Genomic DNA, 144,179 nt, shown 5'->3' with positions numbered 1-144,179 from the left:
AGACCCGTTAATAATAGCCTCTCTCCCTGTCAGTCATCCCTGATAGGCAGAGAGCCATGACTAGTTACGAGTGGCTCCCCACCCAGATAACTAGTTGCCCACCCTCTATTCAGTTTCCTTCCCCCAGTTCTCAGCTGCTGCTTTCTCCTGAAAACACAAAAAACTGCGTGTGAGCCTTTCTCTCCATCTCCTACTCTTCCCCCTTCCCATCTGAGACGGCTGATGTAAGTCCCAATCTGCAAGATTGTAGCTTTTTTTGTGAATCCTCCCAGCATTACAAAGTTGCAGATAAAGCCTGCCAGGGGCTTATTTCCAGAAGTGAGGAGAAGGGACAAAGAGTAAAGCTCACACACAGATTTTTGTGTCTTCAGCAGAAAGCAGCAGCTGAGAACCGAGGGAAGGAGACTGAAGAGATAATAACAAGTATGGAAGGAATTGTTAGTCTCAACGGGCCGCAACATATGAAAAGTTATGTTTGAATGGAATACCCCTTTAAGACATTGTACAAATAAATGTTATAGAATTATAGGGAGAAAAAAACACATCAACACTTTGCTAGTCCTCCCTGGGAGCCACAACCTGGCCCAGGACCACTGCAGGCAGCCACTGACTATGGCGGCCGGGTGCCATGCGTTCAGACATCACCAGGAGCGGAGCTGAAGGTAAAGCCTCTCTGACTCTTGACAATGGAGCTTAAAAAGCCTTTTTCTCTGCTATAGGAGCACGGACAGATATATGAAGTGGGCCATGTGTCTCGTTGCATTAGCAGCTATATAACAATGTCAGCAGTTTGGAACTTGAATTGCAAATGACAGATTCACTTTGAACTACTTTGGTGGGTTTTGTTGTCCCTTAATAACCTCCGGCTATTGAGATTTTATACTGCAGGGATCCCAGTATATGCCTACAATGCATTCTCACTGCTAGGCCTCACATTAAGGTCGCGTCAAGGACACTTCCAGCTTAAGTAAAGAATAAGAAATCAAAATCCTCAAGTATACAAGTAAAATTATGCCTCAACTTTCTCCATCAATGTTAACATAAACATTACATGAAGATCTGACCATAAAAATAACACATTGGGGGAGATTTATCAAACTGGTGTAAAGTAGAATTGTCTTAGTTGCCCATAGCAACCAATCAGATTCCACCTTTCATTTCTCATAGAATCTTTGAAAAATGAAAGGTGGAATCTGATTGGTTGCTGGGGGCAACTAAGACAATTCTACTTTACACCAGTTTGATAAATCTCCCCCATAGACCTAAACTGATTGGCAAGCTCCAAGCTCTCAGAAGAATACGATTTGAATTGTGTTTCAGAAATTGAACTCTCTCTATATATATATTGGGAGATTTATCAAACATGGCGTAAAGCGAAACTGGTTCAGTTGCCCCTAGCAACCAATCAGATTCCACCTTTCGTTTTTCAAAGATTCTATGAGGTGGAATCTGATTGGTTGCTAGGGGCAACTGAGCCACTTTCACTTTACACCATGTTTGATTAATCTCCCACATAGTGTATTGATTTGGAGAAACATGTTATACAGAGGAAGTAGCAATATTTAAGTGGTACTCCAGCAGGAAAAAAAATCTGCAGTAAGAGTGCCAGAGATTTGTATTTTACTTCTATTTAAAAATAAATAAAAACTACTCGTCTTCGAGTACTTATCAGCTGCTGTATGTCCTGCAGGAAGTGGTGTATTCTTTCCAGTCTGACACAGTGCTCTCTGCTGCCACCTCTGTCCATGTCAGGAACTGTCCAGAGCAGCAGCAAATCCCCACAAAGAACAACTTCTCTCCTAAGAAGTTTTCTACCGTGTTTCCCCGAAAATAACACAGTGCCTTATATAATCTTTTGCTCCTACAGTGGCACTGTATCTTATATTCGGGTGATGACTTATTTCTTTCCCCCTCTCCCCTGTGGCCTCACCCCCAGCCTCCCTCTCGATCCCCCCCCCCCCCCCCCGGCTCTCCACCCCCCTCCCCCCCTGGCATACTCATCAGCATCTTCAGTGTAGGAGCGCAGCAGCAGGACCATAGACCTGGAGCATGAAGAGGAACGTGCATCAGGTGACCTCCGGCGTGCTTCTGGCGTACGGCAGGACGTGGGGGCCATAGACCAGTATGTCCACTCGGGGGTGCCTTAGTTTAGGGTGGGGGTGACTTATTTTAGGCTACTCGGTAGGCTACTTGGGGTGTCTTATTTTAGGAGGATGTCTTATTTTGGGGGAAACACAGTATGGAGATTAGCTGCTGCTCTGGACAGTTCCTGACATGGACAGAGGTGGCAGCAGAGAGCACTGTGTCAGACTGGAAAGAATACACCACTTCCTGCAGGACATACAGCAGCTGACTGGAAGAATTTAGATTTTTTTTTTATAGAAATAAATTACAAATATCTGGCACTGTCTGGCACCAGATGATCTGAAAGAAAACATTTTTGGCTGGAGTACCCCTTTAATGACCTAAATTAAAATTTCAGACTGCAAACAATGAATGAATACATAAGAAAGATTTTGACTCCGCTGTATATCCGGTACCTGGTAGGGCCCAGACGGAGGATACAGCAGTCTATAGAATGGGAGAAGTAAATAAGAGAGAAGAGTCCACATGCCGCTGTGAGCTTCCAGAATACAAAAACACACCTGTGCCGCCGTACAAACAACCATTAGTGCCACACTGGAACTTACACTAATTACAAATTTGCTGCTGGTGATTTGCCATAATTGGCATACACAATACATAGTAAGCGAATGTAGGATTTAAAAGCAGGATGGAATTGTGCATATTTAGAAAAGGAAAATGAACCAAGAATTGGTCGTCTATGTGTTTTCTATAAACAAAAGCAAATTGGCGGGGGAGGGGGGGGGGGGGTTATGCAAATAAGAAGACAGACCACCTGCTGGGCACTTTACCAGCTCGGTAGGGAAAATCTGTGTTCAGATCTCCACTAAGGACGGTATCAGATGCCCGATGTTTAGGAGCAAGCGATTGAACCAGTCATGCCAGCAATTGCTTGTTCCTCGGGGGTGGGGGGGAGCTGCAGGAGGGGCAGCCTGGATGATCCTATTACACGGAGGAAGAGCAGCAGACCATTGCTATTGTTATCAGGATTTTGGTTCATACAGAAAGGCAACCATCAGCCGACATCATGCATGGCAGCTAATTGTTGCCTTTCTGCATGAGCTATTACAGAAAGTGATTATCGGCCGGAATGGCCGGTTATCAGCCAAGTTTGGCTGATAATCACTGAGTGTAATAGCACCCTAAGGGCCCTATTCCACCGGACGATTATCGTTCAGATTATCGTTAAATCGTTCGAATCTAAACGATAATCGTTCGGTTGAAATGCAGTTAACGATTAACAACCGAACGAGAAATCGTTGATTGCTTTATAAGACCTGGACCTATTTTTATCGTTGCTCGTTCGCAAAACGTTCGCAAATCATTTGCATTGAATAATACATCGTTCGGTCGTTCGCAATAGATACGAACGCAATAGCGAATAAATAGCGAAGAAAAACTATCGCAATTACGATCATAAGTAACGATTATCGTTCCATGGAATTGAGTGAACGTTTTCAGGTCTTTCGCAATAGCGGTCGTTTGAGATCGTTAAAGGACAACTCCGGCGAAATTTTTTTTTAGCTTATATAACACACATTACAAAGTTATAAAACTTTGTAATGTGGTTTAATACCCGGTCTGGCCCCCTTCCCCCACTTTCGGACCCCAGACCCCCCCGCCCGGAAGTTAAAGAATGTATACATTACCTATTACGGTCGTCACGGTCCTCTTCTTCCGGGCGGCATCTGCTGATGAAGACGTCAGAGCCGGGGGGCGGTCCGGGTCTTCTTTCTCCTTGGCGTCTTCATGGAGAGTGAATGGGACGGAAAAGGCTGCTGGTGCACATGCGCACCAGCAGCCTTTTCATTGGCTGGAGTGCATCACATGGCTTCCAGCTTGCTCAGCCCTGATTGGCTGAGGTTGCTGGAAGCCATGTGATGTGCTCCAGCCAATGAAAAGGCTGCCGGTGCGCAAGCGCACTGGCAGCCTTTTCCATCCCCAGGACCTGGAAGTCAGAGACATCGCTGGACGGCGGTGACGGTGAGGCGGACGGCGGGCGAATGGAGTGGCGATCATCACCGGAGGGATGGTGAGTATGGTGTCTGTGTGTGTCTGTGTTTTTTTTGGGGGGGGGGGTCCCGCCGGAGTTGTCCTTTAATCGTTAACGATTATGCAAACGATAATCGTCCGGTGGAATAGGGCCCTAAGTGTGAGGGTGCAAGCGCAGACCAGTCCAGCCAGCGCTCACTTCCTCCCCCTTCTCTGCTCGCTCTCTGTGCCATTACACACTCAGACAGAGCGCGCGGGGGGGGGGGGGGTAGCGGCCCATTAAAGTCAGCAACTGGCAACAGACTGTCGCTGACATGATTGTGTAATTTCAACATGTTGAAGGAAAACGATCAGCCTTTTAACATATCCAATTACATAAAACAATTATCGGTGGGAACGGCTGGTAATCGGCCAAGTGTGGCAATAGTTGTTTGTTGTGATAGGGCCTTAGAGGGGAACTATCCGCAGGTTAGACAAATTTAACCTGCTGAAAGCTCCCTATAGCGCACGGGGCACTGAGGAGAAAGGCATGTCCCTAACCTTCTACCTCTGCGCCGTTCCCATGTTGTTAGCAGTGTAATCCTCGGTCCAGAGCAACATTAGGAGCACTATCCTGCCCCCAGCGTACGAGCTGGCCCGCCCACTCCACTCCCGCAGCTCCCATCAAATGCCGCCACCCCCGAGGAACAAGCAATTTTTGGGAGGCAAGGGTGCCTCCCAAAAATTAGGCCAGACACAGCATGTCATTGAGGACACAGAGAACTATTAAAAGTGAGTAAGGAAGCAAGTGAGCCTCCCCAAAATTAGGCCAGACACTGCATGGCATTGAGCACATAGAGAACTCCCGGGAGCAGCAGTAGCCAACATGAATGCCAGTGAAGGCCCAGCAGTAGTCAACAGGGATGCCAGTTAAGGCCCAGCAGTAGCCAACATGGAGGCAAGGGCAGGCACAGCAGTTGTCAACATGGATGCCAGTAAAGGCCCAGCAGTAGTCAACATGGATGCCAGCTAAGGCCCAGCAGTAGCCAACATGGATGCCAGTTAAGGCCCAGCAGTAGCCAACATGGAGGTAAGGGCAGGCACAGCAGTAGTCAACATGGATACCAGTAAAGGCCCAGCAGTAGTCAACATGGGTGTCTATTACTGCTCTGGTCAATCCTGCCTTAAAAACGGCTACAACATCAAAAAGAGGTAGAAGGTACTGGTGAAACAATGGCAGAGGACACCCGTAAGATAAGATGACATCCACAGATAATATGGTTCGAAATAGAGAAGACAAGGAAGGTAAATTAAATTTGACTATTAATTTGACTGTAGCAGTTGGGGTAACATTCCCTGCATCATGTGACTCCCCATTTCTCCCCCCACCATTGTTTTGAGCTTGAATTTGACTTTGAATGTGACTGTAGCAGTTGGGGTTAGTTTAACTGGTTGACTTGCGGAAATGCGCACAGATGCGGTGCACCTTGGGCCCCCGGCAACCAGTCCCGCTCCTCCACAGACGTAGTGTGACGATTAGTGATGAGCGAGTACTAAAATACTCGGGTGCTCGTTACTTGAGACAAATATCTCCCGATACTCGAGTGCTCGTTTTGAGTAAGGAACCCCATTGAAGTAAAAAATTTAAGCCTGACACAGCATGGCGGTGAGGACAGAGTGAACAAGGTAGAAGCAGTAGCCAGTGAGCCTTCCAACAATGAAACCAGACCTAGCATGGCAGTGAGCACACAGAGAACCATTAAAATTGAGTGAGGAAGGAAGTGAGCCTCCCAAAAATTAGGCCAGACACAGCATGGCATTGAGCACACAGCGAACCGTTAAAAGTGAGTGAGGAAGCAAGTGAGCCTCCCAAAAATTAGGCCAGACACAGCATGGCAGTGAGCACACAGAGAAGCATTAAAAGTGAGTGAGGAAGCAAGTGAGCCTCCCAAAAATTAGGCCAGACACAGCATGGCAGTGAGCACACAGAGAACCATTAAAAGTGAGTAAGGAAGCAAGTGAGCCTCCCAAAAATTAGGCCAGACACAGCATGGCAGTGAGCACACAGAGAAACATTAAAAGTAAGTGAGGAAGCTAGTGAGCCTCCCAAAAATTGGAGTGAGTCCAGGGGCTGGGATATTTAGTGAACATGAACCCAGGTGCTGACAGCTAACTGGCTAGGCCAGCTGTCAGTCACCATCAAGGGTACACCTGATGCCTCTCATCCAGGGGTGGCTGGTTGGCGGGGGCACGATTGGCGGGCCCCCCGCAACCAGTCCTGCTCCTCCGCAGATGTAATGTGACATCAGAGCATGGCAGTGAGGACACAGAGAACCATTAGAAGTGAGTGAGGAAGCAATTGAGCCTCCCAATAATTAGGCCAGACCCTGCATGGCGGAAGAAGACTTGGCAGTTGGCTGAGAATTGAAGGTGGAGGAGAGGAGATACCAAGAATCTTCATGTTGAGCTGCTTTCCGCGGGTGGACAGTTGAATTCAGGTGAAATCCAGGCTTTGTTCATTTTTATAAACCTCAGCCTGTCAGTGGACAGGCGGGTGCCCTTATCAGTGTTGATGGCACCAGCTGCACTGAAGACCCGCTCTGACAACACGCTAGCTGCAGGGCAGGCCAGCACCTCTAAGGCATAAAGCGCCAGTTCGGGCCACGTATCCAGCTTTGAAACCCAGTAGTTGTAGGAAGCAGAGATATCGGTAAGGACGTTGGTATGGTCAGCAAGGTACTCTCTCACCATCTTCCAGAAGGCTTCCCCCCTACTCTGTCTAGACTGGGGACGGTTGACATAGTCTTGCTGGGGTGCCATGAAACTGTCAAAGGCCTTGGAGAGGTTTCCCCTGCCCCTTTACAAGCTGCCTGCTCCACCACTCCTCTCCCCTGCTCTTTGGCCCACAGAACTACGTCTTCTGGCGCTAGTGGTGTCAGATGGGAAGTAAATTTTTAGCTTCTGCACCAGGGCCTGTTGATATTGATTCACTCTCATACTGCGTTCCTCGGCAGGAATGAGAGTGGAAAAGTTGTGTTTGTACCGAGGGTCCAGGAGGGGGAACACCCAGTAATCTGTGTTGTCAAAAAAAAATCACGGGAAAGACAGCCTAACACACAAGAACTCCCTCTCCTCACTAGCCTCAATTTCCTCCTCCTCCACCAAATCCTCCTCTTCAGGCCATACACGCTCAACAACTAAGGATTGAGCATGGGTACCCTCTTCAGTGGCAGTAGCAGTCTGCTTCTCTTCCTCCTCTTCTTCATCCTCCTCATCCTTTACTCCGTGGTGAGAAATGGATGTCAGGGACAGGGCAGGGCTATCTAGAAGCGGCTGTTCTTTACCCGTCTCCTGAGACGAAGGCATAGTGTCAGACTTCAGGCTGAGCAGGGAGGATTTAAGCAGACACAGCAGCGGGATGGTGAGACTGATGATGGCGGCATCACCGCTGACCATCTGTGTTGACTCCTCAAAGGGGCCCAGTACCTGACAGATCAGGTACATCAGCAGACATCCACGTTGACTCCTCATTGTAGATTTGAGGTAGCTGACTGACCTGACTACCGCTTCGCACAGAGGTTGACATCTGGCATTCCATAATGGCCCTGCATTGCAGGTAAACCCTAGCTACCATCTGGAAATTGGAATTCCACCTCGTGGGCACGTCGCACAGCAGTCTGTGAGCCGTCAGTTGCAAGCGCCTTTGCACTGCCCTAAGGGTGGCAGCATCCGTGGTTGACTTGCGGAAATGCGCGGAAATGCGCACAAATGCGCCGCACCTTGGTGAGCAAGTCAGCCAAATTGGGGTAGGTCTTAAGGAACTGCTGCACCACTAGGTTGAACACGTGGGCCAGGCATGGTACATGTGCGAGGCTGCCGAGTTGCAGAGCCGCCACCAGGTTTCGCCTGTTGTCACACACAACCATGCCTGGCTTGAGGCTCCGTGGCGCAAGCCAAAAATCTAACTGCACGATGATGCCCTGCAACAGCTCCTACACCATGTGCCTCTTGTCGCCTAAGCTCAGCAGTTTCAACACCGCCTGTTTGTGCTTACCCACCACACTGCTGATGCTACAAAATGGAGGCGACATGCTCGTGGGGGGAAATAGAGAGGAGGAAGAGGAAGAAGAGGAGGAGAAAGAGGTGTACAACTCATGAGAGACCGCAACCTCTGTAGGCTCGGCAATCATCGGTGTGGGCAGCACATGAGCGGAACCAGGGTCAGACTCTGTCCCAGCCTCCACCAAGTTGACCCAATGTGCCGTCAGGGAGATATAGTGTCACTGCCCGCCAGCACTTGTCCACGTGTCCGTGGTTAGGTGGACCTTGTCACTGACCGCGTTGGTCAGGGCACGGATGATGTTATCCGACACGTGCTGGTGTAGGGCTGGGACAGCACACCGTGAAAGGTAGTGGCGGCTGGGGACAGAGTACCGAGGGACAGCCACCGCCATGAGGTTCCTAAAAGCCTCTGTCTCTACCAGCCAATAGGGCAGCATCTCCAAGCTCAGCAGTTTGCTTATGTGCACATTTAGGGCTTGTGCATGCAGGTGAGTGGCAGTGTATTTGCGCTTCTGTGCAAAGGTCTGCTGCAGGGACAGTTGAAAGCTGCACTTGAACACCTTGGGTATGGAGCACAGTGGAGGTGAAGGGGTGCGTGTAGGGCGGGAGGAGGCCCTCGTGCCTGGGTCCTGGGCAGGGGGACTGACAGAGTCGGCACGTGACACAGGGAAAGGAGCAGGGGTGCAACTTGCAGTCACTGAACGTCCTTGGTTCCACTGAGTGGGGTGTTTAGCACTCATATGCCTACGCATGCTGGTAATGGTTAGGCTGGTAGTGGTCATCTGCACTTCCTTTAAAAAACCTCCAGACTTGGGAACATTTAGCCCCGGCCACGGGAGTTTGACTCCGTGAAACAGTTGCTGATCTACTCGCTCTACCCCTGCTTCTCCCTCTGCTCACCCCTCTTCCTCTTCCAACCGGTCCTGCCGGTGAACTTGCCTCCCCCTCAGAAGCACGGTCTACACTAGGCTTATCCACCCAGCTCAGGTCAGTCATCTCGTCCTCATCCACCAGCTCTTCCTTCATTTCCTCACTCTCCTCCTCACTTTGAGTTACATCCATGACAACAACCTCACTGTCTGACAACTGGGTCTCATGGTCATCATCAGACACCTCTTCCAACCCCGTTTGCAAGTCCTCACTCTCATCACCCACGGACTGCGTGACCTGCATAGTTTGGGCATCGGGACAGATCGACTGCTCCGGTTGCTCTGACTCAGGGAAGGGTCCAAAAAAGAGTACCTGGGAGCATGGTGGTGGTGGTGGATCTGAATCCCTTCTTTCCCTGGAGGGGCCAGGTTGTGGGGAAGGAGGCTGAGCTGCTGGAGCAATGGTTCCACTCCCTTGGGTAGCGTGGTTGGACTGCGTGGAAGACTGGGTGGTGCATAAGTTACTGGACACATTATCCGCTATCCACGTGATCACCTGTTCACACTGCTGCAGTTTCAATATCGGTCTACCATGAGACCCCGTAAGTTGGGCAAAGATGCTAGGGAGTGGACGTCTGCGGTGTGCCACTGCTACCTCCTCGACAGGTGCTGCTGTGTCACCCTGCCCTGAACCACGGCCTCCGGCAACGGCATCACTTGGAACCCCACGCCCTCGTCCTCAACCTTACCCCTGGGGTTCACCATTTTATGGACACAGCACAGTATGGAACTTAGATAGGCCTTGCATAAGAAATAAAGAAATCAGGAAAAATACCACAAGTTTTGGGGGGGCTGTACGGTACAATCTGGTAGTGGCTGGACCCAGACACACGCTGGGATACCCCCTTACAATGAGCAGTGAAGTTTTATAAAGGTGTACTACAAATCCCAGCAATACAGTGTAGTACCCACTAGTTAAGGGGGGGCTGTACAGTACAATCTGGTAATGGCTGGACCTAGATACATGCTGTGATACCCCCGTCCAATGAGCAGTAAAGTTCTATGCAGAATGTACTACAAATCACAGCAATCCAATGTAGTACAACAGGACCACCCAGCCCCAGTACACTGAGCACTTCTTAGGGGTGTGTATGAAACACCTAATGTCCCCTTTCTGCCAGCAGCCGGTCACCACAGTGTGCTGGTTAAATCGCGGTAGCAGCACTGCAAGTCCCAGCCAGCAGTCTGTAGTAATAGTATTAATAAAAGCTTTTAAGCCCTGAAAAGGTCTGTTTGTTTGTATTGCTAGTATATACCCTGCCTACTGGAACGCTAAATCCTACACTGACACTCTCCCTGACCAGCAGCAGCTCTGTCCCTGATCCCTCCCAGCACATGTCTGAAGCGAGTACTGCCGGCTGTGCGTTTTATATGGCAGGGCCATCTGATCTGGCCAACCAATCACTGCTATTGATATGTATGGGTCCCACGTGATCGCAGGATGTATCAAAGACTCTCCTGCATGTTTATTGGCTGAGAAATAGCGCCCAAACTTACAGGAAACGGATGATGAGATTTTCTCGAGTATCGCGAGATGCTCGTCCAAGTACCATCGAGTACCCTAATACTTGATCGAGTACCAAGCTCGGACGAGCTTGCTCGCTCATCACTACCCATCATATAATCAGTTCATATAATGTTTATTCAGAGAAAAGCAAAAGATCAGATCCAGGGTGAGCAGAAAAGCTTCTTTATATGAGCCCAAAAAATTGTGTCCACAGTCATTACTGGAGGTTTAGATGTCCTTTTGGCTCACTTGGATGCTTTACATGACTTTTTTATTGTCATTAAAGCAGTAATTGTCATAAAAATTCAGGTTTAACGAGAGATCATAATGATCAGTCCAAGAATATGCTTGTCTTCAAGGTTCTTGCAAGGTTAGCCCCAGTTACTCATGAGTTGCATTACCAGATTTTTGCAGTGAGTTCTAAAAAACATTTACAGTATGGGATCCAATGGAAAACTACCATGGAGACAGTCTATATGGTTGCCAGGGGGACTGTGGATGGGTGTGGAAGATTGTGCACACAGCGTCCCTAACAATTTAGTTATAACAACCTCCTATGACCTAGTTACTATAGTTATGAAGATCCAAAAATACTATAGTTACTAGAAACACAATATAGAAACTGACTGAGGTATGTATTGTAAAAGTGTTGGTTTATAATACCATTTGCTTCATTATGACATACATGTATATCACAGGAGGGTTTTCTTTTAGCATTGAGTGGACCTGCTGAGCTGTTCAGGTTCATCAATGTTCTCCGAAGTCCAACACTCGCCATTTGACTCCTTAAATGTGGAGAAGTTGGACGCAACCCTAGGGAGTCCTGAAAAACATGAATACAGCCATAGAGGACGGTATCCAGCTACTCCAGATGCCAGGAGTCAAATGGCGAGCGTTGGGGTTCGGAAAATTTTGCCAAACCTGAAGACTTCTCAGAAGGGAGAGGGGAAAAGGGGTAGACAGAGAGAAAAGCCCATACACAGATCTTTGTGTCTTCAGAAGAAAGCAGTAGCTCAGAACTGGGGGAAGAAGACTGAATAGATAATAACAAGTATAGAAGGAATTGTTAGTCTCACCATGGGCAGCAGCATATGAAAAGGTATATTAAAGAGTAGAGATGAGCGAACCTGGAGCATGCTGGAGTCCATCCGAACCTGAACTTTCGGCATTTGATTAGCGGTGGCTGCTGAAGTTGGATAAAGCCCTAAGGCTATGTGGAAAACATGGATATAGTCATTGGCTGTATCCATGTTTTCCAGACAACCTTAGAGCTTTATCCAAGTTCAGCAGCCCCCGCTAATCAAATGCCGAATGATCGGGTTTGGATGGACTCAAACCCAGTTCGCTCATCTCTACAGCTCCGATGTTTACAGCTCATCGTCTAGATTCCCAAGCACCTCTCTATGTTACCAATAGTGGCCGGACTGATGACTAGAGATGAGCGAACTGGGTTCGGGTTTGAGTCGATCCGAACCCGAACGTTCGGCATTTGATTAGCGTGGGCTGCTGAACTTGGATAAAGCTCTAAGGTTGTCTGGAAAACATGGATACAGCCAATGACTATATCCATGTTTTCCACATAGTCTTAGGGCTTTATCCAACTTCAGCAGCCAAATCCTGGAATAGAATCAGGACCGTACTCCACCTGCACCCCTCTCGCTCATTATTTATGACCCTGATAGGCAACCCTGACTTTCAATACGGTCACCCCCATGCAACATTTAAAACCTGGCGCCAGCAGGGCCTCACTTCCATATACCACTTAGTCAATGTAGCCAAAGTGCCCCTGACTTTACAAGAACTTTGTGACCAGTTCCCCAATGTCGTCTTTCCTCAATTCGCATACTTACAAGCCATGAGTTTCCTCCGCAAATACTTGAAGGAATTACCGCCAGATTAGTGGGAAATTACATTCCTATACGGTTCTACGCCGCTCCACATCTAACAAACAACTGATATCCCACGCATTTCTTTACCTTCACTCCTCGCTAGATTATGCCGCACAAACAACTGGACTGCCCCAGTGGCTTCAGCACTTTCCGGACCTTGCAATCCCAGACCTCCTCACCATATTGGAATATTCTGTAAAAACGCTACCAGCTGCAAGATACATGGAAATGACCCTGGGAATATTCCACCGTTCTTACATATCCCCAATACGGGGTCACAAGATTGGACTGTTCCCTACCTTCTTGTGCTTTAAGTGCGGAGCCTTGGAAGCAGACCTCGCTCACTGCTTGTGGCACTGTCCTGTCATCCAAGACTTCTGGAGGATCGTGGAGAGTTCTGCCAAAACCCACCTGGTTTACTATGTGCCTTATGACGCCCAATGGGGTATATTCGGATGGATAGTCCCAAAATGATTCAAATCTGAGTGGGGACCCAGAAAGCTCCTCCACCTATTGTCAGCCGCAGCCTGCAAAGCAATCCTCCAAGTGTGGATACCCCCACAACCACCATCCCGCAAACTGTTTCTAGAAAAGCTGCTGTTCATATTCCGAATGAACTGGGTGGAAGCGGCAATATTAAAGGAACACAGAGTGGAGGGTTTCTTTTGGTTTTAGAAAGTTTTATCTGCTTACTAGAGTCCAATCGCAGATGAAACGGACTTTCTCTTACATGACCTGGTACCTAAACCGTGAACTCACTGGTGGCCCACTGGGAGCACAGGCTTCATGCCGATATTTGGTCTTTTGTCTTCAACAAAAGAGACCAAACGCAGGAAGTCCCTGTCCTTTGTCCGCTCACACAAGGAAAGACACCTGATCATCATGTTGCTATATATCAACTGAGAACAATCAAAGGAGAAGACCGGAGGGGGGGGGGGGGGCAAAAAATCATTATGGTGGGGGGAGATTAAAAAAGGCAAATGCCCACCTGTCCCCATGCCCGCACTACGCCGCATCACCGGGCTCTCATACTTCACCGGGTGTCCTAAGAATCTAAGTGGATCTAAGAAGACAGCCAGCTGGGGTCCAGGAGCCAAACAGGGCAATAGGACTGCCCAGAACTCCCCTTTTAACTTAGACTAATTGCATTGTTAACTTTTACTAATTATGTTATCAACTCTGCAGATAACCAGGAGACAATGCTCCTTGTTCTGTAACAATTCAGTCAGTATAATGTCACTGTGTGGTTACAGAGGTTTTGGTGCTGTATGACAGGAGAGCTGACCGTACAGTCAGAGTACCCCCGAGAATTCTCTGCTACTGAATGTGGATGTGCAGAAGCTGCATACATGTGTATTGAAGAGAGACACCTAGTGGCCATATGCATAACATAGTCAGTATAATGTCACTGTTTAGTTACAGAGGTTTTGGTGCTGTGTAACAGGAGAGCTGACCATACAATGCGAGTACTCCCAGGATTTTCTGCTACTGAATGTGGATGTGCAAAAGCTGTACACATGTGCATTGAAGAGAGACACCTAGTGGCCATATGTATAACAATTATTTAACCATAGAAAACATAGAAATAGGAAAAACTTAAACATTTTATAACAGTGCCTCTTTAAAAAAAAAAAAAATCCATTGTGCTACTTTAATCAAAGCCGAATAGCCTAAAACACAAACTAATTAAATAAGCAAATAAAACATTTCCATAAATAATGTTATAGCGAACAAACTGAGCAACAGCCTGTATTTTAAAAAAATGTATAGTTCCCGTCTGGCAGACAAAAGGTTAGTCTACAAACACTTGTACCCTACAAAGAAGGCAATCAGGTCTTACTAGAAACGTAAGAAAAAGGCATGAAAGAAAAATTGTATTAAAGGGTTTACAAAAAGATACGAAGCAGCAGGTGGTGAAAGGACGCCTTGCTTAAGAACATCACAGTCACACCGGCTCTAACAGCGCAGTCAGAGAGGTGAGCGCAAGATAATAGAGTCCAGCCGAATCCTTGAGAGGCTGCCCTTCCTATTACAGACGGAGTTCAGGATAATGAAGGGGAACACATTCCTCCAGCACACACACACTGTTTGGTTCCTTAAAAAAAAAAAAAAAAAAAAAAATTCTTAAAGGGTATGAAAAAGGTCCATTTATCCTAAAACTTGTGACAAAGTGACATTAAAGAGATGTGACAATGACGGCGGCACATTGAAGATTTATCTGAGGGAAATGTGTTAAATTGGATCACCTTTGCCTCGCAGAACGCTTGATATATAAAAGGAGCAGGGCGGCCAAATGAAGTTTCAAATGTACTTGAAATAAGTGAGGCGGTAATTAAATTTGTAGTCACTATCTTGCTGAAACTGCTTGCATGAAGTAAGCAAAGTGAGAAAGATGTTTACATCAGCACATTGTAACAATCCCCCCCCCCTTCTTAAAGGGGGCAAAAATAAATTTTTACTTCTATTTAAAAATCTTAAGTTTCCCAGTACTTATCAGCTGCTGTATGTTCTGCAGGAAGCGATGTATTCTTTCCAACAGGAAATAGATCCAGTGGATCCAACAGGAAATAGTAGTACAAGTCCTCCCTTTATATTTCCCATCCCATTTGAATCCATTTCTGGCTTTGGCACAAAAACTCCAGTGATAGTTTAAAAAAAAAAAAACTGCTGTGTGTGATTCTAGCCTAAGGCTGGGTTCACACTGCGTTTTTGCAATCCGTTTTTTTTCATCCTTTTTTGCAAAAAAAAAAAAAGGATGAAAAATGGATAGAAAAAACAGATGCATGTGCGTGCATTCGTTTTGATCCGTTTTTCTATTGGATTCCATTATAGAAAAAAACGGATCAAAACAAATTCGTTTTTTTTAACGGACACAAAAATGAGGTTGACTTTGTTTTTGTGTGCGTAAAAAAAAATGGATCCGTTTTTTTTTTTATAATGGAATACAATGGAAAAACAGAACAAAATGGATGCATACACATGGATCTGTTTTTCCATCCGTTTAAAAAAAAAAAAAAAAAGGATTGCAAAAATGTAGTGCAAACCCAGCCTAACGCTGCATTTACACAAAACGATAATTGGCCCGATCGTACGATTAACAATGTCGGAGTAACAATTTTTTTTTATAACGGTCAGCGTTTAGACGGTACGATATATTGTACGGAAATTAGTTTTGCGATCGCTTAAGCCTATCTCACACATTGGTGAGATCGGCGAACGACTGTTTACACGGAACGAGCTGCAAATTTTTTGCGAACGACGATTTTAGAACATGTTGTAAGATCAAAAAGAACGATTTATCATTCGTCGTTTGATCGTTCGCATCGTTTACACACACGATTATCGCTCGAATTTGATCGTTATCGTGCAAATTCGCACGATAATTGTTCCGTGTAAACACAGCATTAGACAGATAAATCTGGGCCAGTGTGAGGTATTTCAGGTCAATGCCATTGATGTGAATGGAGTCAAGTTGTAATACCAACTGAGACCAGGTGTGGTGCTGTTTTTGAAGGCAAGCAGCTTTGACTATGGTCTTATTCACACGTTCCATAAAGTTGTCTGTAATTGCAGATCTGCAACCACAGTTCATATAGGCCACATTCCCAAATTCCGATTCTACTTTTTATTGGGGCCGGAGAGATAGCGACTTATGTTTTCTGTCCACTCATTATTTTTGGATTTGTTTTTCCGGAATGTCCTGGTTATTAACCATTCCTGTCATCTCTTGAAGGGTCCGCATAGGTCTTTAGGACTTTAGGACTTTGGTTTCTAATATGGATATACAGTATTGTTTTTGGAAGATTTTCATCCAGAATATTTTGCATTAGGAAAAGAAATGGTTATGTAATGTAAAGGTCCCTACAGAAGAAGACAGAAAAAAAATCTATGGCCGTCAATCATTGCAGGTGTCATAGCAGTTTGGTTCACACTCTAATAATATCACAGACAATGTGAGACATCATAGTATTGGTGTAAACATTGTATTCTTTATATCTCACAGCTGGTATTGTTTGCACAATATGTACAATATGTCCGTCGCACCACGTTCAACTAATCTTAGCTTCAATAAATTAGATATTATAAGAACATACCTAACCGTGGCCAAGCAGTGACCCCATCTAGGATGCCATATTTCAAGAGGTAGCTGCTGACCACAGTCATCCTGTCATTCCACGCCTGTTTGGAGCTCAACTGTAGTCATGTTTTGTGTTTGAATTACATGTTTTTGCATTTGTCTGAGCTCTGTCTGAACACTGTCCTATTCCCTCTGCTCTGCTGATTGATTTATGTGCCACACCCGTCTCTTCCCTGGTGAGTTCCTTCTGGCTACTTCACAGTTAACCACTGTTTTGCCCAAGTGACATCTTCTCTTCCCACTCACTTTTGCTGGATTCTGGACCTCTCTTCTAATCCCATTCTGGGCTGGACCCCTCTTTTATATGCTACCTTAGTCTGTTAACCCTTTGCCAGCTATTAGTCTTCTTTGTAAAGCGTGCTAGCCTATCTCGTGTTCTCTCTCTGTTTGTTATTTCTGGTTTCCTGACTTCGGCTAATCCTGACCTTGGCTCTATTACCTGACTAGTCTCTTGGAACCTGGTTTTGACCCCAGCCTTGTGTGTTAGTTTGTCTTGTCCTAGTCCTTATCGCAAGAAGGCACCGTCTCCATGGTTGTCCGCAGTTGCCTAGGATGGTTGAGGCAAGTAGGCAGGACAGCTGGTAGGACCAGATTAAGGCGCACTTAGGCTATATCCTGCATGCAGTCGTGACAAATCCGTTTTGCCACACTCCCATTGTTTGCTGGATTGTATTACTGTATTCTTCACTCCATGCTTCTTACCCCGATTATCCCTCCTGCCTTGTGATTTTGGATTTTGATGTATTTTCCTGGACTTTCAGATTCAGGGGTCTGATTTTCACCTTCCCACTGATTTGGAACTTGTCGTCAAAGCATGTGCTTCCTAAGCACAAACTATAGAGAGCGAAAGCAAAAAAACATTGGCACTCACCAAAATCTTGTGGTCTAACAATACGTGCACGGGCAGGGGAGGGAGGCAGGTACGCTTGCATACGGTGCTGTGCACACGGGCTCACTTTAATATAAATTGGGTCATCATTTAAAAAAAATAAGCCAAAAAGGGCCATGTATGACTATACAATAGTATATAGCATATGTTTGAGCCTTCCATCAGGGGTATACATAGGGGAATACTAAAGTGGACATAGCCTAAGGCAGACGTTGTACTAGCAGTCCAAAGCTTCCATTTCTTTACTCCTCTCTCATCCAGCAATACAATTGCTTTCATGTCTTTGACTTTGACTAATCTGCCCATAGAACAGGATTCCGTTCATTTGTTTTAGCGTGTCTTGTATCCATCGTTGATGTTAATCTTGGAGAGCAGTGTTGTTTACTTTGTTCCCCTCCCATGTATCCCAACCTCATTCTATTGGGGCTGCTTTATTGAGTCATTTAGAGGGGGTTGGATTTTGATGCCCTTGCATTCGTTTTGGCAGAAGAGTCTCCTCCTGGGAAAAATCTGAATTGTTCCAAGTCTTCCAAGTTATTAGGAAATAAGAGCTTTCACTGTGGATGGAGATACAAAGCCTTGAAGGCCTTGGCAAACACTTCCAGGCGGATGTACATAGAGACAGAAAGCACATCCACTGCGTCCAAGATTCTTAAACTTAACCTTGAAGCTACGTCCCCACCACAGGAACTCGCCGTCCTTTATTGGGGGAAAAGCGTCCGTCTACCAGCGGACCAATATTGATATCTGGATTTAGATAGATTGGCTGTATTTTGTAATATCAATTAAAGCCTATTGCCAATGTGATTGAATTGTTCATTGATTATCAGAATCATTCATGTGCCTGATAATCAGTCCATATAAAGCTATTTAAGGGGGAATCGAGGAGATACCTCTAAATTTGACTATACTATACTGACACCTATCTGAAATGTTGGTACCAGAAAATTATATAGATAGATTATATAGATTATTATATAGACTATACAGATTTGTTTATTACTTCCATATAAAAATCTCAAGTCTTCAAGTACTTATCAGCTGCTGTATGTCCTGCAGGAAGTGCTGTATTCTCTCCAGTCTGACACAGTGCTCTCTGCCGCCACCTCTGTCCATGTCAGGAACTGTCCAGAGCAGGAGAGGTTTTCTATGAGGATTTGCTGCTGCTCTGGTGTAACGCCCGGAGTAGTGGATCCACTGGACCGGCACCAGCGATGGCACAAACCTCACCAGGGAGCGGAGTCTAAGGGGCCGCTGGTTTTCACCAGAGCCCGCCGCAAGGCGGGATGGACTTGCTGCGGCAGGCGACCCCCAGGTCGCTACCCCTGGCTTGGTTGCTGGTGTCGGCAGGCGAGGCGTGGCAGGAGATGGCACAGGCAATAGTCTGCAGATGAGAGAGCACGTGACAGGCTGGACACGGGAACAGGTGGAGTGACAGGGGAACAGGAACCAGGAACAGGGACTTGGGACCAGGTAACGGACAGGACTCAGGAACAGGGACTTGGGACCAGGTAACGGACAGGACACAGGAACAACAGGGAGCTGGGCCAAACGCTATGGGAAGCATGTAGAGGCTCCAACACAGGGAACAGGGCAAGCTGGGATTTATAGGGGAGTGATTAGGTGCAACTACCAATTAGGAGCGCACTGCCCCTTTAAATCTGAGACAGCCGGCGCGCGCGCGCCCTAGGAGGCGGGGACGCGCGCGCCGGCCGGCACAGCGGGAGACAGGAGCGTGGAGAGGTGAGGCGCCCCCCGGGGCCGAGGTGATAGCAGCGCCGGGTCCCCGACGATGGACACCGGCTGCTGCATGGGGCAGGAAGCGGTCGCGGCGGCGGCCCGGAACGCGGGACGCCGCCGCGGCTGTGACAGTACCCCCCCCCTTTGGCCTCCCCCTCTTTCTTGCCTGCAGATGGCACAGGAAGCCACAAAGTCTTTGACATCTTGAAACAAACTGGACCACCAGTAGTGGCGAGAGATCCGTTGGCCGGTCTTACGGACTCCAGGGTGCCCGGCCTCCAACGAGGAATGACCCCACTTCAAAATACCTCTTCGAAGCGCAGGGTGAACATGAGTCTTTCCGGGGGGTACTCTCCGAAGCGAGGAGGTGACGACTGGTGCTAGGCGATCAGGCGGTAAAACATGGCAAGGGACTGTGGGTCTGTGGACGAGGACCTTCTGTAAGTTCTCCCGGTGGTGAGAGGACCCGACCTTAGTCTTGGGTACGGAGAGAGGGTACACCTCGGCAGAGAAGGCATCCGCCGAGTCTTGGTCTTCTGCCGGTAGGTCGGATAGAGGCTTGGCTGGGACAGGAAACGACATAGTACACTTGGTCTGAGGTGACCTGAGACACTGGTTGGAACAGTCCTGACCCCAACTGAGAATCTCCCCGGTTCTCCAGTCCAGTTGAGGGGCATGTTCTTGCAGCCACGGGAGTCCCAGGAGGACCGCGGGGGAAGAATGGGGCAGGACGTAGAAGGATATCTCTTCTTGATGTAAAGGACCCACCTGGAGGACTAAAGGTGCGGTCTGGTAGTACACACGGTCGGTAAGAATTTCGCCTGTGACCGAGGAGATAGTCAGGGGCCTGGCTAGTCGGGTCACGGGTAGCCGCCATCTTTGGACCAATGTTGCCGCAATAAAACTGCCTGCTGACCCAGAATCGAGGAAGGCAGTAGTCTGATGATTTCGTCCTGAGAGAGTCCGGATGGAAACTGGCATAGACAGACTTGGAATGGTGGCATTCACACCTAGGGACACCTGTCCCACCGGACCTAGGTGCGAGCATTTTCCGGATGTTTGGGGACGTAGGGGACATCCCAGCCGGAAGTGATCGGAACCACCGCAATAGAGACAGAGATTCTGCTCCAGGCGCCGGATTCTTTCATCAGGCGTCAGGTGAGCCCGTTCCACCTGCATAGGAATCTCAGGAGAGGGTTGGGACATCGAAAGGTCAGGATTCTGGAAAACCGGCGCCAGCTGGGGATGGCGACGGGAACGGGTTAGTAAATGTTCATGCCGAACCTCCTCCTCCCTCTCCGAAAAACGAGTATCAACTCGGGTGGCCAGTAGAATGAGTTCGTTCAGGGAGGTAGGCAGGTCTCGGGCAGCGAGCACGTCTCTCACACGACTAGACAGGCCCTTCTTGAAGGTGGCCAATAGGGCGGCCTCGTTCCAGTCCAATTCGGCTGCCAGGGTGCGGAACTGGATGGCGTAGTCACCAACAGAGGAGCTGCCTTGAGAGAGGTTGAGGAGAGCAGTCTCGGCTGAAGAAGCACGGGCAGGTTCCTCAAAGACGGAGCGAAACTCGAATAGGAAGGCCCGGAGATTGGCAGCAACTGGATCATCACGGTCCCACAGTGGCGTGGCCCAGGCCAGGGCTCTACCTTCTAATAGGCTGATGATGAAAGCCACTTTAGAGCGCTCGGTGGAAAACTGACTACTCAAAAGTTCAATGTGCATGGTGCACTGAGTCAAGAATCCTCTGCACAACTTAGAGTCCCCAGAGTACTTGCTTGGGAGAGCCAGTCGGAGTGAAGAAGCAGCGTCAGGAGATGGTGTGCGCTGGGCAGTAGTCTGCTGCTGTAAGGCGGCAGTGAGTTGCTGGATCTGCTGTGACTGTTTCTGGATTTGTTGCGCCTGCTGAGTGACCACTCTGGCGACGTCACGGAGATCGGGCACCTCGCCGGGATCCATGGTTGGAGCCTACTGTAACGCCCGGAGTAGTGGATCCACTGGACCGGCACCAGCGATGGCACAAACCTCACCAGGGAGCGGAGTCTAAGGGGCCGCTGGTTTTCACCAGAGCCCGCCGCAAGGCGGGATGGACTTGCTGCGGCAGGCGACCCCCAGGTCGCTACCCCTGGCTTGGTTGCTGGTGTCGGCAGGCGAGGCGTGGCAGGAGATGGCACAGGCAATAGTCTGCAGATGAGAGAGCACGTGACAGGCTGGACACGGGAACAGGTGGAGTGACAGGGGAACAGGAACCAGGAACAGGGACTTGGGACCAGGTAACGGACAGGACTCAGGAACAGGGACTTGGGACCAGGTAACGGACAGGACACAGGAACAACAGGGAGCTGGGCCAAACGCTATGGGAAGCATGTAGAGGCTCCAACACAGGGAACAGGGCAAGCTGAGATTTATAGGGGAGTGATTAGGTGCAACTACCAATTAGGAGCGCACTGCCCCTTTAAATCTGAGACAGCCGGCGCGCGCGCGCCCTAGGAGGCGGGGACGCGCGCGCCGGCCGGCACAGCGGGAGACAGGAGCGTGGAGAGGTGAGGCGCCCCCCGGGGCCGAGGTGATAGCAGCGCCGGGTCCCCGACTATGGACACCGGCTGCTGCATGGGGCAGGAAGCGGTCGCGGCGGCGGCCCGGAACGCGGGACGCCGCCGCGGCTGTGACATCTGGACAGTTCCTAACATGGACAGAGGTGGCAGCAGACAGCACTGTGTCAGACTGGAAAGAATTCACCACTTTCTGCAGGACATACAGCAGCTGATAAGTACTGGAAGACTGGAGATTTTTAAATAGAAGTAATTTACAAATCTATACAACTTTCTGGTACCAGTTTATTTGAAAGAACCAATTTTTCATCAGAGTTCCCCTTTAATATTGTTAGTTTTAGTTCTAATTGTGTTACGGGCTTAAAGTGCTTCCATTTGGCTACTGTTACATTTTGATTAAAGAATAGAAATGAGTCGGTGTGACTAACAATAGCAGACATCTGAAAAGGGGCGAATTCTTTGTTTCATGGCGCTCTAACTTATCCAAAGTATCTGAACTCGATCTAGGTTAACATTATAGCTCATTCTTTCAGCCATAAAAAACAAACGGCACACAATCCGGTGCACCTGACAGCCCGCGACGCCTCCCTGCAGTAACATAATACGCCACACGCAGGGGAGAACAAGAACGGCAATTCTCCTTTGATTTTTCCTTTGTTCCCAAATTAAACTCTATACTTTTATTTTTAAGCAGATTGTTTATTCACCCCCGAGATCCCTAAAAGAAAAGGCGACATAAAACAATGCGTTAAATGGATCCTTCCTCTTCTCCGCGCTACATTAGATGATATCGTTGTTGATTGCGACGTCAATAGGGGCAGCGTGAAAACGAATGTTCAGAGCAGCCTTTCATCTTAATACATAAAGGGAACAAGACGCTGACACCTGTCCAGCTCTGCTCTACAAACTTAGACTAATTAAGGACGCTACACGGAAATGATTCAGCGTTACGGCGTACAATCGGGGAAGAAAAGAAAGGCTTGTCAATTACTTTAAGTACCCGGGATGTTTACTTCTCATGCGGAGAGCTGATGTTCCTTTGAAGCATCTTGATTGAACTTTGGTGGACTGATTTACATTCATTTTAGGTTCTTCTATAGTAAGCAGGTACTCGAGAGGATCTTCACTGAGTAATGAGGAGGACGTAATGATCGGAAAACGCGCGCCACTTTCTTAAACAGTAGATCACACTTTGTTTTAATTAAAAAAAAAATTGAACCGCCACCCGGTTCCTCATACTGGAGGTTGGCGGGCTCGCCTCCAGTGCTTCATGCCGGACTGGCGCTCGGGAGTAGACCAGCATGGGAATCGGGCGGCAGTTAAAAAAAAAGAACCACGGCACCGGCATCCCCGCGCCAACACTGGTCTATTCACGTTAAAAACACAAAGTGATGTACCAAGTGGTACAGTCGCTTTAAATGCTCTCGCTACTGTACTGACACAGTGTAACATCATAATGAATGATGATGCCGGGAGTTCCCAAGTCCGTTGCGTAGCATTTCGTCCAGATATACGGAACGTGCACTGAACGTTTAAATGATCCCTTTCTCTATGTTTATGTGGTGAATTTGTAACTGTATTTTGTAAGGTAAAAATCCTTGTATTACTCATCAATACAACTATATTAAGCCTATAGCACATTTCCATCGAATTATGTTGAGTGGAATGAGAAACCGCTGCATAGGTTACATGTCATTTTATTGTGCTTCATGCATCCAGTGCATAAATATAAGCTTCAATTCCGGTTCCCATGGTTCTATTCATGTGCAACATTTAAAGCAAATGTACCTGATGGTAAATTCGCTTTAACCCTTAAAAGACCCTGGACGTACACGTACACGTTCCGATCGCTGTGCCCGCTTTTTTTAATGCAGCATTTAAAAGGCAGCTTTCCCGGTACCTGGCATCTAGTGGGGGGACGTCATCGCGGAGGAGCGATCGTCACGTCTGAGCCGGTTGGGGTCTGCACCGTAATGGCGCTGATTCCAGCTCAACATTCTATTGTTTTCAGCTGCAAGCCGAAAGCAATAGAGTACCTATCTCATCAATCGATGCAGTATTACTATACTGCATTGATCTCTATGAGAGATCAGTGTGGATATACTAGAAGTCCCGCAGGAAGAATAACCCTAACCCCAGGGGGGAATAACCCTAACCCCAGGGGGGAATAACCCTAACCCCAGGGGGGAATAACCCTAACCCCAGGGGGGGGAATAACCCTAACCCCAGGGGGGGGAATAACCCTAACCCCAGGGGGGCCTCTAGTATGAGTGTAAAAAAAAAGGGTTTTATTATTAATTATAAAAAAAAAACCTCCCCCTAATAAAAGTTTGAATCACCCCCCTTTTCCCATTTTATAAATAAAAATAAATAAATAAACATGTTTGGTATCGCCACGTGCGTAATCGCCCAAACTATTAATTTATTTCATTCCTGATCTCGCACGGTAAACGACGTAAGCCCCCAAAAAATCCAAAGTGCAAAATTGAGCATTTTATGGTTGCTTGAAATCCAGAAAATTTGTAATAAGTGATCAAAAAGTCACATATGCGCAAGCAAGGTTCCGATAGAAAGTACACATAATGGCGCAAACAATGACACCCCAGACAGCCCCATAGACTAAAAGATAAAAGTGTTATAAGCCTGGTAAAAGAGCAGTTTTAAGGAACATATTTTTTTTTAAATGGTTTGAATTTTTTAGAAGCCATCAGATAAAATAAAAGTTATACATGTTACATATTGTTGTAATCGTACCGACTTGAGGAACATATATAACAAGTCAGTTTTACCCCAGGGCGATCGGCGTAAAAACAGAAAAAAAACCAAATAAATTTAGCCTCTTATTGCAAAGTACAATTAGTGGCGCAAAAAATAAGGGCTCATGTGGGTTTCTAGGTGAAAAAATGCAAGTGCTATGGCTTTAAAAGGTCATAGTACTTGCATTTTTTCACATAGAAACCCACAAGAGCCAATTTCAATTTTTGCTTTTTTTGCTTTTTCCTCCTTGTGCTTTGCAAAAATTGAAATTGTCCCGGTCCTCTAAGGCTTAATAAGGCTTTTTTTTTTTTTTTTTTTTTTTTTAAGTTCTCCACCAAACTTAAGCTGTGTACACTAATTCACATATACTCTGCAGAACATCAAATGAATTGGTTAGTTCAAGGTAACTTTGTTTAAACTGCTATGTGGGCTTGTTGGACAGTCCCAGAAAGTTCTAGAAGGTTCTAGAAAATTCTGGTAAGTTCTAGAAGGTTCTTGTTAGGTTTCACAGTTCCAGAAGCTTCTAGAAGTCTATACTCAGCACTGAACATTTCAGAAATATTCCTCAAAATACATAATACATACACTTTAAGGCTATGTTCACACTGCGTATGAGTCCGTCCGTAGTTCGTACGGCGCCGTACATGTGCGGCTGAAACTACGGGCGTGGGAAAAATCAACATGCGTCCTGGTGCGTACGAACCGCGAACATACGCCCGTAGTACAGTTCTGCTTCCCTAGCTTGATTCGAAGCGATCTGAAACAGGTCATTTACTTGGAAATCTTCGCCCAGCCCCGTAAACCACACAGAACCTTTTGGATCGAAAAATCAAGTTCAATTTTGCTTAAATAAGTACTTCGTACGGGACCGCATGGAAATCCACGGCCGTGAGTTGGAACATTTCCGTCCTCAAACAATGGTCTTGTTCATTTTTCACGGCGCCGTATACGATCCGGCCATAAGCTCATACATAGTGTGCACTGTGCGGGCGTATATCGTATACTTTCAAGCGAACGCATCAACCTCAAAACTACTTACGTATATTCGCGGTTTGCACTACGGACGGAAAGATACGTAGTGTGAACATAGCCTAATATATCACGGTGCTGACAACAAAAGTTTATGGGGAAGAATAACCTTTTTCTATTCATTTTAGGCACAAACAATTAGGAAAACACACTAAACACCTGGAAACATTTTTTTTTGTATACTTCTTAGGTAGTGTAATTAAACTAATTATTGGAATTGTTTTTCCTTATTTTTTGGCGTTTTTGTATAATTGCTAGATACCTTGCTTGGCAAGCTTAATGTGGAAGGACTTTAAAACTTCTTTAGAATAGTAAATAGGATTTTTATGTCCTGATCCTTGAAAGATTTAGATCAGTAAGCTGCTGGCATTAATAAAAATAAGGCTTGTACTGCTAGAATGATTTTTCCTCGGACATTTTAATCTCACGTGACTTGAAGATCTTTTCAGGAGTAGCTGAGCCCCACGGGCAGACATCCGAATCATCTCATAGTTATGGCTCCCTCACACTGCTCTCAGTCAAAAGGCAGATAAATATTTAATGGGTTTGGTTTCCTAAGTATTACAGAACCCTTAGTGGAGATTTTCCACAGAAATCATAGCTATTACGTTTAAAATTGCTTCTCGGTGGGTCTGTTATCAATTCCTAGAAGAAGGATGCGCTGTGGGAATACAAGCAGACCTTACTATTGACTTATGATGATTTTATACTAATCTGGTCATTTTTTATATCAAATTCTAGTAGGGATCTCCATACATTGCAACAAAGTTACTTATCTTGTAGATGTTTAAAGGGAATCTGTCACTAGGTTTATTCCACCTTAAATCAGAGAAGCATAAACTAGTGACAGAAATGCTGAACAGATCGCTGTGTTACTTACATAATTTTGTCCCGCAATTCTCCTATTATGCAGGAGAATAGGATTCTTGCCACACCCCTTCCCCACCCTCCAGCTTCTGATTGACAGTTGGCTGTCTATACACAGCATGGATTTAATAGAAATAAATTACTTCACCCATTGATTTGAAAGAAAAACATTTTTGTTGAACATTTTAAGTATTCTTAATTGCTACTTATACTGCTATTAGTTTTTGTTATCACTGGAGAAAGAATGTTCCCAGCACTTCATGTCCCAGTTACAATTACTTAATATAAGTGTACGCCAAAAGGACGGATAAAGAGCAGAACAAGGAAAAATGACCCCCATCAAGATTTGGCAGAGCATGCATGTATTCTGAATGGGTAAAAGGAAAAAGCTGCTGCCAGGCCGCTATGGTCATGACTTACCTACCCAATAACAAAAGATTCATGTAGTTGAAGGCAATATGTCTCATCCTTTTCTTGACCCGACATTGTACTGCAAGCGATCGCAAGTGATGCAAGTGCAGCCCTGCAAGCGATGTCCGTGCAGCCCTTGCTTTTTACATAGAAAATAATAACGTTTATACTTACTTACCCTGGCTCCCCTTGTGTCATGCTCACCGCAGCCACCGTTGACACCTCTGGCCCCATCTCCTCAGTGACAGGCTGCTCAGCCAATCATTGAACGAGATGGGATAGCACAGCAACCAGTGATTGGCTGAGTGGCCTGTCACTGAAGAGATGCTGCTAAAGGCAGGCTCTATGAGAAGATCACAGATAACACTGATCAATGCTATGCTATGTGTGCAAACTAATTATTGCAAGTAAAAGTCCCCCAGGGGGACTTAAAAAGTGTCAAAAGTAAAGAGTAAATATGGTTTTTTTAAAATACCCCAAAGGCCCTCCCCCAATAAAAATTAGAACCTCCACCCCCATTCCATTATACAAATAAAATGTGTAAATAAATATGATCTAATAAATTATAACAATTTGGCACCCCATACAGCCCCATAGGTGAAAAAATAAAGTCGTTATAGGAGTCATAATAGGCCCATTTTGTTTGGGGGGGGGGGAAGTTTTTGTAAAAAAAAGCGACATAAACCTGCTTATCATTGTTTTCAGACTGGCGTATAGAATAAAGACATCATGTCAGTTTTACTGTAAAATGCATTACATAAACACGGAACCCCCAAAGGTTACAAAATTGCATTTTTTCCCCCCAATTTCACCCCATAAATAATATATTTGGGGTTCCTTCATACATGTTATAGTTGATTAAAAGGCGCCATTACAAAGTACATTTGATCCTGAAAACAACAAGCCCTCATATGGCTCAGTAGATGGAGAAATAAAAGCTTTTTAGCTCTTACAAGGTGAGAAAGACTATGGACATATGCAGCTAGAGGACACCAGGTCTCTCCAGGAGCGTGGTCTCAGTGTGGGTAGTGGTTCCAAGAACCAAAAAGATCCAGAGAGACCAGCCAAACGATAACACTGCCGGCTGCCAGTTAAAGCACTCAATGCAGTGAAATCGTAGGTGCATTGCTCCCTGGGAAATGTGAATATGTAAAAGAAGAGCTGGTGGAGCCTCATTTAAGAGTCTCGAAACACAGGACTAACCAGATATCCCTCCGGGAAGGACCCAGCCAAGGGGTGGCTCCTGTATGGAAAACACCAAAACCACCATATTTAGTGCCCCTATAAGTCAATGTAAAACCAAGGCCAGGTATCCATCCACAGACAGCTGTTTAGGGGTGTTGCCCCTCATCAGTGTGAAGCAGGATTCTGGCTAGGTGGGAGCAATGTCTAGTAAAGCCATAAGAGAAACATATCGCTGAACTTGGCTGGGTCCTTCCTGGAGGGAAGTCCTGGCTAGTCCTGTGTTTCGAGACTCTTAAATGAGGCTCCACGGGCTCTTCTTTTGCATATTCATGTTTCCCAGGGAGCAATGCACCTAGGATTTAACTGCATTGAGCACTTTAACCAGCAGTCCGCAGTGTTATGGTTTAGCTGGTCTCCTTTAGATCAGTGATCTGTTTGCTCTACTAGGCATTGCTCCCACCTAGCCAGAATCCTGCTCCACACTGATGAGGGGCAACACCCCGAAACAGCTGTATGTGGATGGTTACCTGGCCTTGGTTTTCCCCTTGTCATTACATTGACTTATAGGGCCACTTAATATGGTGGTTTGGTGGTTTCCCTACAGGAGCCTCCCCTTGGCTGGATCCTTCCCGGAGGGATATCGGGCTAGTCCTGTGTTTCGAGACTCTTCAATGAGGCTCCACAAGCTTTTCTTTTGCATATTTAAGAATGAAGAGAGTCAGCCAGGAAATTGCCTTCAGAAGCAGGTCAGACAATCTAAGTTGGCAATAGAAGAGGCAAACAGTGCAGATAAGGGACAATAATGGGGTTTAGGGAATAAAAAGAATTAGTAATTGATAAAAAAAAAACAACCGAAGAAAACAGTAAAAAGGAAATAAAGTTAAAGTCTGTTACATTATGCTTCTTCTTTTGGGCTAAATAGAGAAAAGATTATTTCAGGTTTCACTTCAAATGACATGAGCAGAAAGTGGCTACTGATGCAAAAAGATACGGAAATCCGTGGAGCATATGACTTAACTCCGCGGCCTCTGCTATTTGGCTCTATGCCCTCTGCAAACAGATAAGCAAACTGCCAGCACACAGAAGAGAACAACGTCCATGAACTAGCAAAACGGTCTGGAGAAAACAGAAAGCAAATACAGAGAGAACAGAAAAATCTCCACAAAGACACAAGACAGATAACTACAAGAAAAACAGCACATAAGCAAATAGTTATCAACCAATCAATACGTTCCTTTATGGCCAGTAATAAGATACATTGTATACTGCCTATCTGAGGGCTGTTGCCTGTATGTTTCCTATCTGTTAATTGTTTTATATTGTCACATACAAGAGACTACAATGTTAAAGAGTTTATTCTTGGCATCACAATATCAATGTCTTTTTTAAAGGGATTATCCGGCGCTACAAAAACATGGCCACTTTTTCCCCTCTCTTGTCTCCAGATTGGGTGGGGTTTGGGATTCAGTTCCATCGAAGTAAATGGAGCTTAATTGCAAACCGCACCTGACCTGGAGACAACAGAGGGGGAAAAGTGGCCATGTTTTTGTAGCGCTGGATAACCCCTTTAAGGAAAGTGTGAGGAGGGGAAGAGCAGGATCTGAACCCCTGTCACTCCAGCCACAAGACATGGACAAGTGCTGCAGCCTCTGCGTTGCTTACAGTGCTCCATACACTTGTACATTCTACGAAAATCTTTTTCTTTCAAAACAACTGGTTTCAGAAAGATATACAGATTTGTAATTTACTGTATTTCTATTTAAAAATCTCCAGTGTTCCAGTACTTATCAGTTGCTGTATGTCCTACAGGAAGTGGACTTTTCTTCTCATTCTGACACAGTGCTCTCTGCTGCCACCTCTGTCCATGTCAGGAACTGTCCAGAGCCCTTACAAATCCCCATAGAAAACCTCTCCTGCTCTGGACAGTTCCTGACATAGACAGAGGTGGCAGCAGAGAGCAGTGTCAGACTGAAAAGAAAACACCACTTCCTGCAGGACATACAACAGCTGATAAGTACTGGAAGACTGGAGATAGAAGTAAAATAGAAGAAATAGAAATAGAAGTAAGAAATAGAAGTAAATTACAAATTCATATAACTTTCTGAAACCAGTTGATTTGAAAGAAAAAGATTTTCGCCGGAGTATCCCTTTAAACGACCTACTTTCATGAAATTTTTAAAGTTTTCCATAAATTTCACCCGCAAGCCAACTATCCCTAGTAGTGTACGGAGTCTATTGGTAACTCCATTTTTCAAATTAATACTCTACTACTTTTTTGAGTGCTCTAAATTAAAAGTATAGTCCAGCCCCAAACCAAACAGATGTGATAGTCCACCAATGAGTATGATAGTAAGAGACAAAGACAATCTAAGAGAGTACTAAGGCGTCCCTTACCATAAAGAAAGCTGCTTACAAAAAATTGCATTTCCCTGTGGATTGCAAATCCATGTTACTAACAGCTGTTATCACACATACAGTAATACAAGGTGTCATGGAATAATGAATATTTCAGTAGATGCTATAGTGTGAGTTGTATGTTGTAACTGAATCAAGCAGATGGCACTTGTAGGTCACACTATGGGTTACAGAGAACCAGATCCCAACATTATGGAGCCCATCCAGTAAAGTATGCATAGCGAAGTACCTGAAGTGTTGGAGGAGTTGCGACGCTGATGCACTCTAGTTTCTAGTCAGGAGGTAGGTCTGGAACCAGGGGCGTAGCTAAGATTCAGAGGGCCCCATAGCAAAAATGTGTAAAGGACCCTCCTCCCCTACGCACAACACGAAGCACTGTGTGTGTATATGTCTATATATATATATATATATATATATATATATATATATATATAGATACAGGAGAAAGCCGCACATCCAAACGTTCGTGAGGCTGGTGCTGTACAGAGCCAGTCCCCTGGCTCGGGGATCCCCAATAGTATGTACAGATATTCTGCAGCACGCCAGCATACGTGGAAAAAATGTGATTTATTTACACAAGAATACAAAAAATAGAGATGCGACGTTTCGACCCTCTCACATGCTTGATAATGACCCTGTGAGAGGGTCGAAACGTCGCATCTCTATTTTTTGTACCCTTGTACATACATATATATATATATATATAACTAGAGAAACCGCAGCACTCCAAATGAAATCAAAGAAAAATTGTGTTTATTATCACCCAAAAACTTGCAAGTTTTTGGGTGATAATAAACACCATTTTTCTTTGATTGCATTTCAAGTGCTGCGGTTTCTCTAGTTTTCTACACATTTTGCACGACTAGTCCCTCGTGCGGACCGCTTGGCACCTACCTGTTTGACATTTGAGGAGTGCTGCAGGACTTTCCTTATTACATATATATATATATATATATATATATATATATATATATATATATATCTGCTTTACTGCTGGTGCACTGATAAGCCCTGACCTCTGCCCGGAGCTCTGCACATTTTCCTTTCCTACTTGATTTCCAGCTGGAGAACAGAGGTCATCAGAGGTTATCAGTGCAGTAAAGCAGAGATCTCTGTCTTCTGCTTGTTAACCTTTTTTTGTGTTGCAGCATGTAAGTAAACATTGGGTCACTTACACACTGCAGTACATAAGGGGTTAAGCAGAAGGACACAAGCTCTTACCTTCTCCCCCGGGCCCCCCTCCTGCACGAGCCCCATAGGAACTTCCTACCCTGCCTCTATGGTAGCTACGCCACTGTCTGGAACACCAGTGACTTCTAATTTCTAATTTATAGGTAAAATAGAAGCCTTAAAGGGCAACTATTAGCAGGTTAGAGGAATAGCTGATAGCTCCCTATTGTGCATGGGGTGCTGAGGATGAAGGTATGTCTCTTACATAAGTTAGTTGTGAAATCTTGTGCCTGGTAAGTCCATTTGAGCACTGCCCCGCCAACCAAGCACCGATCCGGCTCGCTCCGTTGATAATCATTAGAAGGGACAGGTTGGCTGGGGGTGGATGGGTGCACAGGCAGTAGCCCTGCCCCCAGGGCTCCTAAAAAGCTTAGAGCTTAGGCTAGGTTCACACTGCGTTTTCAGCATCCGTTTAACGCATCCGTTTTTTGCAAAAAAACGCATGAAAAACGGATTGCAAAAAACGGATTCATTTGTGTGCATCCGTTTTTCCATTGACTTCCATTATAAAAAAACGGATCCGTTTTTTTTGGCGGACCAAAACGGACCAAAAAACGTTGCTGACCCTATTTTTCTGGACGTTAAAAAAAACGGATCCGTTAAACGGATGCTGAAAACGCAGTGTGAGCCTAGCCTTACCAGGCAGAGGATCTGGCAACTAACAGCATGGAAACGGGGCAGAGGATGAAGGTAAGCAGGGCCGGCGTCAGCACCCGACTTACTCGGGCAAATGCCGGGGCCCACAGGCCGTCAGGGGGCCCCCCGGCACTTGCCCACCGGAATGATTAGCCACCGGAGCAATGCCGCCCGCATCCCTGCCGCCCGGTGAAGGGATGCATCCCCAGATTGGTGGACCGACGGTTTCACACCGGCGGCCCTCTGCAGCTGTTGTGAACAGCGCGGCCGGCCGCCGCGCTACTCACTCAGCTGCTCTGCCCGGCCGCTCTGCCCCTAAAGATCCCCCTCTGTGTAGCAGACGTGCCACACGCAGGCACGTCTGCAGCGCTCCCCTGACGGCTGACGTCACTTCCTGGAAGCGCCGCAGAGGATCCAGGAAGGCAGAGCAGAAGACGCCGCCGGGAACAGGAAAAAGAAGAAGAAGGCGCTGCTGGGGATTGATGTGGCAGAGACAGGTGAATATGTTTTTTATTTGTTTCCCACGGGGGCTGCATATTCTATATGGGGATATTACAAAGGGTATGCCGAATCTTTATGGGGATGTTACAAGGGGGGGGGGACTATTCTGTATTATGATATTACAAGGGGGTGGGGTATACATGGGCATATTACAAAGGGAGGGGGGACTATTCTGTATTATGATATTACAAGGGGGTGGAGTATACATGGGCATATTACAAAGGGAGGGGGGACTATTCTGTATTATGATATTACAAGGGGGTGGGGTATACATGGGCATATTACAAAGGGAGGGGGGACTATTCTGTATTATGATATTACAAGGGGGTGGAGTATACATGGGCATATTACAAAGGGAGGGGGGCTATTGTATATGGGCATATTACAAAGGGAGGGGGTCTATTGTATATGGGCATATTACAAAGGGAGGGGGGACTATTGTATATGGGCATATTACAAAGGGAGGGGGGACTATTGTATATGGGCATATTACAAAGGGAGGGGGGATATTGTATATGGGCATATTACAAAGGGAGGGGGGACTATTGTATATGGGCATATTACAAAGGGAGGGGGGCTATTGTATATGGGCATATTACAAAGGGAGGGGGGACTATTGTATATGGGCATATTACAAAGGGAGGGGGGACTATTGTATATGGGCATATTACAAAGGGAGGGGGGCTATTGTATATGGGCATATTACAAAGGGAGGGGGGACTATTGTATATGGGCATATTACAAAGGGAGGGGGGCTATTGTATATGGGCATATTACAAAGGGAGGGGGGACTATTGTATATGGGCATATTACAAAGGGAGGGGGGCTATTGTATATGGGCATATTACAAAGGGAGGGGGGACTATTGTATATGGGCATATTACAAAGGGCGGGGGGACTATTGTATATGGGCATATTACAAAGGGAGGGGGGCTATTGTATATGGGCATATTACAAAGGGAGGGGGGCTATTGTATATGGGTATATTACAAAGGGAGAGGGGACTATTGTATATGGGGGCACCAATGTGCTGGACCAAAGAAGCTAAAATGTTTCTCTGACAGATTCTGGAAAGAAGAGTCGTGGCTTGGGCCTGATGGAAAGAAAAAGAAAACTGAACAACTCTGATCAGGGAAAACATCACCTGTAAGTCACTGAATATCCAAAAGTCCAAAAGCGCAACATTTTAACTACTACTTAGAGCCCTTCTCAAGTATGCCAGAGAACATCTATTTACTATATGGGGCACTGAGGGGGTCTAACTATACCTGCTATTTTAGTGTCGCCACATGATTTGCTCCACAAAGGGGCCCGCTGAGCCTCTGTCGCCCAAGGGCCCACAAAAACCTGGAGCCGGCCCTGAAGGTAAGAGACATACCCTCATCAGCGCCTTGTGCGCAATAGGGAGCTATCAGTAGGTTAGATTTGTCTAACCTGCTGATGGTTCCCCTTTAAAAGTTATAAGCAGAGTACCTTCACTATATCACAAATAAGGACTTTGCAGATGCCAAAGTTGTCTCTTTGACTTTAGGTATCCATATATATAATTATTTAGGTCGATCATCGTCTCCCCAGCTGATCGTTGTCTTTATTACACGGAGCGATATCTGCTCGAATTGTCCAGATAATCGCTCCATGTAGTAGGGCCCTAGTGGGGGAGATTTATCAAACATGGTGTAAAGTGAAACTGGGCTCAGTCGCCCCTAGCAACCAATCAGATTCCACCTTTCATTCCTCACAGACTCTTTGGAAAAGGAAAGGTGGAATCTGATTGGTTGCTAGGGGCAACTGAGCCAGTCTCACTTTACACCATGTCTGATAAATCTCCCCCATTATGTTTTTAGCTTTGGATTCTCTATCTTGCCCTAATATTATCTAGTTTTAGAATACTCTATTTGCAAGACCTTTCTTTTATGGAACCATGTACACTGCCATAAATTACCTGCGGATCCTCCAGACGGCTTGGGCTTTGTTTCCTTCGGTGCAGACACAAGTATTGCTTAATAAGCTCAGCGATAACGTTTTTTTTTTTTTTTTTCAAGCTATTTCTATTGTATTTAGCTAATAAAATTCTAGTACTATACAAAAACACTAGATGCAAACAGGAGGGCAATATCCTGTTCTCAAAGACACGGAGAACACATCTTGAGAGGTTGGCAAGCGTGGATTTAAATGAATCGAAGGTCTCCAAAGCTTGAGCGGAATTATTAAATACAGTGATAAGACAGATGCGGTGACCTCTCCGAGTTTCAATTTACGGGGTCAATCTGCCGCCCACTGAAACCTAATAGCGTTGTCACATCAAGACTTGCTCGAGTGTTTCTCCGAGTTGTACAAGAAAGTAATTATGTTATCTAAATCTTTACGAGAACTACAGCCTTTAAGGCTACTGAATGTGCAAAGGTTGAAAAACAAAGCAAAACTATCCGCCCGATGTGCGAGTTGGATTGTATTGAGTGTCGAGAAGAAAAAATTCAAGTATGTAATTTAGAATCGTGTAGGTTCTTCCCGAGAGACGTATGAGAGATGCCCCCTGTTTATGTGCTGTGCTTATTCTTATTAGACCTCCATCTCTTCTATCTTCAGCCTATCAACAATGCACCTACAATGCTTCCCTAATATACTTTACTGTTTTCTCTTTGGTCCATCGATTTTCCTTTCTTTATTTAACACACTAATGCTCATCTATGATAACTTTTCCTTTACAATCACCCTCTTAGTTCATTTAAAGGAAAAAAAAACTTCTCCATACCATGCTAGCTAATGGATAGAAGTGAATAAAAGAGAGTTTTCTGTAGCTGATACCTTTCAACACTTTAAGGACCTATGATGTACCGGTCTGTAATGGTGTCCGTAAGGTACAGAGAGTTGTCACAAGGTGAGCCCTCCCTGTACCGCGCTGCTCCCAGCTGGTATCAGCAGTCGGGGACCGCAGCTATTAAGCCCCTATTACATGGGGGCGATGTGGAGAGCAAGTAAGCGCCGACCTGCTTGCTCCTCGTTCCTCCGCCCGCTGCCGATGCTATTACACACGACGACAGCAAGTGAATAGGAGTGGGTAAGAGCCCGTCGGGGGGGTTCAGGGGGGTTTGCACGGGTGATCATCACGTGGTGTGGTACTGCCCTGCTAGGTTGGTGTTGTGGCAGCTGCGACCGGTCACTAGTTAGGTGAAATGCTGTGACTCCACTGCTATGGTGGTCGGTCGATGGAGTATAGTATAGTGTACTGGTGTGACGCCAGTGCCTGTTGGGCACACAGGTATGGGACACACCTGCTTTTAGTTTGCTGTGCCCAGCTATGCCCTTTCCCCGTGGTCGGAGACCTGCCGGGTTGTGAGGGGTCCCTTGGTCGCTTATCACGGTGGTCTGGAGTGGAGCTGTGACCCACCTGGACTGTCTGTACCGCCACCCACAGAAAGGGCAGGTGACCCAAGGACGGTCTAACCACTGTGTAGGTGCTTGAGCAATAACCACTGAGTCCCGTTATAATAAATAAACTCTTCTTTACTGAAGGAAATCTTTAGTACACCAGCTGACAATATTCTTCTGACTTGACTGGACAAAATCTGTGCTGAGAGCTTTAGAGGTAGAATAACAGTGCTGACTTGGTTGCGTGCTAAGAAGTAGAGTGAGTTTAGAGTAGAGGAGAGGAGTTTGCCTTGAGAGTCCCAAACCAATTTAGTACTGTGCTCTGCCAGAACTTTAGAAGAAGTAGAAGTAGAATACTTCTGAATACTTGAGAGAAGAATACTTGTGCCCCTGTTTCGACCTTTGTCGCTGTACCACCTGTTGCCCTGCAGTGTTGGGTGAACCGTCCTAACAAGGTGACACAAGCCCCAGTCCTTGTTGCCTGAGTTGAGCAAAGTCGCCAAAATTACCTGGTTACAACTGTGCTGCGAGATAGAGTACGTAGGCTTGTAGCAACTTTGCTCAATCTGGATCAGGTCCTCTAGTTTTAGGATACTGTCCAGCACTTTTTAGAAACGTTCAATGGTGCAGGTTGGGGTGATCCCTAACTTTTCCTCTCTCTTGGCTTTTAGCACTGCAAAGTTGGAATAAGTGTTGCTTGGAAGAAAAGAGTCTCTGTGTCTCCTATGTACGTCTGTCCAGTCCAGACTAGACTACTACGGAATGACTACATGTGTGTCTTGCCTCTACGAGAACCAGAAAAGTCACTAAGTGTGGGTGTGCACTTCCTCTCCCCATGTGACAACTTCCTACAGGGTGTGTAACAACTCCTGTGAGTGGTGGAGAAGAGAGTGCAAAGAGAAAGAAGAATAGAGATAGGTGAAGAAGAATGGCTCTCATTGGTGCACAGATCACATATAAACAATAACCCCTTGCTCACTACAGCGACATCTAGTGGCAAAACTTAGGCATAATTTCATTACCACTTGATTTTAAGTACAGGCTTTTGTGATGGGTGTACAGACTAGGGATACCACAATCAGATCGCCCGGGAAGCCCATACGAGAAAGCAGAGTCTGCTGCCGCCGCTCCTATTGCTTGGAGCAGCCGCAGCAGACCTTTAACAGGCTGATCATTGGTGTTTCAGCCTGTTGAAAGACAACGATCAGCCAACATCCTGCTGATCGTTAAACTGCATTGGGCCGAGTGAGTATGTGTATGGGGGGGGGGGGGAGGGGGAGTATACAGGATTCATGGGGCCAAGTAAAGTATTTTGCTATTGGGCCGTAGAAATCCTAGCTATGCCCATGAACCAGACTGAAAGAACTAATGCTCAGTAGTAGCTGATGGCTGAGGCTGCAGCATGTGAGCGGGGATCGGAGTCCAGTACAGTTCTACAATATAATAACATGTAACATGCACCCGACTTATTCAGAATTACATGTGGGTCACCAGCTTCACAATTCCATCTTGTACAATATAATTCATTCCGGCAGATAGTGATAGAATTTTCATTATCATTGGTATTATTTTCGCTCTGTTGCATAATTTAACTGTGAGAAGCCGATCTGCTGTCGCGATGGGTCCGAGCGGCCGCTACTCAATCATTTAACTAAACCTGATTGTTTCAGAAGACACTTGCCCTTGTGTAGAAAACAAATCAACACTATCCAAGGGTCCCGAGCTTCCCTGATTGCCGGGATGGGAGGTGTCACTTGCCGGTTTCATTCGGCGCGGTCCTCCGGCGGGCTCATTTTATAGCTGTTTCTAGAATCTTCTTCGCTTCGATGTAGATTACCATATAAAAGTCAGGAGAGTGATTGGACCAGGAAAGTCATTTTCAGTTCTGTATGGCATTTATATAATCTAGGGTGGTGGTTATCACATGTCTTCTCTACTTTGCTTTGCTTTACATATTGCAAATATCTGAAGGTTGATTGTGTATGTTGTAATTAAAGGAGTACTCCAGCTATTTTTTTTTTCTTTCAAATCAACCAGTGTCAGATTTGTAATTTACTTCCAATTAAAATTATCCAGTCCTTCAGTACTTATCAGCTGCTGTGTGTCCTGCAGAAAGTAGTGTATTCTTTCCAATCTGACACAGTGCTCTCTGCTGCCACCTCTGTCCATTTTTAGGAACTGTCCAGAGCAGAAGAGGTTTTTTTATGGGGATTTACTACTACTCTGGAGAGTTCCTGACATGGACAGAGGTGGCAGCAGAGAGCACTTTGTCAAACTGTAAAGAATACATCACTTCCTGCAGGACATACAGCAGCTGATAAGTACTGGAAGTAAATGACATGTTGGTGAGCCATGAGGACTGAAATTGAGAAGAACTGATGTAGAGAACAGCACTTTTGTATTGTGCTTCGAGTAGCCTGTAATAAACATATTAAATGTGGCTCTGTCAATCCTAGTTATGAGGATTATAGGTAATAACAGGGAATGGCATGGTTAAGGATTCAAATAACAGGTGCTGGTTGCTCCTAGGGATAATAACAGTACCAGAGCCCAAGGAATAACACCAGCTCAGTGCTAATCATAAACCGGGGAAAGGATAGGTAATTATTCATTTTTGTAAAAAAAAAACAAAAAAAACAACAACACTCGTTTTAGAAGAAAACAACATTTTAAGGAAACGCGCCTCTTAAATAAATAAACAGAATACGAAATAATTGTTTTACGTTGATTAACAAAGCCGCATAATGCAGAGGGAAAGAAGACTTTACAACAGCTTTTATAAGTATATAAAAATATATATATAAAATATTTTTAAAATACAGACCGAGAGAAAGAGGAGTGGCTGCACCTCACGCCCACGGTTTACACTAATGGCTCTCAGCTATATTTAAAAACCAAAGCCAGAATGTTGGTGTATAATTTGATCAAACCATATTGCCCCATGTACCACGTTCAGGTCCCCTGGATAACACTACTCTAAAAAAACACTGTGTCAGTCAGCGACCGCCAACCCGACAAAGTAAGCGCCAACAGGGGAGGAAGGCCATAGAATGGCCCTTCAACCCCAGTGTCACAGGCCCAAACCCCATGCCCCCCCCCCCTACACTCCGCCGGCGGCTGCCGCCAAGCAACCAGTAGCGGATTATAATAGGTCCGTTTCGGGCGGTATCCCGGGGCCCTGAGCTCCTGGGGGGACCATGGCCAAACAAAAAGACATACTTTCAGTGGTGTATTGTCTCCTGGCTACAGTTCTGCCATGATTAGCAAAAAAAAAAAAAACCGCTGCTTTTTTACTGCAATTTTGCACAAAAATGGCCATTTTGACATTATCTATCCTGTACTATGGACACTACGCTAGTGCTGTCAAAGTTACAGTGGGGTGGGGGGGGGGCCAAGCTTGGTCAACAGCCCGGGGCCTATGGTAAAGTTAATCTGCCCCTGCAAACAACACGAGTGTGAACAAGGTGTTACTACTCACCCATGCACCAGCAGGTAGAATGGGAGAAAGAGGACGTACTCACCATCTGTGCACAGGTGCTTCCTGCTGATTGAGGTCACATGGGTCTAACAAGGGAGGAGTGCTAGCCACACAGAAAGGAGAGAATATTTAAAATACAGACCTAGAGAAAGAGGAGTGGCTGCACCTCACGCCCATGGTTTACATTAGTGCCTCTCAGCACTGTTTTAGAGTAGGGACTATGTGTGCCAGAAGACCTGCACGTGGTACATGAGGCAAGATGGTTTGATCAAACTATATACCAACATTCTGGGGTTGGTTTTTAATTGTAGCCGAGAGGCGCTAATGTAAACCATGGGTGTGAGGTGCAGCCACTCCTCTTTCTCTAGGTCTGTATTTAAAATTTTTTTTTTTTTTTAGACATTTCCTATTTGGTTGACTATCTGCACTTTTCCCTAAATTGTCAGATTGGCGGGAACTTTTTCAAAATGACGTGTGAATGAAGTTTCTGTCAGTGATCTTTCTTTTCTGATGTTTGCACCACCCAATGGCTCCATGCACAATAGACGGATGGGATGTGATCCAAGTCTCAGCTGCCAGCAGCACCCAGAGGCAGACTGGGAAAGAACACCGCAGGCTGGACAGGAGAGCACCAACAATGTCCAGATGGGCCGGACAGAAGCCGAGACACCCCCTCCCCCCTAATGTCTGGGTTTTGATTAACCCTACTATGGGCACATTCCTGTGGATTGAAGCCTAGGAAGTAGTCAATCCCCTGGCAGCCACAAGGAGGAGGAGGTCTATATAGAGGAGTATGTGTTTATATTCTGTGCACAGGCTGCCGGGCTGGGGCATTCTCTGGACATTATTGTCACTTTGTGGTAATTTTACGCCATATCAGGGGACATTACTGCGGCAAGTAGATGAGCTCATAAATCTAATCTATGTAATATAACAGGAATCACTGCGGCACTCCAGAGTAGTGTGAATCCAATATCAAATGGTGTTTATTCCATCAAAAGCCGCACAAAGTGCAATGTCTCAAGTCCCTGCTCTGCTTGCAGCCATTTGTATTTCTTCAGCAATGCTGCTGCCCTGCATATCTCTATCTATCTATCTATCTATCTATCTCCTTTCTATCTATCTATCTATCTATCTATCTATCTATCTATCTATCTATCTATCTCCTATCTATCTCCTGTCTATCTATCTCCTATCTATCTATCTATCTATCTATCTATCTATCATCTATCTATCTATCTATCTCCTATCTATCTATCTATCTCCTGTCTATCTATCTATCTCCTGTCTATCTATCTGTCTGTCTGTTTGTCTGTCTGTCTATCTATCTCCTGTCTATCTATCTATCTATCTATCTCCTATCTATCTATCTATCATCTATCTATCTATCTATCTATCTATCTATCTATCTATCTATCTATCTATCTCCTATCTATCTATCTATCGACTGCTGGAAATAAGTAAATCTGTTGATAATATCCGTATCTTGTACAAATAACCACTGTAAAAACTTCTTCCAGAGACAGCACCGCTCTTGTCTCCAGGTCCAGTTTGCAATTAGGCTCCATTCACTTCAATGGAACAGAGTTACAAAACCTGCACCTAAACTGGAGACAGGAGTGGTGCTGTCTCTGGAAGAAAGTGGCCATGTTTTTGTAGCGCTGAATAACCCCTTAAACTTTTATTGTTCAACTGATCAATTGAAATCAATCTATGAATAGTGACATAACTGGTCACAACATATTCTGGTCTCACGCTCAGTGTCAGTGGGCATAACCAAACCAAATAAAAAAATATCTAGATGAAAATGCACCCCGCCCCGTGAAGTCTCCCTACAGTAGATGACCCCCTGTGTAGTCAACTTACAGTAGATGCCCCCCCCCCCCCCGTGTAATCCCCTTACAGAATATGGCCCCTTGTATAGCCCCCCTATAGTAGATGGCCCCCTATGTAGTCCCTTTACAGAATATGGCCACTTACAGTAGATGGCCTACCAAGGTAGTCCCCTTACAGAATATGGCCCCTTGTGTAGCCCCCCTATAGTAGATGTCCCCATGTACAAAACAAAACAACTGCTTCATTCCCACTGCCCCTCTCCTCCTTAAGGCACAGGCAGTATTGGAGGCGCTTTCAGTGATGGAAATCCCAGCCACCTGTCAGCAATTAGTCAATGGCATGTGTCTTCAAGACACACACAATTGTATAGTGCGCTCACTGGAGAATCCAGGCCAACCCTGCAGAGCGGCACATCAGTCAGGGGCCACTGGAGGATGCTCCATTGAACAAATGCTACTTGCCGTGCTACCGCCATGGGCCCCAAATGAGCACCGGGCAGCTGCCCAAACCAACCACATTATGATCCACCACTGCTCACGCTGTTCTTGCCCTGTAGTATGATAAATCAATTAAATGTGCAGCAGCCCTTTCACAAACCTTCCCAACCATGATCATTAGTTTGCATGAACATAATATAAAAGATAATACATTTGATATTACAGTATTACCTCCGTGTTCGAACTGTTCGTTATTCAAACTTTGCTCAGTATCCGAACGTTAAAGGGGTTGTCCAGCGGGAAAAAAATAATTCTTTCAAATCAACTGGTGTCAGGAAGTTATATAGATTTGTAATTTACTTCCATTTAAAAATCTCATGTCTTCCCATACTTATAAGCTACTATATGTCCTGCAGGAAGTGGTCTTTTATACATTCAGACAGTGCTCTCTGCTGACATCTCTGGCTAAAACAGATACTGTCCAGAGCAGCAGCAAATTCCCATAGGAAACCTCTCCTGCTCAGGACAGTTCCTGTCTCGGCCAGAGATGTCAGCAGAGAGCACTGTGTCTGAATGTAAATTAAACACTTCCTACAGGACATACAGCAGCTGATAAGTATAAAAAGACATGAGATTATTAAATGGAAGTAAATTACAAATCTATATAACTTTCTGGTACCAGTTGATTTAAAAGAAAACAATTTTTCGCTGGACAACCCCTTTAAAGTTCGAGAGCAGAGGTACCTCTGTATTTGTTGGCAATTTTTTAACCAGTTTGTCACCAGAGTTAAAGTGGGTGCACGGCTCATAAAGTAGACAAGAGCACTGCCAGCCCCGGATTCTTCCTTGTATCCAGAGCGCGGCGTGTTCTCATTACGCAGCGGCCTGGCCGGCTAGCTTCTGCCCGTTCCTGTGTGAAATTAAAGCAGCCCCCTTCATCCTAGCTCCGGAGAGATGCACATGTTGCTATCAAACTCTATTTTATCCTGCCTCACCAATACTTGTAATCCAATTCACACCAGCGCAGCTGAATTATGCCCTCAACTAACACATTTGCTGAAGATGGAGGATAGCAATCTGACACATTGATCTCTCCCACTGCTATCTGCCAACAATTTTCTGCTGTGTAATAACCTGCTCAACCCCAACGCCGGTTAAAAGTTCAACTATTTCTTCTAGACTTTATCATTAAAAATACATATTCTGCAACAACTACTGGCGAGCCCCTAGTTATCTATGTAGAGTGTCGGCATACTCGGCGTTCGTAAAGTCTTATGAAATATCGAACCTTAACCCCTTGTTCCAGGTTATGGCGTCTAAATGGAAGGTAATGCAATATAACACTGCAAATGACAGATACACAATAGGGAGGCTTTGGGTTCAAGCAGTCGGTTTGAGTCGCATTTTATCCGATTCTCGCCCTTCAGGTTTAATCCGAAAACCACTCATGTCTGACTGCTCCAAGGATAAGCGGATGACTCTTGGGAGACGGTGAGCATTGCGCCAACGGTGTTAACCTGACACATTGCCCGAAGCTGTCTGCCATGTTATCTTGTATTAACGTCTCAGGCGACTTTAAAGAGGGAAGAGGTCAACTGCTGTAGCTTGGGAAGGTCTTGGAGATGATCTCGGTGCATGGGTGGATGCCCAATGCTGAGCCCGCCAATCTTCCTTTTGGGGAACCCAACTCTGTAACAGGCTGGCCCCAACCTGAAGACTGCAGGCTACACTGGCTAAAGGCCCTATTCCACAGAACAATTATCAGCCGTATTCGTCTGATATCAGCCGTTCCGCCCGATAATCGTCCCGTGGAATAGGAGGCAACGATCAGCCAACATCGTTCATGTCGGCTGATCATTGAAAACATTTGTCTTTCAACATGTTGAAAGACAAGATACTTATATATCAGCGATCTGCTGCCGCCGCCCCGTGGGATATGAGCGGCGGCAGAAGACCACCACCAAATCTCCCACAACTCCCCCTGGCCCTCCTCTCACTCACCCGCTCGCTGCTGCCGCGTGGAATAGGGCCTTAAGTGCAGAACAGAAGACAAAGACAAGACAATAAAGAAGATAACACAATAAAAGGGAAGTCAGCAACAGGGTCAGTAACAGTCCGGCTACGCGGTACAAAGTCAATAGGCAGAGGAGAAGTCCAAGAAAATTACTTTTCCACAATAGTCACATTAACAATATAACAATACAATGTATTGTACTTCAATATTTTAATTTAAAAATTTAGGATTATCAGCCTCATAATTGGGGACAATCCCCTCTATGTAAGTGGTGTAGTCCATATTTAAAGGGGAATTATCAGCAGGTTAGACAAATCTAACCTGCCTATATGTCCCTATTGCACAGGAGATGCAGAACAGGAGGGTATGTCTCTTACCTTCATTCTTGGTGCCTTTCTGGTGCAGTTAGTCGTTCTCTCCACGGTCTGGTAAGACCGTTAGGAGCACTGTGGGGGAACTCTTGGAGCACTGCCAGCCCCCATAGCACCGCTCCGCTCCTGGCCGCCCAGACCCTTTCTAATGATAATGAAGGGAGCGGGCCGGATCGGCACTATAGGGGCAGGCAGTGTTCTTAACGGTTTCACCGCACCGTGGAGCACAAAACTAACTGCACCGGAACAGTGCAGAGGAGGAAGGTAAGAGACATATCAGTAGGGATAATTCTACTCAATAAACCATTATTTAGACAGTTCTTAATCTCTTGCTGGGGGGGGGGGGTTCACCCCAACTGTATAACTCCTCTTTTTCCTTGCTGTGTTACATTCTGATAACCATGAGTGTCTGTAGGTAAAGCCCACATCCACACTTCCATCAACTATCAGTTCTCCTAGTTAATGTAACTTTCTATTGTTTTGTTCACAGATTTTCCTAAGCCAACGCCGTATCAATTTAGTTATTTATTCCTTAAGAACACAATAAAGGACGGAGACTGAAGCACAAAGAGGCCATTGAGGACATCACATAGAACTTCTCGCTTCACAGATCTCATTTAATAAGCGGCTCAAAGCAAATCAGTAAGAGACCCAAGAGATGTCTACGAGACACATACTATACAATAATGAGCTGCTGTGCAAACCATTTCATTTTCACTTGTCACTTGTCCCTCTGCTTCCCCGTCACTCCTGGTTTACCTGAGAAAAGTGACACCGGGGAGAAGATTGTCTCCGTGTTTCCTAAAACAAAGATCACACAGGAGATCTCCTTCTCCGCCGCTTCAGAAGGTTTCACCTGAGACGGAGCCGAAATATCTTAATCATTTCGCCTTTGGTTCATGTGAGGCTCAGTGTAGTAATGGATTAGAGACAATGAAAATCTCTTCTATCTAAACCTGGTATTGAGAAGTTAAGATTGTATTTTAGAGGCAATGAATCTGTTGAATGCAAACTAAGAAGTCTGTGTTTATTAGTCACTTTATATGTCAAGTACTAGTGAAAAGATTTGAAAATCAAGTTTGTAGTCGCTGCATGGCTATGTTCACACTTCCGGGAACATATCTGTCAGGATGTAGGACCAGGATGACGAAGGACAGGTGTGGCCCTGACACTGGCATCTACCCCGCTGTCCCTGCCTAATTGCCTCAACAGCCCTAACGGCAGCGGACAACTGGTCGACTGTCCCTAATCCTGTAAGTGTGAACACGGAACAAAGACAGACACGACAGAGTCAGAGGTCCAAGTCAGTAACAAACAAGCAGTGCAGTACAAAACATAATCCAAGAGAGTAGTCAAAAGTCCAAAAAGTCAGAAGTCAGAATACCAAGAACACAATGCAAGGAACACTAGGTCAAGACACACTAGTAAACTAGGCTCTATCGCAGGTAAGGAACAGGGGCAAGGACGTGATTGGGGCTGAGACCATGGCAAGCCCCATGGCAAAACTGACTTTTGACTGGCAGTGCCTAATGCTGATCGGCCGGGGGTGGTGAAGCCCTAGCCACAGCTACAACATAAAACGACCACGTAGACTTCAAGCGGATTCCACTTCGCAACCTCCGCTTGAAGTTCCGCCCGTCCCATAGATTCAAAGATATTCACCGGCAAATTCCGCCATCCATGTCAATTCTTTTGGTGGACAGTGGAACTAGCCCATGAATATCAGTGGGAACATACCCTTTATGGGCAAAAAAACAGATGCTTTTCAGTCAGTATTTGCAACCATTAAAAAAAAAAAAAAAGTCTGAAAAGGTAAAAACTAAATCTAGATGTAGAGCCCAGTCAGCGTTTAGTGCACATCTACCTAATGTTTACAAAATTCATATTTTCTTGTGGCATAAGAGGAATGTTCCCCCTTTCCATTGTGCCAAGATACTACTTTTGAATATGCAGAATAGTTGATCTTCTGAACATAGTGACATAGTAAGGTTGAAAGAAGACAAGAGTCCATCAAGTTCAACCTAGAGAAACCCTACCTAAAGGGGTTGTCCAGTGAAAATCTTTTTTTTTTTTAATTCAACAGGTGTCAGAAAGTTATATAGATCTCTAATTTACTTCTATTAAAAATTCTCAAGTCTTCCCATACTTATTAGCTACTATATATCCTGGAAGAAATGTTGTTTTAGTTTCCGTCTGACACAGTGCTCTCTGCTGCCACCTCTGGCCGAGACAGGAACTGTCCAGAGCAGGAGAGGTTTTCTATGGGGATTCATAGAAAACTGAGACAGAGTTCCTGTCTCGGCCAGAGATGTCAGCAGAGAGCACTGTGTCAGACTGAAAAAAATACATTTCCTGCAGGACATATAGCAGCTGATAAGTATGGGAAAACTTGAGTTTTTTTAATAGAAGTAAATTACAAATCTATATAACACCAGCTGATTTGAAAGAAAAAGATTTTCACTGGATAACCCCTTTAAATAGGTTGAAAGAAGACAAGAGTCCATTAGGTTCCACCTAGAGAAACCCTACTTAAACATGATGTGGAAAGGGGTTGAATCCTTGTCTCCTAAGCAAAGATGAGATAATAATCTTACCCGCTTGCTGATCCCTTTACCATTAGGATGAACTGGGAAATAGGTCCCCATAATCTATTCTTATGGGAACGTAAATTGGTGAAACCAGAGAAACACACAATTGGTAGAGAGCAGACGTACAGTAGGACGACTCATTTCTTTAGCATTAATTTCTACGCTACAAGTCCATTCATCCACTCCTGATATCTCCCATTATACACTATATTTGCCAGTATCCCTTCAGTAACACAAATGTATATGTATAGAATGGTTCGAATATATACAGTAAATCTCTTTACGACAATGTAAAAATCACATCTATACAGACTTTAGCGCCATCTCTTTATAATGCGCTGATTATAATGTACACAGCGACCATTGTTATATTATCGGAATACAGAAATTAGAGCATGACATAGGTAATGGAGGAAGCTAAGTGAAAAATGTAACATTCTGCATCTTAAAAAGGCGACATAATGACAAAATAACCCGTTTCGCTAACTGAAAAAGCCATTAGAGGGAGCGGCAGAGAGTAATGTTCCAGTTTGGTGGATATTAGCATGGGCACAGTTTGCAGTCTAGGAGGGCAAATACTGCATGCTAATGTTTCTCTTCTCTGTATAACTCCTCTATGGAAGTGCAATTATTGATCAGCTATTGATTGTACTCATTCCTGTATCTAGAAAGCATTTTAAGACGGCATGCTCAATTTTAAGCCTGAAGACACATGCAGCCTGTCACGTTGGTCTGCTAAGATCCAGCAATAACACTTTAGGCTAATATATATATATATATATATATATTTTTTTTTTTTTTTCCTTTAGTCTGACAAAGTGCTCTCTGCTGCCATCTCTGGCCGAGACAGGAACTGTCAACAGCAGGAGAAGTTTTCTATGGGGATTCATAGAAAACCGAGACATTTCCTGCATGACATACAGTAGCTAGTGCTCACTATATAGTTCATTCCGTATACTGCCTTATATTATGATGGCTGTAACAAAATACACTATACTCACCTCAGTGGACGGTGCAGTATGTTTGGTATGCCATTTGCAAAGCAGGCAGAGCAGCAGCACTGGACTGGACAGGAGGGCATCTGCCATGAGAACTCCTCCCCTGGCACAGCACATGTTCAGACAGACAGGAGCTGAATGATGGGTCGTCCACTTTTCTGCAACTTCTTACTTGATGAAACCTCCCCAGACCACCACATATAAGCAGTGGTGAATTACCGACATGGGTGGGGGTCTCTGAGACAGGCTCTATTATGGGGTCTCTGTCTGCCACCTGACTCTGTCCAAGGCCGGCACTACTGTGAGTGGTATATTTACTCCTCACATATAGTTATACAGTACTATATACCAGCACTGTATATATTGCACACCTTATATATTTAGAGCTGGTATATATTTATGTGTGCGATTATATTCACTGCTGCTGGTATATTGTTATTGGGGGGGGTTTGACTCCGTATCATGAAATAACCTTATTTTATTGTGTCATTTAATATTTTATTTATCATAACGCATTTTTGTAACAAGGAACTTGTATTGATACCTTTTACACCTGGTATATAGTCATGTTAATTTTCTTGGATTTCTTCTTTAATAAGAAAAGATTTAAAATAAAAATGTCTTTGGGTTTTTATCTTAACAGACCGTGCCGTCACAGGGATGCTGGCGGCACGGTCCTTTTTTTGAACCACCACCTGGTTCCAGTGCACGGCGCCGATCTATTCCCAAGCACTGGCCCAGCACCGAGCACTGGGGAGGGGGGCAGTCCTGCTGGTGCCCAGTGTGACCATATACTCTCCCCTCTGTGACGCAGCTCCATTAGAATCACTGGAACCACATCACAGAGGGGAGGGGTGTCGGTACTCGGGAGTAGACCAGTGCCGATCCGTACAGGGAAAAAAGAAGCAAAACAATGTACCTACATTTGCTTGAAGCTAAAATGTTAAAGTGACTCTGTACCCATAATTTGACCCCCCCCCCCCCCCCAAACCGCTTGCACCTTCCAAATTCCGATAGCTGCTTTTAATCCAAGATCTGTCCTGGGCTCCGTTCGGCAGGTGATGCAGTTATTGTCCTAAAAAAAAAAAACTTTTGAACTTGCAGCCCTGTGCCTTACGGGAGTGGCCTAGAGTGTCTAAGCATTAGGCTAGCACAATATCTCTGTCCCTCCTCCCCGCCCTCCTCATCATTAGGAATGCTCCAGCCAGATTGTCTACTATTCATCAGCTGTGAGAACACGGCACATGGGCTGGATCGTTAAGGCACCTGTGCAATGTTCAGCACGGAGAAAATGTTCCAGTGGCATTCCTACTGATGAAGAGGGTGGGGAGGAGGGACAGAGAGGTGGTGCAAAGGTAGGGCACAGACACTCTAGGCCACGGCCGTTGGGCACAGGGCTGCAAGTTTAAAAGTAGTTTTTTAGGACAATAACTGCATCACCTGGCGAAAGGACCCCAGCACAGATCTTGGATTAAAAGCAGCTATCCGAAGGTACAAGTGGTTTTGGGGGGGGGGGGGGGGGGTCAGATTGTGGGTACAGTGTCGTTTTAAGCTAGAATCAGCCCTGGGAAAGTATAGTGCTGGAAGTCACAGTTGTTGATGTGTTTATATTTTTATCTGTGCTATAGACATTTCACCTATAAACTTATCATTTATAATATTTATGATTTAATGTTGGTTTATTCACTGTGTTATAATAAATGCCAAGAAGAATACTCCTCAGAGTACTTTGTGAATTTACCTTTGAACCTGTGGGAGTGTGATCTTTTGGAGTTGTCTACTTGTCCTGACACATTGTAACGGATGCTGTCAGGTCGTGACCACCAGCCAGGTAGCGGTACCAGATATATATATATACGTTCAGTAGTGTTGTACCTGCTTTCACAACACAAGTGTCTGACATACATCATTTTGCTAACTATGCATATGGTTTGACCTGCTGCACTATATTGTGTTTGTCTTGTACATAAAACTGGTGCAGGTACAGGCAACACAATGGAGAACACTGGAGGTCTTACCCGATTAGCCATATAGACCCCATCTAAGTAATATTTTGCACAATAACAGAACACACAGTTGCCATTTATATCAAATTACAGGATTAGTTTTATTTATTTATTGCAAGAACCAAAACAGTTTGTAAACAATGGAAAAAATAAATCACTATATACAGACGCAGGGACCGTAATGCATAACATACACAGTTTAATATACACACAATGCATCATCACATTGTAGTCAAACCTTTAAATATATGTTACTATCTACAAGGAAGGTAAAATACAACGTTTCGTAACATTTAAAAGCAAATTCCATGTTGTTAAATGGACAAATGCAAAGTACTTTATGCATCATGACTATAAAACACAGCAAACATGATGGGTTTGACCTGATATTTCACTTGCTAAGAACGCGACATTGCATTGTTTTGCATGGTTTTATGGTTTTTGGAATATCTTAGAATGTATACTTATAAAAATTATTTTTCCAGTCTGATTTGTTGCATTAGAAGCGATTCACAAACTTGCTGAGAAAGTTACAGAGACAGCAAGGAGTGCAGTCACGACCACACAAAGTAACACGTATCCAGAACCGCTCGATACAACAGCAAGGAAGCAGCTAGCCAATTGGCTTATGGAAAATATACACAAATATAACTCCAGGACTGACCCATACGCAGCAGGATGAAGGGGTAGTGCACTTGGGTTTGGCATAATAAAGTCATCCTGTAAGGCTGGACTCACACTGCATTGTTGCAGGCCGTTCTACGAAGAAAAAAAAAAACGGATGCAACTGTTTTGAACCGTTTTCCATTGACTTCCATTATAAAAAAAAAAAAAGGGTCACCATGTTGTGTACTGTACGTTAAAACCATTTAAAAACAAGACTGCAAAAACGCAGTGTGAACTCAGCCTAATACCCACATAGAATCTAGAATTATAATTATGTAATAACCTGTAAACAAGCAAATCTCACAGTAAAGCAAACACATCAGTAATCTGGACAAATGCACGGTCTTTGGTAAAAGAAATCATACTAAGAGTTTAAAAAAAAAAAACAACAAAAAAAAAACCATTGCATTGAATGTCCTCAGGTTGCGGCCAGAGAAAAAAACCTATAAACATTGCAGAATTTAACAATATAGTTTGGTGAGTGCAGTCCCTCATCTCCATCCAGGGCCAGTCATATGCTGGCAGCTCATATACTATACAAAAGGGAATGTACTATAGGGATTTCTGTGATATAACTAAAAATTGCTAAAAATTAAAAATTTTTTACATTTTTTTTATATCATCTGCATTGGATGTAACATGAATCAATGTAACATGAAAAGTGAGAACTACCCGATTTATGCCCTTTGACCTAAACTGGTGGTGTAATTTCCAAAAAGATGCAGGACATCACGGATCTGTCCGATATATAAAATACCCCGAATTGGAAAGTAAAGAATTTACTATATATGACAGAAAATCATAGGATTACAGGAAAATCCCTTAAAATTGCATCTGCTGTCAGAATGCTCGATGTAATTTTGCATCTGCCCGATAGCACGATGGTAAGAGAAGAATTGCACTGCTCAATGTCCTGCACCTTTCTGCTGTACCAGAATGTCTACTATACAAAGGTATAACAGGAGCTGCTAAATGATCTACATAAAGAACGTCCCTCCACTGAGCAGCCGTGTTATGCTGGAAGCCTGAGGTCAGGTCAACTCTTAGGTCGAAGCACCATACAGTAAGAGTTTGAAGGACATTTTAAGCTTGGGCTACAGAGACTTTTTGTAGTCACTATTGATTTACTTTTCACTATTGGGCTACAGCTACAATCCAAAAAAAAACCTGTCCCTTTAAAAAAAAACAAAAAACTAAACATGACATGTTGTAGAGACATCAAGTGAGAAGTAATCCGACAGCATCCAGCAAGATACATTTGGTGAGGTTTATTCATTATGGCAACGTTTCAACCTAGCAAGATTTTGCCGAGTCGAAAAGTTGCCACTGTGTATGTTGTTTGAATAAAGTTCACCAAATTTATTCTGCTGGATGCGGTCAGATTACTTCTTACGTGATGTCTCTACAACATGTCAAGTTTATTTATTTTTTTTAAAGGGACAGGTACATCTTCACTATCATTTATCGGCTGTCATACGGTCTCCATTTGGGATTGGGGACCCATTGGTGTGAGTCCCACGTCTACTTCTACAAAGGCATTCTGTTGGACTTTAGATATATGTTGTAGAGACTTGTTCCGACCCTGATTGATCGCTAGAATGAAGCGTGTAACTGAGCGCTCCTATTTCTGTTCTCTGTGTGAGCCCCATAGACTTACATATGGACTATGTCCGTATCCTTACACAGAGCTGGGAAAAGAACGCGTTTAGTGCGCACTTCTCTCGACTTAGTCGTGTTTGAACACTAGGACCCTCACTGATCAAAACTTTTGACATGTCAAAAGTTGTCTTTTTTTGTTTGTTTGTTTTTTAAATTGACAGAGCCCATTTAAAATCAATATAATTGTGCTACAAAAATTCCACTGAAGCTTTAGCATAAGGTGCGCAGGCTATAGCAGCTCTTATACACCCTATGAGCCAATTCTCTCATTATAACCAGTGCCAGGAAGAGCCAAGTATGTAATGCAGCAATAGGGCTCTTCAAGAGTTCGTTCACCACATCCACATTGCATGTTATAAAGGCTGAAAATAATATAGGTTGTAGCTCAACAATCCACCAGGAAAGGCTTACCCTTCAAGTGAAAGAAGAAAACTGGGAATAAAACATTGGCTTATGAGAGGCAACATGACCTAAAGGGGTTTCTAACTACCATTTATCACCTATCTACAGGGGAGGGTCAGAAGAAGATTCCATTACAGGGGTTATCCAGTGTTAGAAAAACAGGGCCACTTACTCCCAGAGACAGCACCACTCTTGTCTCCAGTTCAGATGTGGTTTGCAGTTAGGCTCCATTCACGTCAATGGAACAGAGTTGCAAAACCTGCACCCAAACTGGAGACAAGAGAAGTGCTGTTTATGGAAGAAAGTGGCCATGTTTTTTTTAACGCTGGATAATTCCTTTAACTATCCAGACAAGATCAGTCCTAAAGTAGTAAATGGAGCACTAGGTGCACTACTGCTCCATTCACAAAGGGAACTCTGACCTCCAGCAATCATACATTTATCCTAGGGGAAAGTGATGATTAGTGGGAAAACCCTTAAGTGGCAGACAGATAGATAGAAGTTAGATAGATAGATAGATAGATAGATAGATAATAAATAGAAAGACAGATAGTAAATAGATGGATGAATAGATAGATAGATATTTTCCCATTTTACCAGATTTACTGATGTTGAAGACCATGCCTGGCTCACCCAGTATATGTACACTATCAGCACCTACAGTCTCTTATATACAGCGCTCAGTAATTCTGCAGCTCTGGAATATTGCGATACAGATCCAGCGATTGCGGGTTGGAGAAGGCCCCGCGGTGCGCTACTTCTTTGCCTGCGATGGTTTGTTTAACGGCAACTTCTACCTTCTTCCCACTAATCGTATACTGAAAAACAAGGAAAGCGCAGGTTATTCCTATTACAGAAGGAATGACATCACTGTTATACTAAGCAGAATGTAAACTCAGAGCACATTGGATGTTTCTTTGTATTTCCCTTATTTTAGCACTGTGTTAGTGCGGATACTCGGACCTGGTTAGAGAGGTTTGCCACCGCATCAGTGTGGACCATCACAGTTTTCTGCAATCACAAGGGCAACCATTGTGCGGTCACTACTGCGGGCAACCATTGTGCGGTCACTACTGCGGGCAACCATTGTGCGGTCACTACTGCGGGCAACCATTGTGCGGTCACTACTGCGGGCAACCATTGTGCGGTCACTACTGCGGGCAACCATTGTGCGGTCACTACTGCGGGCAACCATTGTGCGGTCACTACTGCGGGCAACCATTGTGCGGTCACTACTGCGGGCAACCATTGTGCGGTCACTACTGCGGGCAACCATTGTGCGGTCACTACTGCGGGCAACCATTGTGTGGTCACTACTGCGGGCAACCATTGTGCGGTCACTACTGCGGGCAACCATTGTGCGGTCACTACTGCGGGCAACCATTGTGCGGTCACTACTGCGGGCAACCATTGTGCGGTCACTACTGCGGGCAACCATTGTGTGGTCACTACTGCGGGCAACCATTGTGCGGTCACTACTGCGGGCAACCATTGTGCGGTCACTACTGGCCGGGTCACTAAGGTGCCAGATATTTAGAGGCCATGTAGCCAGACAAAGGACATGAACAGAGATGGGACGGGGATTACGTTTTTACTTAAGAATGGTGGCCAGGAGAATTATTTTCTACTACAGCGGTGTAACTTATCAATCACAGTGGGCTTAGGAAAAGAGAGGGGGAATTTATCAAAGCTCACTACAATAATGGTGTATAAAAACTCAAATGTGTACAAAACACGGGGAAGGACACACATTTCCCTACGTAAGTAAGGGACGGTTCAGAAAAAAAAAAAAAACACAACTTTTGCCAAAACCTACATAAAAAACAAATGATGACAACGACGACAACAACAACAAAAATAATTTGTATAGAACCAACAGATTCTGCAGCGCTCTTTCATGCTACAGGGGATACATTCACATACACATGACAAAATTAAATTAAATTAAATAAAAATACAAAGAGTAAGGGACCTGCTCGCAAGAACAACAACAACTAGGAGGACTGGGGGTGACACAAGAACTTACACACTAGGAGGACTGGGGGAGACACAAGAGCTTACACACTAGGAGGACTGGGGGTGACACAAGAGCTTACACACTAGGAGGACTGGGGGTGACACAAGAGCTTACACACTAGGAGGACTGGGGGTGACACAAGAGCTTACACACTAGGAGGACTGGGGGTGACACAAGAGCTTACACACTAGGAGGACTGGGGGTGACACAAGAGCTTACACACTAGGGGGACTTGGGGGACACAAGAGCTTACACACTAGGAGGACTGGGGGGACACAAGAACTTACACACTAGGAGGACTGGGGGGACACAAGAGCTTACACACTGGGGGGAATGGGGGTGACACAAGAGCTTACACACTAGGGGGACTGGGGGTGACACAAGAGCTTACACACTAGGGGGACTGGGGGTGACACAAGAGCTTACACACTAGGGGGACTGGGGGTGACACAAGAGCTTACACACTAGGAGGACTGGGGGTGACACAAGAGCTTACACACTAGGAGGACCAGGGTACAGGTACTAGTCACATGGATCTGTGAGATATGTAGCAAAAGGGAAGACAAATTTAGGGAATGTTATAAGCCTGAAGAGATAAGTCTTTAGGGCACACTTGAAGCTGAGTGTTGGATGTAAGTCTGTGGTCTTTGGTCAGGGCATTCCAGAGAACTGGTGCAGCACGAGAGAAGTCTTGGAGGCCGGAGTGAGAGGTTCTCATTATGTAAGATCTTAGTGTAAGATCATTGGAGGAACGTAGAGCATGGGGAGGGTGGTAGGTGGGAGTGAGGAAAGAAATGTATGGAGGGGCAGAATTGTGGAGAGCTTTATGGGTGAGGGTCAGGAGCTTGAACTGAGAGGGGTGATGAACAGCAACATCACCCTCTCACCGCATTAAATTCTGGATCCAAAATATACGCCCTAGACCAGGGTTAGGGAACCTTGGCTCTCCAGCTGCAGCAAAACTACAACTCCCATCATGCCTGGATAAGTAAAGCTTTAGCTTTTGCTGTACAGGCATGATGGGGGTTGTAGTTTCGCAACAGCTGGAGAGCCAAGGTTCCCCATCCCTGCCCTAGACAAAAAAAAATGTGGATTTCTATAAGACAAACAACTCAACACCAGTCAAGTGCGGCGCGTTCTTTATCATTCTCCTTACTTATCTGGCGCTTTCTCGCTAAATTAAAGCATCATTTTCTACAAATTATCCTTTCCGGCAGACATATAAAACTCACTGTTCTCGCTGCTGTTTAAAACAATATTGAAAATTACACTGGAACAAAAAAAAAAAAAAAAAAACCTTTTAAAATACCATCTAAAAGTAAAGTAACACATTTAAGACACACGCATAATTAGTTTTCAAGAGTGAAATTGTTAAAAAAAAAAAAAAAAAAAAAAAGCTGAAAAGAAAAAAACAACAAGAAATTCACCTGGGACCTCCCAAAGTGAATAAAGTAAAATAGAAAGTTATGAAACAGTCAGGAATGAAGACAATTCTCCATCCCACAGATACATTAGAGGAAGCTTAAGGATGCATCTCGGCACTGTTCTCTGCCAAACTCATCCGTCCTTACATTAAATCTAGTGAGGCAGCATTATGTTAAATCCTGTTTTTCAGATGCTTATGACTTATGGGAAAAAAGACTCAGATCATGATGAAACTTGGCAGTTCTAGAATCACTCAAGGTCACAATTCTTTTCCAAAACTTTTGGAGCATTTTGCTTGGTAAGTTTTTTTTTTTTGTTTTTTTTTTATTCTCTCTTGTATTAACACTATCAAAGCTGCTAGACTGTGTGCAAGAATATTAAAGGGACCCAGGTCGCTCTTAAAGGGACCCAGATCGCTCTTAAAGGGACCAATTTCACGCTTAAAGGGACCCATTTCACTCTTAAAGGGACCCAGTTCGCTCTTAAAAGGACCCATTTTGCTCTTAAAGGGACATATTTCGCTCTAAAAGGGACATATTTCGCTCTTGAAGGGACATATTTCGCTCTTAAAGGGACCCAGGTCGCTCTTAAAGGGACCAATTTTGCTCTTAAAGGGACCCAGGTCGCTCTTAAAGGGACTAATTTCACTCTTAAAGGGACCAATTTCGCTCTTAAAGGGACCAATTTTGCTCTTAAAGGGACCCAGGTCGCTCTTAAAAGGACCCATTTTGCTCTTAAAGGGACATATTTCGCTCTTAAAGGGACCCAGATCGCTCTTAAAGGGACCCAGGTCGCTCTTAAAAGGACCCATTTTGCTCTTAAAGCGACATATTTCGCTTTTAAAGGGACCCAGGTTGCTCTTAAAGGGACATATTTCGCTCTTAAAGGGACCCAGGTCGCTCTTAAATGGACCAATTTCACTCTTAAAGGGACCAATTTCGCTCTTAAAGGGACCCAGGTCGCTCTTAAAAGGACATATTTTGCTCTTAAAGGGACCCATTTCGCGCTTAAAGGGACCCATTTCGCGCTTAAAGGGACCCAGGTCGCTCTTAAAGGGACCCAGGTCGCATTTAAAGGGACCCAGGTCGCTCTTAACCCTTTAAGGACATGGCCCATTTTCGTTTTTACGTTTTCGGTTTTTCCTCCTTGTGTTTAAAAGGTCATAGCACTTGCATTTTTCCACCTAGAAACCCACATGACCCCTTATTTCTTGCGTCACTAATTGTACTTTGCAATTACAGGCTGAATTTTTGCATAAAGTACACTGCGAAACCAGAAAAAAATTCAAAGTGTGGTGAAATTGAAAAAAAAAACGCATTTCTTTTATTTGGGGGAAATGTGTTTTTACGCCATTCGCCCTGGGGTAAAACTGACTTGTTATGCATGTTCCTCAAGTCGTTACGATTAAAACGATATATAACATGTATAACTTATATTGTATCTGATGGCCTGTAAAAAATTCAAACCGTTGTTAACCAATATACATTCCTTAAAATCGCTCCATTCCCAGGCTTATAACGCTTTTATCCTTTGGTCTATGGGGCTGTGCGAGGTGTCATTTTTTGCGCCATGATGTGTTCTTTCTATCGGTACCTTGATTGCGCATATACGACTTTTTGATCGCTTTTTATTACATTTTTTCTGGATTTGATGCGACCAAAAATGCGCAATTTTGCACTTTGGGATTTTTTTGCGCTGACGCCGTTTACCGTACGAGATCAGGAATGTGATTAATTAATAGTTCGGGCGATTACGCACGCGGCGATACCAAACATGTTTATTTATTTATTTATTTGTTTACTTTTATTTAAAACCTGGGAAAAGGGGGGTGATTCAGACTTTTATTAGGGGAGGGGGATTTTTACTATTAACAACACGTTTTTTTTTTTTTTTACACATATACTAGAAGCCCCCCTGGGGGACTTCTAGTATATACACTTGGATCTCTCATGGAGATCTCTGCAGCATATATATGCTGCAGAGATCCATGAGATCGGCACTCGTTTGCTTTCGGCTGCTGCAGCCGGAAACAAACGAGTGCCGAGCCGAGGACGGCGCCATCTTGGACGCGTCCCCGGCCGGCATCAGACAGGGAGATCGCTCCTCCGGGACAAGGTCCCGGAGGAGCGATCTCCCCCACTAGACACCAGGGAAACGTTGCCTCCGGTAATCGGAGGCAGCTGTCAACTTTGACAGCTGCCTCCGATTAGCTAATTAGCGGGCACGGCGATCGGACCGTGCCCGCTAATAGCGGCGGTCCCGGGCTACACGCGGCACCCGGGATCGCGGCACTTCAAAGCGGGGCCGCCGCGCGGCCCCGCTTTGAAGTGCTAATGAGGACATAGGACGTACCGGTACGTCCTATGTCCTTAAGAGGTTAAAGGGACCCAGGTCGCTCTTAAAGGGACCCATTTTGCTTTTAAAGGGACATATTTTACTCTTAAAGGGACATATTTTGCTCTTAAAGGGACATATTTCGCTCTTAAAGGGACCCAGGTCGCTCTTAAAGGGACCCAGGTCGCTCTTAAAGGGACCCATTTCACTCTTAAAGGGACCCAGGTCGCTCTTAAAGGGACCCATTTCACGCTTAAAGGGACCCAGGTCGCTCTTAAAGGGACCCATTTTGCTTTTAAAGGGACATATTTTGCTCTTAAAGGGACATATTTTGCTCTTAAAGGGACATATTTCGCTCTTAAAGGGACCCAGGTCGCTCTTAAAGGGACCCAGGTCGCTCTTAAAGGGACCCATTTCACTCTTAAAGGGACCCAGGTCGCTCTTAAAAGGACCCATTTTGCTCTTAAAGGGACATATTTCGCTCTTAAAGGGACATATTTAGCTCTTAAAGGGACCCAGGTCGCTCTTAAAGGAACATATTTTGCTCTTAAAGGGACCCAGGTCGCTCTTAAAGGGACCAATTTCACTCTTAAAGGGACCAATTTCACGCTTAAAGGGACCAATTTCGCTCTTAAAGGGACCCAGGTCGCTCTTAAAGGGACCCATTTTGCTCTTAAAGGGACATATTTTGCTCTTAAAGGGACATATTTCGCTCTTAAAGGGACCTTGGTCGCTCTTGAAGGGACATATTTCGCTCTTAAAAGGACCCAGGTCGCTCTTAAAAGGGACCCGGGCCGCTCTTAAAGGGACCAATTTCACTCTTACAGGGACCAATTTCACGCTTAAAGGGACCAATTTCGCTCTTAAAGGGACCCAGGTCGCTCTTTAAAGGACCCATTTTGCTCTTAAAGGGACATATTTCGCTCTTAAAGGGACATATTTCACTCTTAAAGGGACCCAGGTCGCTCTTAAAAGGACCCATTTTGCTCTTAAAGGGACATATTTCGCTCTTAAAGGGACATATTTCGCTCTTAAAGGGACATATTTCGCTCTTAAAGGGACCCAGGTCGCTCTTAAAGGAACATATTTCGCTCTTAAAGGGACCCAGGTCGCTCTTAAAGGGACATATTTTGCTCTAGAAGGGACCCAGGTTGCTCTTAAAGGGACCAATTTCGCTCTTAAAGGGACCTTGGTCGCTCTTGAAGGGACATATTTCGCTCTTAAAAGGACCCAGGTCGCTCTTAAAAGGGACCCGGGCCGCTCTTAAAGGGACCTTGGTCGCTCTTGAAGGGACATATTTCGCTCTTAAAAGGACCCAGGTCGCTCTTAAAAGGGACCCGGGCCGCTCTTAAAGGGACCCAGGTCGCTCTAGCGACATGGGTCTCTTTAAGAGCGACATGGGTCCCATACCTTTTGGAGTGTCCCGTCCGTTTAAGAGCAACTTGGGTCCCGTCCCTTTAAGAGCGACTTGGATCCCTTTAAGAGCTACATGGGACCCTTTAAGAGCGACTTGGGTCCCGTCCCTCTAAGAGCGACTTGGGTCCCGCCACTTTAAGAGCGACTTGGGTACCTTTAAGAACGACTTGGGTCCCGTCCCTTTAAGAGCAACTTGGGTCCCTTTAAGAGCGACATGGCTCCCGTCCCTTTTAAGAGAGACTTGGGTCCCTTTAAGAGCGACTTGCGTTCCTTTAAGGGTGACCTGGGTCCCTTTAAGAGCGATCTGAGTACTTATAATGGTAAAGATCATTGCTCGGTTACCATGACAATCTTACTCATGTCGGGGAGACAAAATCGTTAAGGACCTTCCATATATTACATCTTCTATTGGCCAATAGTGGACATGTGACTGTGGATGTTGTGATACATTGCATGACAAGACCTTAGAGTTCCTATTGGCTGCTATATTTCAGCTATTTGCATATGTGCTGTGATTGGCTGTCAGCGGTTAGAGTGTGGCCATTATTTGCAATGGGCCATTATTTTCTATGGGAAATTTGGGGTCGTTTAACGTAAATTTCTTAAAAACGACAAATCCGATCGAAACGAAAAATAGATAGCACACCACACACCGCCGAGGGCTTCGAAACACAGTTTGAACAGAGTGTGTGCACAAAACGGTTCGGGCTGTATTACGCGCAGAAAAATGGCTGGAAGAAGAAACGGAAGAAGAAGAAGAAGAAGAAGAATACGGATTACAATATAGGGATTTTCAAGCACTATAATAATAAATGTTATACATACCTATCCACACTCCCCGGTGTTCTTCTAGCTTCTTGCTGCAGCCGCTGCTGGAACTTCTGAGCCGGTCTCTGAAGTCACAGCCCGTTCAGCCAATCGCAGGCCGCAGTGCTGTTCCATCTTGGCCAGTGATTAGCTGGGCGGTCTGTCCTTTCAGAGAGCAGCTCAGAAGTTCCAGCAGCGGCTGCAGAAAGAAGCTAGAAGAACACCAGGGAGTGCGAATAGGTATGTATAACGTTTATTTCTTTTACACATTCTTCAGCCGCCGGCCGCACATCGCTGTTACATGTTTCGATGTGCACCCAGCAGCCGATAATTTTTAGTCAGGATTTAACAACACGATCAGCCGATTTGGTTTTTATCAGCTGATTGTTGTCTTTATTACACAGAGCAATAATCTGGCGCATCGGCCTGATTCGGCAGATTGTCATTCCATGTAATAGGGCCCTTAGTGTGCAGCAGGAACTTGTACTTGCCATGTCGGTTCTTTGCTCGGAGAGCGGCGGGAGCAGAGGCGTGCAAGCCCTACCATAGAGAGGGCAGAAGAGTGGAGCACACACGTCTCCACTACTTGGACACTCTACCAGACAGTAAGGGCCCTATTCCACGGGACGATTATCGTTCGCATAATCGTTAACGATAAACCATCCAAACGACCGCTATTACGAAAGACCTGAAATCGTTCACCCATTTACATGGAAAGATAATCGTTACTTAAGATTGTTCTTGCGGTCGTGTTGTCGTCGCTATTGCGTTTGTCACTACTGCGAACGACCGAACGACGTCTTATCAACGATTTCTCGTTCTGTTGTTAGTCGTTAACTGCTGTTCAACCGAACGATTATCGTTTAGATTTGAACGATTTAACGATAATCTGAAGGATAATCGACCGGTGGAATAAGGCCCTAAGGCTGTGGAACTCCTGGAATTGAGATCAGTGTTATCCACTGCTACACTGCATCTTTATGACTCTAGCCCCTACCCATTGTGAGTACACCTTGGTTTTACCATCACCCATTGATGGATTGATGTGAAATATCGCCAATGAATGGATTGCGCTGTTTATATTTTGCAATAATAGATTTACTTTTATGCCTTTTTAAATATTCTCATGCTCATTACCTTATTGCCCCTGATGATGCCATTTTACTTTGACTGAAACGTGTTGGGAGAAGGTGACAAGGTTATTTATCAAGGCTTTGTGATTTCTAAGTTGTCACATAACACATATGTGGCATTTTTAGTTGGACTGACCGACAGGGGTCATTTGGCTATCCTTGTACTTGTTGGTGCTTTATGGTTTATTGTCGGTTGTCAGGATACATGGACCAACAGGGGTCCTAATTGATCCTTCTTTATTTTGTTTTTGTTTATAACGGACCAATGCGGTTCTGGGTGTATGACAGAGAGACCGACACTGGCCATTACACGGACCAGATGGGACGGCATACTGTCTACTGAATGTGTTTCACACAATATTGTATATTTGTATATATTGATGGAGACTTGTGTCTACTGCCAGTGACTACACAACTGCCAGTGGCAATACTTTGTTGTTTAATAAACTTCGATTCATCACGCTATACCCTAGTCCAGTATTTATTCAAATTATTGTTAATCAGCCCCACCATGCCCCATGTAAATGGGAAGTGCAACGGACAATGATGAAAGTGAAGTTCCATGTGAACAATCCAGTGATCGTTCATGAGGCCCGGACAGACAATACCGCCACTCCACAACAAAAGCAGAGTGACAGGCGCAGGTCTTCCACAGATGTACAGTATATGATATAAATCGTTTACTACGCACTTCAAAGCTGGACAGGCCTCTTCCTCAGGGGAATAACCATCTCTTTTCTCTTTCTATGGCGCGCTGTCTACATTCTCTTTACTAGGCCGTGTAGAGACTCTGTGAGCCCTGATCAGTGTTCGTACCTCATTGCCTTGTTTTCAAGGAACCAGCTGTATTTGTGTATTCAGATTACAGGGTAATTGATGCGGAAGAGATAACGGCCCTGCCATCCTATCTAGAGTACCCGGTTTAAGGTGCCCTTTCTCCGTTCCATCCTACTATTGTGCACACAGCTCAGGTTTCCTGGTATGAATATAGTCAGCGGTCTATCAAGTCCAACCTCAGAATGAGAGTTCCTAAATAAGTTCTAGTTCATCATTTATAAAGCCTTGTCTATCACCAGTCATAAATGGTTTAAAGGGGTTGTTCACCAAGTTTTCTTTTTTTCTTTTAAATTAACTGGTGTCAAAGTTTTTTTACTTGTAACTTAATTTACTCTTCCTGTACTTATCAGCTGCAGGAGAAGCCGAGAACAATGATCATAGCTTTCTTATAAGGAATTCCTTACAATAGTCTCCTATGAGGACTAAAATGTGAGTGTAAAAAAACAAAACAATACAGTTTTGTTGAACAAAAAAAAGGTGCTCCCCTAATAATAGTTGAAATCACCCCTTGTCCCTTTTTAAAAATAAAAAAAGTATAAAAGAAGTCAAATAAACATATCTCAGTGTGTGTAATAACCCAATTAAAGGGATTGTTCACCAAAATATTTTTTCTTTCAAATCAACTAGTCCCAGAGATTTGTAGTTTACTTCTATTAAAAAATCTCACGTCTCCCAGTACTTATCAGCTGCTGTATGTCTTGCAGGAAGTGTGGTATTCTCTCCAGTCTGACAGTGCTCTCTGCTGCCACCCCTGTCCATGTCAGGAACTGCAGCAAATCCCCCCAGAAAAGACTGTAGAGAATACGCAAACTCCCTGCAGGACATACAGCAACTGATAAGTACTGGAAGGCTTTTTTTAATAGAAGTAAATTACAAATCTTTTTCTGCCACCCAATGATTTGAAAGAAATTTGGGGGGGGTGACTTCAAAAACAAGACAGGAAGGTCAGCACGTCTAATAAAAACTTAATCTTTATTCCAAATTTATTAAACATTTTCCAGGCAGATACAAAAAGTCCGAAAAACACAAAAAACTAACGCGTTTCTGGCATAGATCTAAATTTTTTTTGGGGGGTGAACTACCCCTTTAACACTTTTAAGGACGTGGCCCATTTTCGTTTTTACGTTTTCGTTTTTTCCTCCTTGTGTTTAAAAGGTCATAGCACTTGCATTTTTCCACCTAGAAACCCACATGACCCCTTATTTTTTGCGTCACTAATTGTACTTTGCAATTACAGGCTGAATTTTTGCATAAAGTACACTGCGAAACCAGAAAAAAATTCAAAGTGTGGTGAAATTGAAAAAAAAAAAACGCATTTCTTTTATTTGGGGGAAATGTGTTTTTACGCCATTCACCCTGGGGTAAAACTGACTTGTTATGCATGTTCCTCAAGTCGTTACGATTAAAACGATATATAACATGTATAACTTATATTGTATCTGATGGCCTGTAAAAAATTCAAACCGTTGTTAACCAATATACGTTCCTTAAAATCGCTCCATTCCCAGGCTTATAGCGCTTTTATCCTTTGGTCTATGGGGCTGTGCGAGGTGTCATTTTTTGCGCCATGATGTGATCTTTCTATCGGTACCTTAATTGCCCATATACGTCTTTTTGATCGCTTTTTATTACATTTTTTCTAGATTTGATGCGACCAAAAATGCGCAATTTTGCACTTTGGGATTTTTTTGCGCTGACGCCGTTTACCGTACGAGATCAGGAATGTGATTAATTAATAGTTCGGGCGATTACGCACGCGGCGATACCAAACATGTTTATTTATTTATTTATTTGTTTACTTTTATTTAAAACCTGGGGAAAGGGGGGTGATTCGGACTTTTATTAGGGGAGGGGGATTTTTACTATTAACAACACGTTTTTTTTTTTTTTTACACATATACTAGAAGCCCCCCTGGGGGACTTCTAGTATATACACTTTGATCTCTCATAGAGATCTCTGCAGCATAGATATGCTGCAGAGATCCATGAGATCGGCACTCGTTTGCTTTCGGCTGCTGCAGCCGGAAACAAACGAGTGCCGAGCCGAGGACGGCGCCATCTTGGACGCGTCCCCGGCCGGCATCAGTAACGGAGATCGCTCCTCCGGGACAAGGTCCCGGAGGAGCGATCTCCCCCACTAGACACCAGGGAAACGTTGCCTCCGGTAATCGGAGGCAGCTGTCAACTTTGACAGCTGCCTCCGATTAGCTAATTAGCGGGCACGGCGATCGGACCGTGCCCGCTAATAGCGGCGGTCCCGGGCTACACGCGGCACCCGGGATCGCGGCACTTCAAAGCGGGGCCGCCGCGCGGCCCCGCTTTGAAGTGCTAATGAGGACATAGGACGTACCGGTACGTCCTATGTCCTTAAGAGGTTAAGAGCCATTTGGGTCCCTTTAAGTGCAATGGGGGCCCTTTAAGAGCGACCTGGGGCCCTTTTGGAGTGAAATTGGTCCCTTTAAGAGTGATCTGGGTACCTTTAAGAGCGAAAAGGGTTCCATTAAGAGAGACCTGGGTCCCTTTAAGAGCAACCTGGGTACCTTTAAGAGCGACCTGGGACCCTTTAAGAGTGACCTAGGTACCTTTAAGAGCGACCTGGGTCCCTTTAAGAGTGACCTGGGTCCCTTCAAGAGCGAAGTGACCCAGGTCGCTCCTAAAGGGACCCATGTCGCTCTTAAAGGGACGGGAGCCAAGTTGCTCTTAAAGGGATGGGACCCAAGTCGCTCTTAAAGGGACGGCACCCAGGATTAAAGTTAAATTGAAGACTGGTAAAGGGGCGCTCTTTTCAAGCACTATGTATTTCCCTGGAAATGCAAATCTAGTTTTACACTAAAAGTCGAGGGCTGCATGGACATCGCTAACTATATATATTATAATAGGCCCTGTGATCTAGCAGATCAGCGCTCGTTTACATTATTGATCGGGCCCCCATCGGCCCATGGAATAGAACCCTATGCCCTAGGGGCAATTGTTCTATTTCCTTTTCCTATAATCCGGCCATCATCTAGAACTGGTACCCAGTAATTGATCCAGCATCCCCAAAGACCCCGCTCATTTCCTAGTGTGTCCAGTGCTTCGATACACCATCAAAAAAGAAGCTGGCAGCTTTATACTGGAAACACGTCTAGCGTTAAACAACTGTAGTTTGCAAATTTTAGCGACAACCTCTAATCCCTTATGGGCTTCGTTACAACACAGCCGGCAGTGATCTACTTACCGGAATGTCTTTTGTTTCCAGAATCAGAGCTGGCACGTGTCTGGCAGACAGCGCTACACGGATGGCGTCCTTTATCCTTTTCACTAGATCATTGTTAAAGGTGCAGTTATTGTTCATTTTAAGGAAAAGAATGACCCTTTCCTCCCCGTCCTTATTATACTGGGGGATGCACAGGCTGTCCGAGACTTCCACGAAAGACTCAACTGCAACAAGACAAAGACAAAGTCAACGTCATTATAAATTCCCATGGTTTCGGCTCACGTCCCTCTTGTCTATACGAGATTTTGCCTATTGGGGTGCGCGCGCTAAAAGCAATCAAATCTTACATTATTGCAAATCATTCTTACGGTGTTAGTGAATTCTGCTTATACTATGAACTTTTTCTACGCTTGGCTTTGCCACTACTTAGAATGCGGTTGCGGCTCAATGAGGTTTTTCCAATAATGACTGCATGACCTGATCTATCCTCTAAGCCCCAGTAATAAGCAGCAGTTAATGTCTGATGGAGACGCGTAAAAGGGAATTGGAGGGGAGCGGTGGGAGTCTAATCTGTATCCATTCAGGAGACGTAATAATAGCTTTGTTAGTATAGCCAGTCAGCAGCCGAATGGAGAAAATGTGTTTAATTAGCAAGTCCCAGTAGTGAGTTTCTGCATTACAAATCTTGGCTCCACATTAGTCATTTCTTCCCATTAAAAACTCCTGACAGTTTCTTATTTTACAACCTCCTTCTTGCCATTATGTAGAAAATTAACCTATTCACTGGCTGGAGGGCCTGGTATTGTAGACGCTGGATAATTGTACCTATATTGTAGATCTCGGAGCTTCCAAATCGCACCCCATTTGGATTCAATGTTCCATCGCTAGAAAAGTAGAAAAGAAGGAGCCATTAAACCATTAATCCTCGATGGAGAGACGGACAATATTTTGCAGTGTTGTAGAGCTGGAATGGGATTCAGATGTTGCTCAGCCACAGGTGGCGTGAAGAACACTCTGGAGACTCAATGAATTTGGTAAAATTTTATTACAGCAAATTGCTTAACAGCCGGTTTTCTGTCTACAGTCTCTGGGAGGAAAAAAAGCTATACAGCTGGATGTGGCTGTTTGTTTCCCATCCCACCAATAGGGCTTCCCTACAGCCTGATTGTGGTATTAAAGGGGTATTCCCAACTACAAGTATAGAGTTGGGAGCCTCTGGTAAATAAAAGAATGAAGGGAAGAAGTGTGAAGACATCTGATCTACAGTGCTGAATACAGTATAGCATCACATCAAGCGCATCATCAGCTATGCTCAGCCAATCGCGGCTGAGCAGCTGATGATGCGCTGGAGGGGGACCGGCATGAAGGAGTGCTGGAGTGGTCCGGCCGGCCTCCTAAACATGACGTGTTCGAACCAAGATGGCAGTCAGGATAGACAGTGATTATGTGAGTATAATGCACCACACTTCCGGGGGAGGGGGGGGGGGAACACGGGGAAGGGGGCCATTCACTTAAAAAACACACATTACAAAGTTGTATAACCTTGTAATGTGTGTTATTTAGTGAATAAATGTGTAGCACCGCACTACCCCTTTAAAGTGTACCTGTCATGACAGCCGTTCCATGCAGTGGGCAGAAGTTCAGGTCCCCAGGATGTGAACGTTTGCCCGCAGCATGGAATTCACAGCTAGTGCGGCAGTGGCCTTCATGCCTGGGAAGACTTTAAATAACTGAGAAGTTCTCACTTTGTGCATAAACATACACAAAAAAAAAGTTTAGGTAAAATTAAAGAAGTTGTCCGATTAAAGTGGTTAGCTGGTTAAACCCCCCCCCCCCCTCTGCTGGAGACTAACAATTCCTTCCATACTTGTTATTATCTATTCAGTCTCCTTCCCCCAGTTGTGAGCTGCTGCTTTCTGCTGAAGACACAGAAAACTGCATGTGAGCTGTTCTCTCCAACTCCCCCCTTCCTTTCCCCTCTCTTTTGAGATGGCTCATGTAAAAAGCTCCCTGGCCGGCTGGGTTAACCACTGTGGGGTCACAAGTAACTTAAGCTTTGATTACCCTCCCAGCTTCACAGAGAGCAGAATTACCCAGTTAGGGAGCTGTTTACATGAGCTGTCTCAGAATGGAGAATGGGGGAGGGGGTTGAAAGCTGAAACTGAGGGAACAGCTCAAATACAGTTTTCTGTGTCATTAGCACAAAGCAGGAGACTAAGAACTAGGTGAAGGAGATTGAAAAAGATAGTGACGAATAGATTGAATAACAGTAAACAAGAGGTGGGATTATTCAACATACATATTGCCTAACCAGATAACACCTTTAAGGCTTATCGCAGCATTTATCGCAGCAGTTGAGCTGCCCACAAACTCAAAAACAGGCACCCATGTCCCCTGACTAAGGGCCCTATTCCACCGGATGATTATCGTTCAATCGTTCGAATCTAAACGATAATCGTTCGGCTGAAATGTAATTAACGATTAACGACCGAACGAGAGATCATTGATCGCTTCATAAGACCTGGACCTATTTTTATCGTTGCTCCTTTGCAAATCGTTCGCATTGAATAAGACGTCGTTCGCAGTAGATACGAACGCAATAGCGGGAAAAAAAACGATCGCAAATACGATCATAAGTAACGATTATCGTTCCATGGAAATGAGTGAACGTTTTCAGGTCTTTCGCAATCGCGGTTGTTTGAGATTGTTAATCGTTAACGATTATGCGAACGATAATCGTCCGGTGGAATAGGGCCCTAAGAGTGGTAGTCACACATACACACTGCCACTTGATTCATTCTCTTATTCATGCTATAGCCAGAGACTGGGCAGGTATTGCCTGCACATCGAAACAAAAGCAGAAAGCTCAGCAGGGACAACTGGGATGAATGTTATAGAAAAATGGGGCAGGTAGGCAAACTTTTTTCATTTTTATTCCAGCCAGAACTCATACTCCACAGTTTTGTGGCACTGGACAACCCCTTTAAGAAGAACCAGTCACCTCTCTGGAACCGGCCCCAGTACCTTATAACTACCATGTACGACTCTCAGTAGTGGAGCCAGTTCCTGCTCCACCAGGAGGTGACAGATTCCCTTTAAATACAAATCACATGTCAAACACTATGAAATAGTAAAAAACAAAAACGCACCTGCGTCCCAACATAACAATCCCTCCTGTGTTCGGGTTTATTTTGCAGTAATCTCCATGGGCCCAGATACCTAAAATGCAAAACAGAATTGTGAAGAACTGTTCAGTATATTTCTAAAATAGTCACGTCACATGCAGGTATAAATGATTAGCCAGAGAATCTATTCAGATTGCAAATATCCTAATATTACATTGTGGTCAACTGGACCTACTAAACACCCTGGTCACACAAGGCGATACAGCATGGTATATCACAGGCTGTTTTAGGATTTCCCCCCACTGGCTTCTCTGTGGAAATAAACATACTGGAAAAATATTTCTAAAACTACTTACTATTTGTACCCTGTATACCTCTATGTAACTGCAAAAATGTAAGTATCATATATTTAAAGGGGCTGTTGAATTTTTTTTTTCTTTCAAATCAACTGGTGCCAGAAAGTGCCACAGATTTGTAATTTACTTCCATTAAAAAAAAATTTCAGTCTTCCACTACTTATCAGCTGCTGTATGTCCTGCAGGATGTAGTGTATTCTTTCCAGTCTGACACAGTGCTCTCTGCTGCCACCTCTGTCCATGTCAGGAACTGCCCAGAGCAGTAGCAAATCCTCACAGAAAACCTCTCCTGCTCTCCAGATTTGAAAGAATACCACTTCCTGCAGGACATACAACAGTTGATAAGTACTGAAAGACTTGGGATTTTTTTAAATAGAAGTAAATTATAAATCTCTGGCAACAGTTGATTTGAAAGAAAAGAAAATGTTGGTGAACTATCCCTTTAAAGGGGACGTCCAGGCAATATTAAAAATACTCCAGGTAGTCCAGGTGATTTTAAAAAACTTTGTAATTGGGTTTAATAGGCAAATCTGCCATTATCTGCATTTAAAAAGACTTTCCCCAGGTCCCCCCCCCCCTCTCTCTCATTCACTGCTCATTATCAGGAAATCTCGACTCTTTTACATCAGTCGAGCCCTGTGTAACCTATGGAGAGGGGAGGGGGAGGAGGGAGATTAGTCACCAGCAGAGAACAAAGGATTACACAGTGGGAGCTGTGTGAAAGCCGCTATTCAGAGGTCAGAGAGGTCAGTGCTGACTTCATAGGAGATAGCCCGGTGATGTAGCTGTAAATTAACTCTTTGTTGCCTCATCTCCCTTCACCCCTCCCCTCTCCATAGAAAACCATGAAGACAGGGGGGGAGAGCTTCAAACTGCTTTTTCATTATAAAAATGCTTTTTTTGACTAATAAACCCAATTACAAAGTTTCTTAAAATCGCCTGGACTTTTGATTTCTGGAAAAAAAAATTAAACGACAGTGACACTAAGGATTCGGGTGGGGGTCTGGGAGCGGTAACACAGCGCTGTGGGGGCATAGGGACAGGTAAGTATACATTCTATATTATGGTCCAGCACTGTATTATTTTAGTTTGCCCGGACTTCTCCTTTAAGTATAATATAACTATTTTCTATTTCAGAAGCAGCTAGAATAAAAAGGACTCTGCGGTGGGGAGCTGGAGACACACAGGAAGACCCCCGGTCAGATGTTACACTGTACTACAGAGCCACTTGCTCCATCACAGCAGGGGTCCTCCTGCAGAAAGAAGAAATCTGACACATTTCGCATCCCGAATAGAAATGACCAAAATACTTTGGAGAGGATTTGAAATGCACCGGGTATAAAATCACGGACACAGATAGATTGTATTCACTTGTGAAATAAATGAGACCCCGTCAAGAGGGGGAAATGGACTGATCGAGTCTGATTTATGGGAAATATAAATACTTGGTAATGATAAAAACATTCACTATATCTTAATCCCTGCCCTCCCGTCTGGAGAATACGGTTATCCATCACTCTATTACGGTGGGTATAGCCCCTTTACGCATCATTAACGTTAGATTTTCCACCGACTCTCAGTCAGACACGGCCACTTGCTGCCTCTGTAGGGATTCTAATTACAGATGATAGCCGGCGTTTCCAGCATGTGTTTATCCATTCTCTTTTCATATCTTAATGTGATACCTGGGAATTTGGAGAAATAAGCTTTCTGGTATTTGCTGCCATCTTCATCATTCCAGAAGTGCGTGGGCTGAGACGGTAATGGTACCAGGCAAACCAGCTCCCCGCTTTCTCCCCACACCGACTTTCCTGAAGAAAACGGAGAGAACTGTAAGGGAAGATATAAACATCTATCTGCATGATTAGATGGGAATATTAGCAGAAGGTAAAACAGACTAAAGGCCCTATTCCACGGAACGATTATCGGCCATATTTGGCCGATAATCGCCCAGTGGAATAGAAGGCAACGATAGCCGTTCATGCCGGCTGATCGTTGCAGTAGTTTGTACAGTCGTTGTCGACTGATAGCAGTGATCTGCTGCCGCCGCTCCGTGGAGTAGGAGCGATATCAGCCGACCGCCACTATCCTTTATTGGCTGCCCGGACGATCTAGCGATCATCCGGGCAGCCCCCCCCCCCACAGCCCCTAACGCACTAACCAGCGAGCTGCTATCCGCCGCTATCAGTGCTCATTTGCTCCTCAATGTTGACCCGTGGAATAGGGCCTTAAGGCTGGGTTCACACTGCGCTTTTTTTCATCCGCTTTTCAATTATAAAAAAAAAGACTGATCAAAACGCATCTGTTTTTTTTTTAATGTACACAAAGTGGTCCACCATGTTTTTTTGTATGTTAAAAAAAAAAAGCATTTTGATCCATTTTTAGGCAGGGTTCACACGCATTATGACAGCGGCCGTTCTGTGAGTCACAGAATGGCCACTGTCTGTGAAGTTCATCCTGGCTGGTACTGCAGTACCCACCAGATGAAGTTCATTTCTTTTGAATTGGGATGTGGGCGCATTCAGGTGTGCCTACATTCCAATTAACCATAGCCGACAATGTAAACTACAGCCAGAGCCGCACTTTACATTGTCTGCTCTGTCAGTCTTGTGCGGCTGCTATTCATTGAAGTCAAGTTTTTGTGCGGTTTTTGTACAGTATATATACACTCCATCTGGGATTCCAAAAACTTCAACACAATCGGGCAATTCATTAAATAAACAGCCGTGGTTACATGCAGTAGCTGTAACGACGGTCGTTACTTATTGAATTTTCTCGTCGTGTGCACTTAGTCGTGTGCACTTTTTTAAAAAAAAACGGATCAAAACAGATGAATACACATGCATCAGTTTTTTGCAAAAATGGACAAAAAAAAAAGCAGTGTGAACCCAGCCTAAGAACCATACAGATTCTCCACTTGCACTAAACTCAAGATATACGTGGGCCAACAAACGGGACCGGTCTGGAAGTTTTAACTTTTTTTTTTCCCTGCCGCCTAGTAACTACTAAATTAGAACACAGACTGGTCTTATTTATTCCGATGTGTTTGTGTGCTATGTAAATGCGGTGGCATCTGCGGATCGCATTCACAGATTGAAGGTTCTGAAGAAGATGCTTTAGTGTGACCTACTTAATTAAGCGTATTCGCTGCAAACCTGGCATTAACACCTTCACAGGGGAGTGGAATGGATTGACACAACAAACGCAAAGCTATTACACTGTGCGTCGTTCGCAGAAGCAGATTATTAACCCCGTGGTGACCAAAATTCTTTGTCTTTGTTTTAATGAACTTTAGATTTTTTTATTTTTTTTTACCCAAGTATATAGTGTAGAGTATGTGAGCGAAATATGGTAAATCAGCTCACTCGGTCACTGTCACCTGCACTAGACAGGCTCCCAGCATCCAGAAGAGAAGTCCAACGCAACTTTATTTATCATACAGACAGATTAAGGTCAAATGAAGAGTACAAAAGCAAATCTAAAAAGGTGGCTATACTCCACCAATAACGGTCAGATGAATGATCTTTCGGCTGACAGTTATCTCTCTGGTCCACCCCCTATGGTTGAATGTTCCTGTTATCTCTATTGAGAGGGGAGGTGAAAGCCACAACCAGAAAGCTTTTGCGTTGGCTTGTCTCTCAGAGAACAAAAGGAGTCGGGCAGTGAAAATCCATCATGCCTGACTTGTCTCTCCACTGATATCATCTTTTGTTGAAGTTTCAGGAGAGTCCCATACACCGGCGCCGGGTTCGGACAACATCATTATAAAGTATATGGGGATCCTTAGGCCATCTGGCCACTTACTAATCACATTAAAAAGGGTTATCTGGTATGGTAAAATATATGTTAAATTATTCCTGCCCTCCTGAAGACAATTCATTCAAAAATGTCATTACCTTTTAAGTTTCCTTCCCCCAGTTCTGAACCGCTGCTTTCTGCTGAAGCCACAAAAACCTGTGTGTGAGCTTTTCTCTCTGTCTCCCCCTCCTCCTCCCTCCCCTCTGAGACAACTGACCCTCGAAGACAAGTCCCAGGAAGACTATCTGAAACTTTGTAGCTTCTTTGTAATACCAGGAGGGTTACTCTGAGGTGAAGTTGCTGATGAACTCACTTTGAGTTATCCTCCTGGCATTACAAAAGTTGCAATAAAATTGCAGATAGGGACTTGTTTAAGGGAGGAGGAAGGGAGGGAGGAGGGGGCTGAGAACAGAGATGGACTAAACAGCTCAGATATAGTTTTCTAGGTCTTTAACAGAAAGCAGCAGCTCAAAACTGAGGGAAGGAAACAGGAAATTATAATTGTTAGCCTCCGGGGGAGGCTAATAATCATAATTTTTCTGTCCACTCCAGCAACCAACAACAATGAATTTACACAGCGGAGTCACATTATTATGACCACCTCCTACTTTCAACATCAACGTAAATAAGTCATGTGTGGTGAGGGTATATAAGGCAGCTGTGAGATGCTCTGCAGTCAGCATGGCTCCATATATCTGCGACAACCTACCAGCACCTTACCCAGTGACTCCCAGCCCACCTAGCTGCTGTCCCTCGCTGCATGTAGTGGTTATTCTGGATATTAGTCGGGTCACATTTTTATGACCAGCTGTTTATAAAGGTCCTCACTATCAATGTATAAGGGCCTGAAGGGACTTTTTTTTTCCAGCAAGGAGGCACTTAAGAGGCACTATGGTGCACAATATATGTATAGAAGCAGGAATGGGGCATTATTACTGTAAGGGTAGTAGGGGGGTACTTTTATTAGGAGACTAAATGAGCAATATTAATAGAAGGCTTTTTTCTGTATGGGGACATTACTACTATGAAGCAGTGGTGTAGCTCCCATGGAGGTAGACCAGGCAACTGCTACGGGGCCGGCTGTCTCCATGGTACTAGCTTCTGCACTGACAGCAGCTATAGCAAGCAGCTCGCACCAGCACTCACAGTGACATTACTCATGCACCGGGGAGCTGGGAGAGTGAAGGGACGCTGTGAGACATGCACCAGGCTGGGTGAGTATGTAGGGGGAAAGAGGGTCATACAGGATTAATTGAGCCCATACAGTTCTGCTATGGGGCCCCAAGAATCCTAGCAACACCCCTGCTATGAGAAAGTTACTAAGAGTCCTAATAGACGGCCAGATCATAAACGAGTGCTCAATTACTATCAGGCAGCAAGGGCTGCATGGACATTGTTAGCGATGTCCGTGCAGCCCTTGCTTTTAGTGTAAAATAATAAAGTATAACTTACCTTACCACATTCCCCGGTGTCCTCGGAGGCCTGCAGCTCTGTCTTCTGTTCCGGTCTCTACATTGACAGGCCACCAGCCACCCACCAATCAATGGCCGAGACAGGCAGCTGCTAGTGATTGGTTGACCGGAACAAAAGACAGAGCTGCAGAGAACAGGAAAGGCCTCCGAGGACACCGGTGAATGTAGTAATAATACTTCATTTTAAACTACAATCCATCAGTCATCACTATTATACAATGCGTTGCACGCCCGATGATTGTAGGTCTGGACCTAAAGAAACAATCAGCCAATGATCGTTTCATCAGCTGATCGTTCTCTCTATTACACAGAGTGATAATCGTCAGGATTTGGACGATTATCGCTCCGTGTAATAAGGCCCAAAGGGACACTTGCTGCATAGGCAAAATAAGGGAGCACTTGTAGCATGAAGAGGGCACTGAGGTGGGGTGGGGGCAAAGGAGTAAGGACATTGTTGCAGTATAAGAACAGGAAGTGGGCACTAATACAGTCTTATTTCTGGGCAATCTTACTGCGTGGAGACACCAAGGGGAGACTATTACTGTGTGTGGCACCATTACCATCCAGGGCACTATTTTGGGGGATAACTATAGTTATGAGGGGGCTATGGGCAGCAGCAGGAACAGCTTTACACATACACATTTACTAATGCTAAGTAATAAGCTTAAGAGCCACCTGAAAAAAAAAAAAAAAACACTACCATGAAGTGTAGGCAGCACTTCAATAAAAATCAATGCAAAAACAAGCCTTGATGAAAGGGCCGTCATTACCATGGATGTACAGTTAAAAGTGGCTGCTCCTTTGGGGATGAGTCATTTGCATTTCTTCCAATTTCACCAATCACATTACAATTATTCATCCCCCATTAGAAAACTCATTTTAATCAACTAAAGGTTCTCTATAAAAGTGTATATATTAAGTAAACTGTGTCTGGAAGAAAAACCTTCAGCATATGGGCTAGCTTAGCAAGCCAAGGGTTACATTTTATTTTATTATTATTATTTTTTTTTTAAATGTCAGTACACGGTTACTATATAAGCACCAATGGATACTGACTTCTTCATACAAGTTGTTAATACTTATGGAACTAATAAACCCTCTGTGTAAGTATAAAACCTAATACCGCTAGCTCTTAATATTTAGCTTTACCTCAAAATGCCCCTGAGATGCACAAAGTCATTTACCACAGGGCTTTGCAAACTTTTTGTACCTTACCGTGCAATCTATGTTTATGCTGAGGCCATGCCAACGGACACATACTATGGTGCAGCGCCTAAAGCCCCATAGTATATATAATATCTCCTAGCAGCAAACCTGCATCACAGGTTTCTTTACCAGCTATAAAAAAGAACCACATTGCAGAAATAAATACTGCTCCACCTGTAGTAAACCAACATCAGTGTAGAAATACATACTGCTCCACCTGTAAAAATCCAACACCACAAGGCAGAAATACATACTCCCCCACCTGTAGTACACCAACACAGAGCAGCCATAAATACTGTACCACCTACAGCAAACCAACACCACAGGGCAGCAAAAAAAAATGCCTCAACCTGTAGCAAACCAACAGCACTTACCGCTGCCCAGAAGGACCAGGTAAAGGATCTGGGGATAAGGGTCATGTAACCACAACATCAGTGCAGGTCCTTTACCTATTGTAAGCCTACACTGATAATGCAAAGCTGCCACTATCAGTGTAGTCTCTGTTTTGGAGTCCCTAATGTGTGCCAACTGTGTTCTGTGTATCAGAAGGTTTTGGAAGTGCTTATTTACAATATTTTGCATTTAAAATATTTTAAAAAAACTACAATACATATATGAACAGGGCAACTTGAACAGTAATAAGTGTATCTGAAAGAATTTCATCTTCTGAAAGCAAAATATGAAAAATATATATGGATCTGAGACACTACTATGTGCACTGCTTGAAGCTCAGCAATGTGGTCAGACCCTCACCAATCCTCTAATTATCCCACATCTTCTGGGTAGGAGCCATCTTCCCAAAAGGAGAAGTCTGGCAATTTTTATTAAATTATTGTAAAAGTTATACAAATCACCAATATACACTTATTACGGGATATGCTTATAAAGTGCTTTTTCCCCTGCAATTACTACTGCATCAAGGCTTCACTTCCTGGATAACATGGTGATGTCACTTCCTGGATAACATGGTGATGTCACTTCCTGGATAACATGGTGATAACATTCCCTCCAGTGCCCTGTGTCCCTCAGGGTCTCCCAGCCATCATCCTCTCCAGCAGCCACAGACCGCACAGCTCTGGGAGTCCTGACATCACCATGTTATCAAAGGAAGTGACATCACCACGTTATCCAGGAAGTGACGTCACCATGTTATCCAAGTGAAGCCTTGATGCAGTAGTAAGTGCAGGGAAAAAAGCACTTTATAAGTATTTCCCATAAGAAGTGTATAATCGGGATTTGTATAATTTTTGAGGGGCAATAAAATACTTTAATAAAAAATTTTCACTGGACTTCTCCTTTAAAGGAGAAGTCCAGCCAAATTAATTATAAACTTTGGGCAGGGGGGGTGGGAAAATTGTAAAGAACCCATACTTACTGGTCCTCATGCCCTCACAGTGCAGCATCACAAGGCTTTCGGACCCTTCTGTGTGTTATCTTCTCTCCTTTTCTTGATACATCATGACCAAGTCACTGACTAGCTGGGCTGTGACATAGCAGGGGGGCTGATATGGAAAAAACTAGCAGGAGTCGAGGAGCGGAAGGCACTGGGAGAGCACCTGGACCGGTAAGTATAGATTCTTTTTTATGTAAACCCCACCTCCTGCCTGTATTCAATATTTTCTATTTCTCCCAAATTCCCCTTTAAAGAAAATTAAAGGGCTTTATAAGCAGTGGTATACTTTAGCATATAGACTGGACTGGACTGTTTGCAGGCTTACTACAGGGGAAAAATGAGTGAAATTATGATACGCATATAGAAGCTGTGTTTTTATCTATCTATCTATCTATCAATCCATTACAGTAGTTTCAGGGAGGAGGGACATTATGATGTCAGATTCCCTTAAAGGAGAACTCCCCTATGAAAGCAAAGAGAGGGATGCCCTTGTACATGACTTCACGCCTGGCGGATGACTCCTAGTCACATGACATGAGCATCTTATGGCAAGCTTCAGATACTTTATGAATGAAGTCAAGTGTCTCGTGCTCAAGGTTATTCTTCTAATTGCTCAAGAGAAAAATGTCCAGTGTAAAAGTTCACAATCAGTCCTTATGACAATAAATCAATGGTAAAGGTCGGTCACCGTGTTCTTAAGGTAGCAGAAGGTTGCTGCAGGAGGCTGGGATAAGGAGCTTACGCCAACAAAAAAAAAAAATCTGGCAAACCTGCCGGGCCTGCTTTCAGTCTACAGCCTAGGGAAAGATATAGAATTGGTAAGAAGTGACACTGACAATGAGGGGGATGTCTGACGCATCATATCTTCTGATGATGGTGAATCAGACGCCAAATTCTACTCATTTTATTTTGCAACATAAAGTGAGATTTGTAAGCCATCTCATCTATGTTACACAACAAAAAAAGATGTGGAGGACTGGGTAAGTTACTGCAGGTGCTTCCCATATATACCTGTATATTAGAACATGGATCATATAGAGAGCAGCAGTCAAGTGCAAATAGTCACCTTCTTCATTCCAAGCTTCTATCCCCATTGCAAGATTCCGGGCTTGGATTTCCCCTCTGTAGACAGGAATGGTGACATTTTGTCCCATAAAACAAGATATAATATCTGTGCCACCTAGAAAAGAATAGGGAGTCATATATACATAATAGAAAATACCTTGCTTCAACCATTACTTACCATAGTTACAGGCTAGGACAATTTATATCACACACATCAGATCTATAGGGACGCAACATGTATTGGGGAATGAATAAGTCCCTGATACTGCCATGTAGGCCTCCTTACCAAGGCCTACATGGCACAGGGCTCCAGATGGCGACCAAAATGGTCGCCAATGCGACTGATATCTTGCAAATGGCGCCCAGATTTATTAATCTGGGCGCCATTTGCAACTGGCCTCGGCGGCGGCTGTCTCTTTAAGGACTTCCGCACGCTGCACCGAAGCACGTGGCGCCTCTGCGTCCGTCCGTCCAATGAATGACGGACGTGCTGGATGACGTGTGCGGGGACACGCTTCTCCAGTGATGTCATCCCGCACGTCCTTCATTCATTGGACGGATGGCCGCAGAGGCGCCACACTCCTCCAGCGCCTCTCTCCTGCCTCTCCTCACCCGGCGGTTCTTCAAGTGCACCCCAGCGGCACCAAGATTGTGAATAGTGTGTGAGTACAACCGGAGGGACGGCAGGGGTGGCGGCCAGCCAGTAATGTGTGTGGGGGGACCACGGCCTGGGCGGCTGATTGGTAGTGTCTGTTGTGATGGCGGCCAGGTGCGGTAGTCAGTGCGGGGGGGGGGGGGTGTATGTATAGACTGCACAGTACCACTTCCCTCAGTGTCAGTATGTATAGACTGCACAGTACCACTTCCCTCAGTGTCAGTATGTATAGACTGCACAGTACCACCTCCCTCAGTGTCTGTATATATACTGCACAGTACCACTTCCCTCAGTGTCTGTATATACACTGCACAGTACCACTTCCCTCAGTGTCAGTATGTATAGACTGCACAGTACCACTTCCCTCAGTGTCTGTATGTATATACACTGACTCAGAACCTGACTTGTAGACCACCTCACACATTCTAGTGGACTGTATATTGTTGTCAAGTTGCAAGCTTTTAAGTTCAAGTTCAGAAGAGTAAGCCTCATTAAAAGGCTAGCCAAGTGAGGCTGAAGTACTGAGTCAGACTGTATATGGTTGTCAGACTGGATATGGTTGTCAAGTTGCAAGTTTCCATGTTGAACGTTTTCAAATTAAGAAAAGAAAGAATCTAAAGGAGGAGGATGCTGCCGTGGCCTCTGCACACAGTAAGTCCCATGTAACATAACATTAATTTTACATGTTTTAAAATGTTGGCGACCAAATATTCTATTTGGCGCCTAAATTTTTCAGGTTAGGAGCCAATGGCTCCTAGGTAAATTTTTTAGTCTGGAGCCCTGTGGCATCAGACATGACTATTCTGCCACCCCGATGTTTACGTATATTATTAACCCCTAATGACCCTGCAGCCCAAAATAGCCTAAATGGCAATTTAGCGTTTTCGTTTTTTCCTCCTCACCTTCTAAGAGCTCTAGCGCTTTTATTTCTCCATCTATAGGGCCATGTAAAGGGCTTGTTTATTTCAGGAGCAGGTATATTGTGTAATGGTGTCTTTCAATCCACCATAAAATGTATGACAGAACCCCAAAAATATTATTTATGGGGTGAAATTAGGGGGGGGAAGCAATTTTATACCTTTTGGAGAGTTCCCTTGTCTGCATAATGCATTTTATGGTAAAACAGACGTGATATGTTTATGTGGCTTGCACAACAGTAGCCATAGACTAGTCTCAGGCTTGAGTGGTCCCAATGTTAGATGAGCACAGCTAGGTACACCAAACTATATTTGCTGTGGAGCTGAACAGAACGTATTTCAAGCTGGGAAAACATTTACTTAATGGGATTAATGACAGGTAGTTCAGAAACATTTCATCCCCACTGATCACTACTTTATCTAATAGATGCCGAGGTCACAGAACATGCAGGAATAATTACATATGGGGGTACTGGCAGCCCTGGTTAAAAGATGTTCTTTATAAGCTATGGTACCTTATGCTCAGCAATAACCTTAAAGTGTCACTGTCGTGTTTTTTTTTTATTTGCAGAAATCAATAGTCCAGGCGATTTTAAGAAACTTTGTAATTGGATTTATTAAGCAAATATGCCATTATCTGCATTAAAAACAACTTTTTCCCAGGTCCACCCCTCCCTCCTCTCTCTCATTCACTGCTCATTATCAGAAAATCTCGACTCTTTTACACAGTCGGGCCCTGTCTAACCTATGGAGGGGGAGGGGGGGAGGAGGGAGATTAGTCGGCAACAGAGAACAAAGGATTACACAGTGGGAGCTGTGTGAAAGCTGGTATTCAGAGGTCAGAGAGGTCAGTGCTGACTTCAGAGGAGATAGCCCGGTGATGTAGCTGTACATTAACTCTTTATTGTCTTATTTTGGTGCCTCATCTCCCTCCACCCCTCCCCTCTCCATAGAAAACCATAAAGACAGGGGAGAGAGAGCTGCAAACTGCTTTTTCATGATAAAAATGGATTTTTCGGCTAATAAACCCAATTACAAAGTTATTTAAAATCACCTGTACTATTGATTTCTGCAAAAAAATAAAAAATAAAAATGAAACGACAGTGACACTTTAATTACATGGATACAAACTGATCAGCGATTACATTAAACCCAGCAGCCTAAATACTGCAGGTGTCTCTGGAGCCACTGAAACAGCTCTGTCCCATCCAAGCAAGGACCCCTACAAAGCCCCTGAAGGAGTCCTGTGGTATCTGGTGGCAAGAAGTTAGAAGCAAACCCTTTCCTCTAAATGACAGTCATGCATACATGTCAAAAGTTTGGATTGGTTTGGGTCTCTGGCTCTCCTAACCACCGGACTTGCTAATTTTAAAATGCTCTGATCCAGTAATTCAGGGGCCTTGTACACAGGTCAATTATCAGCTGTTAACAATGTAAGAAACGCTTCTGTGGTCAATAATCAACTTGTGTAAAAGTGACAGCGATAAGCTGAGGACGTGCAAACACCCGACCCTCAGCTAGTCATGTCTTAAGAGTGTGTAAAACATAGGATGTGAGGCCGATAATGATAATGGGAAACTGACAGCATGGATATGCATATAAATCAGTGTTGTCAGCTTTCAGATCACACAGCAGCACATACTTACCTAGTGCACTGCTGCTATGATCCAGCATCCTGTTCTCAGACTCGTCTCCCTTAGACCTCTGTATTTTCAGGCCTGCCTCCTCCGGAATGATTGACAGCCTAAGAAGGTGGGGCTTGAAGACACAACATGAAGATGAAGAGGCTGGATGGGCAAGCGGGAGAACAGGATGCTGGATCACAGCAGCAGCACACTAGGTAAGTATATAAATAGATATCTGTGCTGTAAGTTTCCATGGTTCCTGGGTCCAATGCATAAACTTCAAAGACCTGACTCAAGAACTACAGGTTTCAAGAAAACTGAAGTTATTCACGTCACCTGTCGGTGGTTTTATCTTTATGGTTGATCTGCGAATTTGGAAATAAAAAAAATAAAAAAAACTAGAAATTTTATTTCTACCAAATCTTGTATCGTTGTGTAATGAGCTCAATATTCTCAGGGCCGTTTTTAATTACTGGACTTCTACTGACTACAGAAACCATGTAAGGGAAGAACTCATTTCCCAGTTGGATACTGTGACATATATTTAAATCAGGAGATTTTATTGGTTTTGCTTATAAAGGGTCGACTACATGAAGACTGGAGCTACCAAAAATTACAATTCAGATGAGTGGAACGATTAGACTGTGCCAATATCCTCCTAATTAGAGGTTGTTAGTCCTCTCCTGCCTGTATATATTTATATATATGTATTTGTAGATAAAACAGTCATTGTGCCCTTGTGGTTAGTGCTGATGCCCTGCTTTCAAATCTGACAAAAAAATAAAAAAAATCTGTATAGTCAGGATGCTCTTTTATAGTCTCTATTGGTTGCTTCCCACACACCAAAGGTTCAGGGAATGGGTAACCTAAAATAAAATTTAATTTTTTTTTTACTGATTAGAATCAGATACTAAAACTTGTTATGATACGCTATGATACAAGAGTCTCTGTACAGTGCTCCAGTATACAGTGTCGCTATAGACACAATGTGAAACATATATCTATGTCAGTATTAAAAACAGCTATTTATATACTTACCAGAGATGGATCCAAGCAGAACATTACTCTTTATATGCTGATAGACATAATCGTAGCTTTGCGGCTTTAGAGGAGATCCTGTTGACAATATTGTATGGAGGGTTTGCAGACTGTGTGTGTCACCTGTAATTTAATATCTTCTATTAACATTTCTTTTTGCCATATAATACACACTGATCATCACTATGACCACCATATAATACACAGTGATCACCACTATGACCAAAATATAATACACACTGATCATGATTATAACCACCATATAATACACACTGATGATCATCACTATGACCACCATATAATACACACTGATGATCATCACTATGACCACCATATAATACACACTGACCACCACTATGATCACCATATAATACACACTGACCACCACTATGACCACCATATAATACACACTGACCACCACTATGACCACCATATAATACACACTGACCACAACTATGGCCACCATATAATACACACTGACCACCACTATGATCACCATATAATACACACTGACCACCACTATGACCACCATATAATACACACTGACCACCACTATGACCACCATATAATACACACTAACCACCACTATGACCACCATATAATACACACTGACCACCACTATGATCACCATATAATACACACTGACCACCACTATGACCACCATATAATACATACTGACCACCACTATGACCACCATATAATACACACTGATCATCACTATTCCTGCTGTGTCATTTGTTTCATCACAGCTCTCCTGTATCTATACATCTTATGGCTGGGTTCACACTACGTATATTTCAGTCAGTATTGTGGTCCTCATATTGCAACCAAAACCAGGAGTGGATTGAAAACACAGAAAGGCTCTGTTCACACAATGTTGAAATTGAGTGGATGGCCGCCATTTAATGGCAAATATTTGCTGTTATTTTAGAACAACGGCTGTTATATTGAAATAATGGCCGTTATTTACTGTTATATGGCGGCCATCCACTCAATTTCAGCATTGTGTGGACAGATCCTGTGTTTTTAATCCACTCCTGGTTTTGGTTGCAATACTGACTGAAATATACGTAGTGTGAACCCAGCCTATTACTGCATCTGGGTCTTGTGACCTCTGATCAGCGCCATCTTGACTCTCACATTGAAAACTGCATTCTCCCCCTTTCAAATAGTAATCATGGCAGTTTTTGCAACCATACCTTCACAGATAAACACTCCTGATATAACGCTATGTGATATGTCACAGGTAACAGTTACTAGAGAAGAGCACAACTTGAGGATGCTTGGGGTCCATCTGAACCCAAGCATGCGGCATTTGATTAGCGGTGGCGGCAGAAGTTGGATGCAGTCCTAGGGAGTCCTGAAAAACATGGACACAGACTATGACCTATGGCTGTAGTCATGTTTTCCAGGCAGCCTTAAAGGAGAAGTCCGGCCTGTGGTGCAGCGGTGTCACCGACTGGCTGAGCGGGGCATCCATCAACTGGGTCAGGAAGTAGCTGCAGGGGAGCTAGGAAGACTGCTGCCTGGGGTCCAGGAGCGGGACAGGCCACTGTGCGGGCACCGGGATGGTAAATATGTAAATATACCTTATTTATTATGTTTCTCCACCCCCAGCCCAAAATAATTCCACCACCACCACCACCACCACCAGGCTTCTCCTTTAAGGCTCCAACTTTTGCATCCACCGCTAATCAAATGCCACACAGACGGCCCCCGAGCATTCTCGAGTTGCACTCTATATTATATTGTGGAGGTTGTTCCCTTCATTTCCTAGTGTTCTCCATGTTAAAACTTCAGAATACATGTGTTTTTAAAAGACAAATTAAAATAAAAACAAAATTATGACAAATTAAAAAATACATTTCTATGACATATCCCGCAACTCATCCTTCCCATACACAAGAATGTCCGGGGCGGCCGAGCATTCCTGTGTTCTGTATAGGAAGGGGTAAGCCGCAGCGAGAGCTCGTTCTTAACAAAGGCACCCCCCATGACAACATCATTTGTCGGTGGTTGATAGCAGGGACCCCATACACCATAGACTGACGCAAGCAGCGGGCTCGGCCGACGTAAGTCTAAGGTGTACGGCCACCTCAAGAGCAGCGGATTAAGCATTGGTATGCATTCCATGGTATGGTCAACTTACGAGGTTTAAGGTTTTTCTCCTCTAGAACCGCCAACCACTTGGCACCAGTCCCCAGAATAGTAATCCTGTAAAAAAAAAACGAAAAAAAAAAAAAAAAAACAGACTTGTAAAATCTAAGTAAATCTTGATGAACTTATGTAAGAACTATAGTGGGTCATCAAACAAGAAAGCATAAAAAGACCCATCTTGCTATAAAGGTTCCAGCGTATAACCATATTTCCATAATGTACCCATGGGTTTTGGAACGGATACCACACTGAAAACTTAAAGTGTCACTATTGTTTCAATTTTTATTTTTTAGTCCAGGCGATTTTAAGAAACTTTGTAATTGGGTTTATTAGGCAAATATGCCATTATCTGCATTTAAAAAGACTTTCCCCACCATATTGGATCCAGGGAAAGTTTTTTTCCAATGGGACGGTGGCCATATAGCGGATCAAGAACGATCAGATTTGGTTTAGAAGCTGATTGCTGCAATCAGATATATAGATCTCTTGTGGTCCAACACAGAAAGCTGCTTTGAGTTCAGCACCACTGACAACACATCGAAAACGCCAAAAAGTAAAAACCTTGTTCTCTAATGCCATAAAGCCATTAAATACATGTAACATGGTTAAAGTTACACGCAGAGTGATACGTTGTTGCTGTCTATTTCTTCACAGAGCAGGACACACCTTTAAATTAATAAATTCCATTTTTTTTAACTGGATCCAACACAATGGAATAGTGCAGAAGTCTGCATGGTGTCTTTTTGCCCAGGTTATATCCAAGGTGGTTAGCTGGTTGAAACACTTTTAGCCTATGTCTATTTAAAGGGGTTATCCAGCAAAAATCTTTTTCTTTCAAATCAACAGACATCAGAAAGTTATATAGATTTGTAATTTACTTCTATTTAAAAAAAATCCCTAGCCTTCCCATACTTATTAGCTGCTGTATGTCCTGCAGGAAATGTTGTTTTATTTTCAGTCTGACACAGTGCTCTCTGCTGACATCTCTGCCCGAGACAGGAACTGTCCAGAGCAGGAGAGGTTTTCTATGGGCATTCATAGAAAACCGAGACAAAGTTCCTGTCTCAGCCAGAGAGGTCAGCAGAGAGCACTGTGTCACACTGAAAATAAAACATTTCCTGCAGGACATACAGCAGCGTATAAGTATGGGAAGACAAGATTTTTTTTAATAAAAGTAAATTACAAAATCTATATAACTTTCTGATATCAGTTGATTTGAAAGAAAAAGATTTTTTCTGGACTATGGATCTAAAAATACATCTGACGCTGTGTAAGAAGACGGAGTTTGTCTCCCACATTGCAGGTACTGCATAATTCCAGTGAAAATGCTGCAATACTGCAACGTGTGTGAACGCAGCCTAAGCGGCAACTGAGAGGTAACTGACACAAAGGAAATGTGAACGAGAAGACAGATAGGTTTGCACCTGGCCGGTTTCCTTGTGATCAATAAAGAATTATGGCCACAGCTAGTTAAACCATACCAGCAGTAATCAATAAGATGATGCCGCCAATTCATCCTCAATGGTGCTAGTACAGTACGTCTCACAGTCTCTAAGGCCTTATTTCCGTCATGTCTAATAGGAAGCTGGGATGGTTCCATTTATCTTGCAGACAACCAGAGGCCTCCGTAGTTACCTCAGAGATTCAATTAAACTGTTCCATCAACATGAAGAAGAAAACAGCGGCACAGCCTTGGCCTTAAACATACTGCTGGCTGTGATGACTTCTGCTTTGTGCTTTAATAGAACAGGCTGATGTTGTTACGAGAAGGGGATGGATCACTAAATTGCAAAACTGCTTGTGATCACAAAAAAAAATTTAAAGTTTTCTATGAGTAAATAAACATTATACATATGGCCACTAGGTGTCTCCCTTCACTGTGCATGTGTAAAGCTGCTGCAAGTCCACATTCAGTAGCAGAGAATCCTGGGAGTGCTTGCACTGTATGGTCAGCTCTCCTGTCACACAGCACTAAAACCTCTAACATTATAGTGACATTATACCGACTGAATTGTTACATAACAAAAAGCATTGTCTCCTGGTAAGCTGCAGGAGTGTGTGTGTGTATATATATATATATATATATATATATATATATAACAAAAGTTAATAGTATAATTAGCCTAAGTTAAGTGCCCTCAGTTGATATACAACCTGTATAATTAAAAGACCAAAGAACATGGAGGGAGCATGGAGCACAGTTTGCCCATATGCATAACATTGATTTAAACATGGAAAATGTAAAGTGGTAGTTAAGTCTTTTTCTTTCAAATCAACTTTTTTTTCAGAAAGTTATATAGATTTTTAAATTAATTCTATTTAAAAATCTCCAGTCTTCCAGTACTTGTCAGCTGCTGTATGTCCTGCAGGAAATGGTGTACTCTTTCCAGTCTGACACAGTGCTCTCTGCTGCCACCTCTGTCCATGTCAGGAACTGTCCAGAGCAGTAGCAAACCTCCATAGAAAACTTCTCTTGCTCTGGACAGTTCCTGACGTGGACAGAGGTGGCAGCAGAGAGCACAGTGTCAGACTGGAAAGAGTACCCCATTTCCTGCAGGACATACAGCAGCTGACAAGTACTGGAAGACTGGGAGATTTTTAAATAGAATTAAATTAAAAATCTATATAACTTTCTAAAACCAGATGATTTGAAAGAAAAAGACTTTTGCTGGAGTACCCCTTTAAAGAAATAAAATAAAACAAGTATATGGCAAAAACAGTATGCAAACCTAGTGCTAGGACCATTGATCTTGTTATCATGGGGTCCCTGAGGTCAGACAGGACAGGTAATAAGTTTTCATTAAGGCACAGCCCCTTACAATATTCAGATAATACTAGTACCATATTCCCCTAGTGACTTGGATCTTGAACAACCATTTTGTTGGATACAATTACCCGACAACACTTAGGTATATAGTTTCTAAATCTCATCCTGGACTATCCCTCTGTGACCCCTCTACCTGGTTGTCTTTTACACCCCAGGTATTCTACAATATTCACTAAACTTGTGTATTTTGCGCTTTCATTGAAAACAGGCGATTTTAAGAGAGAATGACTTGGACAGCTATGGATAACCCAACAGTATTTCCAAGATTCGATTAACCTTTCACTAGAAGGAGTCATCTCTGTGGGACATAACCTTTCATCCAAGCTCTCAGCTAAATGTCACCTGGAAAATACTGGAGAGACATCAGGACAAAATTAAATAAGCACAATGACTCATTTACTATAAGCTTACAATGCACCGGCTGATGACATGGAGAGAACTTTGTGCATAGCCCAGCACAGCGTCTAGTGGCTGACAAGCTTAAAGGGATTATGCCATCCAAAAATCAACAATTGTTTTATGTAAAACATAATTTTAAGTGATGTTTTTCCTATTTTATTCTATTCTGTGTTCTAAAATCGTCCTGAAATCTTGCAGTTTCCATTCTGACCATGAAGCCTGAAATAAAACTGACAATTCCCAATCTGTACACATCCATTTTTCAGCAGTGTCTTCCTTATCCTCACAGACAGATCTTAGATTAACACAATGGCTGATGCTCACAGCTCAGCCTTACCTTCCCTGTAAAGTGACCTCTGCACAGGTCACAGAGCATGCCTTGATACAGCTCCCTTTCAGGTCAATAGACTACTGTGTCTACATCCATGGGGTTTGCTGTAAAGCATTTCTCTAAAAACTATTAAAGCAGCACTATCTACTTTACCCCAATCGGTCGACAAGGTCCCAAAGCACATTTGGACTTGGTACAAGAGGGGAGCCGTCATACAGCACCAAAGAGGCTCCAGTGGCCATCGCCGTAACCAGCCAATTCCACATCATCCAGCCGGCCTGTGGGAAAAGAAAAGAAATAAAGTACATCTGCATTTAAAATAGTCAAATTTAGGGGTTGTACAAGGAAAATTAAGAGATACCCCCGCACATCTCTGTATCGGGCCCCCACCTTTTTGGTTATGAATAGAGCCACTAGGTACAGCATGTGACCTGCGGCTATATCCATTTCTATGGAGCCACCAGAAAGAGCAGAGTACAGCACTTTACAGTGAACTCGTGTAATTCCGGCGGCTCCATAGGAATGAATAGAGACGCGGGTCACGTGCCGTACCCATGGGTGTATTCATAACAAAGAAGCCAGGTGCCCGATATGGAGATTGGTGGGGGGGTACAGAGGTCAAAGCATGCTCCCCCCTTCCCCGCAATCTCTAACTTGTCCCCTATCCTGTGCATAGGGGACAAGTTAATTTTCCCTGGACAGTGTCTAAGTATATTGGCACAAGGAGGCAGTTTGTTAACTTTCAGATTTGCCATAAACAGTGGGCGTTATTTGGCACTTAAAATAACGACCATTGATTTGGGCACCAAACAACGACTGTTGTTTCAAAATGAAAATTACATTGAAGTCTATGGACAACGGTTGGAAATAACGAACATGATCATTATTTTGACGGCCGTAGCCAAACAACAGCCATTGTTCAGTGCAAATCATTGCATTACGAAAAGAACGGCCATTGGGGAAATTGAAAACAACAGCCACTCGCTCAACTAAGTAGCATGATAAATCTTAAAAAAAGATAGATATATATATATTATTATTGAAATAGATATATCACATGAACAATTGCAATAATCCCATACAAGCACAGTACCGTTGTGTAGTACATGATGACGTCACTGCTGGTTGTATTTCCATGCAAAATATGCTCTGATAAATGTTTTATTAAGGTTCCCTAGAAGCAAATAAGAAAAACATTTGTAAAATGAAAAAAAAGACTTAAAAGGGAAAGTATCACCTACATTTTATTACTGATTAGAGCCAGATACTGGAACATGGTCTGTTCCTATTTTTTCTATTTCTGGTCTGATTTATCTATATACTAGTGTCACCTGTCACTGCACTCCGGTCTGTGTTATATATATACTGGTGTCACCTGTCACTGTACTCCTGTCTTTGTTATCTATATACTGGTGTCTCCTGTCACTGTACTCAGGTCTGTGTATATATATATATATATATATATATATATATATATATATATACACTGGTGTCTCCTGTCACTGTACCCCTGTCTTTGTTATCTATATACTGGTGTCTCCTGTCACTGTACTCAGGTCTGTGTTATATATATATATATATATATATATATATACTGGTGTCTCCTGTCACTGTACTCCTGTCTTTGTTATCTATATACTGGTGTCTCCTGTCACTGTACTCCTGTCTTTGTTATCTATATACTGGTGTCTCCTGTCACTGTACTCCTGTCTGTGTTATCTATATACCAGTATGCAAAAAAAGAACCTGTGGAGCCTCATTTAAGAGTCTCGAAACCCAGGACTAGCCAGAAATCCCTCCGGGAAGGACCCAGCCAAGGGTTGGCTCCTGTAGGGAAACCACCATATTAAGTCGCCTATAAGTCAATGTAATGACAAGGGAAAAACCAAGGTCAGGTATCCATCCACATACAGCTGTTTCGGGGTGTTGCCCCTCTTCAGTGCGGAGCAGGATTCTGGCTAGGTGGGAGCAATGGGACTAGTAGAGCCATAAGAGACAGAGATCACTGATCTCAGGGAAAACAGCCAAAGATAACACTGTCGGCTGCTAGTTAAAGCACTCAATGTAGCGTTTCCCAGGGGGCAATGCACCTAGGATTTCGCTGCATTGAAAAATTGAGGGAAAAAAAAAAAAACACAAAAGAAAATAAAAAAGCTGCCATGAGTGATTGTTCCCCTGCACCTTTTACCTATAGATGAGACTATGAGGTCTTCACACAAGAAGAGCATTACATTTCCAGTATAGGTTTGCTTTTATGTAAGGAAATTGCTCTTTAAGGCATTTTAAGGCGACTACCCCCAATACTAATCATTAGCCACATAAGAAATCATCATGATTTCAGACTCAGGTAATGAGACGGTTAACGTCCCCCCTGCAGTCTGACACACCATGAACGTCTCCTGGAAATGCTGAAGACACAGCGGCTCTGGAGGTGAGACTGCACATTGCAGTCAGCAGACAGACTTGTGCGCGTTTCACACATCGTGTGCTCTGCTGACGTTATAGTAAGATGAGTAAATGGTTGTGATAACAGTTTCTGCATTCAAAGATCTGCCGTGCAATGACAATAATAAGCTTCAATGGAGATGTCAGATACAATAACACAATAGCAGAGTCCTTACAGAATACATGAACCAGCAGGCGCTCTCCACCACGGTAAAAGAAACCTTTGCACTTGTCCTCCTCCATCTTAGTAAGGGCTGGGGTTAGGTAGTTTTATGTTTATGAACCTTTTGTGTTTGAATAGAGAGTTTAAAAAAAGAAGGGTTTGCAGCCATTTAAAGGGGAAGTTCCAGGAAATTAAATTAAAAAAAAAAAAGGTGCGGGAACATAACAAAGAAAGTATACTTACCCATCCCTGTGCCTCCAGCTGCTGCAACGTCACTACCTGGATTGCCCACTTAGCCAATCAAGGACTGGGGCGGGACACCACTGCAGTCACTGACTGGCTGAGCAGGCAACCCATCCATGACGCTTCAGGAAGCCGGTCGAAAATGACATCCCATGGCTGTCCGAGAGCGTTTAGAACAGCGCTGTGGGGGCACAAGGATGGGTAAGTATACTTTCATTAGGCTGGTGTCTCACTGCCTTAGAGAAGCAATTTTTTTTCCTTATTTTCCTCCCCTGCTGCAGGATGATATGTAGACTTATTACTGAAGATAAGTTTCAAGCAGCATGGCTTCATTCTAGTGGTTGGGCACCATTCGGGTCCTGCTGGCGGTGACGTCACAGCTCTTCTGACCCTCTTCTTTACCCACTGATTTTGAAGACGGGAAGTTGGGGTCTACAATGCATCTTTACGAGAGCGCTCTTATAGAGATGCATTGAAGAGTTGGGCCTCTGGACGCCAAACGGGCCTGCAGTTGATCATCAATAGTAGGTGCCAAAAAAAACACCATGGCATATATTCAAACAAAAACACCCACGGCCAGGTGTTTGTAAGTCAATGGAACTTTAGGAAATGCCATACTTGGTGGGGTTTTTTCCAGTGGCATTTTTCTCTCCTCTCTGGCTGTGTTTTTTTTTTGGCCTCTGTGGCAACTTTTCCAAAAAACGCAGCACACTGAGGGTTTGGCATTTTTTTTTTTCTGCAAACCTGTGGCATTTCTCTCCCATAGAGTTCAATGAAAATTTTTCTGTACGTCTTAAAGACGCCAAAAGGCAAAAAAAAGTCAAAAAGCCTAAATAATTTTTTCCAGTAGTTCTGGAGGCCAGACAAAATGCCACACAAAAAAAATATAAAAGCTGTGTGTGAAATCACGCTTATTATGTTCCCACACACCCCTGTAGTGCTTGGCTATCTCTGGCAGCTTCCAATGACAATGACTGAATTGGGGATGCTCATGGGCCAGGAGACTTAGGACTCTCAAAACTTCAGTGGCAGTAATTGAACCCGGTCCCATCATACATTTTTAATTTAAAAATTTTATTCCATGTACAAAATACACCACTGTTTAGCACAGAAACATGGTTATTATAGCTCGTCACAACATCAAGAAAGAGGTAATAGACAAGCTGGTCTATACATCAGCTCGTCCGTATATCCCAGGGTCTTGTGCATGCATATCTGTAAACCTGAGGTCCAAGAGAAGAGGATTCAGCACTCGTATGTCCTAGAAAAAGCAGACCTCCTCTATTTCAACATGGTGAAATCCATCCAATGGAATGTAAAAAAGGTGTTTCAGCCTTACTCATTCTACAGGGAATGTATAATCAGAAAACAACCTACTGTTTAAATATTTTTATGTTAAACATATTTTAAGAATTTTTGATGACTTTTTTTTTAATTTTCCATTTAAACTATCTATATTCTAAAATAATCCTGAGATCTTGCAGTTTTCATTCCCACCACTGGGGCTAAAACTAAACTGAGACTTCCTGTTCTGTCTGTGGGGATAAGAGGAGGCTGCTGTAAAGTGATCTGTACAGCATTGCAGCGTCATGTGACACCAGCAGATAGAGGAGACAATAGCAGCTCCCTGTGGAATGACCTCTTCACAGGTCACAGAGCGCGCTCAGTAAGGTTTTACATTCATTAAGGGAACAGACTGGTCTATTGTTGTTTATGTCCACGAAGCTTTCTGTAAAGCATGTCACTAAATGCAGTTAAAAACAGCTCAGAAAAGATGGCCGCCCCGATAACAGAGTACAAAAATTTAAATAATTACAGTCAGGAAATAGAAACAATAATATAAAAAAACAACTTTTAGTATCTGACTAATGAGTAAAAAAAAATAAATAAATAAAAAATCTAGATGACACATTCCCTTTAAGGCAGAAACGCGTCAGCTTTTCATCACTACTGTATTGGATTTTTAAATGAATAAAGGAGTTCTGCTTTTACAGAGACCAATGAACGCTGGATCCACTTTTCTTAGAATAGACAGAGATGTCTGATTCATTTCCATCAGTTGGAAACAAGGTGTTTGTTATTATAGATGCCAAGACGGCCATGCATTATATATTCAAGCCATATACCTACCCCTGCTGAATGCACCATGCACTTGGGGGCGCCTGTTGTGCCAGATGAATACATGATATAGAGGGGGTGGTTGAATGGCAGCTGCTCAAATTCAAGCTGAGGAGATTGGTCACCAACTTTTCCGGTTGCCAAAAAGTCATCCAGAAATACACTGGAAAAAAAAACAAAAAACAAAAAAAACATGTATATATTACTTTATATTATATAGCTGTGGAATGTACAGAGACAATGGGCTCCAAAGCAAATTGTCCTTTATTGTTTAAAACACGAACACTCCATAGTCCATGACCAACATGTTTCGGGCCGCAGGCCCTTAGACGTGGTAACAATAAACAGCCAATGCTTACCTGCCCTTGCTCCCTTGCTGTGCTCCTGCTTGAGTCTTCGGGTCCCACCTCACAGACAGCTTACTCAACCAATCAGTGAGCTGTCCAGCTGCAGTCAGCTCACTGATTGGCAGAGCGGGCCGTTAGTGAGCAGGAACCAGGAGACTCAAGCAGGAATGCGATGGGGAAGCGAGGGCAGGTAAGCATTGGCTGTTTATGATTTTTTACCAAAACAGCAGCTAATAAGATAAAGGGAACCTGACAACAAGAAAATGCTATCTAGCCTACCAGCATCTTGTTATACAGCAGACAGAACTGAGCAGCTTGAGATATAGATATAGATATATATATCATTGTGAAAAAAGATTCAATATAAAGGCCCAGTTCACACTGAGCAAAAACTGCGGAATCCAACCATGCTCAGTGTCCTGCAGTGTCTGAATGCGAGGGTGCACTCGCCTCTGCGATCAAAGACACTGCAGTTTTTTGCTTGGTGTGAACTGGGCCTAACTTGTAATATGTTGAGTGAAATCCCTGATCATTCAGTGATAAGGAGTCCAGTGGGCGGAGTCACTCAATGGACTGGACTCTTTGGGATGGAAACATCAGGGATTTCAAGCACTAAATGACAAGTTATACTGAATCTTTTCCTATAAAAAGATATATACCAATCTCCTCAGTTCCTTCTTCTCTATAACATGACGCCCATAGCTTAGGTGGCAGTTTCACGGTGACAGGCTTCCTTTAAAGATGACAGTCACAAACATTCTTCTACACAGCAGGATTAAAAAAAGGACTTGACTGCGAAACCTGCAGCGCCAAATCCGCTGTGAACTCGCCAATAGTAAAGGCGCCCTTAATCTAGAATTCCTGGAAGCCACGTATCACAGAAGAACTGTAGGGCAATGAGAAAGATTTTTTCCTTTCCCAGAGGCAAAGCAGACAACTGTCCATGCACAGAAGAATGATGTATGTTAAAGAGGTTGTTCACCTTATTTTTTTTTTCTTTCAAATCAACTGGTACCAGAGATTTGTAATTTAATTTTATAAAAAAAAAAAAAAAAATCTCAACTCTTCCAGTACTTATCAGCTGCTGTATGCCCTACAGGAAGCGGTGTATTCTCCCCAGTCTGGAGAGCAGGAGAGGTTTTCTGTGGGGATTTGCTACTACTCTACACAGTTCCTGACATGGACAGAGGTGGCAGCAGAGAGCACCGTGTCAGAATGGAAAAAAATACACCCACTTCCTGCAGGACATACAGCAGCTGATAAGTACTGAAAGACTGGAATTTTTTTTTTATAAAAATAAATTAAAAATCTCTGGCATCAGTTGAAATGTTGAAAGAAAAACATTTTTGGGTGAACAACCCCTTTAAATGGGTTATCCTGCGTTAGAAAATCATGGGTGCAGGTTTTGTAACTTGTTCCATTGAAGTGAATGGAGCTTAATTGTAAACCACACCTGACCTGGAGACAAGAGTGGTGCTGTCTCTGGAAGAAAGCGGCCATGTTTTCTAACGCTGGATAACCCCTTTAAAGTGTCACTGTCGTTTATTTTTTCTTTTTCTTTGCAGAAATCAATAGTCCAGGCCATTTTAAGAAACTGTGTAATTGGGTTTATTAGGCAAATATGCCATTATCTGCAATTATCCACTACTCATCATCAGGAAATCTCGACTCTTTTACATCAGTTGAACCCTGTCTAACCTATGGAGAGGGGAGGGGGGAGGAGGGAGATTAATCGCCAGCAAAGAACAAAGGATTACACAGCGGGATCTGTGTGAAAGCCGGTATTCAGAGGTCAGAGAGGTCAATGCTTACTTCAGAGGAGATAGCCGGTGATGTAGCTGTATACTAACTCTTTGTTCTCCTGTTTTGGTGCCTTATCTCCCTCCACCCCTCCCCTCTCCATAGAAAACCATGAAGACAGGGGGGAGAGCTTCAAACTGCTTTTTCATAATAAAAATGCATTTTTCGGGTAATAAACCCAATGACAAAGTTTCTTAAAATCGCCTGGACTATTGATTTCTGCAAAAAAAAATTTTTTAAACAGTAGTGACACTTTAAGGATATACAGTACTAATATAGACAAAGAGGCAGGACACAAACTGTTTCACAGGACAAATACTTTGCGCCTTTTAGGACACGTATTAAAATTTAGATTTGTCACGATAGAATATACATCTACCAATGCTGAATAGAATACACGGCCCAAGTGCAATGTACAAAGCGTCACAAATCCATCACCTACAAGTAACATGACTTATGAAAACGACGCCTGAGCGCGCTCCCCGTCTGCGGCAATACGATAACCCCACGGCTTCATTATTACCGTCATACAAACGCTGACACTCCGCAGACACATTCTTCTTTGTAGGAAACTTTTCCACTTGGCAGCTGCCAACACAAGCATGTAAGATGGGAGATGGCGGAGATTTTATGTAGCGCTAAGACTACGGCTAATAAATTCATGATATTGTACGCCGCGCCGCTTTGATAGGCATTGTCTCGGCCGCAAATGTGATTCATATATAAATTAAACATTTAATTATTTCCACAAAGTGCATTAGGAAAGACAATTTCAGAGATAAAAGTGCAAGAAAGAAAGGTCAGGCGCAAGTTCAGACCATGCAAAAGGGTGGCAGATTTATGAAATGCATTTCATTTGGCAGAGCACAATAGAAGGGAAAATGGAGACAGATTGTGAATACAAAGGAAGGGCTGCATCAAACAGATTGAGGTTTTATGCTAGATGAGGGCAGCTTAGAGAGTGCAGGACGTTAATCAGGTGGGAGATGTCCACTTTAAAGGGGGTATTCTGGCGACATTTTCTTTCAAATCAACTGGTTTCAGAAAGTTTTAGAGATTTGTAAATTACTTCAGTATAAAAATCTCCAGTCTTCCAGTATTTATCAGCTGCTGTATGTCCTGCATGAAGTGGTGTATTCTTTCCAGTCTGACACAGTGCTCTCTGCTGCCACCTCTGTCCATGTCAGGAACTGTCCAGAGCAGCAGCAACTCCCCACAGAAAACCTCTCCTGCTCTGGACAGTTCCTGACATGAAGAGAGGTGGCAGCAGAGAGCACTGTGTCAGACTGGAAAAAATACACCACTGTATGCAGGACAATCAGCAGCTGGTAAGTACTGGAAGACTAGAAGACTATAACTTTCTGAGGGCAGTTGATGTAAGAAAAAAAATCTGCTGGAGTAGCCCTTTAATATGTTATCTTACATAGACTGAATGCCAGTGCGCTGATATGTGGCTGTAAATACTACCAATGTGCTCATGTGAATCTAAACAGACCACCAGTGTGCTCATGTGTGTTCACCCAGATCATGTGTACCTGCACAGACTGCTAGTGTGCTCATGTGTGACCGCACAGACTGCTAGTGTGCTCACATGTGGCTGTAAATACTACCAGTGTGCTTATGTGTATCTGAACAGGCCGCCAGTGTGCTCATGTCTATCTGCACAGACCGCTAGTGTGCTCATGTCTATCTGCACAGACCGCTAGTGTGCTCATGTCTATCTGCACAGACCGCTAGTGTGCTCATGTCTATCTGCACAGACCGCTAGTGTGCTCATGTCTATCTGCACAGACCGCTAGTGTGCTCATGTCTATCTGCACAGACCGCTAGTGTGCTCATGTCTATCTGCACAGACCGCTAGTGTGCTCATGTCTATCTGCACAGACCGCCAGTGTGCTCATGTCTATCTGCACAGACCGCTAGTGTGCTCATGTCTATCTGCACAGACTGCTAGTGTGCTCATGTCTATCTGCACAGACCGCCAGTGTGCTCATGTCTATCTGCACAGACCGCTAGTGTGCTCATGTCTATCTGCACAGACCGCTAGTGTGCTCATGTCTATCTGCACAGACCGCTAGTGTGCTCATGTGTGGCTGCACAGACCGCTAGTGTGCTCATGTGTGGCTGCACAGACCGCCAGTGTGCTCATGTCTATCTGCACAGACCGCTAGTGTGCTCATGTGTGGCTGCACAGACTGCTAGTGTGCTCATGTCTATCTGCACAGACCGCTAGTGTGCTCATGTGTGGCTGCACAGACTGCTAGTGTGCTCATGTGTGGCTGCACAGACCGCCAGTGTGCTCATGTCTATCTGCACAGACCGCTAGTGTGCTCATGTGTGGCTGCACAGACTGCTAGTGTGCTCATGTCTATCTGCACACACCGCCAGTGTGCTCATGCAGACAGAGCTGGAAATGCCCACACTACTTATCACTACACTGAGGAACGGAGCAATTTTCTATACAATCTGTAAGAGTTTGACTAGTAAAGTGCCACAGCATGCTATGACGAATTACATTTAGAGGAAAAATAACTGAACAAAAACTAAAATAATACAGAAGAAAAGGAGGGAGGGCGCCGGCTTTCACATGAATTTCAATTTTCACTCATTACGGGAGGATAAATCTTCTCTTCCAGACGTTCAAGTGAATGCTTGTCCCAGAAATTTACATGAAAAATGTCAGTGCATTACCATAATTTAGCAGATCCTGAAAAACGTGTTAACCGTTCTGTGACCGAGGGTGGGGCGCACAGTAAGAGGTCCGGACCCCCCGGGATTAGATGGTTTCTGTACCTCCCACGTGGACAAGTGGTTATGTATTCACAACAACTTCAAGAATCCCGAATCAAGGTGTGAAGACAACTTTCATGTCAAGTGTATGAAAAAAAGGTTTAAAAATTCTTATACTATTAAAAATAAAAAGTTATTTTATCCTTAAAGTGTTACCATCGTTTTTTGCAGAAATCAGTAGTCCAGGCGATTTTAAGAAACTTTGTAATTGGGTTTATTAGCCATCATCTGCATTCAAAAAGCCTTTTCCCAGCCCCCCCCCCCTTCCTCCTCTCTCTCATTCACTGCTCATTATCAGGAAATCTCGACTCTTTTACATCAGTTGGGCCCTGTGTAACCTATGGAGGGGGGAAGAGGGAGATTAGTCGCCAGCAGAGAACAAAAGGAATACACAGCGGGACCTGTGTAAAAGCCGGCATTCAGAGTCAGAGAGGTCAGTGCTGACTTTAGAGGAGATAGCCCCGTGATGTAGCTGTAAATTAACTCTTTGTTGTCCTGTTTTGGTGCCTCATCTCTCTCCACCCCTCCCCTCTCCATAGACAACCATGAAGACAGGGGGGAGAGCTTCAAACTGCTTTTTCATGATAAAAATGCATTTTTCGGCTAATAAACCCAATTACAAAGTTTCTTAAAATTGCCTGTACTATTGATTTCTGCAAAAAAAAAAAAATTAAAACGACAGTGACACTTTAAAGTATACCTGCCACTTTAAAAGATGTGTTGAATACCTGCATGGTTCTGTTAGAATAGGCTTCCACTGCCGTTATTGAGGCGCTGAAAACCTCACGTATGATGCACAGATATCGCTCATTCTCTACATTTCAGGTGCTAGGACCAGGGTTGTGCTGTTTGCCAGTAGTAAATTTACAGGTACGAGAGATGAACGAATCTCGAGCACGCTCTGGTTCATCTGAACCCGAACGCTCTGCATGTGAATACTGATGGCTAAAGATGGAACGGCCTATGGCTGTATCCATGTGTTCTAGGCATCCTTAGGGCTGCATCCAACTTCTTCAGCCACCTCTAATACCAATTCACAACGTTCGGATACAGACGAACCAAAGAGTGATCGAGATTCGCTCTCTTCTAACAGGAACTTCTTCCTCTAGGGTACTATTACACCAAGCAATCTTTTGACAACTAACGATCTCGAAGTAACGAAGAACGCTATGGAAACCAGCAATCCAATTACACGGAACAATGATCGTTACTTATGATCTTTCTTGCGGTCGTTTTGACGTCGCTATTGCGTACGTTTCAGCTATGACTTCTTACTACACTGAACGATGTGCGAACGATCAAACGATTTCTCGTTGGTCGTTTAATCGATGTCTGCTACTAAACGAAACGATTATCGTTTAAATCTGAACAATCTAACGTTTTTTTGAACGATAATCGTCCTGTGTACTACGCCCCTTACTTGCTGGCCAATCACAGCGCACCACAACACTCCCATAGAGGCAGGCTCTATGAGAAGAGTGCCGATAATACTGATCAACGCTAGGGGAACTTAAGTTTTAAAAAATAAAAAGGCTTTTAAAAATACAACAAAGTCCATTCTGCAATAAAAGTTAAAAATCCCCCCCCCCCCCCTCTCGTTCCCATTATACAAATAAAACATGTAAAAATAAATTAATAAATAAACAAATGGGGGGAGATTTATCAAACGGTGTAAAGTGAAACTGGCTCAGTTGCCCCTAGCAACCAATCAGATTCCACCTTTCATTTTCCAAAGAGTCTGTGAGGTATGAAAGGTGGAATCTGATTGGTTGCTAGGGGCAACTGAGCCAGCTTCACTTTACAGCATGTTTGATAAATCTCCCCCATTATATATTGTAGGGCGCATAACTGTCTATATAGGATAAAGATAACATGTCAGTTTTACCGTAAAGTGCATTACGTGTACATGGGAACCCCCCAAAAGTTACTAAATTTTATTTTTCCCCCTCCAGTAATAGTATTTTATACAATTTATGGTAGATTGAAAGGCGCCATTACAAAGTACACTTGTCCCTGAAAAAACAAGCCCTCACATGGCCCAGTAGATTGAGAAATAAAAGGCGCAATAGCTCTTAGAAGGAGATGAGGAAAAAATTGAAACGCAAAAGTCAATATTGGTCATTTAACTCCTTCACGACCCAGCCCAAATTGGTCTAAAGGGATACTCCAGCAAAATAAAACAATAAATATTCTTTCAAACCAACTAGAGTCAGAAAGTTATATATATATATATATTTGTAGTTTCCTTCTATTTAAAATTCTCAAGCCTTCCAGTACTTATCAGCTGTTGTATGTCCTGCAGGAAGTGGTGTATTCTAGTCTGACAAAGTGCTCTCTGTCAGGAACTGTCCAGAGCAGTAGCAAATCCCCATTGAAAACCTCTCCTGCCCTGGACAGTTTCTGACATGGACAGAGGTGGCAGCAGTGAGCACTGTGTCAGACTAGAATACACCACTTCCTGCAGGACATACAGCAGCTGATAAGTACTGGAACACTGGATTTTTTTTTTTTTTAATAGAAGTAAATTACAAATCTCTGGCATTTTCTGACACCAATTGATTTGAAAGATTTTTATTATTTTTTTTTGCAATGAGACATGATGAAGCGGTGAGCATGAAGGAGCGCGCGGAGATGGCAGACACAACGTTGCGAGGCTTTGATAATTAACATTATCTGATTCCCGCTCGCAGTCTTTTCCATCTGTTATTGTTTGTCTTGGTGGAACATGAAAACAGCTGACACTGTCATGTCTTCATTGATGTACACAACATGCGGCGGCCCTCTCTGATATAATAACATGAAAATGCATTTATAAAAGCCGGAGTCAGCACATGAAATGTGCCGCAGATGTGTTAATGAATACTTAACATCTTGCCGGGGAGCGTCCCGTCTTCTTGTAGTCACCGCACAACCTGAACGTCATTGTATAGAAATATCCTCCTTTATACTCTAACAAGAGAAGACAATCGCCGCCATCGGATACTATTCTTCTGCTCTATTTCCCTCCTGGCTTAGTCATACTGAGCCGGGGAACAGAGACAAAAATAAACAGCCATTGCCTTTTAGGAGGACCGGATTTTAACACCTGTCATTCCAATAGTAGGTTACCATAAAGATGGGAAGACAAACCATCCTCCATCCATCCTCAGTGGTACAGGTAGGCAGTTACAATGAGAGCGTAAAGGAGGTTATCTGAACTGGTTTTTATAGCGTTTGGCACCAGTTGTCACACTATAAGGCTGGGTTCACACTACGTATATTTTAGTCAGTATTGTGGTCCTCATATTGCAACCAAAACCAGGAGTGGATTAAAAACACAGAAAGGATCTGTTCACACAATGGTGAAATTGAGTGGATGGCCGCCATATAACAGTAAATAACGGCCATTATTTCAATATAACAGCCGTTGTTTTAAAATGACAGCAAATATTTACCATTAAATGGTGGCCATCCACTCAATTTCATCATTGTGTGAACAGATCCTTTCTGTGTTTTCAATCCACTCCTGGTTTTGGTTGCAATATGAGGACCACAATACTGACTAAAATATACGTAGTGTGAACATAGCCTTATAGGCTGTATTCACACGTTTTTCCCGATTCGGGATTGTGGTCTGTTAGTCTATTTTGCATCAGTGTCCGTTTTTTTTCACGGATCTGTTTTAAAGCATTTTAAAATTACATTGATTACATCACATCCATGTTTTTCACGGATCTCATTGATTATCTATGGGGAATGTGTTTCGTGCTTCCGTTCCGGATTATGGCATGTCCTATTTTTAAACTGAACGGATCACTGATTCGTGAAATCACAGAACGTCTGAATAGCCCAAAAGCAATGGGCTTTAAAATTGTCCGTGCGCACGGATCCGTGAGCACGGACAACTTCCCGGAACGTGTGAATGCAGCCTTAGGCTATGTTCACACAACGCAAGTGTCATATTAATCATGGCCGTTGTTGCCGATTTGCAACAATGGGCGTGAGTAATATGACACTTACTTTATGCTGCTGTCTATAGAATCACAGCCAGAGCATATAGACATGGGGGGGGATTTATGAGCTTATATTAGGCCCCACCCCCTTTTCTACGGCAGCATTCACTAAGAGGCGCATGCGTACTAAATCCACTCCTGTAGATTTACGCCTTTACACAGGCGTAAATCAGGATAAATGTGGCGCGGGAGGAGGCCACATCTCCTCCCCGCCTTGTCATGCCTCCCCTAGCCCACCCATTGGGTGAGCAGGGCATTCGGCAGGTGTACACCAAGGAGAAGGGGCAATTTGTGTGCAGCGGGGAATACGGATGCATCCGAATTCAGCAAAAGGGATGATCTTCAGTAACACAGTCCGTTCAGTGACACGGCCGGTGTTATACATAGTGGGAACATGGCCTTACAAGTGATGATCCTTGGTTCACTTTGAGAAGTTAAAGATGTTGAGATTTTGTTCACCAAAAAAAAAAAAAAAATTCTTTCAAATCAATAGATGCCAGAAATTTGTAATTTGCTTCTATTTAAAAAAAAATCTCCAGTCTTCCAGTACTTATCAGCTGCTGTATGTCAGGAAGGAAGTTTTGTATTCGTTCTAGCTTGGAGAGCAGAAGGGATTTGCTACTACTCTGGACAGTTCCTGACATGGACAGAGGTGGCAGCAGTGTCATCCTGAAAAGAATACACCACTTCCTGCAGGACATACAGCAGCTGAAAAGACTGAAAGACTGGAGATTTTTTTTTTTAATAGAAGTAAATTACAGATCTCTGGCATTTGCTGGGACCAGATGATTTGAAAGAACCTTCACAAATGACCAACTACTGCTAATGGATTATTCAGCGGACAGGCCAAAAGACATAAGCCCCTATGTGCAGATATATGCTGCAGGATGTGGCAATGCTCCATGTATGCTCAGAACTGCTGCTCTCTGCACAAACATTTAATAATGCCTTAACCCAGCCCGCTACTTCATGCCACTCATATTCCCTGCCCATATAAAATAAAAATGCACATGTCATCATAACGCCAAACCTGAATGGCAGCCGACAGATTGACTTCAAAAAGGCACAAGCACTGAGCACATCACCAATTACAGGAAGATGTAGCTAAAGCATTTAAGAGTTGTTGTTTTTTTTGTTTTGTTTTTAAAAGTAACCCTCTATCAAGAGGAGGAGATAGTCACACTGGGGGCCAGCGGGCCGGCGGGCCAGCCACCAGTGCTTCGGGGTGGGCTGGTGCTGGGGAACAGGCCGGCGCCCTGTAAGGGAACCAGGTGGCGGTTTAAAAAAAATTAAAAAAGGACAGCGTCACCAGCATCCCTGCGCTGGTGCCGATCCGTTGAGGTAAAAAAAAAAAAAAAAAACACAGAGCGATGTACTGGATGGTACATTTACTTTAACAAATTGTTTCTGTGGCTTCACCCCCCAAAACAATACAAAAATAAATAAATTCACACATTTAATTGAAACATTTTCCATAAAAGCTAGTAAAATCCAATTCAAGCAAGCTGTCATCTGATCGGACAGACTCTGGGATGAAATCCATGTGTGAATGTGACCTAACATTTTTTTTTTTTTTTAAGCAAAGATTGATATTTTGTGATGTTACTAATTTCAGTCAGTGTATGGTGACCACTAATATACCAGCAATATAATACAGTAGATGGCAGCCCCTATTTTCACCAACCTGTTGGGAATCTTGGAGAGATCTATTTTTTCTTTTGGAAGAACATAAGGGATCACAACAACTTTCTTCAAGTCCGGTAACCCTGAGGAAAGAAGAAGAAAGAAAGACTTTAGCTTTGAGAGTGCAACAAGGATGTACAGAAAACGCAGAGCAGCTACTGGATTGCTGGATTTCTATCCCAAAATTAAAAGGAGAAGTCCAGCAAATATCTTTATTAAAGTATTGTATTGCCCCCCAAAAGTTATACAAATCTCCAATATCCACTTATTACGGGAAATGCACATAAAGTGCTTTTTTCCCTGCACTTACTACTGCATCAAGGATTCACTTCCTGGATAACATGGTGATGTCACTTCCTGGATAACATGGGGATGTCACTTCCTGGATAACATGGTGATGTCACTTCCTGGATAACATGGTGATGTCACTTCCTGGATAACATGGCGATGTCACTTCCTGGATAACATGGTGATGTCACGACCCGACTCCCAGAGCTGTGTGAGCTGTGGCTGCTAAAGATGATGGCAGAGGGACCCTCAGTGTTCCCCTGCCATCATCCTCTCCAGCAGCCACAGCCCGCACAGCTCTGGGAGTCGGGGCGTGACATCCCCATGTTATCCAGGAAGTGACATCCCCATGTTATCCAGGAAGTGACATTCCCATGTTATCCAGGAAGTGACATTCCCATGTTATCCAGGAAGTGACATCCCCATGTTATCCAGGAAGTGACATCCCCATGTTATCCAGGAAGTGACATCACCATGTTATCCAGGAAGTGAAGCCTTGATGCAGAAGTGCAGGAAAAAAAGAACTTTATAAGCATTTCCCATAATTAGTGTATATTGGTATTTTGTACAACTTTTAGGGGCCATACCATACTTTAATAAAAAATTTTGCTGGACTTCTCCTTTAATCATCACAGTGGAAAAAAGAAGATATAATCATTTACTTACACATCTCTTACATGCAAGTTATTATGTAGTTGGCACTGTTGTGTCTCTCTGACATTACACGTGTCTCTGGGGACAATACAAGCCCTGGAGACATGTGGGATGTCAGTGGGGAGAATAAAAGTAGTAAAAACATACTAACATGGTCCCGACCACCAGCCCAGTCACTGGCCAGGATCCTAGGCAACCACTGTCAACATGACCACAAGAAAAAGTGGACAAATTTTAAACAAAAGCAAATTTGCTAATGCAATGCATTTGCCAGTGAGCGTTCCTACCTGCCAATAATCCCCCTGGGTAGAAGGAGCGGCCATGACTAATACAGCAGTGTAGGACAAGTGACTGCAATTCACTGTAACTGACCAGAATACTGGCATCAGTGGTATAGCTACCATAGAGGTAAGGTAGGCAGTTGCTATGGGGCCCGTGCAGGAGGGGGGCCCAGAGGAGAAGGTAAGCGCGTGTGTCCTTCTGCTTAACCCTTTATGTACTGCAGTGTCTGACTTAATGTTTACTTACATGCTGCAACACAAAAAAAAGGGTTAACAAGCAAAAAACAAACATCTCTGCTTCACTGCACTGATAACCTCTGACCACTGTTCTCCAGCAGCAAAGTAGGAAAGGAAAAATGTGCAGAGCTCCATGCAGAGGTCAGGGGTTATCAGTGCACGAGCAGTAAAGCAAATATCTCTTTATCTTCTGAACTTTGCAGTACCATTACCATCACAGAGCATACACTGTAAATATATGTATGCATAGTGGTTTGTGTTGTGCATAGGGGAGGGGGCCCCTTAAATTTTTTTGCTATGGGGCCCTGTGAATCCTAGCTACGCCCCTGACTGGCATATACAGTCTGCAATGGCAATTGTTAACTAATCTGCAATATTCCGATTGCTGCACCACTATGGCGGCACAGAGAAGAACATTTTCTATTATTCTCACGGTTATCGAGGAGATTACTGTGGATCGTCTATAGATTAGTAAAAAACTGATGTCACCCGGTTCTGTACCTTTTACCACACTTTGCAGTTTCTCCAGATGAGAATGCTCCTTCCCATTGTAAACCACGGCCTCCACTGAGAAGATTAACTTGGGTTGGATCTGAGAAATCCTGTCCAGCACTCCCTGAAGAGACAAAAGAGAAACCTGTAAGAAAAGCCTCCAAAATGTACTAAAGACTAACGTGCCGTCATGTGCAGCGGATACCAGTACAATATGCAGTATACGGTGGGGGGGGCTCTGTCGCAGATTCTGTTTGGAGATGGAAATTGAAGCAACAAATCGCTAATGGACTTTAACAGATCTCAAGGGGTCCAACTAACTTCAATGGGTTCTTCTAGGTTTCTGATTGGCGTCTATGTAGCAGGATGTCACCTGACTAGATGTATTATTTTGTCATCAGGACATGCTTATAACACTTATAGGCACAGGTTATAATAAAAAGTAAAGAATTAAAGGGAGTATGTCCCAGTCAGACAAGCTGCATCGTAAAGACAGATATATTCCTCCACTCCACAACTGGGTCCAATGAGTGTAGGTAAAGGCAAGGCACATAAAAAGTACAAACATTTTTATTAAACTAAGCATTCAAAGATTGTATCCCTTTCTCTTTCTCAAGTGTCAGATCAGTCCCCCAGTCTCCCAGTTCGGAGCTGCTGATTTCTGCTGAAGACACAAAAATCTGTGTGTGAGCTTTCCTCTCCGTCACTCCCCCCCCCCCTCCCTTCAGAGACGGCTGATGTAAACAAGTCCCTATCTGTAACTTTCGCATTCTGGGAGGATTAATCACAGTGCGTTTATCAGCAACTTGACCTCAGATTAACCCTCTCAGCATTAGAAAAAAGCAAAAGTTGCAGATACAGCCTGCCAGGGACTTGTTTACATAAACCATCTTGGAAGGGAGGGGGATGAGTCTGTGTTTTTAGCAAAAAGCAGCAGCTCAGAACTGGGGGTAGGAGACCGAACAGATCATGACAAGTATGGAATGAATTATTAGTCTCACCACGGGCAGCAACAAATCAAAAGTTATGTTTGAGCGGAATACCCCTTTAAGCCCCCATAATTGTTGATCACACAGATACCAGAATTATAAGTATTGTGCTTAAAAAAATAAATAAAAAAAACTTTAAGACTGAAAGTACAGAGACAATAAGATATGCTGGCATAGCGCTAATACTCACAGATGCATTAGCCCCATCAATAAAACATCAGCGCAGGCAGCAAGTTTATTACATTCTGTGCCTGTATCGCTCATGCCTATGTCACCACCAGTCTCGAGCCACAAATAGCATCTTATCATCCTGCTGCAGCGACACACACTGTAAATGAACCATCATTTACACATCAGTCGCTGCCAGGTAGCACCTATAAAAATACTCCCCTTATAAAACACAGCAGCACTTATGTCACCCTCCGCTAGAAGACATGTGCATGCATAGGTTACCAAAGTGAACCAAGGAGATAAAAACAGATGGATTACCACAAGGTAGTAAACGCAACCTGGCAACAAAACTATTAAAATGGCCTGTTAATTCTATAAATATAAGGGGGGGGGGAGGGGAGCGGCTGCCGCATTTATCTGCTGCTGCTTATCAAAGGGGTAAATTATAAATCACACAGAGCCCGGCAACAAGTAGTAGTATTGTTTTACCAGTGTAAAAAAAATGGGCACTGAAAACCATGTGGGTTTTTTGTTTTTTTTTGCCTTAAAGTGTCACATGATTTATGCAAAAAAAATAAAAATTATAATAATAATAATAGTCCAGGCGATTTTAAAAAAACTTTGTAATTGGGTTTATTAGGCAAATATGCCATTATCTGTATTCAGAAAGACTTTTCCCAGGTCCCCCCCCCCTCCTCTCTCTCATTCACTGCTCATCATCAGGAAATCTCGACTCTTTTACATCAGTCGGGCCCTGTGTAACCTATGGAGAGGGGAGGGGGGAGGAGGGAGATTAGTCGCCAGCAGAGAACAAAGGATTACACAGTGGGAGCTGTGTGAAAGCCAGTATTCAGAGGTCAGTGCTGACTTCAGAGGAGATAGCCCGGTGATGTAGCTGTAAATTAACTCTTTGCTGTCCTGTTTTGGTGCCTCATCTCCCTCCACCCCTCCCCTCTCTATAGAAAAACATGAAGACAGGGGGGAGAGCTTCAAACTGCTTTTTCATGATAAAAAATGAATTTTTCGGCTAATAAACCCAATTACAAGGTTTCTTAAAATCGCCTGTACTATTGATTTCTGCAAAAAAAAAAAAAATGTAATTGACAGTGACACTTTTAAAACAGAAGGCACAATGTTTCAGAGCGAGGACGCCCTTGACAGATATCAGCAAATAAGAAGATTCTAAAACACTGAAGAGTTTTGAGAAAGAGAAGATGCTCAGCAAAGCAAATCTTTATGTCATCATCCTGAAAGGCGTAGTTGAAAACCAGTGATTTGGCGGTAAACTCTAACCTTCGGCCCGAGCGGCAACGCTGCTCAAGAGCCCTTTTCAAGTCAATCAAGTGGCGAGAGTGTAATTCTCTCAAGACAATAGTTAAATTAAGTGCAATGACGCCACGAGAACACAAAATTATACAGTCAGAAATGAGTCAGAAGCGTTCCTGTGATGGTACATTACTGGGTAATTGTGGTCTAACAGATGATTTAGTGCAATAACCCCAAGTTGAGTACAACTGACTGGCCGGCAATGAAGAATTATGGGAAGAGATTGATTTTTAATGAAGTGAGAATTGCAGAACAAGCGAACATTTACAACATATGAAAATCTGGAAATAAGGTTAACACTTTCATAGGCATCTCTGCAAGTGAAACCGTTCTAATAGATTTCGTGGAGATAGGCGAGCGCCTCGTGTCAGGGACAAGGATTAGTAAGAAAGGTGCTACTGCCCTCTGGTGGTGGAAGTGAGAAATGCGCTGGAGAACGTGAACTATACGGCTTCATCAGGGCTTGTAAAGAACATTCCCGTTATGTGCAGAATACTAACATATGCATCTGTGTTTCTATTCAAACTAAGAAATCCTAAATACCCAGGAATTGGCAGCAAAAACTGAGAACATATTTTCCCCAATTTAAACAACATAAGAGATGCAGCAAATGCTTTAAAGCCATCAAGATAAATTCACAACAGATATAGACCATCCAACGTGGGAGAATTATTGGACAAATGAACATCTGCTGCCCCCGCCCTCCAAACCCCTATGTTCTTCAGACGCTTATGGATACGGTCAGCTCAATATATTTCCTCCAGCATTTAATAAGCCTCATGTAGCTGCTGCTCATATTTCAATAAGGTCGTGTTCAGATGCGGCAAATTTGTGATGCAAATTTGCAGTCATGCATATACAATAGATTAATATCCCCATCCAAACATTGCAAGTCCTGAAAATGTTTACATACTGTAAATGTTCACACCTGCAGCATTTTCATTGCATTCTGCAATGCATAGGGTGAAATCTGCAGCACAAAGATTGAGGTAAATTATGCCAGAAATCTATTCCATTGTATCAGCCAGAATAGATGTTAAAGTCTTATACATAGAGAGTGAGAAAGATGCATTAAATTTACTTAGAGCTTTTTTTGCACTAAATACTTCTGGTGCATCTTACTCCAAAAAGGTCTTAAAAGGGAACCGGTCACCCTGGCACCTGGGGCAGGACACACCCTACCACTGGATAAAGCATCATATACCTACCCTTTCCTGACGGTCCTCTTCCAGATGCCGGTCTCGCAATGGAGCAGAGAGCTAACTGGAGTAGTGATTTCCTATGGACATTGGATTCATCTCTGCTTATTTGCATATTGAGTCGGCGACAATTTTTCTGCGGAGAGATCGGCATCTGGAGGGGGGCCGGTAGGTGAGGATAAGGGTACTATTACACCAAACAATTACTGGCCATGCTGGATGATTTTAGTTCAGTGTAATAGGTCAGGCTACAAGGCAACCTTTCAGCCAACATGCACAATATAAGCTGATAGTTGATAGTATTATTTTTTTTAAATGTCGCTTCTCTTCTATGGGGCCCCCTTGCTCTTCCCGGCTCGCTATCAGTGCGTGTAATGGCACAGACAGCAATCGGGGAACGAGGCGCAAGCGAGCGCTAACATGACAGCTGGTGCTCGCTTGCTCCATAAGGGCCTTATTACACGGGGCGATTATCGTGCGAATTTTAAACGATAATCGTTCTGTGTAATTGCAGGCAACGTTCGAAAAATCGTTCGTATGTCGTTGATTTAGATCTGAACCTAAAATTATCGTTAATCGTTCGCTAATCGTTTGCTGTAATTCCACATTCGTTCGCCCAAGTTCCTTTTTTTTTTACAAATCAGTGTAATTGCACATTGTTCATTGTTTTGCTGGGATCAGAAGGAATAAACGATCATAGTAACAATCGTAACTAATGACCATCCTTCTGTGTAATACGGTGAACGATTTCAGGGTAACGATAAACAATCTTGTTTGCGATCGTTTATTTAAAAAAAAAATGCTCTGTGTAATAGGACCCCAAGTATTTGATCCTCTATCCAGGGGCCAATCCTTTTAAAATATGGGTTTACATTTAGTATTAGAATTAATTTCTAATTGGAACACTTTTAGCAAATACTGAAAAAAAAGTCTATGTGTCCTTACTTAGTTAAAGAGGCATTGTCATGATTAGTTTTTTTTTAATAAATCAATAGGGGTTGTGATTGCAAGTAGCTTTGAATACACAGGGTATATATTGATATTTTCTCAAAACACAGAAGTGACCCGTTCAGTCCCGATCCTTTGCACGCTCCTGATGCCATAATTGTATGATGTGTGCTAATGTCAGCCATATAACAACATTTTCAAGCTGTGGTCAACTGCATGGCAAGTTCGTCAATTTCAGGTGTACAAAAATAGTCGTTTGACAAAGTTGGCAAAGTATCTATTTTATTACAGTAATGGGAGGACATTTTACTTTTAGGCAAGCAGAAATCTAATTCCCATGATGCCACAGCAGCTGTAGTGTAGTAGTTAGAAAACACAAGGAAAAGAACAACTGAGTAATAGGTATATGTAAATTAGTGTATTGCTGGCTAGGGTTATTGGACAACTACAACTCCTATCACGCCCTGATACATTTTGTCATTATGGGAGTAGTAGTGGTGCTAAGCTTTACATCAGTGGTTATAGTACATAGCTAGGGATAAGGATGCTGTTTTTTTTGTTGTAGAAGGTAATTTGCTTTACTGAGGTAGTATTACATCATGAAGGATGACTTTAGTATATAGTTATATAATGATATGCTTATAAAATATGGGAGTGATATAAAACTGGTACCATGTGCTGCAGTCACTCGCTCTCTCCTGGGGCTCCTTACTCTACTCCTCTACTACCCTTACTTGGCAGGCGGTGAGGGAATATGACATCACTTCCTCCTCTACTACCCTTACTTGGCAGGCGGTGAGGGAATATGACATCACTTCCTCCTCTACTACCCTTACTTGGCAGGCGGTGAGGGAATATGACATCACTTCCTCCTCTACTACCCTTACTTGGCAGGCTGTGAGGGAATATGACATTACTTCCTCCTCTACTACCCTTACTTGGCAGGCTGTGAGGGAATATGACATCACTTCCTCCTCTACTACCCTTACTTGGCAGGCTGTGAGGGCAGATGACATCACTTCCTCCTCTACGGCCCTTACTTGGCAGGCTGTGAGGGAATATGACATCACATCCTCCTCAACGGCCCTTACTTGGCAAGGTGTGAGAGATGACATCACTTCCTGTACACACCCTCAGAGTTTAGGAGACCTGCAGATAGACACTGCCCAAACAAGTCTGCATGTGGATTGCGACTTTGGGAGCGGGCAGTGCTCCAAACGAGGCCCCAGTGCTCCAAATGGTCTTACTACTCCGCATTGTGGAGTAGTGCACAAGAGCTGTGCCGAGGATGAAGGTAAGAGACATACCTTCCTCCTCGGCATCTCCTGCACAATAGGACACTATCAGCAGGCAGGCTAGATTCGTCTACACTGCCGACAGTTCCCCTTTAATCATGTGGCCGGGCTGCAAGAACGATCGCTGTATCTTTCATGTGGTCATTAAATAAAATTATCAGCCGCACATCTCACAGGTTTTTCCTTTTCAAGGAACTAGAGCTCAGACAGGAAAAACAAGAATACACAAACAACCTGGAACACATTGACTTTGGCTGCACTCCTACACCTTAGCCATACAGTCACACCTCTGCATAATGCCAGAACTCTTTGCTTCTGAAACAGATCGTCATTGTGAGAATGAAGGTGTGCCAGAAGGAGCTCGTACGGATGCAGTCTGAGCGTTACAGAGATCCTAGAAACTTAGGATCACACGTGGCAGCTGCAAACGTTTCAAGAAATCTTTTCTATACATCTGAATGGGGCTGCTGCCGCCATGTAGATACCTTAACCCCCTCAGGACCGGGCTAATTTCCGTTTTTGCGCTTTCGTTTTTTCCTCCTCGTGTTTAAAAGACCATAGCAGTCTTGCGCCACTAATTGTACTTTGCAATGACAGGCTGAATTTTTGCATAAAGCACACTGCGAAAACTGAAAAAAAATTATTGCGTGGTGAAAATGAAAAAAAAAAAAAATTGGGGAGGTTTCAGGTTTACATTGTTTGCCCTAGGGTAAAACTGTCTTGTTATGCATGTTCCTTAAGTTGTTACAATTACAACGATATGTAACATGTATAACTTTTATTTTATTTGATGGCTTTTAAAAAATTAAAACCTTTAAAAAATAAATGTTCCTTAAAGGGGTACTCCGGGCAAAATGTATTTTTTAATATGTCATTTCATAAGGAAAGTTATACAAATCACTAATATACACTTATTATGGGAAATGCACATATAGGGCAATTTCCCTCAATTTAGTACATCAGGCAGGCTCACTTCCTCAAAAAAAAAAAAAACGTGACGTCACATCTCAAGTGTATGCACCAGCAGGGGGCGCATGTAGAAAGTATAGAATTAGAATAGACATAGATGAATCTGATTATGCACGCTATGGTATATTATATGTTAATTAGCTTTATTATTTTTATGTATACAATGTGAAGGGGGGTGATTTTTCACTTTAGGGAGGTGCTTTGGGCATTTTTTTAAACTTTTATTATTTATTTATTTTTTATTTTTTTTTTACACAGGTTAAGTCCCCTTAGCAGACTTTTACATACATTCATTGGCTTTCATACACTGATCACTGCTATGCCAAAGCATCACAGGGATCAGTGTAATCTGTCATCTTCTGATCGAGTCTGCCACAGGCCACAGGCAGGATCTATCAGAAGATCAGACTGCACGGAGGTAAGCAGTATACCTCCGGCTCTGCGGGGGTCCTGATCGGTAAGTGGCAGGAAATGCTCCTGTCACTTACACTTAAAGGGGTTCTCCCGCGGGGGGGCACTTTGGCGCTGGGACTGGGGAGGCCAAGGGAAAAGATGTCCACTCACCTCCCTGGTCCTAGCGGCGGGTCCCGCATCGCTAGGACCAGGTGTCGTCTCAGGTCCGCTCAGCCACTCAGTGAAGGAGGCGGGATCTGAGCAGACTTGAAACGGATCCCGCTTCCTTCACTGAGTGGCTGAGCGGACCTGAGACGTCACGTCTCGGGCAGGCGTCAGACACCCGGAAGCAGCCGGGAACCGGAGCGCCGCAATGCGGGACCTGCCGATGGAACCGGGGAGGTGAGTGGACGTCTTTTCCCTCGGCCACCTCGGTCCCGGTCACAAAAATGCCCCCCCCCCCTACACTGGAGTATCCCTTTAAACGACGCGGTCACGGTGTTTAAGGGGTTAATGGCAGACGGCCACGCAATCTCGGCGGCCCATCATCAACGGTGGGGTCCGGCTTCTGATCGCAGCTGGCCCCCACCTGCTAGGAAGCGAGCTAAGCTTCTGAGCTCGCTTCATAGCGCCCCCCCCCCCCCCCAGCGGGGCATACATTTACGCCACTGGTCGTTAAGCGGTTAAGAATTCTGCTACTTTCTGCTGAAGGCATAGAAAACTCCTCCTCCCGTTTGATACAACTCATGTAAACAGTGTCCCTGGCCGGCTGTTTCTACACTGTGTAATGCAGGAGAGTTAATCTAAGGGCCCTATTCCACGGGTCGAGCAACAATGTAAACGAGAGCAGATCTGCTAGATCGCCGCTGGTTTACTGGGCCTATTTCATGGCCCCGATGATCGTTAAGCGAGGGCTGTAGGGACATAGTTACCGATGTCGTTGCAGCCCTTGCAGCAATAAATTACCTGTGCGGGCTTCTCCTGCGCTCCGCCTTCCTCCCCGGTCCCGCGGCACAGCATCAGCAGCTCCGGATCCCGGCCAGTGATTGGCTGAGCGGTCTGACTGCTCAGGCCGCTCCGGAGCTGATGCTGCGAGCGGGACCCATGGAGGAAGACGGAGCGCAGGAGAAGCCCGGACAGGTAATGTATGCTGCGCTTCTCAAATCGTCGGTCGCCCGCCTCGCACCGCTATTTCACCGTATCGATGTGTGGTGGGAGACCGATGATTTTAGGTCTGGCCCTAAATAAACGATCAGCCGATGACACGATCATAGGCTGATTGTTTTCTCTATTCCACCGAGCGATAATTGACCGAATCAGGCCGATTATCGCCCCGTGGAATTGGCCTCTAAGGTCAAGGTACTTGTGACCTTACTGTGATTAACCCTCCCGGTCTCAGAGATTGCAGAGACAGATACTCAGGGATACTGTTAACATGAGCCGTCTCGGAAGGTAGGGGGGGTGGAGGAGGAGATGGTGTTAACAGGTCACACACAGTTCTGATTTTAGTAGAAAGCAGCAAATCAAAACTGGGGGAAGGAGATAAGGTAATGACATGTATGGAATAAATTGTTAATCTCAAGGAAAGGGGGAGGGGATAGTAAAGCATGTATTTTACCAGAGTGGAATAACCCTTTTAAGTGACACTTGAAATAGGTGATTGGTACAGGTGGTGAAAAACAGAAAACCCTTCCTAATTTAATGTTAGGTCATCAGTTTTTACAGACTGGAAACCCCCTTTAAATGTCTCATAACTTACATTTACTCCAAAATCTGGGGATGTGGCACTCCATATTGCTCCAATACTTGCAGCAGCCAGCATAGCTTCTACTGTCTGTATGCAGTTCGGAAGATAGCCTAAAGAGGAGGAAGAAGAAAAAGACAACTTAATCTCAAAAATTATTTGTCAGCATTGGTGAGTTTGCAGCAGACAATAAACTCCAACTTTTTAAATGGGGTAGTTCACAAAAAAGTTTTCCTTTAAATCAACTGGTGCCAGCAAGTGCGAGAGATCTGTGATTTACTCCTATTTAAAAAAAAATCTCCAGTCTTCTTCAAGTACTTATCAGCTGCTGTATGTACCACAGGATGTGGTGTATTCTTTCCAGTCTGAGACAGTGCTCTCTGCTGCCACCCCTGTCCATATCAGGAACTGTCCGGAGCAGGAGCAAATCCCCATAGAAAACCTCTCCAGCTCTCCAGATTGCAAAGAATACCACTTCCTGCAGGACATATAGCAGCTGGTAAGTAATGGAAGACTTGAGATTTTTTTTTTTTAATAGAAGTAAATTACAAATCTCTGGCACCAGTTGATTTGAAAGAAAAACATTTTTGGTGAACAAACCCTTTAAAGCGTTATGCAGACTGAGGGACAAGTTGACACATCAAAAGTTTTTTTAGGCTACAAACCCACTTGCCGGATCTGCAGCGAGTCCCCTTGCTGCGTATTTGCAGCGAGACTTGCTGCAGATCCCGGCCCTATACTTTTAATGGCAGACAAACACGCAGCAGGGATGTACATCCCTGCTGCGAGTTTGTCTGCAGCCCACCACATTAACCCCGCTGGAGCTGATACTTCACCTGATCCCGGCTCCGGCGGTTCCCGATGTCTTCAGCAAGCCGGAGCGGGATCCAGGTGAAGTATATGCTCCAGCCAGCCGCCCGAAGCCTCGGCCGCCCGATCACATCCCTGCTGCGTGTTTGTCTGCCATTAAAAGTATAGGGCCGGGATCTGCAGAGGGGACTCTCTGCAGACCCGCCAATTGGGTTTGTAGCCTTAAAGTGTCACTGTCGTGAATTTTTTTTTTGCAGAAATCAATAGTCCAGGCGATTTTAAGAAACTTTGTAATTGGGTTTATTATCCGAAAAATGCATTTTTATCATGAAAAAGCAGTTTGAAGCTCTCCCCCCTGTCTTCATGGTTCTCCTATGGAGAGAGCTAAAGAAAAGACCAAAACAGGACAACAAAGAGTTAATCTACAAATCCCTCACTCGTTATCTGTTCTGACCATCACCAGTGACCTGTCTGAGCTCGGATTACAGCTGTCACCCAGCTCCGTGCCTGTAATCCGGCTAACTCCCTCCTTCCTCCTCCCCCCTCCCCTCTCCATAGAGCAGACAGGGGACGTCTCCTGCAACAAGTCACAATTTTCAGATTTTTCAGAGTGGATGAAAAAGAGGAAGGAGGGGGGGACCTGGGAAAAGGCTTTTTACATGCAGATAATGGCAGATTTGGCTAATAAACCCAATTACAAAGTTTCTTAAAATCACCTGGACTATTGATTTCTGCAAAAAAAAAAAATACGACAGTGACTCTTTAAAGCAACTGTGACACACTAGGGGCTGTATTACACGCTCAATCACCAATGTAAACAAGCGCCTATCACACAGCTCGACTATCATGCAGCAAGGGAGATTTTTCCAATAAGAATTCACTGAAATGCAGAAAATTGGTTCCACACCCCAAAATAATGATTTTTTTATTCCGAATAACATGTGAAACAAATATAGAAAACATTCTGAAACAGCTGGATATGTCAATATAAGTTACTGTACAGTATAGCATTCAGTATGTGGTGTATAATGTATAGTAACTGCATAACCCTGATAACACAGCACCAGGTTGTAGATACAGGATGGAGCTGCAGATCCCCATAATGCAGTAGCGTAGTACAACAGGCTAGAATAGAGCAGCAGGGCTGCTGTCAGAGGTCTGTGTGGTCACATGACAGAAATGGGGAAGGGGTGTGTGCTCAGCATGGACCAATCAGGAAGTGAGAATCACAGAGCTGTGCAGGAGGACAGTGACAAAACCTTTCTATACAGCAGTGTGTATGGCTGAGTGTAAGTGCAGGCAGATAATAGCAGGAATGGTGAGGATAGGAAACACAAGGACTGAGAGACTGCAGGGAGCAAAAGGGAATGAGCAGGGTATATGTGGGCACATAGAGGGGTTACAGCTATGAAGAGATTTTCCCCACAGTCCTGTCCCCTGATGCAAGCCCCAGCCTGAAGTGGATCTGCTATGATTTGGAAAGTGAGGGAGACTTCCTGGGTCAGAGTACAGTGCTGTAGACCCCGCTATGCAGACCATGCCCCTCCCCCACTCCCCCTCCCACCTAGTACAGGGAGCTCTTACATGAAAGCAATGCTCTTAAACCTAGAAACTATTTTGAAAAACTTTAAGCTCTCCTTGCAAAACGCTCTTAATCCAAGTTACTCTTAAACCAAGGTACCACTGTATATAACAGTGACAGTGCCCATTTCCAGAAAACTTTTGTAACCTCATTTGCACATTTAATCATTGATCTTTTATATTGGCAGCAGCAAATTCTCTTACACTCATCAATACATGGACGTCTATGGGCAAACGGCACATATTCATCTAGCAGCTTCCCATTTCATTACACTCATATGGCCTATTGTGAAATAGCAATTGGTGTCGGTATTAAAGCTGTAATGAGGTCTCTGGAGAAGACGTGCACTTAGTTACAATCTGGGCTGGATATCTCCTTTTCGGATACAGAACGTTTCCATGTTATAGTCACGCATCTATGGCCGCTGAATTGTATTGTGTAACCTTACTGAAACGTTGTGATAAGATTAGAATTAATCTACCTGAATACAGAGGAGCTGAAGTCGCCCCTTACAGCTGGAGCTACATGGAGACTTTGGTCATGCAACAAAGATTGCAATGTCGGCCGTGACTTCACATCTAACGGTCCTTAACCCCTTAAGGTCAAAGCCTATTTTCGTTTTTGCGCTTTTGCTTATTCCATTTTAAGTTTAAAAGTCCATAGCGCTTGCATTTTTTCACCTAGAGACGTATATGAGCGCTTATTTTTTGCGAAACCAATTGTACTTTGCAATGACAGGCATTGTTTTTCCATAACATATGCTGCGAAACCGGAAAAAAATCATTTGCGCTGTCAAATTGAAAAAAAAAACGAATTTGTTTTGATTTCGGGGAGTTTTGCATTTACGCCGTCCGTCCTATGGTAAAACTGACTTGTTATGCATGTTCCTCAAGTCGTTACGATTACTATGATATATAACATGTATAACTTATATTGTATCTGATGGCTTGTAAAAAATTCAAACCATTGTTAACAAATATACGTTCCTTAAAATCGCTCCATTCCCAGGCTTATAGCGCTTTTATCCTTTGGTCTATGGGGCTGTGTCAGGTGTCATTTTTTGCGCCATGATGCGTTCTTTCTATTGGTACCTTGATTGCGCATATACGACTTTTTGATCGTTTTTTATTACATTTTTTCTGGATTTGATGCGACCAAAAATGCGCAATTTTGCACTTTTTTGCGCAGACGCCGTTTACCGTGTGAGATCAGGAATGTGATTAATTAATAGTTCGGGCGATTACGCGTGCGGCGATACTAAATATGTTTATTTATTTATTAATTTATATTTATAAAATGGGAAAAGGGGGGTGATTTGGACTTTTATTAGGGGAGGGGATTTTTTATTAATAAAAACACTTTTTTTTTACTGTAACTAGAAGCCCCCCTGGGGGACTTGTATATAGACAGCACTGATCTCTCATAGAGATCAATGCTGCGTATATACACAGCAAAGATCCATTAGATTGGTCATAGATTGCTATGGCCTGCTGCAGGCCATAGCAATCTATTGCCGAGCCGGGATCAGCGTCATTCCGACGCTGAGGCCCGGCACGGGCAGAAGAACGGATCTCGGGGGGGAGATGCGATCGCGGGGGGGGAGATCCGAGCCACTAGACACCAGGGATAGTGTGTACAAAGCCTCTAAGTGCAGCTGTCAGGTTTGACAGCTGCACTTAGAGGCTTAATTAGCCGGCGCGGCAACGGGACCCGCGCCGGCTAATAGAGGCACTGCCCGGCTGCACGTGTCAGCCGGGATCAGCGCCGTTCAGAGCGGGGTCCCGGCGGGACCCCGCTCTGAACACCCCGAGCGGCACCATGACGTATCAGATACGTCATGGGTCGCTAAGGGGTTAAAGGAAAAGTCCGGTGAAAATTATTCAAGTATTGTATTGCCCCCCAAAAGTTATACCAATCCCCAATATACACTTATTACGGGAAGTGCACATAAAGTGCTTTTTTCCCTGCACTTACTACTGCATCAAGGCTTCACTTCCTGGATAAACATGGTGATGTCACTTCCTGGATAACATGGTGATGTCACTTCCTCGATAAAAATGGTGATGTCACAACACGACTCCCAGAGCTGTGCGGGCTGTGGCTGCTGGAGAGGATGATGGCAGAGGGATGCTCAGTGTCCCTCCAGTGCCCTGTGTCCCTCATTGTCCCCCTGCCATCATCCTGTCCAGCAGCCACAGCCCGCCCCGCTCTGGGAGTTGTGTTGTGACATCATCATGTTATCCAGGAAGTGACATCACCATTTTTTATCCAGGAAGTGACATCACCCTGTTATCCAGGAAGTGACATCATCATGTTATCCAGGAAGTGAAGCCTTGATGCAGTAGTAAGTGCAGGGAAAAAAGCACTTTATAAGCATTTCCCGTAATAAGTGTATATTGGGGATTTGTATAACTTTTGGGGGGGCAATACAATACTTTAATAAAAATTTTTACCCGACTTCTCCTTTAATGTGTTCGCAGTGAGACTTGCAACATGATGCAATCACAACATCACTCACAAAAAAAAAAGTAACATGTAGTTGCAAGCTGCACAAAACGGTCATCACTGACCTCAATGCAAAATGCATGTGACTGATCTGCTAATCACTTATCGCTATTTATGGCCAAACCACGAAGGTTATAAAGCTGCACGACTGCAAGCCTCGGCTTAGTTACACAATTTTTGGTTCCCAGACTGAGATACAACTTGCTGTCATTCAACACCTGTGTAACCATAGTTTAAACTGGCCGGCCATCCGATGTGTATAGTGGCCTCCTGACTCACTGACAGCAGATGCTGGATTCATCCTTTTGTAATAGGGAGGTAGGCTGCTGCCAAACGTGTTTGTTCAGTTGTCCAGCTTAAAGGGGTACTCCAGCAAAAAAAATACTTCCAAGTCAACTGGTGTCAGAAAGTTATATAGATTTGTAATGTAATAATAATGTTATTTTTATAGTGCCAACCAATTCTGCAGCACTTTACAATTTACTTCTATTTATTATGAGTGCGTTTAAAGCGGAAAGCACGGAAACTTTCTAGTATACAGATTTGGGAGACTTTCAGGTGGTGCTCTATGCGTAAAAGTTCAAATTGCAGTATAGCAAGTATTCAATAAGAGAATAAAGACATGGCACTCACCAATTCAGAGTCTTCCTCTATTTACTTTATTAACTTTGTACAAGCATGTTAAGACAGACAGACATGTGAGAGGACGCCATCAGCATTACAGTGCACTGATGGCGTCCTCTCACATGTGTGTCCATCTTAAGATGCTTGTACGAAGTTAATAAAGTGAATGGAGGAAGACTCCGAATTGGTGAGTGCCATGTCTTTATTCTCCTATTGAATACTTGATAAGTACTGGAAGGCTTGACATTTTTTAAACAGAAGTAAATTACAAATAATAACTTTCTGAGACCAGTCAATTTTAAAGTCTTTGTTTTTTGCTGGAGTTCCCCTTTAAAGGGGAAATCCAGGTAGAGGTTAAAAAAATGAAACTTCTGCAGAAGCATAAAGCATTACTTGCCTATCTATACCAGTTTTAAAACTACCAAAAATCCATTTGTTTGGGGGTGATTTTGCTCTGTTTTGTGTTTCTGTCTTTCCTGGTTAAGCATTTCCCAGAATGCAATACTTTTGTTCATGTGATCATCACAGCCCCCACCCATTACAATCAGTAAAATTAGTGCAGCAGCTGCTTCTGGCCAGTTAAAGATGGTGAATCAGTCAGGGGATTGGGTTATCCAGCCGCACCTCCTGTGACATCACACCCTGCCCCCTCTCTGCATCATCAGCCTGTGCTCAGCAAACACACACAATGTGAGACAGAGGCATGGAAGATTTGTCTCCTAAGGGGGGAGAGCAGTGGAAACAGTAGACAATGTGAATTGGCACAGGGGTAATTTTTTTTCACTTCCTGGATTTCTATTAGCTAACAGTGTGACAGAACCGCACAGATATGGTAATACGTGATTTTTTGCTTACTGTTACAGTACAGTACACAGTACAGTACACACTGAGTGTTTGGGCGTCCACTTGGCAAAGTTCAATGTGGATAAATGTAAAGTTATGCACCTGGGTTCTAATAACCCACATGCATCATATGTCCTGGGGGGAGTTACACTGGAAGAGTCACTAATGAAGAAGGATCTGGATGTACTTGTAGATAATAGACTACAGAACAGTACACAATGTCAGTCAGCTGCTTCTAAAGCCAGCAGGATATTGTCATGCATTAAAACAGGCATGGACTCTCGGGACAGGGATATAATGTTACCACTTTATAAAGCTTTGGTGCGGAGAGATTAAAAGAATTAAATTTGTTTAGTCTGGAGAAGAGACGTTTAAGGGGAGATATTTAATTATTTATTTAAATATATAAATGGCCCCTACAAGAAATATGGGGAAAAGATGTTCCAGGTAAAACCCCCTCAAAGGACAAGGGGGCACTGCCTCTGCCTGGAGAGACAAGGGGGCACTGCCTCCGCCTGGAGAAAAAAAAAAGGTTCAATCTCCGGAGGCGACAAGTCTTCTTTACCATGAGAACTATGAATCTGTGGAACAGTCTACCACAGGATCTGGTCACAGCATAAACAGTAGAGGGCTTCAAAACAGGGCTAGACAAGTTCTTAGAGCAAAATAATATAAATGCATAAGTATAGAACCTATCACCCCTCCCCCTTCCCTGTATTCATCCCCTCCTTGGTTGAACTTGATGGACATGTGTCTTTTTTCAACCGTATTAACTATGTAACTATATAACTATGTAACGATCAATGACACACACATGATTTTTCAATTGTTGCTTGCAAGTACACAGGACGACTATTCAAACTATATAACGATTTTTTACACAATATTTGTCCTGTGTAATAGGGTCCTAACTAATTTGTGAGTATTGTGACATGACAAGGAAAATACCAAGGCCAGGCATCCATCCACAGACAGCTGTTTCGTGGTATTGCCCCTCATCGGTGTGGAATAGGATTCTGGCTATTGGGGTCAATGAATCGTAGACTGGCAAAAAACAACAATCATGGAGTTCAAGGAGATCAGCAAAAAATTTAAATCAATGGAGTACTCATTCAAGACACATTGCCCCCCTAAAAACTTTGAGTATGCAAAAAGGGGGTCCGTGGAGTCTCAATCACAAGTCTCAAAACACGGGAACAGACAGAATGCACAGATGTCTATGTCTGATGTCTATGGAAGACATGTGCAAGTGAGGATCAGGTGAGACACACCAAGTGCTTCTTGATCATTGTAAGGCTACGACCACACAACGACTTATTTTTCTCGTTTCACAGCCATTTTTATGTACGGCCATCATTCGGCTCCCAAAGAGCAGCTGTTGCTTCAAAACAAAGGCCGTTCTTCGACAAATAACAGCTTTTGTTTTGAAACCGCACCCTATATTGGGGTGCCAAGTGACGGTCATGAAATGGCCCAAAAAATATGTTGTGTGGTCGTAGGTTTTAGGTCAGCGGTAGGGAACCTTGGCTCTCCAGCTGTTGCCAAACTACAACTCCCATCATGCCTGGACAGCCAAAGCTTTAGCTGGAGATCCAAGGTTGGCTACCCCTGCTTTAGGTGATCACAAATTCTTGGCTAGAATAAAATAAAAGTAGCAGGAAGGAGACTTTAGAGAAGACAAACTGCTAATGAGTAATAGCTGTCCTCTCCCACAGCCACTTTATATAGTAGACACAGCCGACCGCCATAATACAAGAACACAATGACAATTATTACCGACAACTCGATCGCCAGTTTCGACTCCCATCTTCCTCATGGCGGCTGCATACAAAGCAACGTCTCTTCTCAACTCGTCAAAAGTCACTTTTTCCACGTTCTCCTTGCCTTCCCCTGAGGAAAATAATAAGACAGAGCTCAGTATAACCACCATGGGAATGCCAAGTGCCTGGCGGAGGATGATGGACTAAATGGCTAATAATAGGGAACCTGCAGCAGAGAAAGACAAAGAGATTAGACTTTCTATTATGTATTCTTAACTGGTAGAAAGAAACTGAGGACGAGACATAGAAGAAAGTCAGCCTTCTATACTCCGTCCGGGATCCCATAGGCAGCAAAGGCACGTATATCTTCGTAATAATTTTACAAAAATATAGGTTGTGTGAACATAGCCTCACATGGCAAGCTCAGATCACAGTTCAGAGAGGAAACCAGGAAGTTGGTAAAGGATGTAAGCTACATTACTAAAAACTGCACGTTAGTTCTTCTTTACTAAATAAATATAATATTTATATACACAAACACACCTGATTATATCCTATTCTCTTCGTGACACAGAGATAAACATATGGACACGCATTCTATTTATACTTTGCTGCAGCAGATTATAATGCATATACTACTTAGTATTACACAGAGAAGCGGAGCTAAAAGGTGTCCGACAGCTGCCACTCACTTTACCTGTCTCACCAAAAAAGCAGCCCAATCTGCCAGCAGCACGTAATATAGCTGGAGGAGCCGAGCAGACAAATATATAGCTTTGAGGGAAAGTTCCAGAATAACTTGTCATTTATTCATGTAACTCATTCTGAGCTTGGTAGTCATGTGGGTGGTGCTACCCAGAGATTGGCAGCTACTCATGTGAGAGTGTCTATACAAGAGCGATGACAGAGTAGGACCACCCACATGACTCCTTGGCTCACAATAAGCCGATGTTTACACGAATGTATAAGTAAGGCTAGGTTCACACTGGGTTTTTGCAATCCGTTTTTTTCATCCGTTTTTTGAAAAAAAAAAAACGGATGCATTTGTGTGCATCCGTTTTGATCCGTTTTTCCATTGACTTGCATGATAAAAAAAAAGGGATCACAACGGATCCGTTTTTTTTGACGGACACAAAAGTAGTGTTGACACTACTTTTGTGTCCGTCAAAAAAATGGATGCTCGCGTCCGATCATTCAGCATTTGAATACTGATGGCTGAAGTTGGATGCAGGCCTAAAGAGTCCAGGACAATGTGGATACAGCTTATGGCTATGTCCGTGTTTTCCAGGACTCCCTAGGACTGCATCAAACTTCTTAAGCATGGGTCTCCAAACTGCGGCCCTCCAGCTGTTGCAAAACTACATTTCCCATCATGCCTGTACAGCCAAATCCAAAGCTTTGGGTGTCCAGGCATGATGGGAGTTGTAGTTTCACAACAGCTGGAGGGCCGCAGTTTGGAGTCCCATGTTCTTAAGCCACCAGTATTCAAATGCTGAACGTTCAGATTCGAGCAGCATTCATCTCTACTATAGGTCACAGATAGGACTGAATTTTAATGCAGCAGGTTCCCTTTAGGGTGAATGGATTATTAGAGGGGTACTCTGGCCAAAATCTTTTTTATTCAGAAAGTTATAGAGATTTGTAGTTTACTTCTATTAAAAAAGTCTTTCCAAACTTAGCAGCTGCTGTATGTCCTGCAGGAAGTGGTGTATTCTCTCCAGTCTGATACAGTGCTCTCTGCTGCAGCCTTTGTCCATGTCAGGAACTGTCCAGAGCTGAGAGGTTTTCTATGGGGATTTGCTGCTGCTCTGGACAGTTCCTGACATGGACAGAGGTGGCAGCAGAGAGCACTGTGTCAGACTGGAGAGAATTTACCACTTCCTGCAGGACATACAGCAGCTGATAAGTACTGGAAGACTGTAGATTTTTTTAATAGATGTAAATTACAAATCTATATAACTTTCTGACACCAGTTGATTTAAAAGAAAGAGTAACCCCTTAAAAACGGTGACTGCGCATCGCTACATGTAATAGAGATGTGCGGCCGATTGAATAAACTGTTACACGTTACCTCTCCACGCTCCCGGTCTTCTCCTGCTCTCTGCTTTCATTCCCGACTCTGTGGCTGCAGCTTTGAAGCTATCTCTGAGCTGACGGGATGCTCAGTCACTCCCTGGTTGGGACAGCCGTGGCCAGTGATTGGCCGAGCGGCCTGTCAGCTCAGAGACCGCTCCAAAGCTGCAGCCGCAGCACCGGGAATGAAAGCAGAGGGTTGAGAAGACCAAGAGCATGGAAAAGTAATTGATAACAGTTTAGGGCAAAGGCTGCACGGACATCGCTAACAATGTCCGTGCAACACCAGCTAAACGGTCATTGAGTTGTGTAATAGATCGTCCCGTCATCTTCCCCTCGCGTTCAAAGATGTCCCAGGATAAATGAGGTTTCTGTTCCTGGTCGGTGTTGATAACAAACGTTACTACCGTATACTATTGTAGAATTGTTTCAGCATACACTTACGTATGGCATACAGAGCAACCTTATCATTGTTCTTGTGTTTCAGAAGATTTTCTGCATAATTCAGGCGACTCCCATGAAACCACTCCGGAATGTCAGCAATCCCTTTGGATCTGTCAATTACCTGCAAAAAAAAAAACACATTAACAAGTCAAATCCATCCACCTGTATATAATCATAGACAGATCCACACTAAAAATCACCATACTCTCACGTCAGCCGAACAATAGTCATACTGAACATTTCCAGAACACATCCTGACAATATTCAGACACCACATTAGCTTTTCTAGTTGTAAAGACAAATCCTTCTAAACTGCGGCCCTCCAGCTGTTGCAAAACTACAATTCCAATCATGCCTGGACAGCCAAAGCTTTAGCTTTATAAAAGGCAAACTAAAGAAAATTTTAACCATATGAGTAATTTGTATCTACAATCCGAAGGGACTTTGCAGTCTATAATCATTGGGGCATGTAGGTCTGCACAGAGGATGAAAAACACAGGATTTTTGATTGAAGACAATTCACAAAGTTGCTTCATTCTAGATGCATCAGAGCAATTAAAGCGACTCTGTACCCACAATCTGACCCCCCAAACCGCTAGTACCGTCAGATAGCTGCTTTTAATCCAAGATCTGTCCTGGGGTCCGTTCAGCAGGTGATGCAGTTATTGTCCTAAAAAACAACTTTTAAACTTGCAGCCCCGTGCCCAACAGCCGTGGCCTAGATTGTGTATGCATTAGGCTGGCACACCCTCTCTGCCCCTCCTCATCATTAGGAATGCTCCAGGCAGATTGTCTCCTATTCCTCAGCTGTGTCAGCACGGAACATGGGCTGGATCGTTAATCACCTGTGCAATGTTTAGACAGGAGAAAATGTTCTAGTGGCATTCCTAATGATGAAGAGGGTGGGGAGGAGAGACGGAGGGGTGGCGCAAAGTTAGGGCACAGATACTCCCGTTGGGAGTTAAAAAGTTGTTTTTTAGGACAATAACTGCATCACCTGCTGAATGGACCGCAGGACAGATCTTGGATTAAAAGCAGCCATCTGACGGTACAAGCGGTTTGGGGGGGGGGGGGACAGATTGTGGGTACAGAGTAGCTACAAAGTAGCGCCAATGCAAATGAGATCACTTTACATTAATTATATGTAACTATAGGGATAAATGTATAGATAAATGTATAGCATATTATCAGGACGACATACCTCATCATACATACGGGAGAAGACAATGCCGCTGAAGTCCCAAAATTCTCCCCAAAATTCTGGATAGAATTCTACTGACCACTGGTAGAGTTCATTGTAGTTCGCTATAACAAGGAGAGAAAAGAAATGTCAAGTTATAGGTTCCATCAAACACTGATTTTATTTATAATAGATAGATAGATAGATAGATAGATAGATAGATAGATAGATAGATAGATAGATAGATAGATAGATAGGAGATAGTAGATAGATAGATAGATAGATAGATAGATAGATAGGAGTATTCTGCAAATATTTATGCAAATAAAAAATATATAAAAACTTTTCAAAAACCATCAGTTGTTTATGAAATCTGGACTACATAGAGTAAACAACCGTGACCCTGAATACACAATATTTATAAACAAGACTAATGGAAACAGAACATTTAACCCAATCTAAGTGCCAAGGTAATAGGGCACATAGGGTAAACAGCAGGGCCTTTAGTCCCGATGACTTCTCACCTAATAGCAATCTGTACGTTCCCACTGCTGCTGTTTGTGGTATAACTTTTCCCATACTGCAGGAGTTATCTGAGGTTATGTTGTCACAGAGGTCGCTATCTGTTCTATTACCCTGAAGTCGCTGATAGAGATTGCAGTTGAGGTGTCCCAGCTCCAGGTCACTAAGCTAAAACTTATAATGAAGAGGCCTGAACAGATATTAACCAAGGCTAGAACAAGAGACGGTATTATATTTTAGCACTATGACTGACTGCCTGGGTGACCAGCAGATGGCAGTATTTGAGGATGAAGGTACGTCTCTTACCTTCATCCTCTGTGCTGTTCCTACGCAGTTTTGATGTAGTCCTCTGTCCAGTATTAAGACCATTTGGAAGACAGCCCTGCCCCCAGTGTGCTCCCCCGCTGCCGCCGCTCTCCACTCAGGAAAGTGCCATGTCACTTCTTTGAGCGGAGAGCGGCGGCTGCTGAGGAGCGCGCACTCTCCCATAGATGAGCTATGGGAGACTGAGACAGGTGGGATTCCGCGGAGGACAGTTCCGCTGTGGAATTCCGCCTGTTTTACTCAGTGTGAACATACCCTTACTGTTTGATTTCAGTGTATCATTCTGGACGTAGCAGTCCAGTGGGTTGTCTCACCTGAGGATTAACACCCTTACTTGTATTAGGCTCCGTTCACACTATAGAATGGGCGCAGAGATTCCGGACAGAACTCCTCCACGCGGTGCCAACTCCTGACTTGACATGTCAATTCTTCGAGCGGAGAGGCGCGGAGAGTGGAGGCGTGCGCACTCTCCCACTGTAACTGAGGCAGGAGAAGTTCTGCCGGGTATCTCGGCGCCAATTCCATAGTGTGAATGAATAGGATGAATCCTGCTTGGGGGCGTTCCTAATGATTAGGAGGGTGGGTCATCAAACGGATGGTACTAGCGCCTTCGTGGATACAGAGTCACTTTAAGCCCAGACTAAACGTAAGAGTTTAGTTTACATGGAAAACAATTCAATATAACTGCAATTTGGACTGTAATATCTAAGCAACAAATTCCCTTTATCAACTATGAAACAGAAAAACTTTGTGAAGAGGAATAAAACAGCCAGGTGTGTAAATGCACAATGCATGAATACAAATAAATCAATTTATGTCCTGGGCCAAAATGTCGACTATTCCTCAGAAGCGGCAAAGCACAGAGACCTATGGTCCCAGGCGGACTGGGCGTTACGTGATTTTTAATGAAAGAGCAATCCTATTAGTAGCAATATTATCTGATTATAGGTGGATGCACGCGCTGCGATTAAAATAGACAGAAGCTTTAAAGTGTACCTGTCAAAAACATTTTGTAAAGAAATTAACAAGGGTTGTGATCTCAAGCAATTTTACAATATACTCACTTTATGTTTTTATGAAGTTTTCTATGTTTAAAGGGGTACTCTAGTGGGATGGGGGGGGCGGGGTGATTATCTTTCAAATCAACTGGTTTCAGAAAGTTATATAGATTTGTAAATGAACTTCTAAAAATCTCAAGTCTTCCAGTACTTATCAGCTGCTGTATGTCCTGCAGGAAGTGGTGTATTATTTCCAGTCTGACACAGTGCTCTCTGCTGCAACCTCTGTCCATGTCAGGAACTGTTCAGAGCAGGAGAGGTTTTCTATGGGGATTTGCTCCTGCTCTGAACAGTTCCTGACATGGACAGAGGTGGCAGCAGAGATCACTGTGTTAGGGCCAGTTCAAAAAAAAAAAAAAAAAAAAAAAAAGACAATGAAATAACAATAGCCAAGAAGTGGAGTACAGCCTCCCCCGCCTTCCTGCAGAGCGAAGCCTACAGTATACCCATCATACCTTATCTAAGCTTCCTGCTCACCTTGTCCAGGTGTAATCAGCAAAGCTGACACGTACGCTGCAGGAACCAGGAAATGTCAGCTTAAAGGGAATGTCTCATCAGAAAGTGACCAAAGGTTTAACTCAAGTTTTTATGTGAAACTTTTTTTTTTCCAAAGAGTTTTTGATGATGGTGATGATTTCCCATCTTACTGCCTATATTAAAGGGAAACTGTCACCCCCCCCGTGCCGGGGTGACAGGCTCCCGACCCCCCGCTACAGCCCCCTATACTCACCTGATCCCGCCGGGTCCCGCTTCTGGATCCGGTCGCGTCACAAAGATCTCAGCCACTGCAGCCCGGCGCGTGCGCTGAGAGATGAGTCCAACACTCATAGAGAATGACAGCGGCTGAGATCTCCGTGACCTGACCGGATCCAGAAGCGGGACCCGGCGGGATCAGGTGAGTATAGGGGGCTGTAGCGGGGGGTAGGGAGCCTGTCACCCCGCCACTGGGGGGTGACAAGTTCCCTTTAAAGGAGAAGTCCAGTGAAAATTTTTATTAAAGTATTGTATTTCCCCCCAAAAGTTATACAAATCCCCAATATACATTTATTACTGGAAATGCACATAAAGTTTTTCCCTGCACTTACTACTGCATCAAGGCTTCACTTCCTGGATAACATGATTATGTCACTTCCTGGATAACATGATGATGTCACTTCCTGGATAACATGGTGATGTCACTTCCTGGATAACATGGTGATGTCACCACCCGACTCCCAGAGCTGTGCGGGCTGTGGCTGCTGGAGAGGATGATGGCAGAGGGATGCTCAGTGTCCCTCCAGTGCCCTGTGTCCCTCAGTGTCCCCCTGCCATCATCCTCTCCAGCAGCCACAGCCCGCACAGCTCTGGGAGTCTGGTCGTGACATTACCATGTTATCCAGGAAGTGACATCACCATGGTATCCAGGAAGTGAAGCCTTGATGCAGTAGTAAGCGCAGGGAAAAAAAAGCACTTTATAAGCATTTCCCGTAATAAGTGTATATTGGGGATTTGTATAACTTTTGGGGGCCAATACAATACTTTAATAAAAATTTTCGCTGAACTTCTCCTTTACATAATTCTGAAATTTTGCAGTTCTCATTCTCACCACTAGGTCTAAAAAGATACTTTTTTTTTTTTTTTTAACATGGCCCAAAAGCAGCCGTGTAGTGCCACACAAGCAAGGTGAGATCATCGCTCACTTGAGGGACGCACGGGTGATTACTGTAACATTCATGCGGCCATGAAAATATATTGTTGTGGCCCGCATATCTCCTGTTTAGACAGCGAGATGTGTGGCCGATAACGATGATTTTACGGCCGCACTAAAGACTCAGTCAGTGTTTTGACCACATCCACTGGCATTCCCACCGAGATGGCCTGTCAACAGAAAGTGGGTGGCTTAGAAAACAGCAGCTGCAGCGGAGCGGGAGAGGTGAGTATACATTACTGTCATATCCCCCACAGCCTGGCAGCATGGCTCATTAAAATGAATGTATCATCAGGTACATTTGCTTTAAGTGTTGCACATGGATAGAAAAAAAGGACCTCCCCAAGCCGGCGCGGTTCTATCCACTTAAAGCAAATGTACATTCGCTTTAAGAATTTATCCCAAAGAACCCCTTTAAGTTCTGTTTTTCTATTGTGTCAAATAAATATTTCATGCAATAAAATTTAAATTTAAAAATCATACAATGTAAATTTATTTATATTCTGTCTCTAGGAAAACTTGCACTGTATTAAATACTTATTTCCCCACTGTATCGTCCACATTTTTTCAAAACACTGCAACCACAACAACTGGACATACATTTTAAGCCCTTTTCAAACTGCATTAAAGGGGTTCCTCTGATGAAATAATGAAATAAATATATATATATATATATATATATATATATATATATTTATTTAATTATTATTATTATTATTATTATTTCTTTCAAATCAACTGGTTACAAAAAATTATATAGATTTGTATTTTACTTCTATTTAATAATCTTAAGTCTTCCAGTACTTATCAGCTGCTGAATGTCCTGCAGAAAGTGGTGTATCCTCTCCAGTCTGACACAGTGCTCTCTGCTGCCACCTCTGTCCATGTCAGGAACTGTCCAGTGCAGGAGCGAATCCCAATAGAAAACCTCTCCTGCTCTGGACAGTTCCTGGCATGGACAGAGGTGGCAGCAGAGAGCACTGTGTCAGACTGAAACATCCTGCAGGACATACAGCAGCTGATAAGTACTGGAAGACTTGGGATTATTAATTAAAAGTAAATGAAAAATCTATATACCTTTCTGACACCAGTTGATTTTTTTTTTTTTAGCTGAGTATCCCTTTAATGAAAAGATTTGCACCTTTGTGTTTCAGTCCAGCATCCTGAGTGTGTATATAGGCCAGACATTTATAATCCACAGGATAGATCATATATATATATATATATATATATATATATATATATACACACCTCTGCGATGAGCACCTCTTAAATCAGGGATAGGGAACTTTCGGCCCTCCAGCTGTTGCAAAACTACAATTCCCATCATGCCTGGCATGATGGGAATTGTAGTTTTGCAACAGCTGGAAGGCCGAAGGCTCCCCATCCCTGTCTTAAATAGTCCCTGTAAACGCATTTGCTAGCAAAAACTCCTGATATAAATGCAATAGTAGCAGTAAAAAAAAAACAACTGCAAACTTCAATGGGAAAGTAGCTTTAGAGCCGGGGTAGGGAACCTTGGCTCTCCAGCTGTTGCAAAACTACAACTCCCATCATGCTGGACAGCCGAAGCTTTAGCTTTAGACCATGAAGGTCCCTGTCAGCACTGACAGGTGTCACCGACCTTGATTGGCTGTCACACCAGGTACAGAGATGTAATATTACATGAATGTCAGGTTCCTGTTGGCCGGGGCTTGTCACACAGTCAGTACGTTTTAATATATTACATTTGGCAGGATAGCCATAAAACATGTCTGACCTGTCAGTTCTCCCTGGGGCAGTATTATGTGTTGTTGCTGCATAGCACCAGTGCTGTCTATAGTGACTATATATATATATATATATATATATATATATATATATATATATATATATATATATATATATATATATATATATGCTATATACATGACTGGTGCACTCTGCACTACTTTTCCATCATGTACTGCAGCCCTGTGCCAACTATCACTGTGCAGGGCTCTCACTTTCCGGCTCCCATGCTGTCACTCACCCAGACTAAGCCCATGATTGGTGTTCACCCTGGCTCTGAACTGCTCCATCTGGGTGACTTTCTTGGAATCAGGGTACCACATCACTTTAGACTCCATGATCTCCTCCATGGTCTCCTCCTCCTTAGACATCACGCTGCTGCTGCTGCTGCTGCTGCTGCTGCTGCCCGGACTCCTCGGCTCTCTCCTTCCCTGCTATCCTGACACGCGCTTATTTACTGGCTGGAAAGTGACTGTATCCCTCCGCACACTGATGATCAAATAGTCCCTGCTCTTCCAGTCTCTCTGACTTTCTGGGTGTCTGAGTTATTATTAGGTGACCTACAGACAGGTTAATGATTTGTCACTGATGAAGGTCTTGGCTTGGGAAACAGTCTGTATGAAGTGATATTTAGTCATAGGATTGCACAGGTTCAGATGAGGTAAATGAAAGTGTCCAAAAAATTTGCAACTCTCTATTTCTTGTGTCCAGTCAGTCAGTCAGTCAGTCAGTCAGTGACATAACTGCGAGGAAAGAGGCCAAATGTAAAAAGACAAAAGAACAAATGCAAATATAATATATAGCAAGTGTCACGTTAAGTGATGACAAACGATGATTATTATTATTATTATTATTAAAGGGGTTGTCCAGCGAAAAACTTTTTTTTTCCATATCAACCGGTGTCAGAAAGTTTTATAGATTTGTAATTTACTTCTATTAAAAAAACTCAAGTCTTCCCGTACTTATTAGCTGCTGTATGTCCTGCAGGAAGTGTTGTTTTATTTCCAGTCTGACACAGTGCTCTCTGCTGACATCTCTGGCCGAGACAGGAACTCTGTCTCGGTTTTCTATGAATCCTCATAGAAAACCTCCCCTGCTTTGGATAGTTCCTGCCTCGGCCAGAGATGTCAGCAGAGAGCACTGTGTCAGACTGGAAATAAAACAACACTTCCTGCAGGACATACAGCAGCTAATAAGTACGGGAAGACTTGAGATTTTTTAATGGCTGTAAATTACGAATCTATATAACTTTCTGATACCAGTTAATGTGAAAGAAAAAGTTTTTTACTGTACAACCCCTATAAAGGGAACCAATCAGTAGGATTGTGCCGATATGGTTCCCAGCAGCAGTGCGGGGATGATGGACAGGCAGAGAGACCGGTTACTGGTTACTGAGCACTGAGCCATGACTAGTCCCCGCCCAGATGACTCTACCGGCCTTGTGCGGCGTAATAAAACATCTTTTTCCCCCATATAAAGCTACTGCTGCAGCCTCGGCCAGTATATATGCTCCGCGAGCTGCACTGTAGACCTACCCTCTGCTGCTGGGAATCATATCAGCACAATCCTACTGATTGGTTCCCTTTAAGTGTCAATCACCTGTTTATAGTCGCATAGTTTAGGATATCCTCACACACATTTTTTTATATTTTTTTTGCGATTCTTTTGGGCTCCAGAAATAATGCGGCACATGTCTTTTTTTTTTTTTTTTCATGCGTTTGCGTTTTTTTTCTGGTGTTTTTGACTTTGTGTATATACTCTTTTTTTTGCCTTTTAGAGTGCACCAAGATGGCTGAACTTCTTTTCCCTTTTCCATCACATGACATAGTTGTTGGACCAAAAGGGAAAAGCGGCCATGTTTTTGTAGCCCTGGATAACCCCTTTAGGCTATGTTCACACTGCGTATGAATCCGTCCCTAGATCGTACGCCGCCGTACATATGCGGCTGAAACTACGGGCGTGGGAAAAATCGACATGCGGCCGGATGCGTACGAACCGCGAACATACGCCCGCAGTACAGTTATGCTTCCCTAGCTTGTTTCGAAGCGATCTGAAACAGGTCATTTACTTGGAAATCTTCGCCCAGTCCAATAAAACTCACAGAACCTTTTGGATCGAAAAATCAAGTTCAATTTGGCTGAAATAAGTTCTCCGTACGGGACCGCATGGAAATCCACGGCCGTGAGTTTCTACATTTCCGTCCTCAAACAATGGTCTTGTTAATTTTTCACAGCGCCGTATACGATCCGGCCGTAAGCTCATACGTAGTGTGCACTGTGCGGCCGTCTATCGTATACTTTCAAGCGAACGCATCAACCTCAAAACTACGTGCGTATATTCGCGGTTCGCACTACGGACGGATTCATACACAGTGTGAACATAGCCTAAGGCGAATGTACCAGCAGGTACATCACTGTAAGATTTTAACATCAACAGACTGGCACCAGTACAGGGATGGCGGTGCCGCAGTTCTTTTTTTGAACCGCAACCTGATTGCTCTGCATGGCGCCTGTCTATTCCCAGTCCCCAGCCTGGCCTGAAGCACCAGAGGCGGGCCGGCCTGCCCCCAGTGGGAGGAAACTCCTCCCCTCTGTGACGCGGCTCCATTAATCCTAATCTAGTGCTGGACCGGTGACCGGGAATAGACAGGCGCCAGGCAGAGGAATCAGGTCGTTGGTCAAAAAAAGAACTGCGGCACCGCCATCCCTGTGCTGCGCCCGTCTATTGATGTTAAAATCTTAAATGTACCTGCTGCTACATTTACTTCGAAGTGAAAGTGTCACCATAAAAAAATTTTTTTTAAATGTCATAGAGACATGCCAAAAGTTTTGATCGGTCGGGGTGTGAGCTTTCAGACCTGTAAAGACAGGGAAAATGAACCAGGAGAGGACCCGGCTGACCGCAGTCCTCTTCCGGCTCTATGTCATGTGATGAGTCGGGGTCCTGATGTAAGGGCCCTATTCCACCGGATGATTATCGTTCGCATAATCGTTAAAATTAATTATCTCAAACGACCGCTATTGTGAAAGACATGAAAACGTTCACTCATTTCCAGGGGACGATAATCGTTACTTGATAGTATTTGCGATAGTTTTTTCTTCGCTTTTGCGAACGATGTGTTATTCAATGCGAACGATTTGCGAACGAGCAACGATAAAAATAGGTCCAGGTCTTATAAAGCGATCAATGATATCTCGTTCGGTCGTTAATCGTTAACAGCATTTCAACCGAACGATTATCGTTTAGATTCGAACGATTTAACGATAATCTGAACGATAATCAACCGGTGGAATAGGGCCCTGAGTCTATAGAGCTCGACTCTTTCACTGACACAGAGTGGGGAGAGGACTGTGCTGCAGCGCTGGGAAGGTGATAGTTACATTATTGTGATCTGTGGTTTTTGTGCACATTATGGATCCGTAACGATCAAAACATCTACAAAAATTACGGATCGTATAGATTACTATTGGCGAACTGTCCCGCCTATACGCTCCTAACTAGGAATGGCATTTTTGTGGATCCGTTTTATTTTGTGGAACGGATTGCCAATCCAGAAAAATACAAATAATGTTGAAAATACAGAAGCTGTATATGTACATATGGACGCCGGAGGGAAACAATGTATGGAGACGGACTACAGAAACAGTGGAAGTATTGGTGTAACAACTACCATTAAAGTCAATGGGAGCTATGTGAAATGTGTAAAATAGCTCCTTTGGCTGTTTTCTGGCTTTACCGCTACCTCAAGCCAGAACAAGCAAACTGAAGGGGGCCGGGGGCTGGTGGGGTTTGTAAGATAGGTGCCGGTCACAGAGGTGGGTCACGTCGTATCTATCAGAGTTTATGATTAGAGATGAGCGAACCTGGAGCACGCTGGAGTCGATCCGAACCCGATCGTTCGGCATTTGATTAGCGGTGGCGGCTGAAGTTGGATAAAGCCCTAAGGCTATGTGGAAATCATGGATATAGTCATTGGCTGTATCCATGTTTTCCAGACAACCTTAGGGTGGTATTACACGAAGCGATTTTTTTTCAATTAACGATTAACGATAAACGATCTCCAACGATCGCAATAGCGGTTGCCTAATAATCGTTCGTTTTACTACACGGAAAGATTATCGGTTATATTGGAGCAACAAAATTCAAGAACACTCCCCTTTCAATTTGCGAATGAACAGGGAACGGCTAACGACATCTTATTCAAACGAACGATGTGCGAACGATGTGTAAAAGACAAACGATAAAAATAGATTCAAAACCTATTAAACGACCAACGACCAATCGTTCGTCGTTTAATCGTTGTCTACTATTACACTTAAAGATAATCGTTCAAATACGACCGATTGAACGATTATTCGAACGATAATCGCTTCGTGTAATACCACCCTTAGAGCTTCATCCAATTTCAGCAGCCACCGCTAATCAAATACCGTAACTTTACTTCTGAAACCGCACAGTCTGAACTCATGTTAAGTAATGAAGAGCTACAGTAATGTATGTAAGATAAGCAGCTAAGTATTGCACATCCTAGATAACGTTATCTGTGTGTGATAACACGTCCTCTCTATTACCTGTCATTCACAAATGTTTAACCCGAACTACCGGACAAGCTGCACCCGCACACCCCTCCCGCCCCCTCATTCAGATCGGCACCGAGGGGCGGGGCGAGCGCTGTCACTCAACGGCGGAGGGATACGCGGCTCACACACCACCATCACACGCAAGCGCTGATTGGCTGACACGGTACTGGCTCCACATCAGCCGAGTGCTTACAGCGTGCATGTGAAGCTGTCACTGGCAACAGCCAATGGCGTGCGAGCTGAGCGTGCGCCTCAGCCAATCACAGGGTCCGCTCGGAGGGGCGCGCCCTGTCAGAATCAAACGTTGTTGTGTTGCAACAGGAAGCGTGTGCCCGCCGTGTGAGCTCGGGAGAGGAGGAGTTAACCCCTTGGGTGCTAAAAGTTGTTAGAAACCGCAAGCATGCCGCGCCTTTACACTAGTGCAGGTGTCGCAGGCGTTTGCTTCCATGGAAGGTTACAATTTGCATCACAATATACATGTAGGTGAAATGATGTAAGTGAGAGGCAATAGTGTAAGGATCAGGGTGTGTACTCCCCACCCCCGCTGTCACATCGCCGCCCAGTCACTGCATTCTACCTCAGCTTGATGCAAGTTCTTTCTATTGATTGCAATAACCTCATATGTGACCTTTAAGATTTAAAGGGAAACTCAAGAGAAAAAAAAAATCAGAGATTTGTAATTCACTTCTATTAAAAATAAAAAAAAATCTGGAAGTCTTCCAATACGTATCAGCTGCCGTAAGTCCTGCAGGAAGTGGTGTATTCTTTCTCCTGGAGAGCAGGAGGGGTTTTCTATGGGGATTTGCTGCTGCTCTGGACAGTTCCTGACATGGACAGAGGTGGCAGCAGAGAGCACTGTGTCACACTGGAAAGAATACACCACTTCCTGCAGGACATACAGGAGCTGATAAGTACTGGAATACTCAAGGTCAGTGGTCCGCCACAAACAAAAGTAATAAACCATCACCTTATAAGATGGAAATATCCCTTTAAAGGGATCCACCCTGCTGCTATCTCCCTATTGGTCACTAGGTGCTGAGGATGAAGGTTATTTTCTTACCTTTATCCTCTGCGCCGTTTTCTTGTACTTTGAAGTTTAGGCCATATACTAATGAGGTGGTTTGGCGCACTGGGGGCTGGACTACCAATTGGCCCGCCTCTTCTAATGAGTAATGGGGCTGCGCTGTGCAGAGGCGTCACTTTAGCGATCATCATTGCAGAGCACCGGATACTCATTAGAAGGGGCAGCCGGCCAGGGATGGATGGTGGGCATCGCAGGTGGTGGTCCCGTCTCCAGAGCACCAGACTACCTCATTAGCATATGGATTAAACTACAAAATTCATGAAACCGGCGCTGAGGATGAAGGTAAGTGACTGGTAGAGACAGAGATTACACTTCCCTGCATCCTCAGGGGACGTATCAGCAGGCTACAGGTTTCTAACCTGCTGATGGTTTGCCTATAAAGAGGTACATCCTCTTTAATCTGACCCAGGGATAGAACGGCGTTGTCACGGGGAAGCTGGTGCCGCGGTCCGTTTTTTGAACCATCGTCCGGTTTCCGTGTACGGCGCCTTTCTTTTCTACCAGGCCGGGGCTGAAGCACAGGAGGGGGCCGACCTGCCCCAGTGGGAGGGAATTCCCGCCCCTCTATGACGCTGTGGGGGAGGATTCCGCCCAACAGGGGCAGGCCCGGCCCGGTACACGGAAACGGGCCGCGGTTCATAAAACGGACCACGGCACCGGCTTCTCCGTGACGCCGCCGATCTATCCCTGGGTCAGATTAAAGATGTACCTGATGGTAGATCCTCTTTAAAAAACTGCGGCCAGTAGTATTTTGGTCCGACTCACCTGACCTTGCACTGATGCCGAGTTTCGGTCAGTGATGCTTTACCATCAGGCCGGAACATTCAGGCGTAAGGGTATGTGCACACTATGGAATCTGCGCATAGAACTTCCAGCGGATTCTGCTGCGCTGCCCCCACTTGAAGTTCTGCCCATCAACCAAAACCAGGAGTGGGTTGAAAACACAGAAGGTGTTAAAGACACAGTGTGAACGCAGCCTTAGGATTCTGACTCTATAAACTAGAGCAGAGTAGAGTGTCAAGGTATGGCCAGGCTCCTCCAAATGTGTTTCCAGTTTTCTTCATGTCACAATGAATTCCGTAGACGGCAAACACGAGCAGACTATGGAATTATAACGGGAGCCTATGGCACTTCTGGCCGGAAGTTATTATAATTCAGTAGACTGCAGTTTTAGCGGAGATACAGGGGCAGAGTGTGCTGCTGAGCGCTTCTGCCCCTTCAGTCTAGCAATCATCGGGGGTCTCAGCACACGGACCCGACCAATACGCACTTCTGGCATGTCGCTATAACATCTCACAAGTCTTTACAAATGATAGTTAGGGTGGGTTCACACTGCGTTTTTGGAATCCGTTTAACGGATCCGTTTAACGGTCAAAAAAGTAGTGTCAACAGTACTTTATTGTGCGTGTAAAAAAAAAAAAAAAAAGCATCCTTTTTTTTATAAAGGCTATAGCGCGTGCATTTTTCCACCTAGAGACCCAGATGAGCCCTTATATTTTGCACCACTAATTGTACTTTGCAATGGCAGATGTAATTTTTGCCTAAAATATGCCGTGAAACCAGAAAAAAAAAATAATTGTGTGATAAAAAAACACAATTTTTTTTATGGGGGGAGGGGGGGATTGTTTTCATGCTGTTCGCCCTAGGGTAAAACCAACATGTTGTATATGTTCCTCAAGTCAGTACGATTACAGTGATATGTAACTTGCATAACGCTAATTTATTTGACAGCTTTTAAAAAAAATTAAAACCTTTTTTAAAAAAAATAAAGGTTCCTTAAAATTGCCAGCGCAGACCCCTGGTTAGACAGGATGCAGGGACTAGGCCACCATAGATGGGGGAAAAAAAAAAAAAAAAAGATATTTAGATGCAGCTGTCAACTTTGATAGCTGCATCTAAACACCTAATTAGCGGGTAATTAAATACAGGTAACAAGTTCAAACAGGGGCAGTAAAGAGTGCAAAGTAGGAGGAGATTCTTAAAGAAAAACTAGCAGGTCTGTGAGATCCACAATTCTTGGTCGGTAGGGGATCAAATACTTTTTTCATGCAATAAAACGCAAATTTTTTTTTTTTTTAAACCAAACGTGTTTTTTTTTTTTCATGTGAAGTTACCTACAATAAAAGTACGCATCTCTCCATTTTTGCATATCACATACTAATTTTCCCCACTGTATATGCATGACCAATTCCATACAGATTTTAATGTGGATTTTTCAATGTAATTTTTAAACGTGTGAACCTGACCCTGATCATGCGCCACAATCAGGAAATAAAAAGGCTTCCATATGGAACGGTTCACATTACGTTATTTATTAATACCATCTTTTATTGTAAAGTTTCCCACTACAGCAAGTCGATTCATCGATAGAACAAAACGAATAGGAGGTATTATACATATATATATATATTTAAAAATAGATTTCCATAGTACAGCAATAAATCTAGTATCTCACCCAAAGATTACAAGGAAACACATATGGTAACATCACATCCATCTGGAAATAAATGTCGAAAAATGAACACTGTTTTAGAGAATGTGCATGCGGGTCACTGCCAATACTTTGTCAAATACTCTTAGAAGTCATAAGTGTAACTACAAACACACACAAATATTGTACTTTGCAGTCACGGCTGTAACTTATAGTATCCATTTAGTACAATACAGTAAGAGTAACCATAAACAATGAATACAAGTACCAAACCATTACGGGAAGTCTTCGATAAGCAGTTTTACAGCTGAACATAGAAAATTCTAAGTTCTAAGTTGAGCTCGCTATAATTTTCAACTAAAATTAAGAAAAAGTTTGATTGTTTTTCTAAAACAGTGCCACCTTTGTCCAAAGGCTGAGTCTGGTACTGCATCCTATTCAAGTGATTGCCATTGGACACCAATTGTGCCTTTCCTAGGGAAGAAAAAAAAATTCTAATTCTGAACAAACGTTTTGGTTACAAGAGAAGGGGGGACATGGTCTCTTTACGCTATAGCGCTCATGATCTACTTTTTGCTATCGCACGCTCAACGTCCGCAGTTTTTGTGCAAGTTTTCTTCCGAAAGAATAAAACCTCTAAGGTTAAGCATGAATGTCTATCATTGATTTGTACAGCATCTGGAAATCGCATGCCGCTGCCTGCGCTGCTGGTAGAATTGCATAGCGTCCATGCATTATTTGGACCCGTATTCTTCAATACTAGATATGTAACTGTAATTCACTGGTAAACAGACTCATCTATAAGAGACGCTCCAGTCAAAATAAAAAAAAAAATATTGTGTGTATATATTTGGTCAAAAATATTGTCACTGGAGAGGGTCTAAATATAATAAATTTTATATATATATATATATATATATATATATATATATATATATATATATATATATTATACACACCCCTCTGTTACCATCGGCATAAGGTCTTTACACAATACGGAAAGTTTTCCTTTAGTATTAGGTACTTGTATATACACTTTTGGCAAGAGGTGTGTTTGCTTGAACCCCACAATACGCTTGAAAACGAAATATGCAACGGAATCATGGCATTCATAAAGCAGATGGCAGAAGCTGGAAAATCCTGCAGGTGTTGTGATCCCCATGCTTGGCATGCTTCTACTCTTCAATGTTAAGGCCCGTTTATATGGCCTTTAAAGATATTAAAAAAAAAAAAAAAAAGGTCAGTGGAGCCTCAAAACAGGAATAGTTGGGTATCGCTCCAGGGAAGGACTTCCTGTACGGAGACCACCAAAACCACCATAGTATGTGGACCCTTCAGTCAATATCTAACTCAATTACGAGTCTGACGATTTGACAAGTGAAATACAGAAGCCAGGTATCCATCCACAGACAGCTGTTTCGGAGTGTTGCCCCTCATCAGTGCGGAGCAGAATTCTGGCTGCGTGGGAGCAATGCCTAGTAGAGCCATACGGCAAACAGATCAATGATCTCAGGGAGAACAAACAAAAATAACACTGTCGGCCGATAGTGTCTTCTTTAGCCGGTCACCCTGAGATCAATGATCTGTTTGACATAATGGCCTTTATAGACCAGTGGTCAACGGGGAACAGTTGTCCAAAGGCTGCCGGTAAAGCATTGATACAGCCTATGGCCGTATCCTTTTTTTTTTTTTTTTTTTTTTGGACTCCCTAGGGCGGCATCCAACTTCAGCCACTGCTAATGAAATGTCGAACAATCAGACTTGTGCTCTATGGACCCCACAAACAATCCATCCTCACTAAGCGACTATTGTCGAGGTTGGCGGTTGTTCTTGTGCTGTTGTAAAAGGGCCTATAAATACAGGATCTCTTATTTCTACAAGACTGGTATCCCAATGCCTGCCCCAAAGCACCAAGACTGTATAGATGCCCCCTCGATAATTATTGGGATCCTCCTGAAGACTTTGTAGAGTCTCAGAGATCTATGGAGCCAATGCTGCGTTTTATGACTTATACTTTGCAATATCAAGACCTGGGGAGCTATGAAGAATAAAGAATGAAAACTGAACGCTGCGCTTGTTATGCGAGCTATTGCCTATCCTATAATATATCCTATGCACACATACAAATACTGACAATAGAGATAGGCGGAGTCTCACAATTATGCACAAGGACACAGTTTGGTGTACTGCAAAATGCGAAGAAAAAAAAAATATAAAAAACACAAAGTTTTCAAACAGAATCCAATCTTCGCTTAACTACTATAGGCTCTAGAGATGAGTGCAATATACCGACTACAATGCAGGACTTGTACTACTATGGGATCTAGTTTATTTTAATCACACCTAGCAAAGGTTACGCCCAGCTCTGGGGGATCCCCATACTTCAGCAGCAAAAGGCCCAAAGTGATCAAAGCACTAGGTGAATAGAGGATATAGGTGTTATACAGCCATGTTTCTATAGACACGTCCTTATATACTACAACACATGGAAAGTTCATGCATTCTAGGCGGGTAGGAGATCTGGAGCCACCATGTTAGAGCTTGGGTATATTGAAGAGTAGGAACAATAACTAAAGCAGGGATGGGGAACCTTCTGTCCTCCAGCAGTTGCAAAATTACAATTCCCATCATGCCTGTTTCCAACAGCTGGAGAGCCAAAGGTTCCCCCATGTCTGAACTAAAGGGATGACATTTCTTTAATAGATATTTAGTAAAACATTTAGAGCTACAAAATACCAAAAAGATCCATATAACATGGCTACAATTTATTTCTTCTTCTGTTTTGTATCGAGAAGCACTTTATGTATCCAAGCATTCCGCAGCAATTCAGGCTTCATTCAGCAAAGTGCCCCAACATTACCACTAGGGGGAGTCTGTGTATAAAGAGAGGAGAGATGAGAGACCTTACAGCAAGGGACCATTATCGAGCAAAAAAATTGTTATATAGCACGAATTTAAACAATCGTTTCGGGTGAATGCAGGAAACGATCGAAAAAGTTGTGTGTGTCACTGATCACATCTTTTGAGCTTAACCTAAAATCATTGTTAAAGAGGTACTCCGGGCTGGGGTCATTTTATTGTTCGGTCGGGGAGGCGGTGGATATAGAAGGCACCGGTCACTTACCTCCCCCGTTCCAGGGCTGGGTCCTGGATCACGCTGCCCCGTTCTCCCGTCCGGACGTGACGTCTTAAGGCAGCTCAGCCATTCAGTGGCCGAGGCGGAACCCCGGGAGAACGAGGTGGGCGTACCGGGACCCGGCGATGGAACTGGGGAGGTAGGTGATCGGCAGCTTCTATTTCCACCCCTTCCCCAACCATACAATAAGGGAGTTCCCCTTTAACGAAAACAGTGATAAATCCTCTTATCCAAAGGCCAAGCCAAATGTGCCATGGAGACAATGAGCAGGCACCATACATATCTATGCCACAAGTCACTAGTATATAAGGATGAATACAACCTCCTGGCAGTATATTCCTAGTGGTGAACACCCAACAAAATGCATGATGGCCGCCATGTCTATCACTTGTGCGCTTGCCAAAAGGTTAAAGTATAAACCATCTTACCTACTCTATGTATATCTTACATTTTATGTTAGACCACATACAAAGTATGTTAATATCATGGAAAAAATAGCAACAATGCTGACTGAATTTCCCTGAGTTTGAGAATGTGTACCAGTCACTAACAGGGAGCGGGGGCAGCAACGTTATCATATGATTACAGGGGTTATAAAGGATTAGAAAAGAAAGAAAAGCTGCTTTATTACAGAAACAGCGCCCCCTCTTGCCTTCAGTTTCTGTGTGGTATTACAGCTCAGGTCTATTGATTGAATGAACTGAAGTTATAAAACCACACACAACCTAAAAGATGGATGCGGCATTATTTTTGGAAGAAAGCTGTATTTTTTTCTAATCCTGAATGATCCCTTTAAGATGATTAACAATCTAATGCAGTCCTATAACTGGTCAATGAGTAAACTGAAGTGACCACAAAGAAAAGAGCTACCCCCTCTGTGTAGACGACGGGTACACCTTATACATATAGTGCATTTGCTACGTGAATGCGGACAGTGAGGCCAATTATAAGAACAGTGCGCTATAGACAGGAACAGCTCCAAGTTGCCCCTAAAGTTTTAATAGCAAGAGGGTCTCC

The 144,179-nt window shown here is 43.8% G+C and overlaps 1 protein-coding gene across 3 annotated transcripts; it reads right to left on the bottom strand.

Moving 5' to 3' along the window:
* Positions 1-50,002: 50,002 nt before the first annotated feature.
* On the bottom strand, positions 50,003-136,581 carry AACS (acetoacetyl-CoA synthetase). Of its 3 annotated transcripts, none has more exons than XM_069960962.1 (19): positions 132,173-132,319; positions 126,592-126,695; positions 125,391-125,511; positions 122,890-123,003; positions 114,765-114,862; positions 105,725-105,839; positions 103,765-103,846; positions 93,164-93,314; positions 89,276-89,356; positions 88,336-88,460; positions 84,618-84,682; positions 82,469-82,591; positions 78,235-78,348; positions 70,985-71,110; positions 68,968-69,037; positions 66,644-66,702; positions 65,840-66,042; positions 53,287-53,471; positions 50,003-50,685 (listed from the first exon to the last, which is right to left on the bottom strand). In XM_069960962.1, exons 1-18 carry the CDS (start codon positions 132,300-132,302, stop codon positions 53,334-53,336), a joined length of 2,019 nt encoding a protein of 672 aa, XP_069817063.1. In that variant the 5' UTR covers positions 132,303-132,319; the 3' UTR covers positions 50,003-50,685; positions 53,287-53,333. The 3 variants fall into 3 exon arrangements, with proteins under 3 accessions (XP_069817063.1, XP_069817064.1, XP_069817065.1); XM_069960963.1 differs by having other exon boundaries at positions 53,315-53,471; XM_069960964.1 differs by lacking the exons at positions 50,003-50,685; positions 132,173-132,319 and adding an exon at positions 136,503-136,581 and having other exon boundaries at positions 53,168-53,471.
* Positions 136,582-144,179: the final 7,598 nt, after the last annotated feature.

The sequence above is a fragment of the Dendropsophus ebraccatus genome, chromosome 3 (genome assembly GCF_027789765.1).
Source record: "Dendropsophus ebraccatus isolate aDenEbr1 chromosome 3, aDenEbr1.pat, whole genome shotgun sequence".
Classification (NCBI taxonomy): Eukaryota; Metazoa; Chordata; class Amphibia; order Anura; family Hylidae; genus Dendropsophus; species Dendropsophus ebraccatus.
The sequence above is the reverse complement of the archived record's forward strand: the minus strand, read 5'-3'. Positions and strand labels throughout refer to the sequence as shown.

Excerpts from the sequence above, each read along its gene's own strand:
- AACS (XM_069960962.1), bottom strand. The coding sequence starts at position 132,302 with ATGTCTAAGGAGGAGGAGACCATGGAGGAGATCATGGAGTCTAAAGTG. Across the intron at positions 126,696-132,172 it reads CAATCATGGGCTTAGTCTGG|CGAACTACAATGAACTCTAC; the intron begins GTGAGTGACAGC and ends TCCTTGTTATAG. Across the intron at positions 89,357-93,163 it reads GCATGGTGCATTCAGCAGGG|GGAACCTTAATAAAACATTT; the intron begins GTAGGTATATGG and ends ATTTGCTTCTAG.